Source organism: Lygodium microphyllum, chromosome 3 (assembly GCF_053477565.2).
Source record: "Lygodium microphyllum isolate KBCC chromosome 3, Lygodium_microphyllum_v1.1.10, whole genome shotgun sequence".
NCBI lineage: Eukaryota > Viridiplantae > Streptophyta > Polypodiopsida > Schizaeales > Lygodiaceae > Lygodium > Lygodium microphyllum.
This window is the reverse complement of record NC_141137.1, coordinates 125,380,262-125,524,440: the sequence shown is the minus strand read 5'-3', so window position 1 is coordinate 125,524,440 and position 144,179 is coordinate 125,380,262. Positions and strand designations below refer to the sequence as shown.

Below are 144,179 nucleotides of genomic sequence, written 5' to 3'. Positions count from 1 at the left end.
TATGCCTCTGATCTATATGATGGTCGACTTTTTTGAGTTCTTAAACCATCTACCTATAAACATTCTTGTAGCTTGATCTATAAAGGCATCCCGTTTGTTTGAGGGGGGGACATCTTACATGCTTTGTAATCCAATGCCACCTTGGCATTGAGGGGGGTGTTAGAAGATAGGTATAGGAACCCATGGTAAGCAAGGGTGTATGAGGGCAGATAGGTGTGAATAGCCTAAAGGGTAGGGGAAACCCTGACCCTAACTAGGCAAAGGCTATATAAACAACCTATGGGTCACTATCAAAGTTGAGATAGAGTATACCCAAGATGTACCTTGAGCAACTTAGTAAACAAGATTTTGTTCTTGTACTTTGAGCTTCTATCTCCCTCTTGTGCACGCTTTTTTCTTGCTGCAACTCTACTTTTTCACAAGAATGAGGGTAGGGAAGGGCTATCTGGTTGTAGTGTCATCAAAATTTGGCCCCACAAGTTCTTATAACCTTAAGTGATGTGAAAAATCCAGTTGGTAGTGCAGAAAGGCATCAACCCTTGGCAAGTCACCAGAGTGCCATAAAAAACTAAAGATGAGCCTAGTCATGCCATGCGATTAAATTTAGGGTCAGTGGAGGGCTTCAAAGAAAATGATTTTTTAGGGCCCATCAAGACTGCAACATTAATAGTAGATTCAGACGATATCTTATCTCTGTGATGCACTAAAGGGTCTTTGATGTGTTGGGTATAGCTACTATCAACCGCACATCAAAGCTTTTTCCTATTTTGGCATTCCATCTAAAAGTATTTAGATGTATTGCTTATGTGCATATATTTTGATGACTTGTGTAGTAAATTGGATCCCAAAGTAGAAAAATGTGTATTTGTAGGATATTCTCTTGGATAGAAGGGATATCGATGGTATAATACTATTATACATGAGTTGAGAGTTAGTATGGATGTCAATTTTGATGAAATGAGTAGTTGATATAGTAATGTGTAGAATATAGTTGTTGGGGTTGATGAGTATAAGAGTGTGGCTGTGTAGAAAACAAGTCAGCAATCATAGGCTTTGAGTGGGCCACAAGAGTCTCTTAGTCATGGTTTTATTGATAGACCTTGGATTAGCAGATTGAGATCATAAAAAAGAAAGTTGGAGATTCACTTATTGTGATAGATGTATCATTAGGTTTCACTCATGTTGATGTTGATTCAAATAGCTTTGAGAAGAGCTTGGATGAGGAGTTTGGGATTCCATCTATTAAAATATCTGGTGTGCATAAGTCACAAGAGGATGCTAAAGCATCTGGTAGTAATCTAGGTCCACACAGGTCACGTAGAATGAGAAAGCCAATGCAATGATTAACATATGATAGCTATGTAGCTCATCACTATACATACATGGCTAAGGTTATGCAAGATGTGAAACCCACTTGTTTTGAGACAATGGATAGTGAGTATTGGGATCGTGCTAGGGATGAAGAAATGGCTACACTTGATGGATAATGTCACATGGAAGTTAATATCCTTACCTAAAGGCTAGAAAGCTATTGGCTGCAAATGGGTTTGCAAGGTCAACCATAAGTTAGATAAATCTATTAAGCACTATAAGGCATGACTGATAAAAACTCATGGTATTGATTATAAGAATACTTTTTCTCTAATGGCTAAAATAGCCATATTGTAAGGGCTCTCATAGTAGTGGTTGCATCAAATGGTTGGATCATGTATCAAATGGATATAAAAAATATCTTCTCGCATAGGGAGTCACAAGAGGAAGTTTATGTTGAGTAGCCACCTGGTTATGTAGATGAGAGTCATGCAGAATATGTATGTAGGATTTTTAAGGCCTTTTATGGGTTGAAGCAAGCACCTAGGGGATGGTATGATAGGATCACAAAATACCTTCTCAACATTGGATTTTGTAGAGTATAGGGTGATCACTCACTCTATGTATGCAAGAGTGATGTAGATATTAGGTATTGTGTTTATTACTATATATGTGGATGATTTGATCATTGTGGGTTATATTGAGACAAATATTAACAATGTGAAGGGTTTTCTCAAGGCTGAATTTGAGATGAAGGATTTAGGAGAGATGTGTTATTTTGTCAGCATAGAGATAATTAGGACTCTAGAGGGTATATGGTTGTTGTCATAGAGATAGCATGTGTTGGATATGTTGAAAAGTATGGTATAGCTAATTGCAAGTCTATTTCTATACCTTCGAATGTTAATGCTAAGCTTCATGCATGAGGGTAACTTGATAGAGAATGTCACTATGTATCAAAAGATTGTGGGTAGCCTTATCTATTTGACGATCGCTAAGCCAGAGACCTAAACTACACAGTTGTTTTGGAGAGTCAATTTATGTAGCTTCCATAGAAGCCACATTTGGATGTAGTGCAGCACACATTATGCTATGTCAAGGAGTATGCCTTATTCTAGAGTGTAGTTGTACCATTGGATTTTGTGGTTACACAGATGTAGATTGAGCTGGTAGTATTTCAGATAAGAGATCTACCAATGGTCTTATGTTTTCCTTTGGGAGTACTACTATTACTAGGAGCAGCAAGAAACAATCAATAGTTGCCTTATCTAGTATAGAGGTAGAGTACAAAGGTGTTGCAATGGCAACATGTGAGGTAGCTTGGTTATACAAGTTACTTGGTGATTTGGGGATACAGGTGGATAAGAAGGTTATCATCTAATGTGATAACCTTAGTAACAGTTAGTTGGCTTAGGAACCTAGTGTACCATGTGTGGGCTAAATGAGAGCGGGAGTTTTGATGCCGAGAAGTGCTTAAAAATAGCCAAAAATTACGAATATCAAGGGAAAAATATTCAACGTCGAAGGCGGCGGCTCCAGCTAGGACGATTTTAAGCGTCAAGTGCTTTAAAGGCGCCCGAGCGACACTTGTTGATTTTTGATAATTTTTCAGACTGCCCTGCAGATTATTAGGAGTTACCGGCCAATGTGGGATGTCAAGCCGGACGTGCAAAAATTTACAGCACTTGATTTGGACACCGAACGGGAAAATAGCCACAAAATGGTCAAGATATGAAAAGGTGGACACTTGGGAGGCCAAAATTGGGCATGCCTTTTGAGTTTGGACCCCCCTTCAAAATTTTAAGCATACAAGATGAAAAAACATGGAGAGAGAAGATGAAGGAGAAGATGAAGGCGCCATCATCTTCACGCTAAATTTTGTGCCCTCTCTCCTCTCTATCATGATTGGGGGTTGCATACAACCCATGGAACAGATCTTGGGCCTTGATTCCCCCCTGTGGGCCGAGCATATCACCGTCCTTCGCTCGCGCAATGATGGCCTAGATGAAGATCTCTGATTTTAGTCTTTCTCTCTCCTCCCTCTCTCTCCCTTAAGGGGATGTTCTTATGTGGAAGAAGACAATGAAGAATGATGGAGGAAAGCTTGTCCGGATGAGACCGGATTGCTTCCGGATGGATGAAGACTTGAAGAGTGCTATTATTGAAGATGCTGAGCATTAAATGCATGCTGAAAATCAGTCCCGTAATCAAGACCAAGAAACCGAGACCTAAAAATAAGCGGTAATGCTATTTTTATGAAGAAAAATAAACTTTTTATGCTATTTGCTTTATGAAACCTTGTTCATATGGGATGAAAGTTCATTATGATATTTTTTTGCCATGAGTTTCAGCTTTTTGCAACCTTAAAATCAGAAAATATAAGGCTACATGGCCGGAATTAATGTTAAAATACATGAAAAACACGCGTTTTAAGGGTAAAATTGGGGGTTTTGCTACATAAATGAGAAATATAATATGTCACACCAACTAAATCTAAGTTTTTGCTGTCAATCAACCTAAGGGCCACAGCCCACAATCAATTTTCACTTTCAGTTATTATTTATTAAAGAAAAATAGGGAAAAATGCCCAAAAATGGGTTTAAAAATAGGGAAAAATAGGAAACGGGCTGAGGAAAATTAGGGAAAATTATATCTATGTTTGTGCAATGTATAATGATGGAAAATCATGAGGTTGGCCTCAGTTTGTCCCTGTTTCTATGTTTTGTGTGTATTTATCGTTCTTTTAAAAGGAAAAAATGCATAGAAACCCTATCTAACTGATTAACGATGCAAACTGTTAAGAGTTAGATGAGGAGGGGCTGAAACGCTGAAAGATAAAGAAAATATTTGATTTATGCATTGCACTTGGCATATAGGAAATGGTTTAAATAAAGAGGATGGTAGCATGAGCATATGGCTCAGTGCCTCCTTTCAACGCAGCACACGCTAGTAAAAATTCATGGAAAGAATGTTTTATGCACTATATACGATGCTGATTTTTCTTTTGTTTGAGCACATAGTCATACACGATTTGCATTAAGCATAATAATTAAAAGGTATCAGAAAAGCCTCCTGGATGCATGGCACATGTTTTCCTTAGGTTGTGACCAACGATGAGCGTGAGAGGATGTCCTAAGCTGTAGGTTAGTCGTTGGGTCCTAAAGGGAAAGTGTAGTGAGGAATGGTACATCCAGGAATGTAAAATATTGGTACCTTGAGAGGAGTTTGTGCTCATTTGTGTTATATGTTTAGCAGCGCATCAAAGGGCCAATCCCTGCGATATAAGAGAGCTGCAGTGGGGCTCCGACTATTAGTCCGTGGGGTGCCTCCTATGTGTATGTGACGAGGCGTTATGCCTATGTACTTTAGGATCTCCCTCTGAGGAGTTTTAGGGAAACGTTGGATTATGAACTATAAACGCATGAATGAAGCTTTAGGGCAGTTTGTCCTTTAGCATTAGATTGACGCTCCTAGTCCGCGAGGCCGTGAGGGTGTTTGTGTGTCATGAGCATGAGGTCTGGCTAGTGCCATAGCCAGTGTCGGCCCATTTCAGGTCCCATCAGTGGTGTGTCTACCGGGAGCTACCAATAAGTGGTGGTTTTCGAATCTAGGGTTTGTAGGGACCAAAAGAAAGTTGGTTTATATCCTCTGACAAGGACCGTCAAGCCGAAATCCAAAAAGCAGAACATGCTAAGAGGGCTAGGCGGCGGTTAGAGATCGTAAGTCGTTATTCTCCTCAAAGGAGTAGCCCAGTACGTATAAGAGGCAGTGGTCTTAGTAACCCAACTGCTCCACATAGTCCATTAGGTGTAGGAGGAAGCGTAAGTTCTTGCTCTTTTCCACCAAGTCTACCCACTTCAAGTGGGGGGGTGAATTCACTCGTTCAAGCTCCTATTGCTAATCCAATTGTCACCATGGCACAACCCATTGCAATTCCTGCAGGGACGCCAGATTTACCAGCTTTAAGAGTTTCCTTGCCCATTTTTAATGGGTTAGCGGAAGAGGATGCCGAATTTCACATTTGTGAATTTCAAAGATTGATGTTCAATTATCGCATCCAAGACAAGGGACATCTCATGATGTTCTTTAATATGACATTAAAAGGAAGGGCTACAATATGGTATCATAGCATAGAGTCTGGGACCATAACCACAATTGATTAATTCTATGCAGCTTTTTGAGGAGAATATGCCCCTGAAAGAGGTGGCCAATATTGGTTGTGTGTCTTGAATGTAACATGCCAAGATCCTCATGAGAATGTGAAAGCATATGCCAAGAAGTTGAAGGAAGTATTCCGTAACAAACTTACATTCCCATTCCGCCGGCTACCCAATTGCAATACTTTTTGCATGGGTTGGATTTTAATATCCAAGTACAATTGAGCAGTGTGGCCTTGGCAAATATAGACACCGCCATTACGCGGGCAAAGGGAGTAGAAGCACGATTACAAATGGCCTACTCCTCTCAAATCAATGTTAATGGGGGTTTAGTACCTGGAGGCAATCTACCATTGACGAATGGAAGTCAAGGAATGCCTATGATTAACGCTAATAGGAGAGGGAGCATGGTTCATAATGTAGCTTTGCTGCTAGCTCCTCCTGGTGTGACTATGCCTATGGCAAGCCAGTTGGCTCCACCAAATGTTGGAGGCCAAGTTTCGAATTCTAATGTTGTTCATGTGGGTCAACAGCCAATGCCAAATTAGATTGTTAGGCCAATGGAACGACGGGTTGACGATCGAGGCTATGAGTCGAGTGCATCTAATGTCCTTGGCGAAGTTAAGGACATGATGAAGCATTATACCGACATGATTTCTGAACAATATCGACAAATAGCGATCGACGTTAATTTCTTGAAGAAGCAACAAAATCTGATAGGGAGTCGATGCCCTAAAGAGGGTGGACCCTCAAGATTTAGTTGTAAGTGGTGTGGTGAACAGCATTTCCCTAGAAATTGTCCAAATGTTAAATGTGACATTTGTGGAAAGTCGGGCCATTTAGCTGCTACTTGTTGGAGTAATATTAGTTCTCTCCAACAAGGGAGTAAACAGCCGGGCCCAGTGAATTATAGAGGGCAAGGAAATAACTTGCAGGAGAATGATGCACCAAGACAAATATTGCAGAGGGAAAAGACCACTGTAGAAGAGTTGCCACAAGGCAACGGAGTTAGCCTTATTGAGGCTGTACACGTCAATGATGGAAATTCTTACCTTGGTAGTGTGAAGGGGTTTGGATCATGGAGAATTGGCGATTTGGTCCCTTTTTATGGAGAGTGGCGCGGACGGTGACCTTTTCAATATTTGCTTCCATAGTTGGTTCTTCCCCTTCATTTACTTCATTGATGGTGATATTGAAAGTCCTTGCCCTCCCCTTTGTTGCTTGACCCTGACCACACGCAATGTTTTCTAGTGAAAACATTACTTCACTCTACGTAATTTACTCTTATCTTGCTTATATTGTTTGTTGGTTTGCTCTGATACCAACTCTAACGTGCCTAGGTCATGACATGTTTTAGTAGTCCATGGGAGTCTGATCTAAAATATGCCACTTAGCACTCCCACGAAATGTCACAGGGTTTGTCAGTTAGTGACTCCCGAGTCTACTCCACAATGAAATGCATTGGCCAACCTTGTTAGGATCGACCTGAATCTTCCTGGGTTTCTAATGGTCAAGTAATTCTACAACCTTTTAGCATTGGTCTATCTACTTTGCCTAGAGCATTTAATTTGAGGCAGATATCGCACTTGGTTCAAAGAGAATGGGAAATGACAAGGATGCATCACTCGACCTCTCTACCCATAGGGTAAAGTCTCATTTTGGTCCCCTAAAATGATATGAGCCAAGGTTCTACCCTACATTAACTAAGGTCAATATGTTATCGCGATTTGAATGTTGGGAAGCCTCCCAATTCTCTAGGACCACCCTATTGTAGGATGGACCCGTCAAGGATTCCGCCACCCGCTTCTCTTGATATCTTTAGTTTCGTACTTACCTAAGGGCACATTACTGGTAACACATACAAGCAGCTTCCTTAATTAACCTCTTAGTCACATGTTCCTTTACATAATTTTATGTTGAGATATCAACCTCCACTCGTGATATGCCAGGGTGACCGTTGTGCATTTATGTCACCGACTTGTTAGCTCTGCAGATGCGGTTGGTACACTGCCCATGAATAATAGCTAGATGACAGCTATCCTTATCTACTCTAGTTTCTAGCTCAATTAGTATGCCACCTTAGTTAGTTGAGTTTGGTTTGAGACCCATATATAGGGTTCTTCTATTTCTTTGTACTAGAGTTCTTTTGGCTTACACAACTAAGAAGAGGAAAACTGTTTTCAGCCTCCACCTTTGTGTGTATTCCCCCATTGTGCAAGCAAGAAAGCTACAAGTGAGACTCCTTCCTTCTCTCCCAAAATCTTGACATGGTATCAGAGCCTTGTTCGTGGTAAGGAGTTCAAGAAAGCAAACCAAGTTTGCGGTGTTCTAGTAAGAGGACCAATGTTGCTTTCATTTTTCTGTTTTGGAAGTAAGTCTCTGCAGCAGGTAGCACAACCGGAAAGTGCAAGAGTGCATTGTCTCAGATTGAGACGCCCTTCGCGGTGTAGTAAGAGGGTAGTATATACTGCGAAAAGAGGATTTAGCCCTTGGTTGCTCTAATTTTTTGAATTGAGGCCATTTCGGGGCCTGTTTTGGAGGCGGAAGTTTTTTGCACGCACTCAGGAAAAGGCTCTGTTTTTTGCTATGCGACCACTGTTCTACAAGTCGGTGAAAAGCTACTGTAGAAATTGCATCATATGTCTATACGCAGAGACATTGGGAATTACAGAATCATCCTTATTGCCTGTTGATGCAAAATCGCCACTAGGAAGTGACTGTGTGATTAAATACCACTTTCGTCAAATTTGCAGATTTGCCCTTGTGAGGCTGAAGCTGTGTTTTTTGTAGTGACAGAATTTTTTGCAGTGTTCTGTAATGGCATTTGATTCTTTTTCACAGATTGTCACTGAAAAGCTTGACAAGAACAACTTCCAAGCATGGAAGTTTAGAATGACGAATTTCCTTATGGGAAAAGGATATTGGGAATTCGTTGCAGGAAATGAAGAAGAACCAGTTCTTCTTGATGTTCCCAATCAATAGCAAATGCAGGCATTTAAAGCATGGCATGAGAGAGCTAGGAAAGTTATGTACTGGCTATCTATCAGCATTTCAGACTCTATGATTGTGCATATTCAAGATGCAATTACGCCAAAGAAGGCATGGGATACTTTGTCAAAAATGTATAGCACAAATACGCAAGCCAGAAAAATGCAGCTCAAGCAAGAGTTGCACAATGTGCAAAGAGAAAGTATGAGCATCAATGACTACCACATGAAGGTGAAGAAGATTGCAGATGCACTTGCTTCCATTGGGTCGCCAGTGGAAGATGATGATTTAGTTTCTGTGACCTTGAATGGTCTAGGAAAGGATTATGCACAGTTCCAAACATCCATTTCCGTCCGTGAAAGATTTCCTGATTTTGAGGAGTTGATTGCTCTTCTAATTTCTGAGGAGTAGAGAAATGGTGGTGCATCTTCTTCAGGAGGAACTTCAAAAGAAACTGTCTTCTACTCAAATGCTGGAAGAGGTAGAGGCAGAGATAGAGAAGGCCGATCTGGAGGCCATGGTAGAAATCAGAATATGCAGCAAACTCAAGGAAACCAGTCCTATGGAGGAGGACGTGGTAACTCTAGAGGTAGGGGAGCCAAAGAGGTCGTGGTGGATGGCAAAGAGGCCAAAATGCAAACATCAATGTTGAATGCTACTACTGTGGTAAAATGGGTCATATGGCTAAAGACTGCTATAAAAAGCAGAATGACATCATGAATGGAAAATTGTAACAAGGGAATTATGCATCTTCTAGTAGACAGGGTGATGACAGAAATGAGCATTTGTTAATGGTGCAGCACATGACCAATTCTGTGACAAGTGCAGAAGAAAGAAACGATGTGTGGTATGTTGACTCAGGTGCATCAAACCACATGACAGGTCATGCAGAATGGATGCAGGATGCTGTTAGAAATCAAGCTCACTGTGAGTGTGTCTTCATCTATGACCGACATCTATGACAGCTAGTGTGTACAGCTGTCTACATGTGACTACATTAAATAAGTCGGGTTAGTAGTCAGTTAGTGACCTGACTAGAGTTAGTCAATCTAGTCTACATTTACACTAGGTCACTTTATCTTGGAGTGTGTGGAAATGAAGGAATGAGCTTGAGAGCTTGAAGGCTCATGGATATGGAGTCTTTCCCTTTCTCTCTCTCTACTCTTTGAACATGGTATCAGAGCTTCATCTATGAGGCTGTGGGAGAATGGGCATGACAACTTGCAGTGCAAAGGAGATGGAAGTAAGGAATGAGGAAGAAGCTAGACACTTGCAAATGAAGCCATAGTCAAAGGAAGGAATCAGCGTGGACTGCCTTCTGAAAATCGTGGACTGCCTCCTGAAAATCAGCAACCTGTGTCTGAAAATCGTGGACTGCCTCTCCTGAAAATCAGCAACCTGTATCTGAAAATCTGCGCCTGCTGATCTGAATGGAAAGCAACCTGTATCTGAAAATCTGCACGCCTGCTGATCTGAGTGGACAGCAACCTGTGCCTGAAAATCTGCGCCCCCTGGTCTGAAAATCTGCGCCTACTGATCTGAGTGGACAGCAACCTGTCAATCTTCAGTGGGGCACCTGGACAAGGTTCATAGAGCATGTATGCTCACTATTGAAGATATTTGAAGTGTGCAAGGAGTAAATGCTTGTGTGGGAGCTCTGTTATGAGCTGGAGTGATAGACACAGACCTGTAATCATTTCGAAACTGCTGTAAACATGAATGGACAGCATGCATTCAGTCATTACTGACACACAAGAGTCTTGTACTATACTCAGAAGGCATCTTTGGAGCACAAGAATGTGTCAAAGCATGTATACATTGGATCAAATCTCTTGGAGCTGAGATCTCTTACTCAGAATACTCAGATCTGAAAATCAATGACAGAATACAGGCTGAAAACTGTCATACATAGTCAATGACAGAATACTCAGATCTGAAAATCAATGATAGGCTGAAAACTGTCATACACAGTCAATGACAGAATACTCAGATCTGAAAATCAATGACAGGCTGAAAACTGTCATACACAGTCAATGACAAGTACTGTGCATTACTGAAGAAATACAGGTCATCTTGGGGGTTCCATCATCTATATGAACTGTCCTATACATGCTGAATGCATGGAGAATTGAAGCAAGCAATGAGCATCATTGAAAACTGAATTTTGAAGCTGAAATAAATGCAGTTACACTGTCTTGGTTAATTACAAACAGCTCATGAGGTTTATACCATTGGTCAATGAAGACAGGTTGTTTATGCCTACTCAGATGCTCATGTATTGAACTTGCCACTACAAAGTAAATGTATGACATGGTCAAAAGACATTTTGGAGCTGCTTGGAGCTTGGTATGCTGAATTCTGGTTGACTGCAATCTGAAACTGAATTTGTTGACACACTCAGTTTTGGACTTGAAATTGCTGCTGGTTACTCACAGTTTACAGTTTTCAGACTGCATGTATGTACCCTGGCAGTGAGGTTACATAAGCTTAAGCTGAAGCAAACACATAGCTTATGTATTGACAGTTATATCTACAGTTGAGACCACTTGTTTGAGGGTTGTTTTGGGGTGTCAGTGGGCTGAAATACCCTGGTTTTTTTCTGCAATTTAGTGCAGAAAACTGTCATAAACTGTTACGGACTGAACTTAGTCAGTCATACTTATTGGACTGCAGGGAGTCAGGCACTTGATAGATAGTCTATTGCATCATGGCTAATGCACATGAGACTGACAATATCACTCAGATAGTTGGAGAGAAGTTGGATAATAAGAACTTTACATTATGAAAATTCAGAATGAAAAACTTTCTGGTTGGCAGAGGTTATTGGGATTTATGTACAGGAGATGAAGTTGCTCCTGAGTTGCCTGCACACAATCCAACAAATGAACAGAAAAGAGCCTACAGGCTATGGAATGAAAGAGCATGCAAGGTGCTGCATTGGTTTTCCTTATGTATATCTGATGTTATGGTAATTCAAATCACTGGATGTGAGACTCTGAAGGATGCTTGGGACATACTGATGAAGAATTATGGAACCATGACACATGCAAGAAAGATCCAGTTGAAACAGCAATTCAACAACATGTCTAGGAATGGCAAGAGCATCCAGACGTATACCACGGAGATTAAGACCATAGCTGATCAACTTGCTACTATTGGCTCAAGTGTATCAGAAGATGATATGATTGTTGTTGCTTTGAATGGCTTAGGCAAAGAGTACAAAGCTTTTGATACTTCCATTTCTGTCAGAGAAGAGCCCCCTAGCTGGGAAGAGCTAGTTGCTTTGTTGCTGCATGAGGAAGTCAAACTTAGTTTGAATATAGGTTCTAGGGCATCTCAGAGTAGAGACATTGTGTTGTACTCTAGCCAGCGTGGCAGAGGATCTAGAGGTCGTGGTTCATTTCGAGGTCGTGGTGACACTCGTAATACTTATGGACAGCAATAGCAGCAGAGAAATTGGCATGGTGCAAATACACAAGGCCAGCGTGGATCTGGTGGGTTTAGAGGCAGGGGGAGATCACCCCGAGGTAGAGGTGGTGGTTCTGGTTCATGGCAGTCGTCTGATCAGTCCAACAAGAACAAGGACTGCCATTATTGTGGCCGGTATGGGCATATTGCAAAGGATTGTTACAAGAAGCAAGGAGATATGAAGGCAAAGGGTAGACATCATGGGCACTATGCATCTTCCAGTGGTGCTCATGATGAGTCAGTTGATAGACTCTTTGCCATGCAGCATGTATCTAAAAATGCATCGAGACATGATAGAGATGACATATGGTACATTGACTCTGGAGCGTCAAACCACATAACCCCGCATGGAGAGTGGTTTGATGAGATGGTTGCAGGTACACATGGTCATGTATGTACTGGGGATGATACCCAACATGACATAAAGCATAAAGGGATTGTTCCATTGATGATGCCTGATGGCAAGAAGAAAGGCCTGCATGATGTCTTACATGTACCGACCATAACAAAGAATTTGTTGTCTGTGGGTCAAATGGCAGAACAGAATCTGCAAGTGAGGTTTAACAAGGATGGATGTTTCATTGAGGAGTATGGAAATGGCTGCAAGCTAATTGCCAAGGGCAGAAGGGATGGCAGGATGTTTACTTTGGAAGCGACCATTCCTGAACTTAAAGCAGCTATGTTTGCTCATGATGAGAGTGCCATCAGAGATGTAGAGATCTGGCACAAGAGAATCGGACATGTCAATGTACAAAAGCTGAAATCTATGCAGCAGAAAGAAGTAGTACTTGGATTACCTAAATTCAAGTATAATGATTTTGGTCATGTATGCCCTACATGTCAGTTTGGGAAGCAGGCACGGTTTCCTTTCATGAGACATGTAAAAAACAGCACTAGGCCTTTACAGTTGGTACATTCTGATATCTGGGGTCCTTCACATAATGCTTCCTTTGGCGGTGCATGATATTATGTCTCATTTATTGATGATTTCAGCAGGTACACTTGGTTTTATATCTTGAAACATAAGGATGATGTGTTTGATGCATTCAAAGACTTCAAGAAACATGCTGAAAATGAATTTGGCTGTTACATATCATGGTTGAGATCAGATGGAGGAGATGAATATGTCTCAAACTACTTTGACATGTATCTTGCTAAACATGGGATCAGAAGACAGCTCACATGCAGTTATACACCGCAACAAAACAGTGTTGCAGAGAGGAAAAACAGAGTTTTGATGGAGTCAGCTAGAGCTATGCTGAATGAAAAATGTCTGCCAAATGGTTATTGGGCTGAAGCAGTGGTGACTGTTGTATATATGCTGAATCGAACCCCTACAGTAGGGATTCATGATGTCACTCCGTATGAACGGCTGTATGGTCATAAACCTGATATTTCACACTTGAAGGTATTTGGCAGCATTGCATATGTGCATATACCGGATGAGAAGAGGAAGAAATTGGATCCTAAGGTAGTGAAAAGTGTGTTTATTGGATATGCACAGGAACGGAAAGCTTACAAGTGTTATGTACCTTCTACGCATGAGACACTCATAAGCAGAGATGTGGTATTTGATGAGTTAGCATCTTGGTATGGGAATCCTATTGCAGTGCCTACTGAAGGCTCACCCAGTATGAGTCATGCTGAAAGTACTCCTGCAGAGAGTACTTCCATGACTGGTCAGACAGGTGATGTATCATCTACAGTGAGTCCTTAGACAGGACGATTACGGAGTCGCACTACTGCATCCACTGACACGAATATGTCAGTGAGGGGGAGAATAGATAAGGGAAAAGAAAAATTTTTTGAAGATGTAACAGGTCCACTCACTGCAGGTTATGATTCATCTAGCAGTGACAGCTTAGATAGTGAATTGGGGATTCCGTCTGTTATGACGCCAGGTGCTAGACAGAGCCATTACGTGCCGCCTCATGAGAGGCAAGCTCACAGTGAGCCACAGCTCAGGAGATCAGAGAGGGTCAGACGACCTGTTGACAGGTATACTTACACTGGATATTCAGCCCGTCGTTATGCTTATATGACAAAAGTAACAGGTTTTAGAGAACCAAGTAAGTTTGATGAGGCAGTTTCAGATGAGAATTGGCGTGCTGCTATAGATGAGGAATATTCAGCTTTGGCTGAAAATTGTACATGGGATTTGGTACAGTTGCCTGAGGGCAAAACACCTATTGGATGCAAGTGGGTGTATAAGGTAAAATGTAAATCAGATGGATCATTGGAAAGATATAAGGCCAGGCTGGTTGCAAAAGGATATGCGCAGCAGTATGGTCTTGATTATGAGGAGACTTTCAGTCCTGTAGCAAAGATGGCTACAGTTAGAACTGTGATTGCTTTGGCAGCAGCTAGAGGCTAGAAACTATGGCAGATGGATGTAAAGAATGCATTTCTCAATGGAGAATTACACTAAGAGGTTTACATGGAACAGCCTAAAGGCTATGTACATCCAGAATTTCCAACACATGTATGTCGGCTGAAAAAGGCAATATATGGGTTGAAACAGGCACCCAGAGCATGGAATGCTTGCATCAGTAGTTATTTACAGCAACATGGTTTCCGATTGGGAGATGCTGATCATAGTCTGTTTGTGAAGAAGACAGATAGTAGCTATGTTTTTCTAGTTGTCTATGTTGATGACTTAATCATTACAGGAGATGATAAAAATGGGATTGCAGAAATAAAGACATGTTTACAGGCTAAGTTTAAGGTCAAGGATCTTGGAGAGCTAAAATATTTTTTGGGGATTGAGGTTGTCTCTACACTTCGAGGCATATGGCTGCTACAGAAGCAGTATGCTCATGACATGTTAAGAAATATGGTATGGCTGATTGCAAGCCTATGGATACACCTTTGGAGCAGAATGTCAAGCTGCAGATTGATGTTGGGACAAAGATTGAGAATGTTACTATGTACAGACAGATGGTAGGTAGCTTGATCTATCTCATGATCACTAGACCTAACTTGAGTTATGCTATGGAGCTGATCAGTCAGTTCATGCAAAAGCCTCGCAAACCACACTTGGATGCAGTCAGAAGAATTCTGAGATATGTAAAGCGTACCACAGATCATGGGCTGTTTTATGCATATGGGAAAACCCTTGACTTGATGGGGTACACTGATGCTGACTGGGCTGGTTGCACGTATGACAGGAGGTCAACCAGCGGCTATGCATTTGGATTGGGAAGTAGCATGATCAGTTGGCAGAGTAAGAAACAGCCTACTGTTGCACTGTCTAGTACGGAAGCAGAGTATCGTGGTGCGGCCTTAGCGGCCTGTGAAGCTAAGTGGTTATAGAAGTTATTGAATGACTTGGGAGTACACTTGGACAGCAAAGTCAAGCTGTACTGTGACAATTTGAGCAGTGTTATGTTAGCAAGCAATCCTGTTTATCATGCAAGATCAAAACACATTGAGGTTCACTATCATTTCATCAGGGAAATGGTTTTAGCAAATCAGATTGACTTGGAGCATGTGAAGACTGAAGACCAGGTAGTAGACATCTTTACCAAATCACTTGGTAAATATAAATTCATTCACTTTAGACAGCTACTTGGAGTGATGCAGATGATTTGAGTTTTGTTTTTGAGCTTGAGGGGGAGTGTTAGAAATCAAGCTCACCGTCAGTGTGTCTTCATCTATGACCGACATCTATGACAGCTAGTGTGTACAGTTGTCTACATGTGACTACATTAAATAAGTCGGGTTAGTAGTCAGTCAGTGACCTGACTAGAGTTAGTCAGTCTAGTCTACATTTACACTAGGTCACTTTATCTTGGAGTGTGTGGAAATGAAGGAATGAGCTTGAGAGCCTGAAGGCTCATGGATATGGAGTCTTTCCCTTTCTCTCTCTCTACTCTTTGAACAGATGCAAGGAAAATGGAAAACCTAGGATTTGTGGAGACTGGTGATGATACTGCACATCCTATTGTGCAGATTGGAAAAATTCCTTTGTCTATGCAGGATGGGAAAAAGAAATACCTGTCAGATGTATTTCATGTCCCGAATATCACTAAGAACCTGGTTTCTGTTGGTCAAATGGTTGAGCAGGGCTTGCAGGTCAGATTTAATTCTCATGGATGCTTTGTTGAGGATATGAAAAATAAAGGTCGCTTGATAGCAAAAGGAAATAAGAAGGGCAGAATGTTTACGTTGGATGCAGACATGCCTGAATTAAGTGCAGCAATGTTTGCACATGGGATCGGTGTAGCTCTAGATATTGATATCTGGCATAAACGCATTGGTCATGTTAATGTACAGCGACTTAAATCAATGCAAGCCCAAAATATTGTTGCAGGATTGCCTAAATTCAAGGTTGCAGAAATGCATAAGGTATGTGAAGCTTGTCAATTTGGAAAACAGGCAAGGAAACCACTTCCTAGATATGTTCAAGAGAGTAAGAAGCCATTGGAATTAATCCACTCTGATGTGTGGACTACTAAAGCTGCATCTCTTGGAGGCTGTCATTATTTTGTAACTTTTATTGATGACTATAGCAGAAAAGTTTGGGTGTATTTTATGAAAAAGAAAAGTGAAGTTTTTGGGCATTTCAAAACTCTTAAAGCTATGGTTGAAAAAGAAACAGGCCTGTAAATAAAATACCTAAGGTCAGATGCAGGGGGAGAGTACCTCTCAAATGAGTTTGCAAGGTTCCTGCGGGAGCATGGCATAAAGAAGCAATATTCATGCAGTCATACCCCACAACAAAATGGAATTGTAGAAAGAAAAAATAGGCATATTGGAGAGGTATCTCGTGCCACGCTCAACGAAAAAGACTTGCCAGATTTTTACTAGGTTGAAGTAGTTGCTACAGCAATCTACATAATGAACAGGACTCCCAGTGCAGCAATACATGGGATGACTCCAGAGGAGAGGTATACTGGTAGGAAACCAGATATTTCTCATTTGAAGATTTTTGGTTGCATTGCCTATGTTCATGTGCCAGATGAGTTGAGATCCAAGTTGGATCCAAAAGCTGAGAAGTGCATCTTTATTGGTTACTCTCTGTAGAGCAGGAGGGGTATAGATGCTATAACCCTTCTATTCGTAAGTTTACAGTGAGCAAAGATGTTATTTTTGATGAGATGAGTAGCTGCTATAAACCAATAAATGTGATTGATGATGTAGACGCACAAAATGGTAATGGTGCACAAAATTCACAGCAGCAGTCACAAAATATTAGTGGACTTGGAGTGTCCTCTAGCAGTGGTTCCACATTCTTCGCCATGGACAGGCAGATTGAGATCAGGAGAATCTCCTCAAAACAATGCAGATAATGGTACGTAGATTTCATGAAAAGGAAAAGAGAAGGTAGATTAGCCCATGTTTGATGTGAATGCAGGTCACTCTTATGTGGATGGTGAATCCAGTGGCTTAGAACAGAGCATTGATGATGAGTTGGGTATTCCTTCTATTGTTACACCTGGAGTACGGAAGACCAGGGATGTTTTGAGAGCACCTGGGAGTGAACCTACTTTGCGCAAGTCTACCAGAGCTAGGTATCCTATGGACAGGCTGAAATATGATGGATTTATAGCTATTCACTATGCCTATATGGTCAAAGTGATACAGGAACCAGAACCCACTTCTTTTGAGCAATCCATGGGAAAAGAAAAATGGGAGAAAGCCATGGATGAAGAAATGGATGCCTTGGAAGCAAATGCTACATGGGAATTGGTACCTTTGCCTAAAGGTAAGAATACAATTGGTTGTAAGTGGGTTTATAAGGTGAAGCACAATGCAAATGGTTCTGTGAACAGATACAAGGCAAGATTAGTAGTCAAGGGGTATGCACAAACATATGGCATTGATTATGAAGAAACATTCAGTCTGATTGTAAGGATGGCAACCGTAAGAGCAGTCATTGCTATGGCTGCATCAAAGGAATGGTCTTTACATCAGATGGATGTAAAGAATGCCTTCTTGCATGGTGATTTGCAAGAAGAGGTATATATGGAGCAGCCACCAGGTTATGTGCATGTTGTTCATCTTGAGTTTGTTTGCAGGTTGAAGAAAGCCTTGTATGGCTTGAAGCAAGCACCTAGAGCATGGTCTGACAAGATAGGACAGTATCTTGTCACTATTGGCTTTCAGATTTCCAAGGCAGATTTCTCACTTTATGTGAGAAAAACAGAGAAAGGTATTATGCTGCTTGTCATTTATGTTGATGATTTGATTATGATAGATGACAGTGATGAAGATATCCTTCATGTGAAAATGCTATTGAAGCAGAAGTTTGAGATGAAGGATTTGGGAGAGCTGTGTTATTTCTTGGGCATTGAGGTGATTAGATCACCAAAGTGGGATACGGCTCTTGCAGAGGCAGTATGGATTGGACATGCTGTCCAAATATGGGATGACAGGCTGTAAGCCTATTTCAGTTCCTTTGGAGCAGAATGTGAAGTTGAGCGCAGATGCAGGTGAGCTTCTAGAAGACCCTACTATGTATAGACACATAGTAGGAAGTTTAATTTATATGGCTATTACCAAGCCAGATTTGAGCTATGCTGTTGGATTGGTAAGTCAGTTTATGCAGGCTCCAAGGAAACCGCATTTGGATGCGGCTAGACGCATACTTAGGTATGTGAAGTCCGCATTGCAGTATGGACTACTTTATGAGACTGGGGTTCAGATACAGTTGCATGGATACACTGATGCTGATTGGGTTGGTAGTATTTCTGATAGACGATCTACCAGTGGATATGTGTTCTCTTTTGGGAGTGCTGCAATCACTTGGAGTAGCAAGAAACAGCCTACAGTTGCCTTGTCGAGCACAGAGGCTGAGTACATGGGCGCAACAATGGCTACATGTGAGGTAGCTTGGTTGCATAATCTACTTTATTATATGCATCAGCCTACAGATGGGCCAGTTATCATTTATTGTGACAACATGAGCTGTATACACTTGGCAAATAACCCAGACTACCATGCTAGAACAAAGCACATTGAGGTGCATTATCACTATGTGCGGGAGAGGGTTTTACTAGGTCTTATTGATCTAGTTTATGTCAGCACAGAGGATCAGGTAGCTGACATATTTACGAAGGCATTGGGCGCAGAGAAGCTGTGCAAGCTCAGAGACCTGCTTGGTATGCAGGAATTGGGATTGAGCTCGAGGGGGAGTGTTGAGATATCGAGCTCCACTCGTGATATGCCAGGGTGACCGTTGTGCATTTATGTCACCGACTTGTTAGCTCTGCAGATGCGGTTGGTACACCGCCCATGAATAATAGCTAGATGAAAGCTATCCTTATCTACTCTAGTTCGTGGCTCAGTTAGTATGCCACCTTAGTTAGTTGAGTTTGGTTTGAGATCCATATATGGGGTTCTTCTATTTCTTTGTACTAGAGTTCTTTTGGCTTACACAACTAAGAAGAGGAAAACTATTTTCAGCCTCCACCTTTGTGTGTATTCCCCCATTGTGCAAGCAAGAAAGCTACAAGTGAGACTCCTTCCTTCTCTTCCACAATCTTGACATTTTATGCATTGACACAAAAATAAATGAGACAAATTCCTTGAAAGTAAACTTTATATTAAAATTTCAATTGAGATACAAATCCCATTCATGGGATAATTCTCACAAACCATAAGGATGCGTGTTATTTTCCTCCAAGTTTCCGCCCTTGCACTAGTAATGGGGCCTTGAGATTCCTTCCTGAGTTACATAGACCATCTGAGTAGGACCCAGAGGTAGGGGATTTATAGCCAGACCCCTTGGCATCCGACCATCCTCCTACGAATAGACGTTTCTATGGAGAGATCTCTCATGATGGGTTTGGTCCGCATTCTCAACGTGGCTATCAAAAACCCCCTTAGATAGGGTTGGCGGCTAGCTGGGTGTGCTCAACATGCCTTTCCCATGTGTTTCAACCTAAATCCAATTTGAAATATTTTCTTATTATCAATTCCTTTATTAGATGACTCATTTTCCAAATAGGTGTTCTTAAGTACAAACACAAGCAGAAGTGCACAATATGTACTAGACAATTCTTTGTTCTCTCTGCCGAAGGAAATTCCAATTTGATGTGATAGCATCTAGTCTCGACTTTATCCACATTATCGTCTCAGATTTCTAGAGATAACCTAATTTAATTTCCTCATTCTTTTGAATGAAGGAGTAATTGCAATTTGGGGCATTGGCTTCCCTACAACAAAACCCTATGTATTCATTTGAACTAGGGTTTGTCGCGTAATTCATATAGTTACTTAAGGACTTTGAATCCCTTTCAACTTCAAGCAAGATGCTCCTTGAGAAGAATCCTTCAACTCATAGGAACCCTAGGTATTCTATCACAAGTTCAATCTATGCTTTGTGAGATGTAATAGGATTTCCTACTATTTCAACCAAGAAAACAAATGTGGATGCATAAAATCTATCTAGCTTAATTGCAGTTTAATGTGTATTCTTGAAACTCTTTATATATATATATTAGCATAAAATTTCCATGCAATTCATGTGCAATTTAACAGCTTCTAAGTGCAATTTTAATCAATCACCTAATATAATGAACAAAAATTTTCTAGTACGCTCATTATCTTGAAACATGCTCAATTAAGTTGTGATAATTAATGTGAACGTTCTTTTCTCCCAATTTCTTTTCCCTAATACAATGGGTTGCACCTGATTCATAAGAGATGTGTTTTTCGTAGTTGTGGTCCCTTGGTTTGTGGTCCCATTGGTTGTGGTTGGAGTTTCAATGTTTGGAGAGATATTTCGCTTGGGGGTCATTGTCCGCAAGTGGATTCAAGAGATAAGGAAGAAGGAATGGATTTGAGATGGGAAAGTGTAAGAGAAGATGGCTTAATCAAAGACCAAGATAGGGGGAATTGAGCTAACTCTCTCCCTCATAGCCTCTCAAGGTAACTCCTCTCTTTCTTTCTCTCTGTCTCTCTTTCTTTCTCTCTCTCAAGCTCCTTCTCGCAATCTCTTGGAGGGGTACATTCCTTCTACCTTCCTCTCTCTACCTCTCTCTCGCAGCCTCTCGGGGTCTCCTTATGCTTCTCATGCCTCATATTTATAGCTAAACAAGAGAGGAAGGGTTGTTGCTGAGAAGAAGAGCTCTTTACAGAGGGGATCATGGAAAAATTAGTAATTTGATGCTCAAATCACAATTCTGATAGTTCCCTTGGCTTTGAAAGAGGGGTAAAACCCCAAGACACTTGATTAGAAATCTTCCAGATCACTCCTTCTTCTCCCTACTCGAAGTGTCGTTTACTGCCTGTAAACTACAATAGCGACACGCACGATTTTGGCAATCCTTATTTCTTTTGTATTAAATCTTCAAAAATTTTGAAAAAACCACTTACTTTTTTTACATGACATCCTGTTCTAGAAATCTCGATAGCTTGTAAGTAACACCTAAAATATCTAAAATATGCTAGTTTTGCCCAAAAATCTAATATTTTTGGACCATCCATACTATACACATTAACACTAGTGATTAATATGGCTCATAACTCTCATTCACGTTGTAACTTCCGTGAAGGGTGGCTATGGTCCTTGTCAATTCGAAAAAATGTCAGATTACGACTCAATTTTTTTATTATTTTAATTAAAATAAAAATTGTTAGTTAGTTTTTACTTTAGTTAGTCTTTAGTTAGTAACCTTACTAACTTATTAATCGACTAACTAACTTTCGAACTAACCAACTAATTTTTAATTGTGTGGAATTATTACAAAATTCCATGATTGCAGAGGAGTTGTTTGCCACTAAACTTTCTCGAGAAAAATCCTTAAACTAGTGGCTAATCACGTCCTTTAAAAAGAGCAAAATTTTAATGTTACCCGATGAATTGGATGAGCTAAAAAAGATAGCAAAATCCAAATCTAATTTCCTACGAAAATGGTATGCTCTCCACATCCAATGGGAACAAGAGGGTCATGATCAATGTAGAGCAAAGAAGAAAACCATCAAGAATTTTGAATATGACCCCACCTATGTGGCCCCAACTTTGTTTAGAGTGATGGCCTTGCCACGAAACATACCATTAGAGGACAATGTCATGCTAAATCCATACTTAGATAGGAACTTGACATAAGAAGAACTTGATGTTGCTGGTAGAATGAATTTAGGTGATCTCTTGACTGATGTCTTGACCTATATCACACACATAGGCATTCGCCCACAAGACATGGACCGCCACGCTACATTGGAGTATATTCCACACTTCTATGATTGGCACTTTAAACACTAGAGCCCATCAACAACGTACCAAATGTCGTTATCTCTCCATTCTCGAATCCTAGGAAGGATTCTGATTGTTCCAAGTAGGGAGGGAAGGTGAATTTTCATTTAAGGTGAATTCTCATTTAGTGGAACTTTCCTCACGAAGTTCTTGTGTGGAATGTATAGATGTATTGATATGAAATTTTTTCATTCCTTGACCTATACATTTCACTATTTTATAATATTTCCTTCTAACTGCTCCACTTTTAAGTAAAAATTATCCTTCAAAGAGAACTCATTGTGAGCTATTGTGTTATGTTAGGGATCCAATTGGTAGGACTATTTTTTACCAAGGAATAACAAAACAAATATCATCTAACCACACGAAGGTACAAGTATTCAACTAGCTACAATACTAGAGCATACACAACTTGGAAGAGCTCGTGGCAACTAAGGACGTAGCTAGGTAGATTGTCGAGCAATGAAATCTAGTCAAGTACCTAGAGAAGGTCGGTTAGTAGATAGATCAAAACAGGTGCACTGAGTTCCTTAGATCCTTTGATGCTAGAAAGAACAGTGGCCCAATGACAATCAAACAAGGAGATTTAGCTAGGAGTGTGGAAGTGGTGCTTAGCCTGGAGTTGATGGAAAAAGCTCTAGGACTAGTGGACACACAAGAGAAGAGACCAAAGAGAGATGTATATGGTATGTTGGGGATGAACAAGTGGCAAGTGTACACAAATACGAGAGAAGAGGCCAAAGAGAGATGTATATGGTATGTTGGGGATGGAACAAGCGGCACGTGCACACAAATGATAGAATCAACATAGCAGACATTCTTGAGCCTATAGTCAGGTTGCAAGCCAAGATGGTGCATGCCCTCTTTTTGAGCCAGAGTACAATGCCCTTACAAATAGAATAGGGATACCCCTGCTCAAGAGCCTTGTAGCCAAGGCATTGGATAAAGTGAACCTGAATGCCTATGTTTGAACAACAATCTAGGCATCTGCTAAAGTACTAGCATCAGCCCTAAGAGCCATGGGGTGGAGAATCCCCAACAAGAAGGAATGAGTCAAAAAGAAAATACCATCATCTAAGGCATAAAATGTCTATTTTGAGGGAGTGCTAACAACATTGATCCAAGAGGCTATGGAAGAAATGGACAAAGAAGAGGATGAGGAGAAAATGCCAAAACAATCGCCGATCCATGAGCACCACTCACCCATTCCAGTGAGCCCTCCAATCCCTTTTTCCATAGGAGACTGCAAAGAAGAAGAAGCTAACATGGCTCAACAAGAAGAAGTAGAATGACCAGCTAAGAAACAGGAAGCTAACCATCAACCTCAACAACCAAGAACCTCAAGAGAAGAACGACAACATCTAGCCAAGGGAATAGGCAAAGAATCATGCTGAAGATTCCTATCTAGAGAACCAGATCCACCACTGAAGAAAGTAGAGAATTGCAAAGGGTTGAAGAATAATCTAGGAAACTCCAAGAGGAGCACAAAAACATATAAGAGGAAGAGGAAGAAATACTAAGATGAGAGGAGGAGGAGAATGTGGCCATTACTATCAGAACATCACTGGAGTAACCCTCTCGATCTCAGAAGCTAGCCATGATGAGCCCTACATGTGAGGATATGCCTATCACAAGTGTTGCTACAAAGAAGGCCATAAAGACCAGTAGTGGGAGGCAAGTTGAAGGCCCCCATGCACACAATACCATCAGACATGGCTGTCACAACTACCCCAACACAAGGAGCCACAGAGGCGATGGTCAATGAAATTAACCTAATGGCATGTGCATAATATCTATTGGGCAAAGTACAAGAGCTAGCAACAATGGCATTAGAAGGGGTCCCAATGTCTGAACCAAGAGACTGGCAACAATAGATGTGGAATCCATTCAAGGTTTGAAGGTTCCAAGACTAAAAGGATCTACCACTTCGTTACTGTCGGTAGTATGCAACACAAAGGAATATGATGAGCTTGTGAAAGAGCTCCAAAGCCAGTATAAGAGGATGAATGAGGGAAAAAATCCATGCTTGTCAAGCTAGAAGTAGAAAATGAGGCTTTTGTAGCCTTTTGATTGGAGAAAATAAGGCAAATGATGAAATATACCAGGGAGATGACAGCTCTCAAAGAGGCCTTAAAGGAAAGATAGGGTGAAGAAAATCTAAAGGACATGTATGAAGAAGAAAGGGAAAGCCTATGGCTTTAGAGAAACTGTTCCCCTTAAATTCCAAGGAAAATAAATGTCTAGAGTTAGAAAACAAGGAGTTGAAGAGGCAAAGAGAGGAGTTGAAACAAGAACTACATGCTACAAAGATGCAAAAAGATGAAGAGACCATGAAGAAGATGGTAGAGCTGCATAATCAACTCCACACAACACTCCATGAGTAGGCCCTCCTAAGGGAATAGGTGGAATGCCAGGGCCAAGATAAAGAAAGGATGATGGCCATATGGAAGGAGCAAGAGCAGATGGTAATGACTTTGACAAAAACAGAGCTAGATCCTTGAACAGATGAAAAGAGAGTGGAAGGATGAGCAGAAAGGAAGATCTAGCAAAGCACCTAGCATTATCAGAAAGCATACTTGTTGAAGAAAAAGAAAAGGTGCTAGAGAAGGGGTTACTGGAACAGTAACAGGCCTTCTTGAATACAGTGTTGCATGTCACTCAGGCTGAAGGAGAAGAGACAATTGAAGGGCTTAGAAGAAAATTACAACTTACAAGGAGGACATTGAGATACGGCCTACATGAAAAGACACTTAGAGCCAATAGCCCTAGCCTAAGCATAGCAGAGCAAAGGGAACATCTGGTCAAGGTAGGATTATCTAAGCAAGAGCTCAACTTGTTGGGTTTTGAAGAATAAGAGCAACAAGCACAATCCCCCATTTAGGAACCTGTAGAGACCTGGAAGAAGGGCCCTTTTGAGTAGTAAGATGATGAGAAAGAGCAGTCTAACATGCTAAGCCCACCTCCACAACCTGAATCACAAGCAAAAGTGTGTGATGAAGATATCACTATCCCAGAGAGGATTATGGAAATGAGGTGCAGGACAAGAGAGTTGGCAAAATTTTCACAGAGGACACTTAGTGCCAAACTCCACCAGTGTGCCTAAAGCCTCTATTGCTCAATGTGAAGACGTCTTACCCATCAATTGGGCATAAGATTTGTCCCTATGGAAGCAGTATGAAAGCCACTACAATCCATTCAAGTTCACCTTCTCCTACCCCTAATCACTTGATTGAGTGCTATCACCGAGGGTGGTGGAGGAAGTGATCAAGCTCTGGATGTGGTTGGGAAAAATATGGTTGGCTAGAGGAAAGAGCAAGATACCCAAAGTTTTGGCAGAGGAAACTCATTAGATATTGGGAGGAGAAAGTGATGAAGGAGCTTAGAACAATAAATGGCTATATATCCTAGCCAAAATGGAGAAGGAATATATGGGATGGAAATATGGATGCATGGATGGCCTTTGCAATACTTAACTATATGAAAGGGATAATCCTACTTACATGCCACCAAGAAGACACGGGGTAGATTTTGATCGTGAGGTGCATGGGAGGTACAATTTCCCTTAAATCTACAATATTAATGCTATGGCCCATGATGAGTGCATAATCTTCATGGAAATAGATCTTTGGCCATCAATTGCACACTTCCTCTAGGAATCTTCTTCATGTCTAGATCTGGCATTCATCACCACTTAAGGGAAATTGTACCTCCCATGCACCTCTTTTTTAATATGAATGCGAGCATAGATGATTGTGCTATGACTAGGCTTATGATGAGAGATACCTTATTGCCAACTTTTTGTATGAATCTCCTAGAGGACATGAGTGATAGTCAGTTCACGAGGTGTAATCACCCACTTTTATCTACTACACCTTTGAATGTGAAGGTTAGCTTAAATAGCTATATCGTGAGCAAGTCCTTACTAAGTAGGTCACTAAAACCTCCATCCAAATTTACCCTTGTAGGATAACAAGATGCCACTTAGTACCATCCCTTGTAATTTATTGATCTATTTATTCACCCCAAAAAAAGAGAAGAAGAAAAAAAAAAGGTAAAATCTTCTCATTTTTTATGTTTGAGTGCCATGAACGTTGTATCTAGGGACCATTAAATCCCTACCCCCTCCCTACTTCACACACATAGGGCACATCAAGGGTAGGATATCATGATAGACCTATCTCCCTAAGTCATGCACAACACCTTTCCCTTTCACAAATTAGATCCTCAAGCGTGGGACAACACCTCAGGCTTGTGACCCAACTCCCAGTTTCACCACCACTGGCACAATGTACTACATAATAAGGCAGATATTACCCCTAGAGGTAGTGCACCTACTTTTTCTTTACAAGTATATTTTGTAGCCATATAGCTACCCAACAACTCCGAAGGCCCTCCTTGCTCAATCAACATATCCTCATCACCAACAATCTCTAATCATATGTTGCAAGCTTATTCTACATGACCAATTTCCCAAAAAAAATCCCAAGTTCCATTTACCAAACCATCCTCAACTCTCTAATCCACACTATCTAGTGCCATGGGACTGGCACCCAGCCTAGGAGGGGGTAATGTTAACCCTTGGAATGACACAAGGTGCTACGGCACAAAACGAACATCACAACATGCAAAGAGACTTATGAAGGAGCATGAAACGATAGCTTGTTGGAAAAAGAAGACTAAGAAGAGTGGAAAAAGTGTTAAAAAATCAAGAACAAGACATGTAAGAAATAAAACACATTTTTGCCCTTTGTGTAAAAGAACACCAAGCTCCCTCCTACACAAAGTTGTAAATGAAAAGACACATGTAAAAGAGCCATGAGAATAGAAAAAGAATAGGAAAGAAAATAGAAAAAAGGACCAAGACTCGATGATTGGTCATGGAAAAAGGGTTGAGTGCCCAAAGGGAGAAGGGCATGTATAAAAGTCAAAAAGTGAATGGATTCTTGGTGTGTATGTGCAAACTAGCTCTCTTCTTATTCTTGTTCTTGCTTCCTTCTTGTGCATGAGGGAGAGAGGGAGTGTGAGAGAGGGAGAGTGTGACTGTGTGAGAGTGAGGGATTGTGGAGAAGCTCTTCATCTTCTCCTTCTTCTATTCTATTTTGTGTGTGCGGCTCTGGAGGTTGGAGCTTGGATCATGGGGATGGAGCTTGCTTGAACTAGTGCCTTGAATTGTGGATCCATCGAAGGATTCATGGAAGAGGACTACAATAATCGAGTTCAATGATAACCTCACTACATCCTTCAGTGGGAGCATGCATAGCTATGTGAGAAGTAGCCATAGCCACTCACTTGAAATGCTTGACTTCATAAGTGGTCCATAGGGTCTTAGAGTTGATTGCTACTAGTGATAGCGATGACAATGACTCGTCAGATTGGATTACATATTTGGGGTTCAAGGTGATCAAAGTTGGCCAAACATTTAGATACTTGGGGGTTTCTCATGGAATTGGGTATCACATCAAAACAAAAGGTGGACTAGCTAGTAGAGAGAATAGAGTAAAAGATGCTCATTTACTCGATGCAAAATCTCTCCTCTGTGGGTTGCTTACTTGTGGCGAATAACATCATCATGCTGGTAGTGATGTTTGTCGTGGCTATCACACCATTCCCAAAGAGGCAATTGGAAAGGATAGACAAGATTTTCAAGTCATACTTGTGGACATTTGGAGATAAGGAAAGGTGGTATGCAATTCCATGGAGCATGGTAGTTGAGGCTTTTTGGAACAAGGGACTAGGGCTGGAAAAAGTCCAAGACATTCAAGGTACTTCTGCAAGCTATTGTTGAGGATGGAGATACATTAGCCATGGACTAAAATCTCTAAGGCTACAATACTAAATGCACCACTCTCATGTGGTAAATGGGAGTTTCTCACTTAGATAGACAAGATCATGGCCATCCACACAAAGGTAGTCATTAAAGACTATGACACTATAGCAGAACTGGTTAAGATGTGGAAAGGAGTGGTGGGGTGGCTTGATTGGTCCAAGGAGGGCCAAAGGGGAGGACATTCCTCCCTACTCTAGTGCAATTGGACCCTCCTATAGGCAATAAGTGACAAGTCCCCTCCTATAAAAGAAAATCCTAGCCTTTCTAAGAAGATTGCAATGAAGGGGAACCATAGGGATGCAGAATTATACACTATTGAGGCACTCTCTTAGATATTTGGACTAAATAGAGAGGAGGGAGAGTGGCTGCTAGCCTATTCAGCAGCAAAGAAGGACTCTTTGCCACCAAATTGGTAGATTGGCCCTATGGCTATATGGAGCACATTGGTAAACCACAAGGGCAAGACAACAAAAAAAGGTTGGCAATACTTTCAAGTAGACAAAGTATAAATCCATGTCAAAGCCTAAACAAGTGGAAGGATTGCTATCCTAACTCAATAGTCATGACCTGGAAGTGTAGGATGTCTTGGCTATGGAGAGCAACCTTAAGCAAACAAACTGTGAACCTACTCTTGTGGAGGGTAGTGGCAAGAAAGCTAGCTACTAAGAATCTTTTGGCAAAGTGGGCTAAAGTAGGGGCTAATTGTGTGTTCTATTCGACTCAGAGGGAAACTATCAAGCATCTCTTTTGGACTTGCAAAGAGGCCTCAAATGTCTAGCATAGGATAAAAGAATGGTTTAAGGTAGCTAGCCTTAATGAGTTAATTAACATGAGGACAACCTTGTTTGGGGATAAAGGGAAGTTGGATGAGGAATCACTCAAATTGTGGCATGTGGTGAGAGCCCTAAGAAATAAGCATCTATGGAGCAATAGGAACAAGGTGCTATTGAGGAAGGAGAATAATGACTCATTTAACAATGTTTCCATGCAAATCAAAAGTGATGTATTGGCTACTTTTAGAATAGTTAGAAACTAGTCCCATGTCTAAACTGAAAAGCATAATGACAGTGACATTGCATTCATCTCATATGAAAGTGACATCCAAGTACAATGTTATATAGAGACCAGTCTTTCTCTCTATGCCTATGGGATTCCTACAGTTTTCATATCCTCAACCCATCTGCTCTTACAAAGAGGCAGCATGGATGTGATTGCAAATCTCAACACCCCTCCTCAATCACAAGTAGAAGTACAAAAAAGTGTGTAGAGGCTTTAGTGAAAGCAACACCTGCAAAGTGTGGGCACACCATAAACATGGCAAAACACTAGAGACGATCTCAAAAAAGGCTAAGTGTGGGTACAACAAACATGGTGTACACCTAGAGGTTGTAACAAGGGCCTCACAAAGTGTACAGAGGCTATAGTACAAGGCTACATGATGATTTTACAAGCTTATGATAGAAACATTTGGGCTTAGACATTACAAGGCTAAAATAATCTATCAGAGTAGGCGTAGAAGGACTGATGAGGCTTGTCCTTCTCCTGGTGGTCTTCTTCTTCTTTTTCTTCCTTTTCTGCAAGGTCTTCTTCTTCTTTAACTGTAGCAAGATAGGCCTTCTAGGACCTCTTTTTGGCATGGCAGAACTTCTCGGTGTGTCCGGTCCTTTTGAAAAAATCACAAAAAAGCTGGTCCTTCTTGCCTTTGTACTTGTTGCCAACATATAACACTTGTTCATCTCTAGAGGTGCTTGGTTCTTCCTTAGTTTTTAGCTTATTTTCATCTTCCAATAGTGATGCCTAGATATCAACAAGCTTAGGGTTTGGCATATTGATTAAGGTTGTTGATACATTATTATATTCAGGAGGCAAACTTTTAAGCAGAACAATGCAAACATCTTCTTCCATTTTAATGTTGATTCCTGTAAGTTGGGTTAGAAGTCCTTCCATGTAATTTAGATGTGTGGCAAGTGATGTGCTGGACTTCATGTCAAGCCTGAAAAATTCAATCAAGAGACCATACTTTGATGACTTAGACTGTGCACCAAAAAAGGTGTCAAGTCTCTTCCATGTACCATGTGAAGTATCATAGTTATCCACATGGTGGATATAGCTATCATCTAGCTCCAGTTTGATAATGGCCTGAGCCTTATCATCATTCTTTTTCCAAGTTACTACCAGGTCCACATTAGGAGGCTTCTTTTCTTTACCACTTGTGATGGTCCAAAGACTCTTCTTCATTAGGATAAGTTTGATGCTGGTCTATGAAACCCAACCCCCTTAAAGTGAAGTGTGGGAGAGTCCTTACCCATGTTGGAGTTGTTGGAACAATAGAAAATCAGCTCCAAAATTCTTAGATTTCAACAGCAAAAGAAATGATCTTGAGTGTGCTAAAAAGCATAAGTGCCAAAAAACACTAAGTGACTAGTATCAAGAGATACTTGTGGAGCTAGATGCTTGGAAAATCTTCATTAAATCTTCAAAGGGCTTCTCTAGGATCTTCAATGTTGTATTCCCCTCCTTGATGCTAGAGTAGCCCAAAAAATCTCAGACGATCTGATGTGAGGAAAAGCTAATGCAAGTGACAAGAGTCACTGAATAAGTGACAAAAGTCACTGAATAAGTGTCAAGAGACACTATGATACTATGCTTCAATCTAACATGATTTCCCCTCCTCAATGATTTGATGTGTGTACTTTGCTTGAATCTTCAGAGAGTATTTGGATTTAAATGATAATTCCTTGGCTTGAGTGGCAGGAGAGAGAAAATAAGGTGGTTTTGAGCTTGAAGAATTTTTGGATATGGAGGAAGGATTAGGGTTTCTAAGAGTAGCCTGGTATTTTACTCTGTGTGGGATGTAGACTTGATCATTTCCCAAGATTTTTTGATGGAAATGAAGCTTGATAGATAGGCTACCAAAGCCCCATGGTGGCACGCTTAATCGCATAGTGCAGGGAGCATGCCAGCGTACGAATTAGAATGTGCATGTTCAGGGACTGCAACCATGAATTTCCACAATGCCAGCCTACAGAGAGTGATCAATGTCATGCATTCTTGTGATGGGAAGCTACATCCTGACTTCAGAAACATTTCCCTAGAAGGAAGCGTGAAGAGATATGAGTTGTAGGAGTAGATCAAGAAGCTCCAAGTGAGTTGGGTAATGTATGGCTATGGCAGACAAGAGGGCAAAGTCAAGATGGAAGTGTAAAATGAGTTCATGTACTCAAGCCAAGTTGGACTAAGAGAAGTGAGAGGAGACCTATAGAAGCAAAGAGATGAGCTAAAACATGCTAAGCCATGCTCAGTTGCACTCTGATACCATGTGAAAACACAGGATCTAGAGCATGGCAGTTATGGTGGCTCATAGACATAGACCAAACTCATATGTACTTGGACATGACAGAGACAAAGTGACTTGACTGAAGTACACAAACCAAACAACGAGTACACTAAACTAAAAAGCATAATGACAGTGACATTGCATTCATCTCATATGAAAGTGACATCCAAGTACAATGTTATATGGAGATGGGTAGGTGCCAATAGTCTTTATCTCTATGCCTATGGGATTCCTGCAGCCTGCATGTCCTCAGCCCACGATCTGCTCTTACAAAGAGGTAGTATGGATGTGATTTCAAATCTCAACACAAGTGGCCTACAAAAGCATATGTGTTTTGAAAAATTAAATCATGGATATTTATACAAAAGATGATGATTGGGATGAATTCAAGAAAGCCATGAAAGAAGAATTCTTCCTTGAAGACTCATGCTTGGTTGACAACAAGAACTTTCAAGGAATGGGTTTGAAAACCCAACAAAGGCCTAGTTGTTACAAAGCTTATGTGAGGGTTTGAGATCCAACTTGATCAGTGGATTTTGTAGAGCAGTGAACTCTTGATTTTAGAGAAAGTGTAATTATTTTTGCAAGTTGTAGACTAATCTTTGTAGCTAAGCTTAGAGTAGTTATTGAAAGATAAGACAAAGGAATAGGGACTAAAGATAGATTGGTAGGATGCCAAGGATATGTTTTCATAATTTTGAATGAGAAAGGTGTAGAGCTAGGATGCAAGTTGGATCTATTACTCTAATGCATGCCTCTATTTATTCATCTCTATCTACACTTGTACCTATGGTTAAACACCATGTTCCTATGGCTATTCCTACCAGAGATAAAAGAGTTTCTTAATTGATCAAGGGCATGCATGCCTTGCAAATAAAAATAGCAAAAGAAAAACAAAACAAACATTCTATAAGTTCTCAACTACATTTACAAATCCAAATAAAAAAGAGATTATTTGCATATGCATGTAGTGAGACAACTCTAAGCATGATCACAAGGACTAGGATACTTACAAGGATGCTACATGAAAAAATCATATTTTTTGGAAGGATAGGAAAATATGTGCTACTAAGACAAGCTTTTTTATTGCCAAAAAACTTTGGAAAGGGTGGAATAAAGAAGATTTTAGAGGATTTGTCTACATAGACTACATATGCCATAATAGATGCTATAGCCTATGGACTACAAAAATTGATAAGAAGCTTGAATGTAAAAAGATAGAGAATTTTACCTATGCCTTATTCACTGCAAAAAAAGGGCAAGGTGCCTTAGAAAAAGTTGCCTAGACTAATATATCTTAGGGTGGATGGGATTCTCTTGAAGATACCTATTCAATTTATGCTTATGTGGCCAAAACACAAAACACAGAAGGTATTTTGGAAGAGAAGATGATGAGAGATGAAGGGAAACCTAGCATTTTGAAGAAAGAAACTAGAGGGGGTGGTAGGACTAACCTTGAGTGTAGTATGCACCTCCTACTCTAGACTCAATTCAAAGTAGAATATGGAGGATGTATAGTTGGAAGAGGAAAAGGGAAAACAGAAAGAGCAAAGAGAAAAGTAGGAAAAACCAAAAGAGTAGGAAATGCAGGAAGACAAAGAGTAGGATCCTCTAACTAAACATATTGTAGATATGACAACATAGAATGAGAATTTATTTAAGGATATGCAAGCTTTATTTGAAGATGCAGATATACCACCAGAGACAGTGGAACCACAAGTAAAAGATGTCATGATAGTAAGTATGGATGATACAAAGTTTGCAGATGCAAAGAAAATTAGAAATACACAGAATATATGAAGATTCAAGATGTAGAAGAACTAGAAGAACTAGAAGAACCTTTAGCCATATTGATAATTAATCAAGATATTGAGGATGGTGTTGTAAAGCTTATTCTTTGGAGATAAATAAGGTTATTGCTAATTTCATGATACACAAAAAGCTTTGATTTGATGATAGGGCTAAATTCAGGATTGAGACAGAACATAAACTAGTGGACAAAAAGCTACATTACGATCTAGATGGAACTGCAAGGTGTAGGATGTTACAAAGGTTTTGTTGCTATATGATACTAGTGGAATTCATGATTTTTTGGAGCATTGTACAAGTAGAAATATGCTTTTTTGATTTTTGAACTTTGGATATCTTATGATCTAGAAGGAAATACTTAGGCTAGTCCATGCTATTTTGGATGTTAGAAAGTTGGGATATTTTATTTTGGTGGACATATCGTTATGTGCATTAGAATTTGGAAGATCATAATATGGATGTTTGATTCAAGAGGTAGTATTTTGATTGTATATATGCTTTACTAGATGATTACAATATGGTCATTTGACCCAAGTGGAGATTATAGATGCCTATTACTACAGTTTAGGAGTTCAAACTACATTTAGTATTTTTAAGATCTATAAAAAATCAAAGAGAATTTATGGTGGTGGTTGACACTTCTAAGATGGGCTTTTATACTTGGGAAAGAGGCCTACCAAGTCTAGTTGTCATCCGAATCAATATGCAAGAGTTGTAGGCTTTGGAAGGGACTACACACAAGAAAAGAGTTACATGAAGTGCTTTTGTTTTGGAAAAATCTTTCAAAAATTAGTCTTGCTATCATCAAAAAATTGTAGATAAGAAGTTGAGCTATAGTTTTGCAAAAGAAAGCTTAGTAATCCAAGTTATGAATCGAAAGTTATGAGTAGATTCCTATAGGGTAATCTTGATTGACAGTTTTCAAAGCAAGGAATGATTAGCTTTAATGGGTACAAAGTAATATCACCAACATTTGGATGATACTATCACATGTAAATGAGATGATACACAATTATTCAGGATCCAACTGTAGGAAAAAATGTATTCATGAGGAGAGAGTTAGAGAAGCATGAAAACCTAGAGCTTGAAGATGCAAAGCAAGATATTGATGAAGAAGAAGATACAAAGCTTGTAAAAGAAGATGAGGAACTTGGAGCAAAAGAAGAGTTTGAATTGTTAGAGTTGAACTTACATATGATGATGAGTAGTAGTGGCACATGGTGCAAGATGTGCAAGTTTGGAGGGGATGGATGTCATGTGGTTACACGTTCAATGAAGAGAAACTAAGGAAAAGATATCTATAATAATATTCTAGATAAACACTTATAGGATAATTGCTCAAGATGTGAACATGTTTTTCGAAGTTCAAAATTGATCTCTAAGATAGTATGAATATCCATTGTTAAGTTCTATTACCCTAATGAAAACTTTGGGTGCATCAAAACACATGCAATGAGTTGCCTTTCATTCTACAAGGCGTCTAGGCCTAAAAATACAAAAAACAACGCCTTTTGTGAAAAGTGGAATTTGCAAATATTCTAGGATAATTTTGGCATTTATGCCCACAAGAGACTAGTAGATCAAGCCTATTCTGATTGATTTGAGTACATCAACAACTATGTTCTAAGTTTGGATGAAAAAGTTAAAGAGAAAATAAGCTGTAGCAAGTTGAGGATATGACTGCTATCCTCAAGTTTTGATACAAGGTTTCTTGCTTCAAGCTCCTACTTGCCTATCTTAGTGTGGATGCCTTCTTGGGCTATCAAAGGGACATTGTTTCTCACTGTACTACTATAATAGAATTCTTTTGGGTTGCATAGAGTGTCCAAGTTACCTTCTTGGAAGAGTTTAATCAACTTAGATGCAGTGTTAGTAACCTAAGGGTGTAGTTGCAATTGTGTAAAGTCTTTCAAGAGCAATACACAAAATCGTTTTGGAATCTTTCTATCTTCCATCTGTCTTGATTATGTTCTTGAACTAATATAACCCAAAAGTGGTCCTAAAATTTGTCTCATGTACATCTCTAATCTTATACAAATATGATGATACCAACTTCCCTCTAACTTACTAAGAATACCATCAATCCTCAATAAAGAAAATCTATATTTCATGATGTTCTTATTCAAGGCAAAGTCATGTGATTAAATGTCACAAGTACATTTATAAGCCCAAATGGCATAATCAAGAACTAATATAACCCAAAAGTGGTCCTAAATGTTGTCTCATGTTCATCTTCCAATCTTATACATATATGATGATAGCAACTTTTAAAGTCTATTCTACTAAAGATTATACTTCCCTCTAACCTATTAAAAATACCATCAATCCTTAGTATAGTAAATCTATTTTTCATGCTATTCTTATTCAAGGCACAATAAATAATGAACAAAAAGGTGATGAACTAGGCTAGATTAATCCTTTCTCCAACAACTCATTAACCTTACTCAATATTTCTTGTTGTTGGGAAGCACTCATTGTATAGGGTGACTTGTCAAAGCGGATCTCCGATGCACAGAATGCGGGATCACTCACCTGTTTCCTGATTGTCCTAGGCGGTAACCATCAGCTAGCTCTGCCAACATACCGTCAGTACCTCTGGGGCTATTTGGAGTGGAAACCTTTGATAGTGAGGACACACCTATCCCACTACAGGTTATGATGCGAGCACCCTACTGAGGCATCCCCGAAGCACCCAAAACCAGACGATCAATAATCAGCTTGCAATGTTTTCCCATCTCATCCCCTTCCACCAGCTCATGAAAATCCTCGGCCAAGATGTCAACATCAAAGTCCACCAATTCTTCTTCTTCCCTTTCTCAAAGATGTTGATCAAGAAAATCGACATCTATACTACTAGACACCTGCATCTTATGTAGGGCAAAGCCCCAATCTGCCTTTCAATATGCAGTATCACTGCAACCTGCTCTATCTCTATCTCACACTGTTACTTAAGTCTGGGCACCTAATTAATAATTTTTTACGTCAATAGGAAGGGAATACATTATTTGAGTAGTTCGGGAGCTCATGTTATTCTTGGAAAATATTTTTCTATCACAATCTAGGCATGGCATTATGATACATCCATCGCATAGTAATTAGGATTCCAAGAATAAATATCCAAAAATCTATATTTCAAAGGAAGATCAAGTAATCCATCTTTCTTGTAGTTGCAGCAACCGGAGCATCCTACAACCATGACTCGATCAGCTGGTCTAACCCTTGTAACCTCCTCATAGATGTATTAGTTTAGTTTGACCTGTCACCCTCTAGTGAACATGTTTGAGTTTACTCTGGCCTCATAGAAGAGATAAATCTTGGCAACCTTAAGGGCTTCCATCCACCTTAATCTCTTTAAATTATTTTGGAGGTAAGCAAGACAGTTTGCATCAATGTAGCAATACCATCCGCTTAATATCCATCACCTTTTGTAATACAGGGGTGAAGGATTGTATATCTGATCTAATATTTGCATCATTTAGTTTCTCCAGTTAAAGCTAAAGGAGTGCATTGTTGGCATAAACATAACTTGAAAATTCAAGAATCGTTCCCAAGGTTTGTCTTTCTACTAGAAATCAAGAACATATATCAATGAGAGAAGGCTTCCCTACCTAAGGAAAAATATATTTTATGTTGTAAATATAACTAATTTTATTTACTTGTGTCATGTCCTACATCAATGTGTGCTCTGATATCAACTGTAACGTGCTGCCCTTGGTGGTACGTTCTTAGTAGCCCATCGAGAGATGTCCTAAGTGTCGTCTTGGATTTTGATAAAACCCTCAAAGTTTGGTAACTAGGCTCGCTTAAGTCTATCCTGTAGAGTAAGTTCCGACTGCTCCCACAAGGATCAACCTGAAATTTTTTTGTCAAATCTATTACTAGTGGTTAATTAGTATTAGCAGATTCTAAAGTGATGCGAGTCAGCAGGCTTCTTGGTTTCTACTTGTCCATCAAGTGTGATTTTTATTCCTCCTTAGGAAAACTCTTGGTTTATTGAGACCACCCAACCATAGGTCTCGATCCATCAGGGGTCCATCCTCCTACTTCCCTCAAGAGAGTAGTTTTAGTTATCTAACTATCTACCACTTTAGGTTCAACATATAAAAATAGCTTATTTGAATTATCACTTGATATAAAATTCGTTACATGCCTTTAATTCATGACACAAAAATAGAGAAAAGAAATTTCTTCTTAATAGTTCCTTTCAGAAAAAAAATAACATTTACAATATTTTCTATTCAAAGTATTATTCTCTCCAAGTTTTGTTCCCCAACTAGTATTGGAACTTCTAGGGCATAGTCTAAAATCAAAGGGTAGTTGGCAGTTCGTAAGAGCCTAAGGAGTTTGTGACCAGAGTGACCAGAGCCCCCTACTATCCTCACCTCCTTGCCGACTATTCACATTGGTCTTGGGGAGGTCTAGCACCATTAGGAACACTACCTTAGTCGGCGTTCTACGCTCACCGGAATACTGCCTCAGTCCGGTGATCTCTACTCAATCATCCATCTTTTAGGGCCTGATGATTTTAGAAAAGATCAGTACCTAGCTTACAATCACAAACATCTTAATTTCGAATGCATTATACTTAAAATTCTAACAAGTTTTTTTTCAAGATAAATCTTTTCTTTCCAAAAAATAATATCGGGACAAATTAGTGTAAGTGGCATTATAACTTCGAGATAAATTAGTATAAGTAGCAATATAACTTCAAGACAATTTAGCATAAGTGGCAATATAACTTCGAGACAAATTAGCATAAGTGGCAAAATAACTTCGAGAAAAATTAGTATAAGTGGAAAAATAACTTTAAGAAAAATTAGCATAAGTGGCAATACCTTCCAATAGAATTCCTAGACTTCCTCTTCCTTGGGGATTAGTTTAGACTTAATTTAGGCAAGAATTTCATACTTGAGGATAACTCCCTTGGAGTTTCCTGGGTCTTTGCCTGCAATAAAAGAAAATATTGGTTGGTTTAATTATGAACATTATCATTTGGAAATTGCATCTCAAGGTCTTGGGTAATTAGATTGACGAAATTTTGATTGACCGGGGGGGAGGGGGGGAGAGAGAAACGATCACCAAGAAATTTGAGAAATCGAAAAGAGTCTTGATTCCACAAGGGAATAGGATAAAAGGGACGGAGGAATTGAATTTGAGAGCTCACGAAGTATCCTCCTTGTCTTCTTAACAAGAAATTCCTATGCTCGTGCTTCTCTTGCCCCACTCCCTCTTACTCTATACTCTTGAGAAGGGCCTCTCCTCTCTTGCTCCGACTACCCTCAACAACTCCCCATGCTCGTATTTATAGCTAAATTGGAGAAGAAGGGTTGTTGGCTAATAAGAAGAGCTCTTTATGGAAGGGATCTTTAAAAAATCAGCAATCTAAATTCGAAGATGCAGTCTGATACTGCCAAAGATGTCATGATTAATTTGCCTAGCTCTCGGATGATCTTGCCATATCCCAAGCCTCTCGTTGAGCTAAAAAGAGAGGGAGATTGTTAGAGTTAACTGTTGTAATGCAAAAAGAGAATCCAAGCTTTTCCTTCAGGATTCGTGAGCTCCAAAATTGGGATCGTGATGCACCATTTTTTTATTTAAAAAAGGGGGGGAGGGGGTGGTGGCCAATCAGATCGACGTCTTCTTCCTCTTCTTTTCATTCACTTAAGCTTTTTTAAGCTTCAAAATCTTAAAGCATTTGTGACTTGTTTGACTTGCCAAATTTAAAATGTGTTGGGATTTATGGCTCCTAACTCTCATTCACGCAATCACTTTTTTCAGGATGGGTGGTTATAGTCTTTGTTAATCTGGAAAAATGTTGAGTTACGATCCTCCAGTCTTTTTTCTCGAGATCTTCTGTATTTAATTATTTAAAATTCTTCAAGTCCATTCTGTGAGAGAAGTAAATCAAAGTCAGGATATCACAATCTTTTACAACCAGTCTAGCCTTATACTTGCTAATAGAACCATTTGTATTATGCTTGATTTTGTAGACTCATTTACAGCCAATAGCTTTCTTGTTCTTAGATAATGGTACTAGATCCCAAGTCTTATTGGCCTCTAATTTAGTCATCTCCTCGTCCATTGTTACATCTCAATGAGCATGACCAACATCATCCTCAAAACAAGTGGACTCAACATCTTCAATCAACCTTACCATATAGGCATAATGGTGAGTTGTTGTATAGCTTTTAAAACCAAATATTTTAATAGAGTATCTAATTGTGCTAGATCTACGTACCGCTGGATCACTCAGTGGAGCCTTTACATTGCCATGTACTCTCTTTACACATAGTGTCCTAATTGACAGAATACCAAGCTCATCATCCAAACTTTATGAACCACTAGAATCTCCATCAAGCCCCAAATGACTAGGAGATACATCATTACCATTTAACACTTTCTTCTTTCCTTTTTCTTCACTTGTAACATTTGTAGATGTATCTAAAGATCTGGGGATTCTTCTTAGTCTCCTAGATCAAGGGCTAATTATAGATGTAGTACCAGATGATGTTTTTAATTCATTAAGCCTTTGTGACTCTTGCTCTTCTTTCTACATATAACTATCATAATCATCATTATCATCATCCAATGCATCACTACTAGATACATATCAACTGCTCATCTCTTAAAAAATAACATCCATGATTACTTTGAACAACTCACATGTAACAAGATTATAACCGCAATACCCTTTCTACTCTAAAAAGCATCCAATCACAATACATTTTTCAGCCTATATCAAGCTTCTTTTCACAGATCATCTAGCACATGAACGTATACAATATAACTAAACACTTTCAAGTGTGATACATCGAGATTCTTACATGTAAAGCATTCTTTGAGAATCACTCCATAAACTACAGGTTTGGGAGTTCTATTCATAATATAGACAACAGTATAAACAGCTTCAGATAAAAAATGTTTTGATAAATTCTTCTTGGCCATCAATGCCCATGTAACTTCTGCAATATTCTTATTTTTTCTTTTTATAATCCCATGTTACTGTGGAGTATACTTGCAAAGTAAACTATCTCTCTATTCCATGAGATATCAAAAAGTCTCTAAACTCATTAGAGAGGTACTCTCCCCCTCCATCCAACATCAAGCACTAAAAATTTTTTACTTTTTCTATTTCAACATAGCTTTGAAAGTTTTAAAATGCTCAAACACGTCACTTTTTTTCTTCATGAAATATGCACATTGCTTTCTTGAACAATTATCAATAAATGTAATAGAATATTTGCTATCACTAAGAGATATGTTCTATGTAAGCCCCCAAACATCAGTATGCACAACATCAAGCATATTCTTGGTCACGTCTCTATCATGTAAAAAAGGTTTTCTTGCCTACTTATCTAACTAACATGCTTCACACACTTTATCAAATTCTGGCAACTCTAAAAGCAAGCAACCTTGTAACTAACCCTCTGGGACTGACATTTGCACATTTTCATGTCCAATATGTTTGTGCTATATTTTAATATCTACAACCACTCCTTTACCATATATTTTCATGTCCAATATGTTTGTGCTATATTTCAATATCTACAACTACTCATTTTCCTTTAGCATATATAGCAACATTCATAGCAAAAATTTCAGCATCTAAAGTGAATATGCAACCGACTCTACTTCCTTTTGCAACCAACCTACACTTATAATTTAAGTTTTCCACTAATTTTTTTGTGATGGATATCATATTTAATACATCTGGTGCACTCTTTGTCTAACCATAATGCAAGGACAAGAAAACATTTTCAATATGTAAAATTGGGTGGGATGAATCACACTCCTTTGCACATAACCTGAATTTTGTAAATCCTATATTTCTCTAAACCATTTGATATGGCCGATCATATGATTAGATGCACCTGAATCAACATACCATACATCATCATGTATTCATTTTCCTATAACAGTATTCACCATATCTTACATAACAAACAAATGCTCATTTTTATCTTCATTTTGTCGTGAAGATGATGTATAGTTTTCTTGCTACAATTTACAATTGCGAATATCATCCTTTTTAGCATAATACTCGGTGATAATATGACCTCGTTTAGCACAATAATAACAAACAATACTAGAATTTTTGGAACCTTTGTTCTACCATCCATCTCTTTCTTTAGAGATCCCCCTACCTCTAAAGTGTCCACAAACTCCTTAAACCTGCATTTCAATGAACTGTTGATTTAACATGTTTTGTTGATTATCACCAGCATATTCCATATCATGACCTCTTGAAGAGAATCAGCCATATCCACTTTCTGAACTTAAATAAAATGCTTGGACTTGTTTATCACTTTTTTCAGATGATTTACCTTGCATGTTAATCTCTTCAGTGATCATAAGAGAGATCAACTAGTCAAAAATTGAAAATGGCTTCCTCACATATATAAAAGCGGCAAATAATTTCTAGGCCTTCTCATTATTAAGGCTACCCAAAGCAAATGAAACCAAACCATCATCATTAGGTATTGCATTAATAGTTGTGCTAAGGGATCTGCAATGCTTTTCACTTTCAAAATATACTCGTTAATAAACATCTTCCCTTAATTCAAAGTATTCATTGAGTTGAATCTTTCGCGCCTTTATATTTATTGAAAATATATTTTCAAAAATTATTCAAGCTGCATATAAAGTTTATATATTTATGATATACCTCAACATAGTATTATTAAATGACTATAAATAGCCAATACATCACCACTTAGTCTTTTACATTCCATTCTTTTCACACCTTTAATTGTTCTACAATTGTAGGATTACTTAGCTCTGAATCCTTTTCTTCACGTGAAACAAACTCATAAAGGCCTTGTCCAATAAGAAAGTTTGTCACATGAAACTTTCATGATGGATAGTTGTTCTTGTTTAGCTTCTCAACAATGGAGTGTCCACTATTCTTTGCCATTATCACAAAATTGATACAAAACAAGCAAGTCTTTTGCAACCTTTTATAGCAAGTGCACATCAGTACACCAAGAAATCTCTTTCACTCACTACTCATCAATAATACATGTAATCTATAACTTACTTGTAGATAAAACTTGTGTTTGCTTCTTGGCTAGGAGAGCTTCTTACCCGTTGCTTACTTACTCAAATCCTTTCTTCTTCTCCTTGACTTCAGCCCTCAAAACTAGCCTCTCTCAGTGGCATCGCTCTAATACTATGTCACGAATTGCATAGTGGGGGGACTTACATAAGTTGCTATGCCGAACACACACTATACACACAAGAGGAAGCTCACCCAAGAACACAAGAAGAGAGATGGAGACCAAAATGTTTTCTTACTGATTTCTTCTTCTTCTTTCACACACAATATAATATACACAAAGTATAGATAATATATAACATAAAGGAAAGTGGCCTACTAAGTCAAACAGTGCATAATTGACTATACTAATTGACTTGCGCTATAACTATGTTACTTGTAGATAGGTGCAACAAACCAAATATAATAAGTGATAAGTTAGTGGCCATGTAAGGATTATAATGACCACCGACGTGCTGAGTATAGATGTGCGGTCCCATCTAACCAAGTGTTCCATCATCAAGTCTACACATATTGAGCTTGCCATCTCAACAACTATACTTGAATAATACATATATAACATATGCATAACACAAGATAGGAGTTTTCTCATCATAAGTTTATCATTTAATGAGGTAGTTGTCTATGATCCAAAGCAGAGCATGCCTATTAGATTCCAAGTCCAAGCCAAGCCTAGCTCTCTAATCCCCATAGATGTGAGCACTTTAATGCTCTAAAAGGACATCCAACATATATGTATGTTCCTTCACATAATCTTCTCTCTTTTTAAAAAAAACTTTGCAACACAACTATGAAGATGCTACTAGTATAATCAATATCTATGCTCCAAGTCTCAATACTTACACTTGACACACATATCCATAGCCTACTCATGCAACACCAATTTCATGCATTGCAACTCCTCATTTGCATGTCTCCAATGGATTTACAGCTACCCAACAAACCAAGTGATCTTACTTTTATGTGCACATCTCTATTAAGGTGTGCACATGCACTTGATTCACACACAATACAATATACACAAAGTATAGATAAGATACAATATAAAGGAAAGTGGCCTACTAAGTCAAACAGTGCATAATTGACTATACTAATCGACTTGCACTATAACTATGCTAGTTGTAGATAGGTGCAACAAACCAAAAATAATAAGTGATAAGTCAGTGGCCATGTGAGGATCATAATGACCACTGATGTGCTAAATATAGATGTGCGGACCCATCTAACCAAGTATTCCATCATCAAGTCTACACATATTGAGCTTGCCATCTCAACAGCTATACTTGAAGGATCTATGTATAACATATGCATAACGCAAGATAGGAGTTTTCTCATCATAAGTTTATCATGTAATGAGGTAGTTGTGTATGATCCAAAGCAAGGCATGCCTATTAGACTTCAAGTCCAAGCCCAAGCCTAGCTCTCTAATCCCCATAGATGCGAGCACTTTAGTGCTCTAAAAGGACATCCAACACATATGTATGTTCCTTCACATAATTTTCTCTGTTTTAAAAAAAAAACTTTGTAACACAACTATGAAGATGCTACTAGTATAATCAATACCTATGCTTCAAGTCTCAATACTTACACTTGACGCACACGTCCATAGCCTACTCATGCAACACCAATTTCATGCATTGCAACTCCTCATTTACATGTCTCGAATGGATTTACAGCTGCCCAACAAACCAAGTGATCTTACTTTTATGTGCACATCTCTATTCAGGTGTGCACATACACTTGATTCACACATAATGAACAAGAGAATTATACACATTTATCACACACATACACATACACATATATATACACACACAAAATCAAGGGTAAGATTCTAAATAATGAGCAAGAGAATTATACATATTTATCACACACACAAAATCAAGGGTAAGATTCTGAATAATAGAATATCAATACCAATTGATAAAATAACCCTGGTGAATCCCTCCTCTCTCTCTCTCTCTCTCTCTCTCTCTCTCTCTCTCTCTCTCTCTCTCTCTCTCTCTCTCTCCAAATAAAAGTATTTTCTTTCTCAAGTGTAGACACGTGCATGAATGAAAGTCTTCAGAGTATAATGTGTGAAAGCTAATTATCTATGTTTGAATAGGGAAATTCTAGGAGTGCAAGGTGAAAGTGCCAATAAGGGTGCAAAGTGAAAGTGCCAATAGGAAGTGGAGGATTAGGAATTGTGATGCTTTTTCTTTATTGTATCTTAAATCAATATCAAGGAGAGGTCTCTTTAAGAGGAAAAGGTGATGTTTTCTTCCCCAAATGGCTAGAATAACTCTTATTCTAGCTCATTATTAAGGTTATTTGGATTACTCTTGTTAGCTTCCTCAAGTCAGAAGTGGGATTTCTTTGGATCCAACCAATAACTCTTCTTAAACATGAAAAATAATATCATTAAAAGATTTATGTTTGAGAACTTGTTGCAATTAACCTATATGTGTGTGTGTGTGTGTGTGTGTGTGTGTGTGTGTGTGTGTGTGTGTGTGTGTGTGTGTGTGTGTAGGATGCCCTAAATGTAGGATGTTTTCCACAGAGGAAATCATAATTCTTTTAGATGGGATTGATTAAAACATGTTTGCACTAGAGGGGATTGCAATTCCTTGACGTGTATAACCTTGCCATAATACAAATGCAAGTTTCTTATGGTTGTATAAGAGAATATTACATAGCTTTTTAATAATGTAAATATATCATATCAAAACATTAGCCAACACTTTTATGATGTGAATATATCAATAAAAATATAGACACCTTTCATATCTCTCACTCACAAAGAAGTCATCATTGAGAACAATTAAAAAATACTAGGATGGATTGATTTATTGAGTTTCCTCTCATTAGTATTTTAAACCTAGCAATCCAGGTTAGTGTTAGTATATTCTACACAAAGGATCATAATGTTAAAGAAATGTGGAATAGCCATTGATATTGCCCACTTGATCATTTTAAACTAAGGTGTCTATATAATCATGTCAACCAGATCGAGAGAAATCTAGAATGCCTACGTATGACAATCTATTGAGGCAAGTTTCATGAGAACATTTGCACTTTGAGCAATGTATCACACCCCTCTTGGAACATACGTGCAAACATACATGCATCCATCCATACTTACATCCATACATACATGCATGCATGCATATATAAGCGAGTGTGCATTACAAAGAGTGCACGATTTATATTCGATTCATACATGTGTACATATGTATGACACCCAATAATTGTATCCAAGGTCATATACATCTAAATTGTGATATTACTTCAAGAGTGCACGTGCGTATAGTGTGGGGAGTTTAAACATATAAGTTACACATCTATATAGTAAAACACACACACAAACCAATACATGTGCATGCACATATACTTGGTGTACATTGTATACAAATGCCACATTTGCCTGTTAGTTTATGTACGTATTTCACAAAAACATGTGGTGTGAAAAACGCACACGCGCACAAACGAGGTAACTAATAGTGGTATTCTAACAAGTATAAGAACTTGCCCCTCAATATTAAGAGGCTTGACAACTCAAACGGTAAGCAATGTGAGCCATTAAGTGCTTTCAACATATCGTTTGTGGTCAAAAACCCAAGGTTCCAGCTCTATGCTTGTATGTCCAATCTTTTGATGCATCTCTACAAATCCAAATCAAAACTAGGTTGCCGACATTGCTATTTGTCATCAACGTAGAAACACGTATTTTTTTATGGGAAAATAGACATAACGCTATGCATGTCCACACACCTTTAGATCTAGTATAGGTACATAATTACATAATATAGGCACGCTTACATAAGCTAGAAATGTGCACTTATCAATACACGGACTGGGGGTGCATTGCAATGATCGGCATTGCAATGATCTGTGCATCCAATGTTTAATTAAAAATTGCTCTCCTTATTTTCCATAATCACTTTGTCTCGCGATTCATGGCCCTTATTCATAGCACTTCTATCTTCCATATAATCACATTTATGGCGCTGGGTAGCCACACATCATGTATCCATTTCTGTTTGTTATTCCGGAAAATCTTCAATCTCTCTACACTCTTGGAAGAATTAAGCAACAATCATCTTTCCTCATGCAGAGGGATAGAATGGAGACATCCCAAGGCCTGCATACTGAAGAGTCCTTGGTAGAAACTTTACTCACCGTGCTTATCATACATGAGGCAATGCATTACCATAGCCTCCGCATACATTCACTCTACTCAATTTGCACATGTGCCTATGAAAAGTCTACACCCTTTCTACCATCTCAATTGACCTTCTATTATTAGTATTGGCCTTCATTGTCATCTCTCTTCCACACAAGAAAAGCAATCAAAATTCTCCAGAATTGGTATGCCACATTTCAACTTAACCTCCTCAAAGAGTATGCAAGGGCCTGGGCCCTGCATCTGTGAAAAACAACATGCCACATTCTGAACGTTTCTACTCATGCAAGAAGACTTGTTGATTTGTGTTGAGGAAGCACTAGTCTTTTGCCTAAATGAGCATGAAACCTAAATGTAGACCCCATGGGTTCAACACTCTGTAGAGATCTCCACAACAATCTCACATGCCCACAAAGAACTCTTTACAAAAGCCAAGACATGTCCCCCTTTTCATCTTCGAGATCATAAACAACAATAAAGGCTACAAAAGGAGGCCTATAAAGACATAAATATGAGATATGTACACCCACAACAACACAAGAGACCTGTTCTTCCGTGGCGGCTTAAGTCAATGTAACCATGTACAAGCTGTGTTTAGTTGAATGATGTCAACGATCTTACCGAGCTCACTCAGGCTCAACTCTATGAAAAGGGAGTTCACATTGTACTATAGGGACAGCCGTCTATAGGTCGTGTAGCTGTAACCATGTGCTAGTCTAGGCACCAGCACTTTGTATTTCCCTGTGCAAGTTCTTGAGATGACTAGTGTGAGTATGGAGTATATGTGTTTCGGAAGGCTCCACCTCTGTATGAAGTGACTCTTTGGAAGAGGGCTGCTACTACCATTGGTGAGGCACCCATCTCTATGGATATTACATCCTATGCACTGATAGTTTTGTCCTGATCATGTGTAAAATCATCACCACTAGTAGTTCCTCCATCTGCTCCCATCCATCATAAAATTCCTCTGTCTCACATCAGCTGCTCCAATATAGATCCACTCCATATATGGTAAAGACTCGATCCCCCAAATAAGATCACCATATAAATTGTGACTAGGAAATCAAATAACTACAGCTTCATCTGAGGCTCCTAAAATTGTGTTTGTGCATTGGCTCTCAATGCCTTTGAGTGCAACATAATCTTGAGCTAGCTCTCTCTCGACTTTGTGCATAAGTAAAATCAGGTAATCTAATGGCCCACTGTTGGAGTGTTGTAAACCATTACCTTGGTCTTCTGGTAACAGTCTTCCCATGGTTCTGGTTCACTTTGAGATCTCTCTCCTGGCTAAAGGTCTGTAGTACATTCAAATATCAACTCCTTTGGGGTATGTGAGATGAGTACAATATCATCAGCATAGAGCAAAGGGAGAATCAATACTCTTCCAAGACCCGTTCCCAACCTTTCAAGCTCATCAATGTAACTAGAGATCTCATTACGTATATCACAAAGAGTATAGGTGATAGTGGGCAACCCTGTTTCAGTCCAAATGGTGCTGAAAACCTCATCTAGCATCCCTCCAAGGGCTCAGACCTACCCTTTGACTAGCTCATATAAGGCCAAGATCCTCCATCTAATGCCCTCTAATACCTGAATGTCTTGTAGACTAGTGCATTAACTTGCAACATTGGGTCAAAAGCTTTGTGGAATACACAAAGCAGTAAATTATACACTCCTCCCATGACATGTGCTCTCAATGGCAGCCTTAAGTGTGACGATGTGATCTAGAGTAGATTCTCACAAATCAATTGCCAAAGAGAATAGTATTAGCACAACCACATTAGGACAAATGCTGGCAATTGGACTTCTATATATCATCTGTGCACACTGGTGCATGAGCACATGCACACTCCACACACACATGTACAAAACACATACAATTTCTAAATGAGTGTGAACTCATAGTTGAAAACAAATAAGATTTTCTTTTTGAAAGATAGCTAAATTGTAAATGTTTTATAATTGATATAATAAGCCAATTTGTTTACTCCATCCCATGAACTCAATGTGATTGAAGTATTAATAAAAGTTGTGAGAACTTAAGCCTGATAGAGAAGCCCTTAATTTTCTACAAAAGAAAATAGTAAGGTTTTATTTCTATTTCCATAGAGCTATTGAATGGACACATTTGTTATGAAATGCAATGTATTGCTATTCAAGATCTATCCTATCTAGTAGCCAATTTATTGACTTTGTTTACTCAAAATTTGATGTGCTTATAGTAAAGCGATGAAAGCATTCCATGTGCTTACATGATGTATAGTTCACTGCAATACATATGGTGTTAGTTTAGGTGCATGTGGTTACACTAGAGCATTTGCCTTTGCAGATTCTTTTTTTGGCTGTCTTGGGGCTTTAGTGTACCATCTATCTTTTGCCTTTTGAACTGCCAAATAAAAAAGGGAAGAAAAAGAAATCAAAATGAAAAAGCTAATCCCAAAAGCTAAATGCAGAAGACAATTCACTAAAAAAGCCCCCCCTCAGGGAAAAAAAAATACCCCACGTGAATGGCCTTGCTTTATGCAAAGATTCAGTCAATATGAAGTAAGTCAATTAAGTACCATTGGGGCACTTCAGCCACTATAACAACATGCCCTTACAATGCTGACAAAGTTTCCACTAAATGTCTTACAATCACTCTGTACAGAATTAGAATATGCATGAGACATTACCCAAAGACCCGAATTATCATTATCAAAGGATTTCAAATTGTTCATCAACAGTGGAACAGTAGCAGATGTTACAGTTGAAACAAACATGAAGTGGTTTTAACTAATAAAAAGTGAAATTCTTGATTGTGCCGTGCACTCCATCCATTCACTTAGATTACAACGGATTGGAACAGCATAGTTCATACAGTTGATCTCAAAACTGAAAATTTCATCATTATCAATAATCTACACATCCTGCCCTTACAAACGTTTAGTCCACTTGTAAGTAGGACATCTGCAGTTTCAACAAAGGCCTTATAGACTCACATGCTTTTTAGATTCACCAGTAAGTAGAGGCTCAATAATGTCTATCCATTGGAAGAAGTCCCATGAGGAATCTGCATCATAAATTGGGATCCCATTGACAAAGAAGTAAGGGGTCCCAGTCACAACTCTGGCACAACCAAACTGCACAAGCATAATAACCATTTGGTAAGATGCCAAAATGTAAAGGATTCTCTTAAAAAATAGTGACAGAAAGCAATAACAGAGTGATGAATGGAAGAGCTGATTTTCAAAATTTTACAAAGACTCGGTGTCTATTGTAAGTAATTATATGTATCAAAAACTGATTGCTTGTGGCATTTGGTATGAGAGCCAAAATTGCAGCTGGATTTTGTCCTCTTCTAAGAGAAATTAAAAGCCTCTGCTGCAGTCCCATGGCCATCTTGCCCCCAATCCTAAAGAGCGGGAGAGTATCTTCCCCTTCATTTGGTCACTCTATATGCTATGAACATGTGCAAAACATACACCATTTTGTATGCTGTCTTCCAAGGAAGACCATTTGATTGAGGACCATTTTGTATGTCCAGGCTGCAGGAGCAGCATCCAATTTCTGCAATCGTTAGAAGGCACAAAATGAAATATGCAGGTCTGTTTGGACCTGTAGATTGCAACCATAGGTATGGAAGACAGTCAAGGTGGCAGAGCAGATGGAAACATAGCAGTGCAGAGACTACAACAGCAGTCCCCCACAACCACACTGGGGCAGCCATCTCAGTCTAACCACAGGTGGAAACAGCTTTAAAGATGCAACATTTGCCAAGGCAACGACAAAAAGTTCAATTGTTGGAGACAATCATCATCGATATACAAAACATTCTGTAGTTGGCAAAAGTTTCCTCATTCTCATAATCCACTTACCCCTAGATCTCATGCTAACCAGTTCTGTCATGTGTATCCAAGTATCTATGAGCAATGCATCCATGCCCTCACTTGTGTATATGACTCGAACTGGAAGAAGGTGCTATTGCCACAAGACTGTACTCAATTCACTCAAGCAAAGGGCAGGCATCGATGCCTGTATTTCAAAGTAATGATTGATAAAGGATATGGCAGTGCTACCAAGTGAGTGCTGTAGTTGTCAAGTACGAAAGGCACGATATCATACAATACTATAAAATATGGTACTAAATGGTACCTTATAGATATTTAAAGTCTGAATAGGAATGCTATTAGAGTATATAAGATGAATACTTGAGGGTAAACACACCAAAACCTCATGCCGCATGCTCAACATGCGCTACTGTTACCTACAACTTCCAAGTACATAGATGGGAGTGGATACATCATACATGAATGATCATGTAAATAAGAGAAGTGTAGGCTTGAGAGAGGAGAGGGAGTGCAGGGGATGAGAGGCTTGAGAGAAAAAGAGGGCTTGAGAGGAGGGAGAGAGAGAGAGAAGAAGAAGAAAAAAAAAGAAAGAGAAGAAAGAAAGAAAGAAAGTTGGAGGCTTGGGGGAGAGCGGCAAAAAAGGCCCTGTTTTTTTGTACTAAATCGTACGAATACATATGGTATGGTACCATTCAGAGCATAATGTGTGCACCAGTTCATACTATGAACATAGACAACCTTGGTGAGTGCCAAACAATGACATTGATGATGAGGATGGCAATATTACCAACCAAAAAATTAGTTCCGTAAACGTCGTGCTTTATCTTTTAGAAAGAATGGTCATTTTCACCAAGCTAGATCCATAATTTGTTACTGAAACATACATAGTGCACTAAAGGATATTCCCAACATATTTTTCTAGACATCTAAATGCTCACTTTAGGACATCTTCCATAATTGAACTTGATTAGTCCCAAAAACTTATTGATGCAACTGCTCTTGTAATTAGATGTCATTTCCACCTTGCTTTTACAGAAAAGATGTGCAACCAAAATTGCAATGAGAAGTTGAAACTTGCAAACAATATGAAATTCGCTAAAAGCTAGAAGTTCAAACTCAAAAGCTGGAAAGCAGAATGTAGAATTATTACTCTCTACTTAATATCGGAGACAATGGCAACTTGGCGAGGGGCAAAGCAACAACACAAGTAACAACAAAGTGATAATGGAGGAGCAAGATAGAGCTCAAAGCTCTACTATACAAAATATGAAAGAAAAAGAAAACATATAAACACACAACCCTAAGACAAAGAGTAAGGTATGTATAAGCCTGAGGGAAAACCACCTCTTAAAAAGGAAGAAAACCCAAGGGGTTACGCATGTTCACACATCATAATATATGTTACCAAGCCCCCAACGAGTGATAGTGATGCAAGCAAGTACAAGATATGGCAGATCAATCTTGGAAATGCACTATGTCCACAACTTTCCAAAAATGTTCAAACTTCTAACAAGAGAGGGCCTTCATAAATAGATCTTTTGACTTGTTCTGCATAGGTAAATAGAGCAAATCAATCAGGTACCTTGTCCTACGTAGGAATATAGACCAAATTGACCTCACTTGTTGAGTCTCACCCCCCATACATCATATAGTGTGCCTCAATGTTTTTAAAATTACAACCATCCTTGATTTTTATAAGCTTCTAGAGATGGTGTTGGGGACTAACCTAAAACTACAATCCATCCCCAACCCATCAAATTTAAGTGTTATGATTCCTCCACATGCAAATCTTCTACGGCTTGGAAACAAAGGAACACAGATGCATTCTGGGTCTTAGTTAGAAGCTGTTTTGACATTTTTGAAAACCTTAATTTAGCATACAACCAAGGTATCTGAGGCTTGGAATGTACTAAGGAGTCAATACCAAACTCAAAATCAAACAAGGATTCAAAAACTGGAGAATCAACTAGAAGTAAAGAAGTTTGTTGAAAAAGAGACAACTGAAGTGTTCATTACTCAGATCAAGATCTTGCCCAACCAAATGGTTGAGCTAGGATACAAAAGACTAGTGAGATGCTAGCTCAAAGGTGTCTTTAGATTTGTCCACTAAAATTTGATGGACTAATAACTATCCTAAACACTCATGTGAAACCCCAAGCCTTGATGTTTGAGAAATTTTCTGTACTATTAATGGAGTAGTTGCAGCTAAAAGCCCAAGAAGATAGCAGTAGTGGAGATGTTGCATTCTCTGCCAATGCTAAAGGGAAAGGTGGTTCCTCTACCAATGGTGACAAAAAGAAGAATAGTGGTAAGAAAAAGTTACAAGAGAGTGCTTCTACCACAAGGAAAAAGAACATGCAATTGCAAATTGTCGTGTCAATAAGGCAAATGAAAAGAATGGCATTCTAAAGAATAAAGGGAAGGAGATAGCCAATATGGTTGAAGCACACTTGAAGTTATTCATGGAGACCAATGAGAAAGTGTGTTCCTTGACGCAAGAAGAATCTATCACCGACTCATAGGTATTGAATAGTGACACCTCTTATCAACTAATATGAAGAGTCTATACAATTCTATCCAGCCTTTGTTAGAATCCATCACTATGATGGTTGGAAATGATGCAAAATGCCGTGCTGAGGACACAAATACTATTTCCTTTGTTGTTGCAAATAGTGAACTCAAAAAGCTTTCAAATGTGTTGTATGTTCCAGAGATTAAGAGAAATCTATTATCAATTGCTTCCATAATTAATCTTGCCATGAGGTGAGATTTTCCAAGATAGGTGCAAAAGTTCTTAATAGTGCTAGCAAAGTTGTCGACAAATGAGAAAGAAGTAATAACCTATATGAGCTAAGTGCTCTTACAGCCACCATTGGTGCGGACACAAGTAAAACTTGGCATGAGAGATTTGGTCACATTGGATTTGTAGTGTTAAAGGAGATGCATAAGCAAGGTATGGTTGCTCACCTACCTGCAATATTTGAAATAAAAAAACCATGTAAAGCTTGTATGGTGAGCAATTAACAAAAAAAGATATTTCCATATGAAAGCAAAAATAGAGGAAATGCTTCTCTAGAGTTTGTCCACGCTAACTTGTGGGGTAAAATACAAGCCTTGGGAAAATCTTCTTATTTTATGTTGATTGTCAAGAAGTACAATGGGAAGATGTGAGTATTGTATTTCCTTCGTGATAAGGCTCAAGATTTTGGTAAGTTTAAAAAATGGCTAAAACTTGTTGAGAATGAAAAAGAGCAAAGTATAACCAAGTTTAAAATAAATGCAGTGCTGAGTTCAACTCAAAGGAGTTTGAAGACTTTTGCAAGAGCAAAGGGATTAAGTGTCCTCGTACACCTCAACCAAATAGCATTGTTGATTGCCGAAATCGCACCATTGTGGAAATGGAAAGGAGTATACTTAAGAGCAAGGCATTGCCTAACCAATTTTGGGTAGAAGCTATTAATACTACAATTTACATTCTCAATTAGGGTTACACGAAGATTCTTAAGGGCAAAACTCCTCACAAGGCCTATATTGGTAAGAAATGATTTGTCTCACACTTTATAACTTTTGGCTATAAATGTTATGCACATGTTCCAAAAGATAAGAGAAACAAGTTGAAACCAAAAAGCATGAAATGTATCTTCTTGGGTTATAGTGATGCGCAAAAGACTTACAAATTGTATGACTAAGAGGCAAAGAAGATCATAGCAAGCCGTAATGTGGTGTTTTAGGAGTAGCCACATATGATGGAGGAGGAGAGTACAAGTTTTTTCACTTTATCATCCAATGAAAAAGTAGTCCACTATGAACATGTCCCAAGTGTTGTCCTTACCCTCAAGGAGGAGGAAGCATCGTCTTTTGATGACCACAAAAAAAATCACCAACTTGCAATCATGCCACCGGAAAAGACATTGCCCTGATGTATAAAGTAACTCTATGATCGCAATAATTCTATGCTTAGCATTGTCAAAAAAAACAAATGGACCGAGAAGGTCTCAGAGAATAGAGAAGCAAAGAAAGAAATTTCTTCACATAGTCAACATAGCCTTGATGGCTGAGATTATAAGAGAAGTAAATGAGCCAACAAACTTGGAAGAAGCACTTGCCGATTTAGCATGGAGAAGACCTATGCAAGCTATGAATGACAACATAATGAAGAATGATACTTGGGAGCTAGTGGATCAGTCAGAAAAGAGAAAGATTATTGGTACCAAGTGGATCTAAAAGATCAAGTACAAGGCTGATGAAAGGTTAGTAAAGTACAAAGCCAGACTAGTTACACAAGGATTTTCACAAATTGAAGGATTTGATTTTCAATAATCATTTGCTCCAACTACCAGAATGACCACTATTCGCACAGTACTTGCAATGGCTGCTCATAAGAAGTGGCTAATTTACCAAATGGATGTTAGATATGCATTCTTCAATTGTGACCTCAAGAAGAAGGTGTACGTAGCTCAACCACCACAGTTTGAGGTTCCCCATTCTGAAAACAAAATTTGTAAGCTAAAGAAGGCATTATATGGGTTGAAACAAGCCCTTAGAGCATCATACCAATGGATGGATAAATTCTTTTTAGACTTAAATTTCAAAAGATGTGCCTCAGATGCTAACTTGTATGTTTATACGAATGGTGAAAAGTCTATAGTGATTACTCTATATATAGACGACCATCTTATTACAGGTGACTATGAATATATAATCCATCATACTCAAAAGGCTTTGAGCTCTGAGTTTGAAATGACAGACTTGGGCTTGTTGCACTATTGTTCAGGGATTGAAGTCTGATAAGAGCCTAGAAAAATCATCTCTCAAAAAAAGTAGGAATGGGAGATCTTGAAAGCATTTGGCATAATTGAGTGTAAGGAGATACTATACCTATGGAGGTCAATGTGAAGTTATCCATTGAGGATACATCAACACTAGCAAACATTGGGAGATGCAAGAGGTTGGTTCAGAGTCTCATCTACTTGTACAACACCAAGCTAGATATCAGTTTTGTTGTTGGTATTTTGAGCAAGTTCTTAAATAAACCACAAGAAAGTCATTGGCAATCCGGGATATGAATGCTCATATACTTTAAGAAAACTCTTGACTATGGTATCACATACAATTCTGGAAGTTCTCTAACGAGGAATTGTGACTCAAATTGGGTAGATGACAATGAATCCAAGGAATAAATTACAAGGTATTATTTCTCTTTGAATTCAGAAATATTTTTTTAGATTACTAAGAGGCAACCAGCTGTGGCACAGTCTTCTACCAAAGTAGTGTATAGGGCAAGTTGTTTTGCTACATGTGAGGCAATATGGTTAAGAAGAATCCTATGGTGTATGGAAGTACAAGATGAAGATACAACAATGCTAAGATGTGACAATTAGAGTTACATCACCATTGCCAAAAATCGAGTTTTTCATGCACATACCAAACACATTGAGATCTAGTATCACTATGTCCATGACTTGATTGAGGATAGGATAATAGAGCTTGTCTACTATCCAACAGAGGAGAATGGGGCAGATATCTTCATCAAAGCTCTTACAAAGAATCTACTTTAAGTTCATCTTCAGAGACTTGGCGTTGGGCCAAGGATGTAGTTTGTCTACAGGTAGACATTGAAAGGGGGTGTTAGATATGCTCAATGTCCCACCCTTGTAAGTTGCCACCAATGATCCATGGTGCTCCAAGTTATAAGGCCCCCCCCATTATGAGAAGAAGCCATATGTGAGCCCAAAGAACATTAGTTAAGTGCTAACTTGTATGTCATATGAAGGGTTGTCACGTCTGATGGTGTCCAATTAGTACCATCCGATACTACTATGGTATTAATTGGACTAATAAATCTTGGACCTACATTGGATGAAAACAAAAAAATTTACATACACTTTAAAGGCTATACTTAATGTTTGGATGTAAAATATAAATTTAGAGACTTTACTCAAAAGTAAGTGCAAAAGAGAGTGGGAAGCTCAAGAGTCAAGTGAGTAGATACTAGAAAGGATGAATGAGATGGGGCAAAGGGAGAGGTTTTTATAGAGAGAGTGTGCTTTAGGGTTTAGAGTTGATGAGACAATAGAGAGAGAGAGAGAGAGAGAGAGAGAGAGAGAGAGAGAGAGAGGTAAAGAAAGAAACTTTGTCTAAGAGACAAAAGAGAAGAGAGTTGTTGGAGGAGACTAAGTGGTAGAGAAGAGAGAGCCGTTGAAGAAAATGGGAGGAAAAGCACAGAAAACAGTCACCAAACAATTATTTTGACCTTGGGCAGGATGCAATTGACCAATACAGTGAAGCCATCAGACATTCGCCTTCGAACAAGATTGGATAGGTCCGATTAGACAGGATGGATCGGAAGGGTCAACCTATCTAACATAGATGGACAACCTTGGTTATATGAGGTTTATATGACCTTTGTAGATCTAGCCCTTAGGTTAGATAGAGTAGTTATGTTGGTAGCAACTTCAGACACAATGCATCAAGTTATAAGGTATAACAACTATCAAGGATCTCTATTTTGGGGTACGAGAGCCATGGAAGTGACCCTTGGCTAGGTGTTCTTAGGGGGGCCAACGACTGTTGAACTAAAAATGCATTAGCTTGACTTAAGCAGCCCCAAAACATGCTTATTGATTAATGAAACCTCTTATTTTAAAAAGAAACAGGATCCTAGACAGTTTTTGCGTCCCACATGCAAAACCCTAGTTTAGGTGCCCTAAACTTTCTATAAATATGCATGCATCCCACCACTTTTCCTCGATCTCGTTTTTGCAAGTTTCAAGATCCGTATCTCTACTGTCCATACCTCATTCTAGGAGGACATCACGGTCAGAGAGCTTCGATCAGCCACCTGCTACCATCTAGCGCATGATTCCAACCTTCCTCGCCTGTTTGCTGCTATCGCTAGGTCCCAGGAGATGTCGCCTACAGTTGGGTACTGTCGCCTACAATTCATTGATATCACCACCAGCTAATAGTTGTTGCCAAGATCTTCTCTCTCCTCTAAATGCTTCGTTTTGGTTTTCAGCCGCCTAACATTCTCTTACCATTGTCTACTGTCTTTGCACCTAACAACTGTTGTGCAAATTTTCTCTTCTCAAGTACCTACGTTTTAAGTCTTTCTCTCTCCTGCACTGCTGTCTACATTAGATCCAGCCTTCCTTGGTTGCATTTACTGGCGTTCAACACGCAAGTTGCCTTTGCTGTGATTTAGGATCCGTTCAGAGTACAACACACTCTACAGCTCATAACCTCTACCTTGATTCTAGAGATACGAGAATTCGAGGTTCAATATTCACTGCATAGTGTGTTTGCTACATGAGTAATGCATATTTATTATTTATTCACTTATTATTCATTGTCTTCATTGTCTCTGAGTTACCCTAACTATGTTCTGAGTTTATCAATCGGTGCTTTGTTGTATGATTGGTTTCATGCTTTTTACGTTGAGTGTTTCTTCACATGGTATGAGAGCTAGTTACTCTCTGAGAAACCTTGACATTTGATCAAAAAGCTCATTTGCGAGAGCAGGAACAACAAAAGGGTCACATGACTTCAAACACATTCACAACATCACTCCAATCTCCACAGCTAAACATGAACAGAAACGATCAAGAGTGGATCTCTCAGCTTGCTACTGTCCAATCTTACATGGGCGGAGAACCATCAGACTACCATGGAGTCCACAGACCATATCAAATTCTGCCGTTGAATATGATTTCATCCTTAATCATAGGGCTCACCAAGAGGTTAAGGTAAGCCCGAGTTTTCTCCTTTAGATTCGATGCACAAAACTAATGATCTTGCATGGCCTTCAGAATCTCCACTACGAACTGACCATCCGCAAGTGAAACCTAGCTCGGATTACACATTACTTCCACAATATTACTTTTCTCCAATGGCAAATACGAGCCCTACTATTTCAGATTCTATGCCAACTAATTCTGTATTTTCTATTGGATCGAGAGATGCTTATCAAGAAGGGACACTTCAAAACAAGCTTCGGTTTGTGAGTAATGAGGAAGACATGTATTTCTTCTTAAACTCAAAACTAGGTAAGAAGCCAAAAGAAGAACTTGTAAATATTCCTACCCTTCCTTTTTCTTCAAATGATTTTATTTCTCATGGTCAATATGGAGTAGGTGCATCTTCATCTAATGCATTTAAGACGAAGGAAACCTACAATGTTACCCAGAACAACATCTATCACAAATCCATTTGGGTTCCCACTCATCCCTCCCTCATCTTCTGTTGCACATTGCTTTCACCCTCCATTAAGTGAGCCTATGTTTCCACAACACACCACACCGAGGGATCCTCCATTAGGCATAGCCTTTAGGACTCCTTTCTATTATTTGGGTGGTGTCCCTTTTATGGGAGTTCATCCTCCCACACACACACTTTCGAGTTTTCCCCCTCCAAGGCATTCTTCGAGTGTGGATCATTTAGTATTGCAGTTTGCCTCTATTGCATTAACTAGTGGACCATCCAATCATTCTGTATGTCCCATCCGACATTTGGACAAGGCTATCTTGTCCCAATGCTTCCACATACACCTATGGTATCATGTGGACCTATGTCCATTTCGGTACCTGCGCAGCAATTGATACTCATTCGACATCAGCAACCTATTTCTACCTATCCATCTTTACCTCCTCCTACTACTTATCCACCACCACTACCATCTTATCCCATCTATCATCTTCCCAAACACCTCATGGTTCTATTTCCTCATTTGCCAAGCATGCATTAATGACAAGACTCGTTTCAATGGGTCAAACTACACCACTTGGTCAAATTTGATGAGGCATGTCTTAGACTCTCAAAAACCTATGGGATTTAGTATAGGGATTGGAACCCCAACCTGATCCCGCCCTTGTTCCATACGAGGTCGTTCACTCATGGAAGGCTCGTAATGCCTCCACTATTGTTAAGCTTATGCAAGGCTTGTTGCCTAAGTTTCACTCTCAGCTTCAGGATTTCAACTTAGCATCTGAGTGTTGGGCACACTTGACTGACCGCTATGCGGCTCAAAATATAGGACCCGTCGCATCAATTTAAATCATGAGCTCCAAAATTTCAAAATCACCAACAAGGATGACTTGAAAGTAAAGTTGGCTGAGTATAGGTGTCTCCTCGCCGAGTTCTCAACCACTAGGCCTCCTAAGTTCTCTAACAATCAAATTACCATGTTCCTTAACAAGCTGCCAAGAAAATATTTCCATTTTGTGTAGTAGGTGATTTCACAACCTCAGATATCCACATTTTATGAGTTTAAGTGTCAGTTATTGCGTTATGCACGGTTGTTTAATCAATTTCATAGCAAGTCCTCAATAGAGAAGGCTCTTGTTGCATCTTCTCAGAGGGGAAAATAGGGTAAGGATACACAAAACTCAAATCAACATCAAAATCAAAGTAGGGCTAGTGAATCCCAAGGAAACAATCAATGAACACTTAAGTCGAGATGACAAAATGTACCTAAAAGAATAGGTATTTTCAACATTATTAAAAGGGTGGCCCTTTCCGTTGGAATCCATAGTTCTCATGGCGGCCCAACACTTTAATCCTGTCTTCGGGGATTACACGGGTTACTTCCTCATATACATATGAGTTCATTTTAACCCTCCGACCTCGAATATGTAAAGTCGAATTTACGTGAGCTTCCACAAAAACGAACAGCTTCACGACTTTCAAGTCTTCCAACCACTTGATCCTTTTTAGGTTGGTATGTAGATAAGCAAACCGGTGGGCGGCTATATAGTAGATTCCTGAAGACCCTGTCCATCTTCATTCTATGTATAAAGGTGATGGATTATAAATCTACTCCAGGATGGTCATCTGTCCTTGTGCCCTTTTAATTTTAGCTTTCAACATCCATGGATTTTGGTCTCTGTAAGCCCAAGGTCTAGACTTTGGTTGGACTTTTTGGGCAATATGTCTTACTCTTGTCAATGCATCTTGCAAATCTGAATGACACATTGATTCCAACCGAGTGTTTATTGATGGATTCAGGCCATCACAAAACTTTGAGACTTACTAGGGGATACTCATTGTCAGGGCATATTTTAGCAAGGAAACAAATTTCGAGTCATATGCCTCTAGAGACAACCCAGCTGCCTCAACTTAAAGAACTCATTCATCTTGATGAGTCTGGATCTAAGGCAAGAGACACATAGCCCAAATCCAAAAATCAGACCCCCACACCCTAGTTGGATTACCCCTAACAAGGGAAGCAGGGTGGTAGCAACCCTCGGCACGGTCAGTGGAGAGGCCAGATCCACACTGCCACCGGTCCATCATCACAATTGGTAAACTTCTCAACTCCACAAGGTTTGTTTGATTAGTCAACAGAGGCCCAACAAAGGCCCACATCGTCTCCTCAAAGATATTTGATGCAAGTCTCATTCATATCTGCGAGTTGCCTCCTAATGAGGTGCCTACAAAGGTCCACTCGTCACAACCAAGCACATCAGTACCTGTTTGGCTTATGGGTAGTTTAGCTACCCATCACATGACTCCTAGAGTGGACATTTTTATTTCCCGAGCCCCTACAACCAAGAGTGTCTACATAAGAAATAACTCCTCGGTCATGATTCAAGCCAAGGGTCACCTCAATTTTCCCACAGACCTAGGTCCAAATCTTGCTTCGCTCGATGATGTCTATCATGTCCCCCAACTTCTTGTCCGTTCAGTAGCTTTGCTAGTTGGGGCAAGCAGTTTTCTTCACAATGACCATAGTCAAGGTCCTAGACTCTCAGATTGGTTTAGTGATTGCTTGCAGCAAGGCACAACCTAATGGCCTTTGCCACATGACCCACTTTCTTATCGAGCAGACTACGAATGATTCAAAGTTCCATCACTTCCAGGACTATGAGTGATTCCGATGGCGAGTTTACCTCCCACAAGTTTTTTGAGTTTCTACAAGAGTAGGGTATTGCACGCCAACTCACCTCTACCAACTTCCCTACACATACTCGAATCATAGAGCGTAGGAACTAGACTGTCCCAAATATGGCACGCTCTATGTTGTTTGAGGCATAGCTCCCTAACGCCCTTGGGTCGAGGCTATTAACACTTCAATATTTATCCTCAACCGATGCCTGACTACAACAGTCCCTAGAAAGACTCCGTACATTCTTTGGCTCTTAGCCTATTATTTCTCACTTCAAAGTTTTCGATGTCATGCTTATACGCACACTCTTGATGACAAGATAAGAAAGCTCACCCCTGGAGCTGAACTCTTGATTTTTGTGGACTAATCTTCCGAAGCGAAAGCCTATCATTTGTTCCATCCTTAGACAAATAAGGTGATTGCTAGAAGGGATGTTGTCTTTGATGAGAGGGACGTAGTGCGATTCTTTGCACTAGACTCTTCGTCCTCACCTTCGCTCATATCATTTAAGATTGTGCCTAGCGAGCTAGGTCTACTACCCGCTCCTGCTGACTTCCTGTACATACTTTAGATCCCAGGTCTCCTCCACGAGACCCATTACCTCGCTAGTGTCAGTTGACCATGCGAGATTCGGGGATCCTTCCACTAGATCTTACTCCAAAGGGCCCTAGAAGATCTAGTCGGCTCGCCCCTCGTGCTTCATATGCATAGCTATTTACCACTGATTACGTTGCATATTGTGAGCTGGCGGACAGTTGACAAGAGGCTCTCTAGGACCCTCTATGATGTGAGGCCATGGAAAAAAAACTGGACACTATTGATCCGAATGAGACTTCGACCCTGGTAGATCGTCCTAGCCACAAGAAGGTCATTGGGACAAAGTGGATCTTTAGGACCAAGCTAAAGACTGATGGTACTTTAGACAAATACAAGGCTTTCCTTGTAGTGCAAGGTTTCACGCAAAAGCATGACATTGACTATGAAGAAACCTTCGCACCTACTACTCCATTGATGTCATTTTCTCTATTGATTGTACTCGCTTCTCACCACAGTTGGCCCATCTATCAAATGGACATCAAAAGTGCCTTTTTAAATGGTTATTTAGAGGTCTACATGGAGCAGGCTCCCAACTTTTCTTCCACTGACCGGACTGACAAGGTATTTCGCTTGCGGAAAGCTCTTTATGGGCTAAAGCAAACGCCAAGGTCTTGGTATCACAGGATGGATGAGTTCTTACAAACTCATGGATATCATTCTACCCCCTATGATTCAAATCTCTACGTACACACGACTAGTACGAAAGTCAGCTATATCCTGCTATATGTTAATGATATCCTACTCACTAGCTTAGATTCTACAGCTCTCGCAGAGATTAAGATACAACTTGTGCTACCTTGGAGATGACAGATTTAGGATTGTTGTCTTATTTCTTGGGGATGGAGATTGTTAGATCCGAGGAAAGTATATTTTTGTCTCACGAAAAGTATGATCTCTAGCTGGTGGAACGGTATTATATTGATCAGATACTGCCAATGGTCACGCCTCTAAATCCCACTATCCATCTGCACAAGGATACCTTGGATTCACCTTTTGATGCTCATATCTATCGTTCTGTTGTAGGGAAATTACTTGGGTTGATTCATACTAGGCCAAGACTTGCATTCTCAGTTAGTTTGCTTAGCCAGTATTTTAAGCACCTAGAATGTCTCATTGGGTTGCTTGTCTTTGTGTCTTAAGATATTTACAACGTACCTATAATTTTGGACTAACTTATGGTCATGGTTAATGCTTGCAAGGGTATACTAATTCTGGCAGGGCGAGAGATCCTGATACCCGATTTTTATGGAGGCTACCTCTATACCTTGGGCACAACACCCATCTCTTGGGCAAACCATAAGCAGGAGACAGTGGTAGCTTCCACAGCTAAGACAGAGTATCAAGCTCTCTTCAATGGCACTACAAAGGCCATCTATCTAAGGAACTTGCTAGCTGCACTTCGGTTCGCTTGCGAGTCGCCTACAGTTGTCTAGTGCGACAACTAGAGCATCATTGCCCTTGTGGACAATCCTATCGTCTCCCCTTGAACACGGCACATGGTGATTCACTACCATTTCACCAGAGAGCAGGTTGACCTAGGTACCATTCATCTAGAGTTTGTACTGTCAAGCGATAATTTTGCAAATATTTTGGGAATGCAATCAACCGGTCAGTTCTCTAGTATCTTCTACCACAGATCGGCTTGGGTACACCCTCCTCTACTTCTTCAGATTGATGAGGAGAGGGTGTTTCCCTCTCACTTCTTCCAGTTTGAGAGGAGACGGTTTCCTTCTCTTGATAGTGACAGTGATGATGTTAATACCTTTTTACTTTCAAACATTTATTTCTTATGTATTATGTATTATGGACATTTGTAACTTCATCCACATTGTCAAGATGACATAATTATAAATGGAAGCTTGGGCAAGTCAACAATTTTCCTACAAGGGCCCTGTTCACATGACACCATTGCATTGCATTTTGCATGAGCATGAATATTTGCATTCCCCTTTGCATTATCACATGCAATGGCATTTTGTTCATGTAAACATGCATCTGTGTGCGTTTCACCCTTTTCAATCATGGTTGGAGTGGTCGACTTTGGATCCACCATTATCATGGCCATTGCACATGGTAATCTCCAAGGATACTATTTTTCCTATGCTTGCATGCTGGCTTTGCTTGTCTTGCATGCTTACCCGTTTTGCCTTTCTCTCCATATATTCTGCATATGATTGGCATACACACACACATACTTATGAATCCCTAAGCACTTACCTAGTAGTATGTGGGATTATTTTACTTATTCTATGAAGGTAGTGGGTCAATCCATCCTATTTTTTCCATACTTCGGGGCATAATGACTCAATAGGACGAAAACTGATTCAAAACCCTCACTTAATGCTAAATCCTTTTTTTTTTTGGAGAGGGGGGGAGAAAAACAAAAGCAAAAACAATCACATTAACAGTCCTTTATTTTTTTTATTTTTTTACACACATAAAAAAGTCCATTGTTGATTCCATCCACCTTTGCAAGACTTGGTAAGCCCCTAGGCAACCAATGCACACCCTTGGTCCGATGCCCTAGCCTCTTTGGGGTGATCACTTCGGCTCCCTTGATAAAATAACCATCGCCTATGTAGTCTTAGTAAGTCATCGGACAGTCGCCATGTATCCTTTGCCCGATGCTCTAGCTACTTTGGGGTGAGACGCCTTGGGATAAAAATATATATATGTTAACGGCTTATTTCTCATGGCTCTGTTTTTTGCCTGAGAGGAAATGTAGAGTTAAAAAACATTAGCCTAACTTAAACACCCCAAAACATGCTTAATTAATTAATAAAACCTCTTATTTTAAAAAGAAACGTGATCCTAGAGAGTTACTGTGTCCCACATACAAAACCCTAATTTGGGTTCCCCAAACTTTCTACAAATATGCACCCCACCACTCTCCTCAATCTCGTTTTTGCAGGTTTCAAGAGTCGTACCTTTGCTACCCACACCTCGTTCTTGGGGAAAATCGCAACCAAAGCTTCCACTAGCCACCTACTACTATCTAGCGCTTAATTCCAACCTTCCTCACCTATTTGTTGTTGTCATCGAGTCCCAGGAGCTGTCGCCTATAGTTGGGTACTGTCACCTACAGTTGGTCGCTATTTCCACCAGCGAAAAACTATCACCAGGATCTTCTCTCTCCTTTGAATGTTGTGTTTTGGTTTTCTGGCTGCTGCCTTGACATTCTCTCACCACTATCTGTTGTGTTTGCACCTAACAGTTGTTGTGCATATTTTCTCTCTCCTCAAGTACCTACGCTTTTAGTCTTTCTCTCTCCTACACCGCCGTCTACCTCATATCCAATCTTCCTTGGCTACATTCATTGGTGTTCGACACTCAGAGGCTCCCTTTGCTACGATTCGGGATCCGTTTAGAGTACGATACACTCTACAACTCATAACCTCTGCCTTGATTCTAGAGATACGAGAGTTTCAGGTTTAGTATTCAGTGTGTTTGTTGGCATGAGCACTGTATATTCATTATTCATTTACTTATTATTCATTGTGTTCACTATCTTTGAGTTACCCTAACCCTAACTCTATCTGTGTTTTGAGTTTATCAGTCTTGCGTTGTCGTATGATTGGTTTCATGTTTTTTGCATCTAGAGCATTTTTTCACAATGACCCCCCCCCCCCTCACAAGGGTCCAAAGGCAACGCCCCCGGCTTGATAGTAAATGAAACATTCCCTAGAATATCCCTTGGCCGACTACGAAATGTTCATAATATGGTTGCATATACTGACTAGACTACCTTTTCGGGCTATAAAAGGAAGACCCCTCCAAAGCCATCATCAATCTATCTTTCACCCAATCAAGGTTCTTCCAACTAGCCTTAAGCTCTTAATCTACCATCTGTCTAGATTGCCATCTAAGTTTCACAATGAAAGCGCATGGGTAGGCAAAGCCATCTTTGTATCAATTCATTTGAAATTAAAGTACTTTTTGTTCTTCTCATATTTGTTGTGTATTCTCTTTCTCTGCCTCAGATTCTGTCCACTATGTCATGTAATTTTTACACTATCAAGAAACCTACCACATGCACTTAGCCTCTTTTTTCCTTTGAGAGGAAAGGGATTCAAGGGGCATATGTTTACACTAAGACCATGATTGATTAATATTATGTAAGATTGGAGAAGTTTGGTATGAAGAGAGCTTCTCCTATTGTGAAGAAGTTTCTCAATTAAGTAGAGAAGTTCTTATGAAAGAAATCTTTTGAAGAAGCTAGTATGCAGCAAAGCTTGCGAAAGAAGCTAACAAGGAAGGAAGCTAAGGAAACTTCTTGGAGAAGCCCTAGTAAGGAGAAGTTATTGTAGAGAGAAGCTTCTGGGGAAACCACCTTAGAAAAAAAGAATAGTCATTTATTGCAGCACAATTTAGTGCTACGTAGACATCAAAGCAAAAATTGACCATTTGAGTGGCAAGAGCAAGATTATATGAAGTGGAAATGACTACATTACAATGAAAGCAAGTTCTTCATTATAACACACTTCACAATGTTGTAGAGCCTTAAATGATATCATCACCAATATCATGACAACATGAAAAGAGAACTATCAAGTACGAATCCCCGAGTCCTTTTAAAAGCATGGACTCTTAGTGCATCTCAACTAGTGAACAATGGAGGGAAACATGAAACACCGAAAGATAATAAACCATGTGTGCTTGTAATCCTATAAAGCTAAGGTCCTCATCACATCTAGGCATAGTTGCATTCGTACTATGTACAGACTGGTTTGTTCCATACGGTTAGCACCGTACCGTATGGTACGAATCCGTATGAATCTGTACCAAAAAATAGACTACTTTTTGTCCATGAGGACTGGACCATACAATATCTTCCAACTTCCAAGCCTTATGTTTATTATCATATTTTCAAACCTCTCTCTGGAGAAGAGGGATCTCAAAACCGACCTGGACAAGCTACAAACGGAAGTGTCACATCTACGGGAGGCAAGAGAGGACGCGGATTTCAAAGCGGACCTCCGAGAGGCTATCACGAAGGAATGCCGAGAGGACCTCCAGGTATGCATTAAAACCAAAGTTGAGGCTTCGAGAGAGGGATGGGAGGAAAAAATCAAAGCAAACATGAAGGAAGAATTAGAAGGGAATAAGGAGGGGTGGATTGAGGTAGTGAAGAAGAACATTAAGAAGGAGGTCCAGGAAGAAAATAAAAAGGAGGAGGTAGTCCGGGTTCAGGAGACCTTAGAGGAGGAGAGGCTCAGGAACGCACGTAGATTGAACGTGCATATTACCGGGCTCCCCGAAGGGGCCTCTCCGGAGGAGGACGCACGCGGGCTATGCACCCGACTAGGGTACACGAGCATGCCCTTTACTCAGGCATGGCGTGCAGGACGAGATACTACCAGGGTCAGAACTCTGATATTACATATGAGCACACCGGAGGACAGAGCCGCTTTCTTTCGGAAGCGGATTTCGCTCCGAGGGATGACTGGGGCTCCCATCTTCATGGATGAGGACCTGACTCAGATGCAGATTGCACACAGACGAGCATGCATGCCACAGATACTCCAAGCACATAGAGAAGGCCGTAAGGCCTTCTATCGAGATGGCCGGATTTTTATAGATGGACGCCCCACCAAATAGGGGGGCGTGGCCTATGAGACGGGGCAGAGGACTGTACAGGAGACCCCGATACGTGTGGCAGTTTGGAACTGCAACGGCTCCCTATGGTCACGACCGGACAGACTTGAGGAGATTTTACCCAACCATGATGTTATATGCCTCACAGAGACACATGAGAGCCCAGAGAGAGGGCTTCCACGCATTACAGGATTTGAGTGGGTATCTGCATACCGGACTACTACTAGGCAGAGTACATCTAGGGGCTCAGGAGGGGTGGCAGTTCTATTCCGTCAAGGGATACAGAGACATATCCAGTTAGTGAGACGAGATGAGGAGGCCAGTTACATATGGATCAGAGTGCAGATATCAGATGAGAGATGGATCTATATGGCAGTATGCTACTTTTCACCACGAGGGTCCAGATATGCTACTACGCAGGGTGATATTCAGGCCAGAGATTCCCCCTCCCCTTATTCACAGCTCTCAGAGGACATTATTCTGTATTCTAGTTTGGGTGAGGTCTTCCTTATGGGGGACTTCAACGGGCGCACACAGAGCCAACAGTGTGAGAGTTTTGATATGGAGCAGCCAGAGATCATGAGAGCATTAGACCCTAAGGAGTTGGGGATCAGTCGGGAGTCAGCAGATACTGGGCCAGACGCCACAGGGTATGGAGGGCATTTACTTGAGCTTGGTAGTAGACATCATTTCGTTATTTATAACGGGATGGCACGATGGCCATATTCAAGAGGTCTTACATGCTTCCCACATGGGGGGGGCGAGAGTACTGTAGATTATCTGCTCGGACCGATCGATGGGATGCATACTATCGAGTCCTTCGGCCTTGGGAGACTTCCACTCGGTGCCGATCACACCTTTCTCAGTTTCTCACTCCTCACCTCATTACCGTCACCACCTGCAGATATCATACCCCACATGCATACTACCATACACTTCACTCATGAGCTCTCACATGTTTACTCACAGCATCTGGAGGAGCACATCACGTCACTTGATCCATACGCACCCCTTGATACACTGACCACTGATATCACACGCATTCTGCATGATTCTGCTACACTCAGTTTTCCACATCACACATACACGCACCCCCCTCGGACCGGTACCATGCCACAGAACAGGTGGTATGATGATGAGTGCAGAGATCTACGTCGACAGCTACGCGATTTGGAGGCCAGAGGAGAGATCACACAGACAAGCGCAGAGACGCATGCACCGCTTGACCCGCCGTAAAAAGCGGGAATGGGAGGAGAGATATTGGGATATATACCACCTTCTTATGAGCAGAGATTGTACAGAGGCATGGAGACAGATCAGAGAACCACGCTCACCCACACCGATACATGACCTTGCAGTATGGCATGGATACACACAGAGTTTATATCATGTACCCGCACAGCCGCTGATACCCGCACCATGTACACCGAGACCGGGTATTTCATCCTTTTTCACCACTAGTATGGTGAAACATGCTATCTCACGGTTACAGCATGGCCGCGCTCGAGACCAGTTTGATCTTCAGGCAGAGCATATTATATATGGCAGAGACACATTGGCTCCACTCATTGCTCACCTCTTCAACCGTGCATTGTCTGAGGGGTTCCCTGACTCGTGGACAGAGCACACCATTGTACCTATCCACAAGTCAGGGGATCCTATGGATCCTAACACATATAGGACCATTATGATTGGGCCAGTTTTGGCCAAACTTTATGGCACGGTGATGGAGGAGGAGCTCAGCACACTGGCAGAGAGAGAGTGCATGCGCACACCCGGGCAGGCAGGGTTCAGACGGGCATTTTCTACCATAGACCACATCTTCACTCTCCGTTGTCTGATCGACCAGACAGGAGTGAAGAAACAGAGATTGTATTGTTGCTTTGTGGATTTCCGCAAAGCCTTTGACATGGTTCCGAGAGAGAGGCTTTTCAGACGCCTACTTGATTTGGGGGTGGATGCTGACATGATGTGGGGTATTTATGCACTATATGAGCGGGTTACTGGCAGAGTCAGATGTCCGGGAGGTATATCAGATCCCCTTGTGAGCACCATTGGTGTGAAACAAGGATGCCCACTCTCACCGACTCTATTTGGGCTATACATTGATGAGATAGCAGAGTTTATTCAACAGCGAGCCGGTGGAGGTATAGATCTCAGTGGAGCCACTGTTCATATCTTACTATATGCAGATGACATTGTGTTGGTCTCAGATTCAGCTCAGGGATTACAGCAGCATTTATTAGCATTGGATGATTTTTGCATACAGAGAGGCATGACAGTGAACCTTGGTAAAACCAAGATTCTTATATTCCATACATCAGCTCAGATACGCAGACAGAGTATTTTCATGGCAGCAGGAGGGAGTATTGAGGTCACTGGATCATATGTATATTTGGGAGTCACCTTTACAGCAGCTTCAGGGACTTTCTCGATGACACAGGCAGCTCGTGACCGCCTCACTAGAGGATACTCAGCATTGGCTCTTATGGAGCGACAGTGTCATCAGGCACATTTCCAGGAGCCCCGCACCAAGGGGTGGCTCTTTGATACTCTAGTCACTCCAGCACTGATGTATGGAGCAGCTATATGGGGGCCAGGCCTTGCCGATTATGTATGGACATTGATGGAGAGACCTCAGGTGATCATGATATCTAGATTGATTCGCAGCAAGGCCTCAGTCCCACATGACATTGTGCGAGCAGAGCTTGCCACACCGCCCATGCTAGTCGAGGCATTATTTCAAACAGTCTGCTTCCTACACAGATTTCAGGATATGGATAGAGATCGCATTGCATACAGAGCATATATGGCATCTCAGGAGATGGCTCGAGCGGGGGATACCACATCATGGTATGCACAGACTAGAGCTTGGTTTGACAGACATGGGCTGGACATTGATAGACTCCCACCTCTTCTATATGATACTCAGGCTCCCACTTACACCCTCTCTCTCTCTGAGAGGAACAGAGTCATCAGACAGGAGATATGGCATATTTATATACAGAGGACATGGGTCAGCCCTGCACAGCCACTGCCATCGAAGATGGCACATTATTATACACAGTTCTTGAGCATATCAGAGCAGGGATTCATAGAGATTCCGAGATATATGCAGATCTATATGCCACATCGATTGAGAGTTCTTATTGGACAGCTCAGGGTATCATCACATCAGCTTATGATTGAGAGTGGCAGAGCCAGTGGCATCCCACGGGAGGAGAGGATATGCCCCCTTTGCAGATCAGAGGTGGAGAGTGAGGAGCATTTTGTTCTCAGATGCCCGGCATACTCAGAGTTGAGATCTAGATACACATTGAGCAGCTCACTTCAGGGATGTATGACTGATATGGATCAGAGATCATTTGGCCGTTTTCTGGGAGAGGCATGGCACATCAGAGAGCAGAGCACACAGCGGGTCCCAGTCAGAGAGGGGCCCACCCAGACGACTATTACACAGTTCTTTCAGACAGACAGAGTGAGAGCTACTGTACCAGCCTCCAGCCAGACCTCTGGGCTCACACTACAGTAGGCTGAGGACCAGCGTACCCGACGCCGCATGAGGATCCGTGGGTTTCGGACCCCACAGCCACACCGACAGGAGATCCGGAGGATTCTTGATCTACATGGACAGCAGACTGAGATCCGACAACACTCGACACATTGGATCTCAGATCTCCAGTTTGCTCTTTCTCCACCGCCGATGTACCACATCCTGCACCCAGGAGGGATCACCTGCTATTAGCGACTTCGACGACTGCTACTACATCCCAGGATAGTATATCTCCCTGCATCTGTTACATATACACATCGCACCACTTTATCACAGCCGACAGTTGTTCCCCTATCACAGCCGACATTTGTTCCCCTTTTGTAGCCATTATCTGGAGTACCAGAGCTACATACGCACATACACATACATGACACTTATCACACTCACAGCACCGTATTTTCAGTTTCCAGTTTTTAGCTTTTCATTCAGCACTTTTATTTTGGATAGCTGGACCTCATCAGTTGTATCACAGTTTGTCTCATAAGCCAATTTTGGTCTTTAGAAGACATTAATATAACTTTCTCTCTCTCTCTCTCTCTCTCTCTCTCTCTCTCTCTCTCTCTCTCTCTCTCTCTCTCTCTCTCTCTCTCTCTCTCTCTCTCTCTCTCTCTCTCTCTCTCTCTCTCTCTCTCTCTCTCTCTCTCTCCCTCTCTCTCTCTCTCAACTTCCAAGATGAATACGCAATTCCAAGCCTCCCTCTCTTTGTCTCTCTCTCCCTCCCCCCCCCAAAACTGACAAGTCTCTCTCTCTCTCTCTCTCTCTCTCTCTCTCTCTCTCTCTCTCTCTCTCTCTCTCTCTCTCTCTCTCTCTCTCTCTCTCTCTCGGCTCACATAGACAGAGAGCAGTCACTGACTTTTTCACTGATACACGACAAAGTATGGCAGATACCACTACTACTCCCATACACGACAAAGTATGGCAGATACCACTACTACTCCCATACAGCCTACAAGAGTACATCATCATTGGACCTCATCTTCTGTAGGTGTCCCTTTGGATAGAGCAGTGGCACTTAGCCGGTCTAGACGGCCACGTCCACCCGGACGAAGGCCTAGACATCCACACCACAGACAAATTAAAGCCATCATTGAGCGCCACAGGAGATAGATGCCGAGACGCCTCAACCATGCAGAGATACACCTCCTTAGAGAACAGGCATATCATTGATGGAGAGTTTTCCTTTCTCTACTCTCACTTTCAAATCACTGACATGTTTCCCTTTTATAGGACACTATTTCATTTTTTTTAGTCTTATAGGCATGTTTTTCATCTTTTTCTCGTTCCAGATGAGAAACACACCATCATTGTATGTATTGCTTTGGTTTCATAGGCCACATTGGCCTTTTAGAGACGTTAATATACTCTCTCTCTCTCTCTCTCTCTCTCTCTCTCTCTCTCTCTCTCTCTCTTTCTCTCTCACACACACACACAAGAACAAAGAGTTTCTCTGTCCATCCACCCTACACTTTGCTTTTTTGTATGATGTATGATGTATCATATATACACTCCCATCTGTCTACTTGTAGCATGTTGCGCATGTTGTGCATAAGGTTTTGCCTTGTTACCCTTGTGTATTCATCTTATTAACTTAAGTCACATTGCTATTTTAGCTCTAAGCATGTGCTCTATCATCTGTAGTCCAAAATAACCAAGGTAACTTTTTATTTCGTACTAATAGCGTACCGTATCTTATAAAATCTTATGATATCAATTAGTACCGTATTTTATCGTACCATATCGTATCGTACCTGACAACTTTGCATCTAGGATATTGGACTAGCCTAATAAGCACATGGAATTTGATATGTGTTGAGCTAAGAAATGCATTACATGATAATTAGTCTCTTAAACAGCCCCAAAACATGCTTATTTAATGGAAAATGCAAAAACTGTGCAAGATTTGAGAGAGTTTCTCTAAAACCCTAACTTGGGAGGGTCCATTCACATCCATAAATAGACAACCTACCCCCATTCAGTTTTCATCCTTTTGTGCAAGTTTTTCACTCTACTGTGCAGTGTTCAGCCATCTACTACCTACCACTACTGTCCAACCATCATCGGTTGCAACCCATCACTATCCAACCCTAGGCGGCCTATTTTCATCCATTGCTCTACTATTTGGAGATCTCCATCTGATGTGTCATCATAGCACCTGATCAACCTATGTTTTCCGCATTTGGTGCAATGCCAGGTGCCATCTCTCCCACTAGGCGACTGCTGTAATACCTATGTTTTTGTTGTCCAGCAAGCCACCTACATCAACAAACACCTCTCCTATTACCACCTAACAATTCTCTACCTCGGGTGATCAGTTTTCAACCTTCTCTGGTGGTACAATTTACCAAATTTCAATCTCCAACTGTTGTGTTTTAGTGACCAGCCTGCTGCCCTTCATTATTGAGCACTCTCTCATCTCCGATTGGTGGTTATAGTACTTGGGATCCATCTCTGGTTGACATCACTCTCCAACACTACTACTCTACCTTGGGCACTCCCTACACTCTTCATTCATTTACAATTTTCATTCACTTCACAGTTGTATTCTTTCTCTCTCCGTTTGCTTGTGTTTATACTTATGTTTGAATTTTGATTTTTACTTTTACGGTTTCAGTTTTGCATGTCTATGTATATATTGATGTGTTTTTGTCATGGTTGTACACTTTGTGTTTCTTTAACGCAATCCCTAGCAGCTACTCCACAATTTTCTTCACGCAATATCAAAGCCGGTGCTCTTGTAAATAGTATCCTATAGATATTGTGGAGTGCTAGTTTTTGTGCAAGGCACACAAACAACTCACGTGGGGATGTATTACCAACAATTTTAGTCACTGCCATGCCCCAAAGAGATCAAGACATGCATCCCACAGCTATCTTGCACCTAGGGACCTAGCAGGATCTCATAAGGTGAAAAATAGGATTGTCTCATTCCATGACTAGATTTCATCTCAAAGAGAACAGAGCATCGGTCCTAGGCCAAAGAACCTACCAAGCCCTTGCAAGGTGATGAGTAACTTCTGGCATTTTTTCATTTTTTTCCTTATTTATTATGGGACTTTTAAGTAGTTTTAGCCCATAGGTAATCACTCAAAATCCCAGCCTCTCATGCACTATGGGATTTCATCATAACATAACCTTCTCGAGACCCTTTGATGTGTTATCAAGCTTTCTCCATCACTGGAGGCTCTAAGAAGGCATTATGGACTCGGCAAGGAAGATGACACTCCACGTTCATGTTCACCTTCTCTGATTTCTCCTGTTCCAAATTTCATTCTCATGAGAGAGGAGTTTCAAGAGTACATGTGCATCACATATAGTAGAATTTACAACCCTCCTACCAGCTTTGCTACTCCATCCAAACCGGTTGGTGAGGCTGACCATCTCTCTGATCATGGAGGATGCACAACATTTGGGACAACTCACGACCCATCTTCATCGTCTCAATTCTCAGCCAGACCCAGTGTCAAGTGTGTACAATCCCTTTGAGTCATATGAACCAAAACCCTCTCTTGTTTCTCGTTTTGGTATGGAGGATCTGGATGATTTTCTGTACATAAACTTCAATAGAGAGGGCTCTCAAAGCAAGCATCCTTCATCAGGTATATCTACATCCTTTGTTTCATTTGTGTAATGGAGGGGAAATACTTAGGTCAGGTTGACTTAAGTATAAAAGGTGTAAGGGATACTGCATAGGTACCATTTGATAAATATACATCTGTCCTTTCACCTTCTTTCATGTCCTTCCATGGCTGCCAGCCATTTCTCTCTCCTCTTCTTGTCTTTCTCTCTCTACTCCTAGTCTTTCTCTCTCCTCGTCACCCTCTTTCTCTCTCTTTCTCTCTTCACAACGGGCGTCTGACGGGCGAATGCTGACGGGCGTGTGACGGACGAATGCTAACGGGCGTGTGACGAGCGAATGCTGACGGGCGTGACGGTTTCTGTGTGATGCTGACATGACGGACGTGTGCCTGGCGTGACGTGTGATGCTGACGTGATGGCTGCTGTGTGATGCTCTAACGTGACGGGTATGCTCTAACGTGACGGGTAGTGACAATAGTCTGGCGGGACTGTCGTGAGTGCTGACCCGAAGGAGCTGCTCTGCAAGGTCACGTCTCTGCACAGGGAGACAACCACTGTCCTGCAGGACACGAATGTACTTAGAATGACATGAATGCTGGCTTGTCTGCTGTGTCCTGGGTGAATGTACTGTGGCAGCAGTGACGAAAGCAGACACTCTCAGATTGCACTTACTCTCTCAGACTGACATAAATGCAGGCACTGTGAATGTACTGTGGCAGCAGTGACGAATGCAGACACTCTCTCAGATTGCAGACACTCTCTCAGACTGACATGAATGCAAACTGACATGAATGCAGACACTGTGAATGTATCATGGCAGCAGTGACGTATGCATACACTCTCCCAGATTGCAGACACTCTCTTAGACTGACATGAATGCAGACGCTATGAATGCACTGAGATTGCAGATGTACTCAGACTGATGTGAACCTTGCATGCTGTGTGGACTGGAAACCTACGTGATCTCAGACTGATGCACATTAACATTTCATGTTACAGTCATATCTTATGATGCAGTCACATTGACAGTCTATGATATACTGTCTCTAGTTCATGCTAGAGTGATAGTTTATGTCACTGGTTTACTACTCTACCCAGACTGTAAACAGTTTTATGCTATAGCGCATATTATAATTACGATGGAAGAAACTGACAATGAAGGAATCACAAAACCAACCATGGAGACAATGTTTCATACACCGCCAAAGAACACGAGATACAAAACCTATGGGCGTAAAACCCGAGATTGGAATGTCTCTCCAGGGTCGAGTAGATATGGGAAGACATCCCGCAAAATTAATGAAACACTATATGAGGAGATGTTGACCATACTCCATGCTGAAATACGTACCATGAGGAAGGAAATGGAAAAGGACATACAAGAGCAGGTTCGAGCTGAAATGATGGAAGAACTAAAAAAGGAGATGCAACAAACTTTGGATGCACGCATGGCAGAGAAAGACTCATTGATCTCTAATCTACAAGAAGAACTAGACGAATGCAAAAAGAAACTGGACACACAAAAGGAACCACAAACCACACCGGAACTACAAAAAGAAATGGATGTTTTAAAAAAGGACATGCACACCTATGCAAGTGTGGTGGAAGGCACCCAAAAGAAAATGGAGAATGTTGAGAATACCGTCAAAGAAAATGCAGAATGGATAGATGTGGCAAAAAAGAACAAAGGAATGCATGGCAACAAAGTGGAAGTCATGAATGCCACCTTAGAAGAAGAGGCAAAAAGGCGGGTACGCGCACTCCACGTAAGAGTGGTTGGACTAGACGAGAAAAGCTCCCCAATTGAAGATGCTACAGCTCTTGCCACCAAAATTGAAGCTACAAATGTACCCATCATTGGGGCTTGGCGAGTCGGGAAGGCTGACACAAAAACAAAAGTCCTCATCTTGAAGTTTGGAGACCTGGAAAAGAAGAGAGCCTTCCTCTCTAAGAGGATCGCTCTCAAAGGAGAAAAGATCTACCTAGATGAAGACCTCACCCCAGCCCAGTTAGCCCACAGGAGGGAAAATATGCCACGTGTTCTAGAGGCACGGAAAGCAGGTAAATGGGCTGTATACAGAGATGGAAGAGTCATCATCACAGAGAAAAGGACGGCATGACGGTGCGCGGCCTATGAGACCCTGAAGTTCACACTGTGGAATTGCAATGGCTCCCTTAAGACAGATGTAGGTTATTTTGAGGATACTTTCAAAGGTATAGACATTGCTATGTATACTGAGACACATCAATGTAAAGACAGCCGTTTACCTGATGTATATGGATATAGATGGGAAAGTGTATATCGCCCTCAGCCTAGACGGCCTGGAGGGACGAGGGGATCAGGAGGTGTGGCAATTCTATTTAGAGAAGAGCTCCGAGATACAGTCCAAGTGGTACATAGAGATGTAGAGGCAAGATACATGTGGATCAGGTTACGTACAAGCAAAACTCGCGACATGTATATTGCCATATGCTATTTTCCCCCTGCATACTCTAAGTTTGCCCCTAAAGAGGCATCCCCGTATACACCACTATATGAGGACATAATGGGATACATGAGAATTGGGGATGTTCTACTAGCAAGAGACTTTAATGCACGCACAGGAAACAACCAATCTGCTTTCTTTGACACTAGTGATGAGATGTTCAGAGATATTGCATTAGATGAAGTGGGATTAGTTAGATCAGCCCAAGATAGAGAGATAACAGAATATGGAACACACCTACTGGCACTGGGAAGTGCACATGGTTTGGCCATCCTTAACGGGCTACCACAGTGGCCAAGATCTAATGGCTTCACATGTTGGAATAACAAGAAGGGGTCAAGCACAGTGGACTATTTGATTGGATCACCCAACTTGCTACCTGACATAAAAAGTTTTGAAATCTCAGACAGACCAATTGGATTAGTAGCAGACCATGCTATTCTAGCTTTCACAATGCAATATGAGCATATACATGAAGCACAGTCACATATACCAAAATTACCACGCTATGATTTTGTGGAAGCGACCTCACACATATACAGCATTACTGTGCGAGATGCATTGAGGGAGCTAGACACACAGGCCTCTCTGGATGAGTTTACAGGACAGTTGGCCGAGATAATACACACTTCAGCAGCATACGCTTTCCCACACACTACACCGTCAGATAAACCTCCACGAGGTAATGCTCCACAGAATGGCTGGTATGATGATGAGTGCAGAGAGACACGAGCACATTTTCAGTGAGAGCTGGCACTTGGTATATGCACCCATAAGCATGCTCGAACACTCTTCAGACGGTTGGTACCCAAAAAGAAGCAGGAATACCTGAGCAGACTAGAAACAGAAATGTATTCCATGTTCTTGGGGCAGGACAGCAAGAGAGCATGGAAAAAGATGCATGAGAGCCAGCCACCCCTACAAATTACTAGACCGGATGATTGGCATGGATATGCTTGCACACTCTATGATATCCCTGGCCAAGAGCCTATGCCACTCCCCTCAACCTCAAGACCAGCAAATTGCAGATTTTTCACAGAAAAAAAAGTGAGGAATGCCATATGGAAGCTGAAAAATGGAAGAGCCCAAGATCATGAGGGTTTAGTGGCTGAACACTTCACGCATGCCTGTGATATTCTGGCACCAACGCTGGCTCACATCTTTAATAGGGCAGTTTGTGAGGGATTTCCAACCTGTTGGTCAGACCATATTATTGTGCCGCTCTTTAAGAGTGGAGACCCCGCGCTACCTAGTAACTACCGAACTATCATGATTGGACACATGCTGGCCAAGATATATGGCTCTATCGTGGAACAAGCGTTGAGTGAATGGGCCGAGATGCATGGCCTGAGGTCAAAAGCCCAGGCTGGCTTCAGGAGGGGATATACAACTCTAGACCATATCTTTACGTTGAGGGCAATCATTGAAGAAGGCAAGGCATTCAAGAAAAAGATCTATTGCTGTTTTGTGGACTTTCGCAAGGCCTTTGACACAGTGCCACGTGCTAGACTCATGAAAAGAATGCAAAACATTGATGTGCCCGTAGAGATACAGTGGAGTATCTATGCCCTATATGAGACAGTGACAGGCAGAGTACGAACACCTGAGGGCATCTCAGATACAGTCAATAGCGCCATTGGGGTGAAACAAGGCTGTCCACTTTCACCGACACTTTTTGGGCTGTCTATAGATGAAATTTCGGAATATGTGGATAGGACGGGTGGGGCCGGAGCCAGCCTAGCTAGAGTGCTGATACCATTACTGCTTTATGCCGATGATATTGTACTTATATCTGACTCACCTGAGGGACTAAATAGACACTTGGATGCATTATCAGCTTTTTGCAGAGATAGAGATCTTAAGGTGAACCTTGGGAAAACTAAAGTTATGGTATTTAACACTTCAGCTGCTTGGGTGACAAGAGCTGAGCACCAGTTTACTTTTGACGGAGAGCCAGTGGAGATGGTTAGGCAGTATGTTTATTTGGGGGTCACATTGAAGGGACCACAGTTCTCTTGGAGAGAGACATCAGAGGCTCGTTTGGCAAAAGCATATGCAGCCTTAGGGGCATTGGAGAGGCAATGTGCTCACATACAATTTCATGAGCCGCGCACCAAACTGTGGCTTTTTGACACCTTGGTTACACCCACACTCCTATATGGGGCAGCTATTTGGGGTCCGAGTCTGTTTCACACGAGGAGACAGCCTTTGGGAGACCAGGATGGACCAGAGAAGGAATACTATGATGGATGGGAGCATATGGAAAGACCACTGGTCATGATGATCTCACGCATGATACGAGCGAAGAGCTCGACCCCACATGAGATTATCAGAGCTGAGTTGGGGGCATCACCCATGGTGGCTGAGGCCTTGGTTCAGGCAGTGACTTTCATACATAGACTATGGGAGCTCCCCCAAGATAGATACCCACGGCTAGCCCTGGCCTCTTCTAGACAACTAGCAGCAGACGGTGACAGACACTGTTGGTATGCTCAGATGAGTACATGGATGCGTCTACATGGTCTGCAGATTGACAGACTACCCCCCTTTGACTATAGCCTGGATTGCCCTACACTTGACCTAAGCCGATCAGAGCTAAACCATGTGATCAGAGCAGACATACTGAAGTTAGATACGGAGAAGACCTGGATCCGACCCCCCTCGCCCCATGGCACGAGGATGGCACACTACCAGACCCAATTCCTCCAGGTATCTGAGGATGGTTTCATCACCCGACCCAATTACATGGACACACAGCTGCCTCATGGACTACGCACAGTTATTGGTCAGATCCGCACCTCATCCCACCACCTGAGGATTGAGACAGGCAGATGGGAGGGTATACAGACAGAAGAACGCATATGCCCACTATGCGACAGAGAGCCAGAGACAGAGGAACACTACATCTGCCGATGCACTGTATATTACGACATACGAGGTAGATACCACTGTCTGTTACTACTGCCACACAGCCTACAGGAGTACATCATCATTGGACCTCATCTTCTGTAGGTGTCCCTTTGGATAGAGCAGTGGCACTTAGCCGGTCTAGGCACCCACGTCCACCCGGACGAAGGCCTAGACATCCACACCACAGACAAATTAAAGCCATCATTGAGCGCCACAGGAGACAGATGCCAAGACGCCTCAGCTATGCAGAGATACACCTCCCTAGAGAACAGACATATCATTGATGGAGAGTTTTCCTTTCTCTACTCTCACTTTCAGATCACTGACATGTTTCCCTTTTATGGGACACTTTCATTTCCTCTTCAGTCTTATAGGCATGTTTTTCATCTTTTCATCTTTTTCTCGTTCTAGATGAGAAACACACCATCATTGTATGTACTGCTTTGGTCTCATAGGCCACATTGGCCTTTTAGAGACGTTAATATACTCTCTCTCTCTCTCTCTCTCTCTCTCTCTCTCTCTCTCTCTCTCTCTCTCTGCAGTCTCTCCCTTCTCTCCTTCTCTCCTAGGTCTCCTTCATTATAGTTGGTATTAGAGCTTAGTTTTTAGATCCTTCCTTTCTCTCTCCTTTTAGATTTAGTTCTCTTTTCAGTCTCAGGAAACCCTAATTTTCTCAGGTACACCAGGACAAGTACAACATCGAAGACAACAGGAGTCAGGGAGTACTATAGAGATGGCAGCCTTCTTGGGAGTTTGAAAAGAGGTCTTCTCTTTCTTCCTTGTAAGCTCCCTTTTGGAGCTTCCATGGAGTACCAAGCCAAGATCTGTGGAGCTCACTGCACAGCTCAAGACTTCCTTGCATGTGGAGAAGCGTTTCGTTCATGCTGCTATAGAGTCCTTTTTCTAGCGGAGAGGATGAGAAAAAAGTTAGTCCATCTCCAGTGCTCATACACAGCAGGGTTCTGGACGGGGCCTTGGAAATGAAGCCTTTAGACCCTCTAGATTCTGCTATAGTTGAGCCACTACATAGTTTATAGAGTGTAGAAGACAGTCTGTCAGCCAAAGCAGGTCCAGTTACTGAGGAGGGTGAAAATGGGCCTACAGATAAGCCCTCGGACTTGGCAAATGCCGATTTGTTCACAGAAGATGCTGCACCTACAGAGAAGAAGACAACGAGGGGAGAATCAACATCCTTCCCTTCTATGTCGGGCCTTGCAGCTTGGGCTTTGGAGCTTCCTCATAAGCTGACTTGAAACTTTGCGCATTTTCAACACTCCCAAATTTAATACAAAAGAGCTCCTCTTTCAGCTCCCGTCTGCAAAATCTGATGCATGCCAGATCCATATTTTATCGCTGCCTTGATGCTCCTGAAGTTTCACATTTGGGAAAACTGTGTGGTTTGCACAGATCTTTAGTGTCTTGTTTGGCCGCATGATAAGACGAATCTTTCCTGTTTCCTTGTGCTTTAAAAGGCGCACCTGTCATTCAGGGATGAAGAAAAGCCCAATCATTAACAAAGTGCATGGAATCGCACCAACAACTGCAAGCATCTGCCATTCAATGGCCTCATGCGATTCAGACAAGAGAAAATCCAGTTTGATTGGCACTGAGCCATCCTGCTTTCTTGGCCTCATGCAATTCAGACAAGAGAAAATCTTGCTTGATTGGCACTGAGCCATCCTGCTTTCCTGGCCTCATGCGATTCAGACAAGAGAAACGCCTGCTTGATTGGCACAGATTGATTGGCAGTGAGTCATCCATAGAACTAATGTGCTGATGTCGCATCCTTTGCTACTGATCCAAATTCATTCCAGGTGCCCCCTACTGTATTTGAGCCTGCAAACACATCATCAACTGACACAGTTCACACATGGTGGAGTTGTGTGGGAGGCAGCGATTGGGCATCTGATGGAGACTGGGAGCTAGGCAATGCCGCAGATGTTGTAGAATGTGAATTGAGCTTGTCCACATCGATGAACACAGAAAACAAGTCGTCACTTGCTTCATTTGAGAGGTTGGAGTTTCCAGCATGCCAAATTCACGATCAAAGGTTATATCATCGAGCAATCATAAGGGGGATTTCAGATTGAGCCCACCAGAACCAAGTCTGGTATTGAATCATCCAACTCAGAGATTTCAAGTCCAAATGCATCTGTAAGACATTGAGTAGCAACCAATACTGCTTCGGGATCAACATCAGGAGCAAGTTCCACTGTGTTGAGAAAATGCAGAAAAGAATGCACGACTCGTCTCGTGAGAGGGGTATCACTCCGCAAGTGATGCATGCCTTCTTGTGGCTCATCTGAAGCCAACGGATGCTCCTTTAGCCTGCGTGATCAGAGGGTTGAGAAGATTTTGGCCTTGGTGAGAGCCTCATAATTTGCCCAGATTTGGTACAGAAATCCACATCATAATCGTCTTCATCCTCTTCTGTGATTCCTTGTGTTGCACAGTCCATAGACCTTATGCTTCGAGATCGACTGGGTTTCTTGACCTCTTCCAACAGCTGATGTATGGTAAGGCTTAGCGTGTGGCCAAGCCCTCTCATGAATTTGTTAGAGCGAGTGACAGATTGATGTTGATTAACCTTGTTACAACTTCTCCTTCCTCTAAATGATAAGGCTTAATGAACTTCTCACAACGTCACCGGTGGCGAACCACCAGCGTCGCCGCAATCCGAAAACTTCACCGGACCATTCAATCGGTAGGAGCGACGGGCGGTGTGTACAAAGGGCAGGGACGTAGTCAACGCGAGCTGATGACTCGCGCTTACTAGGAATGCCTCGCCCCATGACATCCCCACCCCACCCCCCCCCCATGACACGACACGGCGCGACGCGCCCCCCCATGACATCCCCCCCCACCCCCCATGACACGACACGACACGACACGACACGACCCTTTATCTCAGTGTGTGGTGATACACGAAAAATCTTTGATCCAATAACTCCCTTTGGGAGTTGTTGACCAGGTCCTATACATGTGAAGGATGCAACCCCGGTACCATTGATCCATCAGAAGGTTTTGAGCAGCACGCTCCACGCATAGTCTATACCCCTGCTACCATCACTTCTGCCTATGCTTCTTCCCAAGTCTGGCTCTGTCTCGAGTTTTGGCTGGCTTACATTCCTTTAAATCTGAAGTCATCAGAAGTTTCCTTGCACCTAGGTTGCATACATGATGCTGGAACATCTGAGGGAAAACCTGAATGGGGCCTATTTGTCAGAGCCAGAGGCTTGGTTTCTAGTGTTTGGTTAGCGTAATTCTTTTGGATTGAATTCACTTGCATACGTCATGTTGGAGCAGAATTTGTTTCCAGTGGAGATCTGGGGATCCTTCCTAGTTGTTGGAACTTTACAGATGTTTTCAGCTCTTGAAAGCTATACTGAATTGTGTTAGGTTTATGAATGGTCAAAGAACATCACAATTCAAACAGGAATCCCAGAGGAACCTTCAGTAACCCCTTTGTGCTTATGCACTTCCGTGTTTCTCCTTTTTATGAGGCGATATATCTGAACACTGAGTGCAATGCACATGGAGAGATGAGCAACAAGCTCTTAACTTCAATTTGCAGGGTTGGCTTTCTAACTCTTTGGTGGAAGGATTCATGATGACCATAGCTCCTGTAGAAATGACGAAAGAACAGCGCAAGGAGCTCAGAAGAAAGTTGGAAGCTGAGCTGGTGCAGGTGCAATGATTGTACCCTAAGATTGATGCCAAGATGTTGCAAATTAAGCAGTCTCATTTTGCTCTTGGTGATACAATGCAAAGGAAAGTAACCTCACATGTTTATGGAATTCCCAGTGTGCTACATCTTGCTCCATGGCAACTGCATAGTTGAGGACTCAGAAACAGAGAATTGGCTCAATTCTGATATGGGGATATGGATGCTTGACTTCCATCAAAAGATCATGTATGCAGGCAAGATTGAACATACTAATGTGATGAACAAGGCATGATATATTTGGATCAGAGTACACACCAGACAACATATGATTGCATGCAATTGTGCAGGCTTGGAATCCCAGTGTGCTATCCTACATGTATCACAACAAGCATCCCTGTAGTCAAACCCAGAGTGCCTCCCTTGTCAACTCATCAAGATGCTGCTATGGTAAGATGAGCATCTGCTAGAGGACATGCCTTGGAGTTGACAACATCTGAACCAGGCCACATAGTCAATCTTCTGAGTTGGTCTAACTTTTGTGAGATGGGATGATGGTACAACAGTAGCAGGTCTAACTTCTGTGTGAGACTCCTAGATGAATGAACAAAGTATGTAGAATAGAGATTGCTCTGATGTCCATTGACTAATCAAATGTGAGCTAAGGCTAAAGCAGAAGCAAGAGTTGTGCTAGGTTGAGGCAACACCATGCGTAACATGCATAAGATGGAGGAAGTTTCTGAGCTAATTCAGCAACAGCCAATGCAATCACACCAGCCTTTTGAGGTGCAATGGCAGCCTTTTACCCAACAGCTTAAACAACCATTAGCACATTACAAGCAACAACAGTTGCATCAAGAGTCTGGACAACAACATAATGATTATGTTTATGCCGAATTTGGTCATACATGTTGTGTACCTTGCCACGGACATGGACAGCCTGATTATTATGGGCAGCAGCCTGAGCCTTCTCATAGGCATGCTAGTAAGTATTGCTATGGAAATCATCGAGAATCCTATGACTTTAAGGATCAGCAGCATGCATATGGAGATTCTTATGCCACGCAACCATATGGGCAGCTGCCTCATGGAGACCCTGATGCAATGCAGGAGTGGCAAGCAAGTGATTATGACTGACATCATGCCGATACCTATGCTCATGGACTTGCCAATCATCATACTTATGGTCAGCCTAGGATGCAAGGACACTGTTGTAGTCATGTTGGACAGTCATCATGCAATCTTGGGCATCATGTTTATGGGCAACAATATGGCCAAGGTTTTGGTAGTAGGCAACAACAAATAGATGTATTTGGGCAGCAGCATGAACATGTTTGTGACATGCATTCTCATAGAGATTATGGACAGCATGACCAATGCTGTGGGATCAATGATCAAAGGCAGCATGCTTATGACGGTTATGCATGTGATGCGCAGCAGGGCTATTATCACCACATGCAGTATGGACAGCATGAGTATCATTATGAGCAGCAGCCACATTGCTATGACCATCCATATGGACAGCATGAGCATTATGGTCATGGGCATGGACAACCATCTGTTGTACATGAGCAGCAAGATGACTATGAGCAGCATGTCAGAACTATTACTGAGCTGACCAATGGTGATGAGCATGTGTGTAGATTGCTATCTAAGGCTAAACGTATTAGACACCTTACTAGTGATACGATACGGGAACTACATGCTGCGGGCTTATACTATCGATGTGCTAAGCCGATATCTTGTGATCATCAAGCCACATGCAGGGCAAAGACAGCAAAAATACTCTTGGTATTAGAATATCATGATCCAAAGGATGGAGAAGATCTTGCTAAGGACCATTTTGGTGCAGGTAAAAAACAAGACTTTCAGTTCAAGAAAGAAGATCATGGGCAGCATGTGGATTTGGATGATCATGACCCCATGCGGGAGCCCGTTCAGTCCACAGACCTGCAGTTTAAATGCTTGGACATCACTAAGAATGCAGGGTCCATGAATATGCAGCACTTAGGGGCTGATGCAGTCCATGCAATGGTGACTTCAGCCTCATATGCTTCAGTCATACAGAGCATGGTGATGCCTGAGAGGCTTATGGAAAAGCTAGCGAATACCACCATGCTGATCATGCTTCTAGCTGTACTTGACTTTGACCTTATGGAAGCTGATCCAATGCATGGCAACGATACCACTTTCCCTTTTGATCCGGGTGGCTACTGGCTGACCTTGACCCTCTGCATAGACTAGTACTACTCTTGAATATTAGGCAATCTTTTACTGGGTCTATGCCGAGAACCCCCCCACTATCTAGTACTCTGCAACCCACTATTTGGCTATACCAATAAGTCCGATCTTTGTTTTTTAGGACAAAAACTTCATTTTGAGTAGGGATGGATTGTAATGGAGGGGAAATACTTAGGTCAGGTTGACTTAAGTATAAAAGATGTAAGGGACACTGCATAGGTACCATTTGATAAATATACATCTGTCCTTTCACCTTCTTCACCTTCTTTCCTGTCCTTCCATGGAAGCCAGCCATTTCTCTCTCCTCTTCTTGTCTTTCTCTCTCTACTCCTTGTCTTTCTCTCTCCTCGTCACCCTCTTTCTCTCTCTCTTTCTCTCCTCTTTGCATTCTCTCCCTTCTCTCCTTCTCTCTCCTAGGTCTCCTCCATTACAATTTGAGCATGTAAGTCACACTTCTCAAATCCCTCTATTCCACCCTCTTCTAACCCACACCTTGATTTTCTCCCTTCTTCATTCCAAAACCTTGGATTACACTCCACATCCACATCCTCCACACTACGAGTTGGACCCTCCGTTTCCACTCCTAGCACGTTCTCATTCTCATTCTTATTCTTAGTTCCAAACTCAAATTTCCTACCACTTCATATCATGGCACATCATTATAAGGAATGCCACCCTCTAACATTGTACCATCCACTCACCCTCAAACCACTTTGCACCTTAGGGCTTCATTACAGGGCATGTGGCCCTTTAACACAATTCCCTCCACCTTTCCGCAAGTGAGCACATCATTTCCTATTGGGACAGCTGTGATGGGCATCCCCCTCACTAACCCTAGTCACACACATCCTTTGACCTCTCAAACACATGGATTTTCATCATACTTACGGTGGATCATCACACTTTCTAAGGATCACCCCTACGCAAGGATTCCTATCCTCTGCTACACGTGTCTCTATCCCTCCACCATGGGTACTCATGCAGCGACCATGCCCATACTGAGTCATACCATGCCCACATTTGGATCCACTATGCACACTTCCCACATGCATGGTAGGCACTCTGCGACCCACTCTTAACTGTACTCAATTCCTCCACCGCACCCACCCTATCCATCTTATTCAAGCACTACCACTCCTATTGCAATGGTCAAGAATGCCTTCACGGATAAGACTTGTTTTAATGGGTGAAATTTCACCGCTTCATCAATCTTCATGCAACAAGTACTTGAATCTAAGAGACTTTGAGACCTTGTTGAGCCTATATGAGACCCTCGATTAACTCACCTTAATCACATCCATCAATGGAGAGGCCGCAATGCCACAACCAATTTTGAGTTAATGCAAGGGTTGCTTCCTAAGTTCCACTCTTAGTTACAGCATTTTTCCCTTGCATTTAAGCATTGGAGTCATCTCATTGACCACTATGCAGCAAGAGATTGCACTCGACATATCAATCTCAGTTTTGAGCTTCAGGAGTTTTCTATAAGGAAGGGAATGATTTAAAAGTCAAATTGGCCGAATATCAACGGCTACTCACAGAGTTTACCACTACTGGCTCCGCGAAGTTAGATGACGATCAGGTCACGTTCTTCTTGAATAAGTTGCTCAACAAATACTTCCATTTTATCTAGAACATTATCTCACTACCTAGATTGCCGACCTCCTACAAGTTTGTGACTGCCAGTTTTTCCGCTATGCAAGACTGCATGATCAAGTCCCCAAAAATCCTCCACACACAATTATTCAAATAGGGGGCTGGTTGCATCTTCTTTGCAAGATAAAACCAGCAATGGTAAGAACTCGCAAGATGCAAAGGCAAGCCAAACCAAGGGTGACTCCCCTTCTTCAAATGGAACGAAAGAATCAAAACCCGTCGAGAAACAACTCTTTAAGAAAAATAGATTTTTTATACACTAGCAAAGATCACGCCATGTGGACGAGGAGTGTCGTACCAAGATCTAGGGTCTTCCACCTAGAAAATAAAATAGACCACTACAACTGCCTTCACTCTAACTGACCAATCCAACAGGGCTATGCTTTCCACTACTACCCCATCTTCCCCTTCGGCCCCGCAATTGCTGGACATATAGCACGTGAACAGTCTCAGAAGACAATCTCTTTCACTACCCCTACAGGACTGACTGATTGGTCTGTGAGTTCCAATCCCATTGCACTTTACATATCTAGTTCCCATTCACCTCCATCTAGAACTACCTCTCCACCTCGTCACGTGTTTCATTGGCAGAGACTTGCTAGTGGGCATACATAATGGTGGCCACATCCTTAGATTATCTACATATTCACACTTCTAGGTCTTTAGACTATTCACTTGGGCCCATAGGATTTTGTCCTTAGATTTTTATTCTTAAGTCTTCTACTACATTTACTCACATACACATACACATTTACATCATTGCATTGTTCATTCAATTAGCTTTTCATTTCTTTTTCTTTTTTTAAGCATCTCACTACTAGCCTCTATGCTTGCAGAATTTCATCTCTTTTACAAGGTTTTCTTTTCTGTATAGGGCTAATGTGCAAGTTTGCACTAGTCCTACTTGGGCTAGAGACCTAGGATGCACACCATTCCATTCATGGTTTCATCTTTCAAGGAGTTTTACTCTTCTACCAACACGGAGGCTTTTCCTCCTAAGGCAAATCATTCAACATTTCACTTGATACTACAATGGTGATGACTTCTCTCTTGTTCTTCCAGTTTGGCTACTTTCTCACATCATGGTTCTCAGCACCACATGAAGACCAACCTCTGGCTCCTCTTCCTCCTTTGGCATCCAAGGTTGTGAGAGGATTGCTACCCTTCTTGGTATTCTACAAGTCTTAGCAGTTGTCTTCAGCATCAACCTATCCCCCCTACTATTGGACCTCCTCCTTTTGCATTGCATGATTTCATCACCTTTGTAAAGGGTGCTTGGGAAAGTGAACAGTTCCCCAAGAGGGACATTGTCCGGGCAGCACCTATTGCACACAGCACCACTAAACAGATCCTAAGCTACTTCCACCAGCGGTTTATACAACACGCCACCATTCCTTCATCATCCTTCTCTCGTCCTCAACACCGTTGAGTGATTGGGTGGGTTATTTGTTTTGTAATGGGTTGGACCTAACCGTCCCTTCTCATTCTCACATATGATACAATTACTTAATCAACTGCATGCCCTGTCCTCTCTAGGGTAACTACTTTGACTCCTTGAGTAAGATAACCATAATCTCTGTAGTCTTGGTAGGCAACTAGGTAGCCACCATGTACACTTTGTCTAATGCCCTGACTGCTTTGCCATGGGATACCTTAGGCTCCGTTGGCCTTCCTTTCTAGCCTTGTTTTGGGCTTTAGAGGAGGTGTTGAGTTAAGAAATGTATTACATGCTGATTAGCCTCTTTAATAGCTCCAAAACATGCTTATTTAATGGAAATGCAAAAACAATGCACAATTTGAGAGAGTTTCTCTAAAACCCTAATTTGGGAGGATCCATCCATATCTATAATAGACAAGCTGCCCCCATTCAATCTTCATATTTTTGTGTAGGCTTCTCACTCTACCATGCACATTTCAGTCATCAACCACCTACGATCTTTTGTCCAGCCATCATCAACTATAGCCCATCACTATCCAACCCTAGGCGGCCTATTTTCATCCATCGCCTTGCTGTTTAGAGGTCTCCATCTGCTATGTCATCATAACACTTGATTAGCCAAGTGACAAACTACTGTCATTTATCCCACCAAGTGTGCATTTTCAGCATCTGGCACCAAGCGATAGGCTATTGCCATCTCTCCCACCAAGTAACTACTGTAGTACCTATAATTTTGCTATTCAACACACCACTTGCATCAGCAAACACCTCTCTTGTTGGTCATCTCATAGTTCTCAACCTCAGGTAATCAATTTTCAACCTTCTCTAGTGGTACACTACTACATTTACAAGATTTCAGCCTTTGATTGTTGTGATTTATGACCAGCCTGCTACCCTTCATTATTCAGCACTCTCTCATCTCCAACTGGTGGTTATAGTACTTGGGATCCTATCTCCAGTGGATGTCACTCTCTAACACTACTGCTCTACCCTTGGGCACTCTATACACTCTTCATTTATTTACAGTTGCATTCACTTCAAAGTTGTGTTCTTTCTCTCTCCTTCTACTTGTGTTTGTTTCTCTGTTTGAATTTTGCATGTCTATGTCTATATCATTGTGTTTCTATCGTAGTCGTACACTATGTGTTTCCTCAATGCAAACCCTAGCAGCTACTCTAGAGTTTTCTTCACAATATGTTCAAGAGGATGGCAAAGAATGGGTTTGAGGCCTATACAAGATGCTCTCATTACTATCTTTGTCAAGGAAGGAACAAGCAAAACATCTTTTACCTTTGTCTTCTTACCCTCATACATCATGTGGAAATCTACTTTTCCTACAATTGCATTTGAAGTACTATTAGCAGTGTACACCATCAAGTTCGTATTTGTAGATAGAGAGCTGAAGTATTCTTTGTGAGAGGTCATGTGGGAGCTTGCCTAACTATCAATCCACCAGGATTCTTGTAAAATATCCTAGTTATTAGGTATACTCAAGTGTAAATAGACTCTAAATGTGTGCAAAGTGAGCATAACCCTATTTGTAGAAAAATCTATTTATGTATTCTTAGTCTTAGCAAGTGACTCTCTTTCTTCTATATAATCATGTTTATATAGAGGACTCTCCTCTAGTTAGCTTCTCTAGTTTCTATCGTCCTCATAATACAAAGATGCACACACACTCATAGACAAAACACATCTAGAGCCATAAAAAGCATGCATTACAGCCATTCCTAGTACCCATCACGGTGTTATTCTTTCGATTCACAAGTTATGGGCAATTCCCGCATCAATGGTATCAGAGCTTTGGCTATGCTTTGACTTTACATTCGATTTGAGGTATTTCAAGTTGACTCCCAAAAATAACTTGGATGCATAGATGGTTGAGGTATTATTTGCTATTCATAATGAATATGCTACACATTTCTCCCTAAAGGATGAACATGTAGTTGAAGTGCACTTTCCTTCACGTTTGGCATTATAGGCGCCAATGTGTGCATACTTTTGACCAAAAGGATTACACATGGAACCTTGCTTGGCTGTCGAGAATGCAAAGGAACTTTCGTCCATTTTAACATCACTGACTGACTGCATAAATTCAGCAAATCGAGGTTGTCAAATCAACTACTAGAAGTTCCTAACTATACTTGCCAGCTGTGCCCTAAACCTACATTTGTTTCCCAAGCACCGTGTACTTGTGAAGTTGCATATGATTGAGTTGCATGCTCACCAATCATATTTGTTGCTCATTGTCCTGAAACATTTTCAGCATTTGCTGACTCAAAACCATGTGTTAAGTGCCTTTCAGGAGGGGATTCATGTTCCTCACTCCTATTACCACTACTATGTGACATCTTTTATTGTTTGCCTTTCGTTGTACACTCTCTTCAGCAAGTATAAACCTTGTTGTAACTAAATTATAGTAATCCAAAACACATGTGGTTGCTCCTCCAAACAATCACAAGCTCACCTTCTTCAAAAATATGGTGTTTTCTTGGCAATGGAACCATGAAACCGGCCTTCAAAAGCCCAAAGGACAAGGGCAATACACCAAATTTAGCAAATACTTAATTCAACTTAACAATAAATTCAGTAACAAAAATCCACACAAAACTAGAACTAGAATGCTCCTGCCACACGCATGACACTTGTTGACCCAAAGCTTAGCAACCCTTTCAATATTGTTTTTACTCAAAATTGATTACAAATGGCTGAATTTCAGCAATTTCTCATAACACTACTAATCCACAAGTGCACAATGTCCTTGTCACCTTCAACATTGGCCTCCAACCAATTGTAGTGTTTAAAAATGCAAATGAACACCTCAACCTATCAAACACTAAAAATGATAGCCACCGTTTGAACCCAATTTTGTAGAGCATTTGCCTAAACAACTATCTCATATAGTTCCCATTCAATTATTGAGCTAAAAATGCATTAGCTTCTTTAAAATAGCCCCAAAACATGCTTAATTAATGAATATCACCAAATTTATTAAAAGAAATGTGTTCCTAAAGAGTGTACATGTCCCACATGCAAACCCTGATATGGGAGGACTCAAACTTTCTATAAATAGACAGGCTGCCCTCCGTTCCAACTCAATCTCGAGTTTGCAATTTGCAAGTGCTAGAGCTTTGCTACCCATACCCCATTCACAAAAAGACATATCAGCCAAAGCTGTTCATTCATATTATCTACCATTGAGCGCCTGCTGCCAGCCATCGCATGCTGTTTCAGACTCCTCTCAGCCTGGCGACTGCTGTACTTGCTCCATTTACACTGTTTTGGGCATCCCAAAGCTGCCGTGCAGTCATAAATGTTGTCGCCATGATCTATCCACTCCAACCATAGCAGCATTTTCAGTTTCTGATTGATCTATTGCTGTAGACACAGCCCAAACTGCATTTTCAGTTTCTAACTGATCTGTTGCTGTAGACACAGCCCAAACTGCTGTGTTTTCATCATCTTCCGCCGCCTCGATTGCTGCAAGTCCATCACCATCTGCATTTGCAGTCTTCTCTCTATCTCTGTCTCTCTAACACTGATCTGGCTCTACCTTGCTGCATTTCAAGATCTGTTGGAGTACAACACACATTCCAATTCATTATCTCAGCCCCGTCCTTGAGACACAGATGTTCGAGGTTTGGTGTGTTTGCAGCATTGAGCATCATCTTCTATTCTGATTCATTGATTTCATTATTCATTATATTCATTGTCTCCTAGTTACCCTAACCCTAACTGTGTTCTATTATCAATCTATGCTTTGTCGTATGATTGTATTTGAGTTTCTATGTTTGGACATTTCTTTACATGGTATCAAAGCTAGGTACTCTCTGAAGAAAACCTAGGCCCTTGATCGGAAAGCTCTTCTCAAAAGCAAGAACAACACAAGGGAAGATGACTTTGAACACAACACCACCACTTTCGTCCCCCAAATCGAGTATGTTGAGAAACAAGCAAGAGTGGGTCTCTTGGCTTGCCCCACAAAGTTTGGGCATGGGAGGAGCGATATTGGACTACCATGGAGTCCAAAGACCTTACAAGATCACTCAAGCTAAGTACAACCTCAATTTGATGCATCAAGCTCAGCAACAAATTGAAGCTAAGCCTGAGTTTTCCCCTTTAGATTCAATGTATTGGTCTATTAACTATGCAAGAAGGACAGAATCTCTAGTAAAGACTAGCCATCTCCATGTGGAAATTGGCACAAAGTACACACCTCTTCCTTCATCTCTCTTCTTTACTCCTATGTCAAGTATGCCTACTTCTACTTCTCAATCTATTGAAATTGATTCCTCTTTTTAGTATGATTTGGGAGATAGTCTTGATGTAGGGCATCTCCAAAGTAACTTTTGGTTTATGAGTCTTGAAGAAGACGTACTTTTACATGAACTGAAGACAAGGTAAGCAAAAGATGAAAGAATCTCCTATAAGTGTTCCTTCAAATTCATTTATTGCTTCTCAAGGTCATTTTGAAGTTGGAGCTTCTTCATCTCATTTTGACACATTCACTTCTCCTTCTTCCATACCTCAATCCCACCGTCTTCTTCCTTGCATTTCCATTTCCATCATTCACTCCTTCATCTCAGTCACCGCATGTGCCATTCCACACTATACTGGGGGGTTCACAAAACATAGGCACATCCTTTAGGACCTCTTCTTTTCCACATCTAGGTGGTGCAAATGTACATTCATGGAAGGCTAGACCTCCATCACGCACACTTTCATGATATCCCCTACATGGGATACCCTCCCAAACATTCTCGAGTATGGATCAACTGGTACCATAGTTTGCCTCCATGGTTTGCTTCTACCTCCATCGGTACCTTATGGAAACACTCATGTTCCAGTGCCTCCACTATCTATACCTTATGTAAGCTGCTAACTGGACCAAACTTAAGCTCAGGGTTGTTTTATAACTTAAGTGAGCTACTTACTAGGCAAAACTTCAATATAACTCAATTCTAAGGTGCAACCCTCAATTCAATGGGAGTTTCACATTGCACCATGTTCCTTTCGCCCTACCCTAGTAGTACCAAAATTAAAGTTCAATTTAATTAAAAACCTTGGTAATCTCAATGTTCCTCTTCCATCCCCCACTCCCACAAGATGGAGACATTGGGTTTATCAAAGAAGATCCCTACAAAGACTACAGCAGGCTCAAGCTGAGTGGGTTTGGAGAGACCCTCCCTCGACAAACTATGCAATGCAACCGCCTTTAGCTACACCATCAACCTGGACAGCACTCAAAGCAAAGCTAGAAGGAGATTTTGTCACTTCCTATGGCTAGTATTTCACACAAGTTTGGCAATTGATTGTGTGTGAGATACAAAGAGTTACAGGTGACTTAGAGGCATTGCCTATGGGGTCGTCTCAGAGCTCAAAAGGTGTAGAGATGAGCCCTCAAGATGGTCTTTCATTGCTTTTGTAGTGACACGGAGGTAGTGGCTTGGTTAGAGACAGAGGCCTAACATGTGGATACGAGGGGTTTCTCATCATTGGCCAGCATTTAAGTATGATCCCTAGTCCAAATTACTCATAGGCATGGTGAACTCAGGGGCACTATCACATATGGGAGTCAATTTGCTAGTACCATTGCTTGGTTCATTTTGATTATGAGAGGTATAGCCACCTTCTAGACATTTTCATTTTAGAGAATCTTTCTAGGATTTGGTTAAAGATCATCTATACACTCTGCAAGAGATGGTAGAGGCTCTGTGGTTGTTAAGCAGATCAGGAAAGGAGAGATGCTTTCACACAGACATGGGATTCCAGCACCTTTTTCACCTAGCTCCTTAGAATGCCTTCTTTGTACTATGTATTTTCACCTTAGGAGGAATTTTTCTCCAAGAAGTGTGATTAATAGAATTTTCTTTTTGCTTGAAAGAAACATTGTATGCAATGCAATAGTGTGGCAAAGAAGTGTAGTCAAGGCAAGTGTAGTCAGTCCCAATAGGAGAGGGGGTATGTTGAAGTCCTATATCTACAAGGTGAAAGCTGAGGATCCCATCAGATAAACCATACTCTTGCGACACCCATGTGGAAAGAAAGCTTACCCATCACAGTGGCCACACCGGCCTCGTTCAGGCTTGAGCTTCTTCAACCTTAAGCCCTCTTGTAAGGCTCATATTCCTAACTTTCATTATTGCAAAAAAAGTACCCCTTATCACACTGATTAAATGGCCCACACAGTAGGTAACCGCAGAACATTTCACCGTTGAAACATTGCATAACACCCTGAAACCTTTGCCTCTGGGCAAGTTGCTTGTTGACTTGCAAAGTTGATGGCAGACATACTGGTGTGTTTGTTGACAATCCGTGATGGAAGATTCACCAGATTGGCATGCTCGTGTGTTCAATGAGCAATGCCTTTCCACAATGTCACCTTTATCCACATCACCCAACTAAAATCGTATTCGATACGTTTTAAACTACAGACACGATATTGAAAAATGTTCTTTAGGTGAAAATTTTAGATGTTTCATTGCACATGTGAAACGTTCTATGACTGAAATCATAAAATGTGCTTTGCAATCTATTTCAGCCTAACCAAACAATGTTTCATGGTTGCCTTGGCCACACCTTCTAAACTGGTCAACCAATGTGAATAGAATCATTTACAGACAGCAAGACTTGTGGCCTTCCTTTCATGACCTTACTCCATTCATACTTTCTACTACATAAAGTTATCAACCTGCTCTGTATGAATACAAAGACCACGTGCTACAAAAACTTAATTTCTTTATGCCAGAGTACAATTTGCTATCCTTCGTGTGATCTGTTCACAATCCTCTCTGAAAATGCATATCAAATTTTTTGTTCAAGGCTACAGGAAATTAAAGACAAATGAAAGTTGCAGTCCAACCCAGAAGGTACTCTAACATGTTTTTTCTGTATCACTCAACAAGAGGTATTGCACAATCCTCCATAGTCAGCTTCACACAAATTAAACTTTCTGCACCTTCCACATGGGGAGGCATGTAAATTTACAATATTGGTCATTCTCCTGTCTTGAATGCATTTCACAATTGACACCATAAAGCCCAAAACTTCCAAGTAATCAATCATAATAAACCAAGCAAGAATCTACGAATCTACAGCCCACCTTAAAGGATATCCGAGTAGCCCTATCATAGTTTGAGTTGTCAAAACCAGCTTGAAATCTACTCTCAAAGTCAGATGGTAAAGTCTCACCAAAGCTGTCCATCACAAGCTGTACAATTCTGTTCACCACAGAGGATGGTGTCTCATTCATTGTCCAACTCGTTGAAAAATTGCTCTGCATAAACATGTGCACACAAGTACATTAGGAAGCTTGCATCAATACATAAGCTTAAGCATCTCCTGGCTAGTGTAAAATTCACAGAAAGATGAGTTGTTACCTCTATTACCTTTCAGTTTTCACCCTTTCCCTTCATGTAGGTACCAATTTTAGCTTTTGTACTACGTGATGGTAACAGTGGCACACACATGCATATGTGTGCACACACAACAAAATGAGTACACAACAAAGTTTCCACAAATACACGAAGCAAACAAATCATTGTACTTAGGAAGTCTATGCATCTCCCCACCATTGTAACATCTTCAAGTTGTTGCCTGCATAATTTCAGTGAAGCAGGCTTTCCTATTACCATAAACTTTTCACTTCACCCTTGCCCCTTAATTGAGCAATAATTTGAGTTTTTGTGCTGCAAAGTCTATTTCCACCCCTATTGTAGGCAAATGATACAGAAACTAATAATGTTCCTACCACAGTTACTATACCAAAAAGACAAAAGATCAATGTAGTGAGAACCAATCAATAGCATGACAACACATAACAAGCCCAGTTTCAAATTCAAATCATGATAACCAACTTGTCAAGTTAGCTTGCGGTGGATGACACAACCACCAACTTGAATCCCCTCAAGGATCTTATGGAAAGCAAAGAGTGGCAATGAACTAAGGTTCACAACCTAAATTTGTCGTATAACTGGGCTCTCGTGACAAGTGAGATAGCATTTGGAAGTAGAAACCCTGCAAGCAACCTACATCCCTAGTTTGAACGAGTATGTGGACTATTGTTCCACCAATGAGGAGAGCAAGGAGGAAGTACAAACCATAGAATATGATACGGAAGGAAGAATAATTGAGAAGATTAGATTAGACACTAAATCGAGAGATAAATATGTTTTGAGTGAGCAAAGGAATTGCCAAGGTAGATTGCAATCAGGCTTGGCTAGAATGCCTCGAGGTGGTAGTTCATGAGCAAGCAAGAGTATCTCGTCCTTGCACCCCACCACTATTTGGAGTTGAGTCAACTTTAGATTTGTGAGCACCAGAAGACTTCTTCTAGTGAGGAGGATGAGCACAATTCCAAGTCAAAGGCAAGCTCTGATGGTGATCCGAGATACCTTGATCACTTGGGACCCCCGACGCACATGGGGACCTTCCAGTCCACCTGAGGCACAGGAGATTAAGAGAGGAGAAAAGGAAACAGTCAAATTCTTCAAAAGTTGGAAGGAAAAAGAAACCCCAGGACCTTCCCAAGCGTTTCACGGAGTACAAAAAGGGTGATAGAATAGTGGTGTTAGTAGGGGCCAAACGGAAAGGGCAAGCAAGTGAACCCATCAAACCAGCCAAGGTTAAGGAGGTCAACTTGGTGAATCACATTATTCTCTATTTTGTGTATTTATGTTACACAATTCGCTCAATTACCGTACTTTACACCTTTTGGGTGTGAATACACCTTAAGGCACTTAACCTTAAGGTCTAAGGGTTGTACTTTGCACTTTCACTTACACACTTGGCAATTGTATCGTGTGTTGTGCTTGTGTCTTCACTCTCACTCTCTCTACTATCTATTGTGTGCTTCCAGCTGAGAGCTGTCATCTCCACTCTTACATTTGGTATGAGAGCTCAGACTCAGCATTATCCAGCTCACCACCCCAGGCTTGTCAACTCTTGTCCATCGTTAGCTTCAACACCTAGTCCAGTTGCAACCACCTATCCCCGACTGCAATACCACCACCATCATCAGCTGAACCAACCCCAAGTCCATCACCCCCGGCCTCTCCTAGTCTCGCCAACATCTGGCCAACACCGCCAGCGACTGCTCAACACCGCCTATGCCTCTAGCACGACCACCATTGGCATGCGTCACTTGCAGCACCACCGCTCTATTTCCTAGTGCCACCTACGCTGCCTCCAACCTGCGTCAACTCCCCCTCAGCTCCAACATCCACCATCATCAGTTTAGGCATCCTCCTGGCTCTACCTCAGCTCACATTTCAAAGGTAACAAGTACATTTAATTATCTTTATTCAAAAATCTGAGCTGCAGCAAGGGGCTTTTGCTAGAGGAGTGCATTTCTGCTCCAGGAAGTGCTTTTGGGCACACAGTGCAGAAATTTCCTAGAATTCGAGTCAAAAAATTTGGGGCTTTTGGATGTTTAGCAAACATTGGCACATGTACTGCAGATTCATTCTGAAATAGACTGAAATTGTGCACTTTGAACAACTAAATTTTGGGGCTTTTGCATTTTCTGTGCTGCTCAGCACTGTTTGTGCATTGCGCAGGATGCTATTCGCTGAAATTAGTGGAAATTTCAGCACATTGGACAATTGTGATCGGGTGTGACACAGTTTTGCTATTTATAGCTTCCTGTCTACTGTAATTTCTGGAAATTTGCTAATTACAGCTTCGTATCTAGTGTAATTTCTGGAAATTTGCACATTCCCAAGTCGTTCAAGCTTTGGTTCTTGCTTTCGTGTTTTTGGAAACCATGACATTTACCATGACCAATCAAGGACTAAGTGATGTATTCACACATGTATGCAAAGCGGATAGATTGGACAACAATAACTATTCTCTATGGTCCTTCATGATAAAGAATGTGCTCATTATTAAAAAACTTTGGGAATATGTTAATGGTGAAGAAGTCCATCTTGGAGTTGTGGCTCCTGAAACTCCTCCCCTAGCAGGACGTGGTCAAAGGCCAGTTCTAGCTCAGTCACTTCCCAAAAAAACAGTTGAACAGAAGGCTTGGGGTACTCGAGATGCCCAAGCATTGTCACTAACTGCATTGACAAATCAGCGGTCCATAATCCCACATATACAGTCTGCTACTTCTTTACAAGTAGCATGGCTCACACTTGAGCAGATGTTTGCTGGAAAAAATGAGACATTTTTTTCTCGAAAAAGGAGCTTGAGAATGTGAAGATGGATAAAGGTGATACCATGCAAGATCATCTTAACAAAATTCAGGACTTGCGTGAGTAGTTGATGAATATAGACAAGTATTTTTCTAATGCACAGATAATCTCTACTACTTTGAATTCCTTGCCACCCTCTTATTTAGCCTTTTATGCGGTCTTAAATGTCACCATCAATTTTTTTGCCAGTCACTCATCTTTCTTCAAGCGGTTACTTTACTCCTAGAAGAAGAGCAAACAAGGAAGAACAGTTGGGTGGATGTTCTAGCTTCTAAACATGCTTCTATGGCAAGACAGAAGGGCAAGGGCAATTAGTCTAGGAATGCTCAACAGAGTTCTGGAAGTCTAGGTGCTTCACAGAGCAACAAGAAGCAAGGGGCACATAAGCCAAGAAGGGCAAGTGCCATTATTGTAAAAAGCCAGGTCACTACATTACAGAGTACAAGAAACGCATTGCCAAGGAGAAGAAGAAGACATCCAAGATGTGTGTTTTTGAAACACCTTCTACTGCTACAAAGTCCGCATCTTTTGTTGTTGACCGTGACTACTGTTTTTACACTTGCAGTTGTGATTCTTCTTGGGTAGATAGAGCATTCAGCTCTACAAGAGATACTAGCACTTGGTTCTTTGATAGTGGTGCTTCTAAGCACATTACATTCTGCAGGGATTTCTTTACCTCTGTTATTGCAGCTCTTGTTGGCAAATCTATGCAATGTTCCAACAATGCATCTTACCTTGTTAGAGATGTTGGGGAGATTGTCTTGAAAGCCATTGATAGCTCTACTAGGATGCATTATATGTGCCAGGAATAAGGAAGAATTTGTTATCCATTTCTTCTTTAGCAAAATGTGGAATGCAAATCACATTTGGTGATGACAAATGCATGGTGAGAGATAAAGAATTATTGACTTTGGTACTTATTGGCACATTATGTCATGAACTCTATGAGTTAGATGCTCATTCGATTGAGCATCTACTATTACTCTTGCTATGTCACAAGCAAAGTTATGGTATGCTCACATGGGGCATGTTAACTATGGCAGTTTGTTGGTTATGCGGCATGCTCAGATGTTAGATAGTTTATCTCATAGAAACAAGCAATGGCCGTTCCGGCTTGTAGAAACGGCCTAACGTGTTCCAGACCGTCGGCGGAGGTGAAACGGCTAAGGAACTTTCCCTGGCGTTCCCTACCATTCCCCCTGCCGTTCACTCTTTGGATCGACTGTTCCATGCCTATTAACCAAAAATTTATGGTTTTTCTAGTTTTTTCTTTTTGCTTGTATCACACTCCTACCACATGTTCACCCATCTCCATCACCTAATGTGCACACACTAATCTCTCTCTCTCTCTCTCTCTCTCTCTCTCTCTCTCTCTCTCTCTCTCCGTAAAAGGTAATTGTATTAATTACGGAAAAAAGGTACAAGTTTACATGATTACAAGATACACGATGGCTCTAAGCCATCGTGTGTAAAATCTCTCTCTCTCTCTAAAGTACTAAACGACAAAAGAGTTACAAAAGTCATGGCCAAAGACGCAGAGGAAATTGCCATATGCCAGGGAAGTAAGTCCTCCCGAGGGAGTAAGTCAGAGTGCCAAATGAGATCTATCTGCCAATGCAAAAGGCCTTTAAGCCTAGCAAGTCCTCCCGAGGAAGTAAGTCAGAGTGCCGAATGAGATCTATCTACCAATGCAAAAGGCCTTTAAGCCTAGCAAGTCCTCCCGAGGGAGTAAGTCATAGTGCCGAATGAGATCTATCTGCCAATGCCAGGGAAGTAAGTCCTCCCGAGGAAGTAAGTCAGAGTGCCGAATGAGATCTATCTGCCAATGCAAAAGGCCTTTAAGCCTAGCAATATGTCCCTGAACATTATAGGCTGAATCAAAAAGAAAAGCATTCCGAATGGCCCAATTGTGCCAACAGCCTCAGTATCTAAGAAAGTGAAACAAGACCTTCATATGCGACTGAGCCGGTGTGGAGTATTTGGGCCGCGCAAAAACCCAGTCAAAAGGGCTTAACGAGAAACCAACCACTGCTCGCCAAACTGCCGACAAGAGTGACCAGATTTTCTTAGCAAGAGGGCAAGAAATAAATCGATGATGGGCCGATTCCACACTGGTGGTGCAAAAGAAACAATGGCCGTTGGAGATTCGACTCTTGGAAAGGGCTGAAGCAAGAGGAAGACCACCGATCATCACCCTCCAAAGAAAAACCTTGCATTTGAAAGGTGTCTTGTTTAACCAGCCCTCCATCACAGTTGCCTTCCACCATGACTGAGATTTACGCAATCCCCAAACAGTATTAGCTTTAGTAACCAGCCATTGATGATCTTTAATCAGAAGATGATACACCTGGTTAGCTGAGGCCTTTTCCAAATTCAGGCGGCCTGCAAGGTCCCAGTCCTGCCAGGGACTATCCGAAGCAAGGGCAGAAAAGGGTTGTCTACTCTGGAGCACCATCAAAAGCTGTCCCCATAAATCACGGTATCCACGAGGGATCCTAAAAAGCCTTCTGGCTCTACGAAATGATATCAACACATTGCGACTAGCAAGGGTGGCATCTGCAACTGAAGTCAAGCCTAAACGTGCCATATGGTTAAATTTTGGTCTGAGCTCATGTTTGCCTTCCCAAGAAAGTAATCGCAAGGCTGCCAACAGTTCCCGTTGAAAAGAGTTAGTAGCTAAGCGGTCCTCCGCTAGATGCCATAGAGCCTTCTGGAGAACCAATTTCCAAGAACATACTAAGTGAGCAAGCAAGGATGATGAAGGACTAGAAAACCGAGAGTCTGCATTAAGAAGATGCCACCAGGAGCTCCGAATTTGAGTATTACCATGCACAAGCCCGTGATTCTTAAGAAAATAACGGGCTATCAAGACCCATGGGTGATGATCCAAGCACATGGCACGAAAAAGAGACCAACGGAGTGCCAGCATATGAGTTTCGGCATCCAAAATAGCCCCACCACCCATGCGTTTGGGGATACATGCATGCGACCAAGAGATCCATGAAATACCTGCATGTAAGGAGTCCTTCTTCCATAACATGAAACGAATGCACTGAGTAAGAGCATTCAATGTAGTAGTAGTCCAAGGCAGCAATGGCAAGAAATATGTGAGCATTGGCAACATAATTGTCTGAGCCACTTTGAGGCGAACATGGAAAGGCCAAGCCTGTGACTTCCAATACAGAAACTTAGCTGTCAGTTTCTATGAAATCCACTCTAGTAGTTGCTTCCGCCGAACATCAACACCCAAAGGGTACCCAAGATGCCTGACAATGGAACCACGGGGAACAACCATTCCCTGCCAATCCAGTGACTGCAAATCTGACTCCGTGCAATTGAGAATGGCTGATTTCAAAGCATTGATATGAAGACCAGAAGCATGACCAAAGAGAGTCCAAACATCTAATGCTTTGCGAAGATTATCCTTATCCACACGCAAATTCATAAAGCTGTCATCAGCCAAGGATTGACTAATGAAGTGTTGTCCTCTCTCTCTCTCTCTCTCTCTCTCTCTCTCTCTCTCTCTCCGTAAAAGGTAATTGTATAAATTACGAAAAAAAGTACAAGTTTACATGATTACAAGATACACAGTGGCTCTACGCCATCATGTGCAAGAACTCTCTCTCTCACTACAAGAAGTAAACAACCCAAGAGTTACAAAAAGTCATGACAAAGACGCAGCAAAAATTGCCATATGCCAGGGAAGTAAGTCCTCCCGAGGGAGCAAGCAGAGAGCCGAATAAGATCTATCTGCCAGAGTAGGAGACCTTTAAGCCTGGCCATGTGCCCCTGAATATTAGAGGCGGAATCAAAAATAAAAGCATTCTGAATGGTCTAGTTATGCCAACAGCCCCAATATCTAAGAAAGTGAAACAAGATCTTCATGTGTGGCTGTGTCGGTGTGGGGTATTTGGGCTGTCCAAAAACCCAATCAAATGGGCGTAGCGAGAAACCGACCACCACACGCCAAACTGCCGATAAGAAGGACCAGATTTTCTTAGCGAGAGGGCAAGGAATAAATCAATGACGAGCCGATTCCACACTGGTGGTGCAAAAGAAACAATTGCCATTGGAGATGCGACGCTTGGAAAGGGCTGAAGCCAGCGGAAGACACCAATCATTACCCTCCAAAGAAAGACCTTATATTTGAAAGGTGTCTTATTCAACCAGGCTTCCATCACCGTTACCCTCCACCAGGACCAAGATTTACGCAATCCCCATAGAGTATTAGCTTTAGTAACCAGCCATTGATGATCTTTAATCAGAAGATGATACACCTGGTTAGCTGAAGCCTTTTCCAAATTCAGCTGGCCTGCAAGGTCCCAGTCCTGCCAGGGACAATCCGAAGCAAGCATCATCAAAAGCTGTCCCCATAAATCCCTGTATCCACGAGGGATCCTAAAAAGTCTCCTAGCTGTACGAAACGCTATCAACACATTGCGACTGGCAAGGGTGGCATCTTCGACCAAAGTCAAGCCCAAACGTGCCATGCGGTTAAATTTTGGTCTAAGCTCATGTTTCCCTTCCCAAGAAAGTAACCGCGAAATTGCCAACAATTCCAGTTGGAAGGAGTTAGTAGCTAAACGGTCCTCCGTTGGATGCCACTGAGCCTTGTGTGGAGGACCACTCTCTCTCTCTCTCTCTCTCTCTCTCTCTCTCTCTCTCTCTCACATTGAAGATTCAAAGTGTCAAGACAACCCACAAGCCAATCAGAAGTCCATGCAAAGTTCAAATTTAATGCATTATGAACTCTTGCAAATCACAATCAAATTTCAGCCCATTCTCAATTCCAAGGTAATCATCCATTTATATTGTCTAATTTCAAGGGAAACTGGGAAAATTGGGGCAATTCAGAGCAATTTGGAGCTATGGGTATAATCAGCCAAAAAGTGCCTATTTTTCGTACTAAATCATACAGATATGTATCGTACCGTATCATACAGATCGTACCATACGGATCAGTTCATACTACGTACAAATACAACCCTGGTTCAAGAAAGCCAACTTCACATCCAACTAAAAGACAGGCCATCTCCTATGACCAGCCAAGGCAAAAACAGCACAGACCATCGCCATATGAGCAGTGGGGGCAAAAGTATCATGGAAATCAATACCTCGGCATAGTGCAAAACCTTTAGCAACAAGGTGGCCCTTGTGCTTGTCCAAAGAGCCAACACTGTGGTACTTGATCTTGAAGACCCATTTGACACCAATCACCTTCTTACGAGAAGGACGAAGCACAAGGGACCAAGTGTCATTCCTCTCAATAGCCTCCAACTCAATTTCCATCACTTTCTGCCAATGATCAAATTATAAAGCCTCCTTCATGGAGGTAGGCTCTCTATCCTGCATAACACGGGACATCAAACGGTAGTTAGAGCAAACAAGCTCCATAGAATATGCCTGATGCCACCATGACCTCCATGGTCCATCCTATAGTTGCCACTCCTCAGGAAGCCCCTCGATCCTTGAATCTCGGAGCGTGTCATGGGCCCAACGAGGAGAAGGCCGGATCTCAGCTCATTGCTCTCCATCTACTAAAGTTTCTAGAAGGTCCACTGACGGCGAAGGAGCAATTCATGAATCCGGTGGTTGGGAACTAAACTCCTCATCTGAAGAAGAGTCCTCAAGAGGCACAAGCTCCAGAGGAATAGTCGGTGGGGCCTAGCTATTACCAGGATCCCCAAGAACAAGGTGGTCCTCACCCCCTTCTAGGGCTGGAACCCCCACGAACTGAACATCATGGCTCATGTAGACATCCCGCTTAACAAGATCATACAATCGGTAGCCTTGAGACTACGAGCTATAGCCCACAAACACCTGTCTTTTGGAAGCCACTTCAAATTTGTCACGCTGTGTCTTCAAGATGTGAACATAGGCATCACACCCAAAAACCCTAAAATAAGAACCATCTAGCTTGGACCCAAAGTACGCCTCATATGGAGTCATACCAACAACAACGGAAGTAGGCGAATGATTAAGGATATGTACTGCAATAGCCACAGCCTCAGCCCATAGACACTGAGGTGTCTAACGATGCTCCAGCATAGTGGGGGTCATCTCGATCACACTGCGATTCTTCTGCTCCAAGATGCCATTCTCCTAAGGGATGTTTGTATTGGCAAACTCTTGGTGAATACCACGATCTGCACAAAAACGAGTAAACTCATTAGAAACACATTCTCCTCCCTTATCCAAGGGTAAGGTCTTCAACTTTCGATCCGATTGGTTCTCCTCAAAGCAACCAATCCTTAAATTTGGAGAAAGCCTCCGACTTCAACTTCAAGAAATAGGCCCATGTCATCCTATTGTAATCATCCACAATTAGCATAAAATACAAGCTCCCTCTAAGGGACTCCGTCCTCATCGATCCGTCCTCATCGGTCCACAAAGATCGGTAGAAACAAGCTCCAAGGGTGCTGAAGACCGCCTCGAAGCCTTGTTGGGAACAACATCACAAGTCTGCTTCCCACGGATGCAAGTATACAAGGCTACTACAAGGCTGCTAGCTCACCACAATATCCAACAAACCTCGAACAAACTGGCCCATAGACTCCTTCCGAACGTAATCATAATTGAGGTGGCCAAACCGAGCATGCCAAAGCTTGGACTAAGTTTGAGAGGTAAAAAGAAGAAAAGTCAAGGCAAAAGAAGACCGCAACTTGTAGACTCCATTCTCCTCATAACCTGAAGAAAGAACTTGTCTCGATCCTTAATCAAGAATCCGAAAAGAATCCACATCGAATTCAACCAAAAGGCGGAGGGCACAAATCTTGTGCATCAAGAGAAGATGATACCCCAAAGCCGGAACATAAAGTACCTCGGATGTATGGGCACCAACACATCCACCTGGAATAAGATGCATGTTGCCCCATCCCTGTATAGGAATAAATGAAATGTCACCAATGAGAATCTGGCCTTGCGAAGGCCCCAAATGAGTAACACCTACTAAGGAAGGAGCCATGTGCTAGGAGGCACCACTGTCAACAATCTACTCCCAAGTGTATGGGGCCGTCAACGCAACATCAGAAGTTGTCACGGGTGAATCCTCAACCACCTCCAAATAGAGGAAAGCAACTGATGAGGGAGCAACCACCGCTCCGGAATCCTTTGAAGATTTATCCTTCTCCTTCTCTTGCTTCTCCTTGTTGGGGCAATCCTTCTTCCAATGATATGTTTTGCTACAAACATAATGAGTAGACTCCTTATCTTTGTCCTTCTTAGATTTGTCCTCCTTTTGGTCCTTCCCTTTCTTTTGAGAGGACTGACCGACCAAGGCCTCAAATTTTAAAGCATTGGTTCCTTTCAGTTGCTCCTCTTAGTCCAAGACCATAGGAACCAACTCTTCCCACTGTAGAGTCTCAAGGTGGAATAAAAACTAAAGTGGAGCCAAAGAAACCCGCTTCATGACGGTCATCCGATTATACATATGATTCAACTCCAGCCATATCTCTCGGACCATTGTCAAATGCTCAATCTTAGAGATAACAACTGTAGTACATGAGAGAAATAAAAATGAGCAAATGCGAGCATTGAGTTTATCCCAATGTGCCTAAGCCTTTGCCAACTCCACCTTATCACTGGAAGAGAGTCTAGACTCGTCTCGCAAAGGACGATGGATAGCCTCCATAACAAGCTCTGCCAAATCATAGGACTCCAGAATCGCAAGCATCATGACCTGTCAGATGGGGTAGTTCTCGTCATCGAGCTTTTGATCATATCTCTCGCTCTCTCACTCTAGCCTCTCTCTCTCTCTCTCAACCTTCTCTCTCTCAAGCCCACACTTCTCTTATTTGTATGATCATTCATGTATGATGATCCCACTCCCATCTATGTAAGTGTAAGTTGTAGGTAGCAATAGCATATGTTGCACATGCAGCATCAAGTTTTGGCATGTAACCACCCTTCCTTCCATGGGGATGGGTGGTAATTCCCTAATTACAACTTATTCACAGCAATAACATTTATTACAAACCTAAATAATGCAAATTAAATTATAATCTTGGACAATGGACATCCTATTGGCCCTAAAACTGGTGCCCCTTTCGGTATTTATTTAACTTAATTAAAGAAGAAGAAGATGTACAATGGGATTCTCCCAATCCCTTTCGCTATTCTAACTATCCTTGCTGTCCAAAATGAATAGCAAGTTATCAATCTGATTTGTCCCTTGATTCGGGCGGTCCATTGCCCTTCACCCGCATCGATGAAGAAGGAAAAATTCATTGATTTGCTGGTCCCCCCCCACCTAAATTTGACTGAAAACAACTTCAACCCTACTAAATCCAAGTCTTGTAGCTTCCGATTTCTAGGACGCTTCCCGAGGCTGCTGCTAAACCCTAAGTTCTGCGACAGATTAAAGTTTACAGTTGAGAAATCTGAAATTTCTCAACCTCTGGTGATCTCAATGCTGTAAACTTCGGAACAAGGCTGTAGAAAGACTGAGAGATGAGAAAGAATGTTGAGGAGAGAGAAAATTCAGACTTTCTTCGTGAAGAACTCAAGAAAGTATGTCATCTATTGCTGCTGCCCTATCTCAACAACTTGTAGATACAAAGAACTAAAGAAAATCAGTCATTTACTGTTATTGCCCTATCTCAATAGCTTGTAGATGGTGTCACCTGCTATTGATCGGTCTTCTCCTGTCCCTAGCTGCCTCAGAAGATCCTCCAGTGGCTGCGAATCAAACCAGCAACATCTCCTCCCTCTCTCTTGCAAAAGCTGAATACACTAAAATGCCTATCTCCAACCTTTAAAGACGTTTTTCAATCTTGCATGGCATTTTTGACAAATGCCTCTCTCCAGCCTTTAAAGACGTTTTTCAATCTTGCATGGCATTTTGACAAATGGCAACCTTCCTAAATGGTTTTTCCAACATTATCCATAAGTAATTATTAATTTTCAGTCTTTAAATACTGAAAACTAATCAAATAATTATTTTGGTGACTTGAAAAATAATCTAACTAACCAATAATTAAATTGGCTAGGCAACTTCCATTCCTGATTGTCTATGCGTCATCTTTAACCATCAGATTGACATTAGGTACCATTAACCGCCACTTCTCCAGTGTCACCATTAGATTGACATTAGGTACCATTAACCACCACTTCTCTAGTGTCACCAACTGACACTTATTGCCAAATGAATCACCTACACCAACAACTAGCACCAGATACCACCAAGTACGTGTGCAACATAGCTTATAGCAACTTTTTCCTTCAACATTCCATGATTTCCTCGGGTCCCAAGCTCGTAAATTTACTCTAATCTCGATTACACCTCAAATGTGCAACATTTACTTAACCATGTGATTAAAAATTAATCCACATGCTAAGTGAGGTTTCAAAAATACATGTCCTCATGATAGATACCTTTGAGATTGCTAGTACCAGAGGAGACTTTCCTACTTCCTTTGGCTTATTGCACATGGGAACCTTGCAGTAGGGAGTCGATTGGTCTAGCAAGACAGAGTTGGTAAGTGTTTCCCACAGCAACACATGAGACTCTAAAGCATTGCCTTGAGTCATGCAAGGCAACATTGCTACTGTGGAGAGAAACCTCTTGGTTACTCCATCAAGTTCTCGGACTACATTTCATGGAGAGCCTTTTGCTAGTAGTCAAACAGTCAAGGCTGCCACTTACTATACAAGACAGAGATGCATGATACAATTGTCATCATCGAGGCAAGCTTGTGTGCTCTAGTAGATCTGCAAGCTTTGCCTAGCCACCACGTATTGGAACCTATAGCTCATGATCAATTGTGGGAGCCTCACAAGGTGGCACATCCGAAAGACACACTGTCAAATGATCTTCAGAAGTGAGAATCCCTTGATGTACACTACTCTAGCAAAGCTCTAGTCGTCTATCATCCATTCACTCCACGGCCACTAGGATCAGCTACGAGGTGATTATCAAAACTAGCATGAGCTTCACCATTAGTTTATTCACAGTTGAGGTGGCATGGCCTGTTTTTCGTATTGCATGATGGCGGCCCTACCTAGTGCTACATTCTCCCTCCATGGCTTCTATCCCCCACCCCACCAAGATCACCTTGAGAGGCACTCATATATATGAATAATTTACAGATATCTCCAACTAAACTATTGAGTACATGTACTTTGTAAAATTCTTCTAAGTAATATAATTGGCCACACCTTTTTTCGATATATATATATATATATAAACTTAATCCACTAAAATTCAAAAAATCTCTAAAATACATTCTCAAAAACATCTCCTGTCTCCATAAGATGCTCTCATAACAACATTAAGATCCACATGTGCCACATAAACATGATCTCGACTACAATGGGAAAGAAAGAAACATCGAAAAGTCTTAAAACATTGAAAACTTAATACCTGAGCATCAAAGAACAACTCCAATAATGGAATTGTTAGAGAGTTGTTCAAGTTATCCATGATATGCAAGGCCCTACATGCAAAGAAAGCATTGTGGTGATACCTGCCAAAAAAATTTTAAGCAATGTCATTTTTTTCAACATTCTAAATGTTTTCTTCCCAAAGAAGAGAAAGCACTCTATTAAGAAAACCGTTCAAAACAAATTGTCCCAAGCCAAAATACAAAGCACAAAGCAGTCCCATAGGGGAGTTCCACATGACAGATATGTAATAAGAGGAAGCCTATTACAAGGCTTAAATGAATAACCAGTCATGAGGCCTATAATGCCAAATAATGTGGTGAAGATATAGTAGAAAAAGCATTTGTTGGCTACAGCAGCATGAGAACAAAACACAATTTTAGACTTTCAAGATCATAGAAAGTAGTAACATACATTGATGCAAGAATACATAGGCTCATACACACATTTTGGAATAATACGCCTAGGTTATCATATTGGCTGGAATATAACCCTCAATCAAATGTTAGGTTCACTAGATTTGACTTTTGGAAACTATCCAAATGGCCCTTGCATGTTCAACTAACAATTGTGCAACCTATCATCATGACATACATATTATTTTCCCTCCCTCTAATCTGGTGGACCAAGGATCAAATAATGCATTTCTAGTATGGCCATTGGTAGTGGAGCCTTTATAGCAAATGAAGAGATATCAAAACTTTTGGCTCTTAAAAAAGTTTGCTCTCCAAAATCAGCAGCACTCTAAGTTGCGACCATGTCCAAAGTATTGGCATCCCATACCACTAGTCCACACCATCCCCATGTAGGGATGTGTTGGCCTAAAGGTCAAGCCAAGATTCCAAGAGTGGTGAATACATGTTGATGTGCACAATAGGGCTTTCAATCCTATAAATAGGCCTCGGCTGCCCTAATCCCGGTGTCCTTTGTGCATTCACACTCGATTACTCTAACCAATGCTACTAGCACCCATTTGGATGTGCAAGGGTCTAACACTTCTCCCCTTATGAATGATTATTGTCCTCAACAATATCCTTAGGAACGAAGTGAGAAAAACGACTCTTCAATGAATGTACCAACTCCCAAGTAGCCTCCTCCTCTGGGCGGTTCTTCCAACTGACCAAATATTCAAGATAAACCGTACGACTGGATTGTTTATTCCTATGGTTAAGAACCAATTTGGGTTTGAGTGGAGCCTATCGAGCAATGTCCTCGAGCTGCACGACTTTCTCAATTGGAACAATCAATTCACCTTGTCTTAGTCATTTTTTTAAACAATTTATATGAAACACAAGATAAGCACGAATCTCTAGAGGTAAGTTGAGCTCATAGAATACGCTATTCATGTTCTTGGTAATCTGGAAAGAGCCACAATACCTAGAAGATAATTTATAGCATTTGCCAATAATCATCGAATTAGAGTCCTTCAAGACTTTAAGATAAACCCGCATGCCCTTCTAGAGATCTCAAGGAGTACGCTGTTGATTAGTGTAAAATATAGCATGGTCCTGGGCCATTTTAATGTTTTCCCTCACAATTGTCAATATCTCCTACATATTGTGCAAAAAAGTCAACCATCGACTACATTCTTACCCCCTTAAGCTCGACAACAGTCGGCAGTTTCCGTATGTAAGCAATTGGTAGTTTCAACTCATAATTTTACGTAAGCATAAATGGGCAAATGCTTAGCATTGTTATAAACAAACTCGATCTAAGAAAGGTAACACTCCTAATCAAATCGTCTACAAGAGACACGTGCATGCAGCGTATCCTCCATAATTGGGTTTGGCCTCTCAATCGGTCCATCTATTTCAAGATGCTCTGATCGAGACAACATGGACAATTTTTCAATTTTTGAAACCATCCATCAAAATTGGCCAATGAACTTAGGATCTCAATCATTGACTATTTCATCACACAAATCATGAAGTCTATAAAGATTCGCAACAAAGAGACTCACCATCATGATCAGCTTTGTAGAAATGAATTGAGTAATTTTCATCAATCAATCAACCACAACCCAAATTGCATCATGACCTCAACTTGTATGAGCAATCTTGCTACAAAATCCATAGAAACGCTACTCCACTTCCTATCGCGAATTTGTGAAGAATCTAACATCCCTACTTATTTGTGTTATTCAACTTTATTAAGCTGACACTACAAGCACTCACGCATGTAAGACTCAATCAAAGTCTTCATGTGCAGCCAATAAAAGTAGCAAGTAACCAAGGCTAAAGTCCAATGTATGCTAGGGTATCTTGCTCTTGGCACGTTATGGCACTCATAAAAAATCTTCATGTGGATATCTTGAACATCAAGACACATACACTTTGTGTTGTTTAAAAAATAATCGATTATGAATTGAATACTTTTTTGTCGTCTTTCTCTTAGTAGCCAACTTTCAGGCCTTCATATCACGAACGCTATCTAGGTTACTGAATCCATCTTGGACTAATTGTCAAATCCTACCAAAGTGAGATCATTTTGAGAATGCTCGTTGAGAGAAAAATAAAAATCAGTCAAAATTTCGAAGAAGTATAAGACATTAACTTCAAGGATCCAACCAAGGGTACCAGCAATCAAATTAGCTCCAAACTTTCAAAACCGAATCTCAAAGTCAAATTCTTGCATAAGCTTTGCCCATCTCACCAAACAACCACAGAGATCCAACTAATCACAAAGGTATTTCAATGAATGGTGGTTAGTCCAAATAATGAACCAAGCACTGTGTAAATAATAAGCCAAATTTAAGCGCATGGATGTCTACCAACAATTCCTTCTCTTTAGTGGTGAATGCGTTTAGGCATCCGTGAGCTTACGGCTCTCAAGTGCAACAAGTTGACTATCCTAATAAAGGATAATACCCATAGCATAATCACTTCCATGAATATGAAGCTCAAAAGGTCTATTTAGATCAATAATCTATAACATCAGTGCAATACTAACGGGTTGTTTCAATGTTTCAACACATTGATCGATCATCGAGCTCACTAGTCCAAATAACTAGTAGACTAACATGCTTTTTATAGCTTCAGATACCCTTAAGCAAATGTATCAAGGGTTCAACAATATGAGCATAGTCCTTGATGAACTTTCGAGAAAATCCAAGAAAACCCAAAAAAGATTTTACTTGATTTACAATCCTCGAAATAGACCAATCAAGCACTACTCAAACCTTCTCCGGATCAGTATGAATACCAACAATTGAAGTTGGGGAAACCACCTATATAGTATGCGCCTCCCACAAACCCGCAAGTGAGTCACACTCTCTCCTCTGGTCTATCTATATAGGGAATCCTCCTCTAGCGCATTTTACGACTCCCCCATTTCTCAAAAGTAGGAATCCCTATCTTGTGGTAATGAGTTATCTTCTTTCTTGAAGGAAACAAGGAGTAGAAAGCAATCACCTCCACATTTAGGACCAATCCCACCTATTATGTCCTTGGATATCCGAATGGGCATCTCATAGCATTGTTCATAGTGGTCATGAAGTGACTTAGTGCAAAGGTAGTAAGGGCACTTTAGGGTTAGGGTACCAAGTACTATTTATAGGACTAAAGGCCCTATTGTGCACATCATTGTGTAATCACCACTCTTGCACTCTTTGCTCGTTGGCCAACGCATCTATACACCAGGATGGTGTGGGCTATGTAAAGAAATATTCATTTTATAGATAACAAACACAATCATACGACAACATAGATTGATTAAAAAACACACTTAAGAGTTAGGGTAACTCAAAGCCTATAAACATATGCTAGGGTTTGCACTAAGGAAACACAATATGTACGACCAAGACTGAAACACAAAGACTCAGACAGAGATAAGTAAAACTCAAACCCTAAACGCGAAACGCAAAACACAGACTCAAAACTCAAAACTTAAACAAAGAGACAAATACAAAGAGAAGAACGCAGCAGTCGCTTGGTGCAAGAGATGGCAACAACCTATCACCTACTACGCGATGTTGAAAACGCATCCTGATCAAGTGCTACGATGACACAGTAGATGGAGACCTCCAAACACCAAAACCATGGCTCAAAACAGGCCGCCTAGGACTAGATAGTAATCGGCTACAGTCGATGATAGTTGGACTGTAGACGGTAGGTAGTTGATGGCTGAAATCTGCATAGTAGAGTGAGAAATCTGCACAAAAGGATGAGGCTGAATGGTGAGCAACCTATCTATTTATAGATATTGAAGGGTATCCCAAAAAATTAGGGTTTTGGAAACCACTGAAACTCTCTCGAACCGTGCACCAAATTTGTGTTTTTTATTAATTAAGCATGTCTTGGGGCTGTTTAAAAATGCTAATCGGTTGTAATGCATGTTTTAGCTCAACACCTATTGAGCTAAAAAAGCATTACCTTTACTTAAACAACCCCAAAGCATGCTTAATTAATGAAGAAACCTTGTTTATTTAAAAGAAACGCGATCCTAGAGATTTTATGTGTCCCATAAGCACAAACCCACTTGGGAGGGCCAAAACTTTCTATAAATAGGTATGCTATCCTCCATCTAGCCCTAATCTCGTTTTTGCAGGTTTCAGGTCATCTAGCTTTGCTGCCCACACCCCGTTCGCAGAGGATATCTCAGCACAAGCTGCCCCTTGCTGTCTACAGTCATCTAGCACCTGATTCCACCCTCCACATTTTGCAGCCATTCGCAATGCCTGGGAGCTGTCACCATCATCCACAAGCTTGTGTTTGCTGCTTCAGAGGCCTCCATCATCTGTCGCCCTCATCTGTAGCAGTCGCCATCATCATCCAGTTGTCGTCCATCTCCAAAGTGCCTGCGTTCTGGGTCTCCTACTGCTGTTTGTCACTCCTTGTCAGTTGTCTACATCTTGCACAATGTCGCCTACTGTGTCCCAACTTGTGTTTGCATCTAACTGGCTTATGCTACTCCATCAAGTACTGCCAGCTTTGTGTTTGCATCATTCTGATCTTCTTCACTACCGTCTACATCAAGTTCAGCCTCCTCTAGCTGCTTTTACTGGTGTTCGGCTCACAAAGGCTGCCTTGCTGCAATTCAAGATCCGTTCAGAGTACGGTACACTCTCCAGCTCATTACCCCTGCCCTGATCCTTGAGATACAAGAGTTCGACGTTCAATATTCATTCACTACATAATGTGTTTGCTGCATGAGCATCATATATTCAGTAGTCATATCACTTCATTCATTCACTGTGTTCATTATCTCTGAGTTAACCTAACCTAACTGTGTTCTTTTATCAGTCTGTGCTTTGTCATACGGTTTCTGTTTATGTTTTTGTGTCAGGGTATTTCTTAACATGGTGTTAGAGCCTAGTACTCTCTGAGAAACCTAGGCCTTTGACGAGAAAGCTCTACACAAGAAGTAAGAACAACAGTAGGTCCAAATGACTTCGAACACAACAACACCAATTCAGTCTCCAGAACCAACAATGCCGAGAACCGAGCGAGAGTGGGCGGATCAGCTTGCTTCACAAAGTTTCGACATGGCGAAAGACACTTCTGATTACATGGAAGAAAAGCTAGGCAAGCTGACCTCTGAAGAATACAAACTGATCATAGGTTATAAACGAATGAAGATTGAGAAGCTCGATCGAAGGATTGCCCTTCAAGAAAAGCTTCTAAACAAAGGTATGCATGAATTTCTCTCTTCAGATGCTGCGTGTAAATCTGATGATGTTGCAAGGTCGTCAAGACCTCCATCAAGGATGGGCCCCCTCTTGGAGAACTAGACCCAGTGTATGTTCCTTTCTTTCATCCACTCCGGTGCAAGGTACTTTAGATTCGTCTTTTGTTCCTTCTCTTTTACCTCTTCTGCTTTGCAATATTCTGGTAAAGATCATGTGGAGGAAAGAATCCAGTCTGTTGACTATGGAAAAGGTCCTCTTGAGGACCAATTCTTGTATGTTAACACATATCGTGGAGATTATAAGAAAAAGCCAGGTACCTCTTCTTCTAACCTTCCTTCTTTTCAGTCTAATTCACAAAATCAGAATGAATTTGGTGTTCCTTTTTCTTCATTGCATACTGCATCATCTTCACACTTTCATTTCCAATCATTAAATGTTAAAAATGAACAAAATGCATCTGCACCTCACACACCACATTTTCAAAACCCACCCATCCCACCACATTCTTCTGCTGCTTCTCCACTTCCATTCACACCATTTACATTTTCATTTCAAACACCTCATGTCACACCACACATCACACCCAGAGGTTATGGAAACATAGGCACATCCTTTAGGACCTTATCCTTCCATCAGTCGGGTGGTGTTCCACCTACTTCACACACATTTTCGTGATCATTGTAGCCTGGGTATCCCCCCAATCTCTCAAGTGTGGATTAGTTGACTCTACAGTTTGCCTGCATGGGTTTACCTAGTGGACCTTCTGGTCATACTGTTGTGTCCCAACCTCACTTTGGACAGGGCTTTTGTGTCCCAATGTCTCCACCTACACCGGCACCTTATGGAAACATTCATGTTCCAGTGCCTCCATCTCAATCAACACTCATTGGACACTCACAACCTATTTCTGCCTACCCACCTCTACCCCCTCCTTATACCTATCAGACATATCCACCTCCACCATCTTACCCCCCACAATCTTATCCCCCACATCCATCTTACCCCACCTACCCGACACCTCATGGTTCTAGCTCATCTTCTGCCAAGCATGCATTTAATGATAAGACTCGTTTTAACGGGTCAAACTTTACCACTTGGTCAAACTTAATGAGACATGTCCTTGACTCCCAGAACATATGGGATCTTGTACAGGGGTTGGAACCCCAATCCAATCCCGCACTTATCCCATACGAGGTTGTCCGCTCATGGAAGTCTAGGAATGCCTCCGCTATTATCGAGCTGATGCAGGGCTTATTGCCTCAGTTTCATTCTTAACTTCAGCATTTTGACTTAGCATCTGAGCGATGGGAACACTTGACTGACCGCTATGTGCCTCGAGACAGGACCCGTCGTATCAATCTTGACCATGAGCTCCAGCTTTTCAAAATCACAAACCAAGATGACTTGAAAGTCAAGTTAGCTAAGTATTGGCGTCTTCTAGCTGAATTCTCCACTACGGGGACTCCCAAGTCCTCTGACGATCAAGTCACATTGTTTCTAAATAAACTCCACAGGAAATATTTCAATTTTGTGAAAGGTTTAGTTTCAAAGCCTACCATGCCTACATTCTATGAATTTAAGTATCAGTTGTTGCGTTACGCACGGTTGTTCGATCAGTTTCATACGAATTCCTCTTCAAAGGGGGCTCTTGTTGCTCGTTCTCAGAAAGGGCAACAAAGGAAAGGAAAACAAACCCAAACATCCCCTCAAAATCAAAATCAAAATAAAATGCAAAATCAATTCGGGGAATCACAAGGAACATCCCAATCTCTCAAACTGGGGTGGCAGAATGTACCTAAAAAGAATAGATATTGTCAACTTTGTCAAAAGGCTGGCCATTTTGACAACGAGTGTCAATCAAAGGCAAGAGGCATAGCACCAAAACCTAAATCATAGATCCCCGCCCCTCAATTGGCCAACCCCCAGCAAGGGATGCAAGGTGATGGCAAGGGATAGTTTAAAGGTTAGACTCATACTGCCACCGCTCAGCCATCTCAGTTGACAACATTCTCAACTTAAGAGGGCTTGTCTGACTGGTCTGCAGAGGCCTACATTGTCTCCATAGAGACATCAGATGCGAGTCTTGTCCACACCTATGAGTTGCCTCTTGATGAGGTTACCGCAAAGGCCCTCTCATCACAACAGAGCGCTTCAGCTCCTGTTTAGATTGTGGACAGTGGAGCTACACATCATATGACCCCTATAGCGGACATTTTCCGTTCCCGAGCCCTTGCAGCCGGACGGGTCCGCGTAGAAAACAACTCCTCGGTCAAGATTCAAGCTCTAGGTTGCGTCAATTTTGCCACTGACAGGGGTCCGAATCGAGCTTCGTTGGACAATGTATACCATGTCCCTTAACTTAGGGTAAACTTGTTATTTGTTCAACAACTCTGCCGGTTGGGGCGAGCAATCTTCTTTACAATGACCACAATCGAGGTCCTTGACTCTCAAGACTAGTTTAGTGATTGCTAGCGGTGAGGCACAGTCTAAATGGCCTATACCTATTACCACATGATACATTTTTTGACTGAGCGAACAATTGCGGGCTCCATGTTCCATAGCTTCTAGGCCTTAGCCACATCTCGGGAGCCTACGAACAATAAGTGCCTTTGGCATTTTCGCTTAGGGCATCTTAGCTATGACTCTCTTTATGAGTTGTCACGCCGTGAGCTGGTTGAGGGCCTTCCATACCTGAAGCTAGCTCAAGATGTCTGTAAAGCATGTCAACTCGGGAAGCAACACCATACCCCATTCCCTCAACAAACCTCACATCGTGCTAAGGCACCTCTTAGATTGATTCATGTTGATCTTTGTGAGCCGACATTCACTACCGCCTTGAATGGCGTGCTGTACTTTTTTTTATAGTGGATGATCATTCCAGATACATGTGGGTGTACTTTCTCAAGCATAAGTCAGATGCTTTCACATATTTTTCTACTTGGGTGCTGTTGGTTCATAACCAGACTAGTCGTGGTGTCGGTTGCATGAGGAATGACAGTAGTGGTGAGTTCATCTCCCACAAGTTTTCCACGTTTCTACATAAGCATGGCATCTCCCGCCAGCTCACCTCTACCAACTCCCCTTCTCAGAATGGAATCATAGAGCGTAGGAACCAGACAGTCATGGAAATGGCGCGCTCTATGCTATTCGCAGCAGAGCTCCCTGAGCACCTTTGGGTAGAGGCTGTTAATACTTCAGTGTACATCCTCAACCGGTGCCCGACTGTGGCTCTTCCTTAGAAGACCCAGTATGAGGCATTTTTTGGCTCTCGGCCTATTATTTCCCACTTCAGAGTCTTCGGACGTCGTGCTACACACACAAACACCCCTGATGACAAGATAGGAAAGCTCACTCCCCAAACTGATCCCCTTATTTTTGTGGGATATTCCTCTAAAGCGAAAGCCTATCGTTTGTTTGATCCTCGGACAAACAAGGTGATCGTTAGACGGAATGTCGACTTTGACGAGAGGAGTATCATGCAGTCCTCTGCACTGGCTTCCTATTCGATTCCTTCTTCCACATCATCAAAGATCGTGCCTATTGAGCCTGGTCTACTTCCCACTCCTGACATTTCCGCAGATTCTTCCGCTCCCAGACTTCCTCCGCAAGACCCCTTACCTTGCTAGTACCAGCAAACCATGTGGGATTCGGGGATTCTTCCACCGGATTCCACTCCGGAGGGGCCTCGAAGATCTAGCCGGCTTGCTCCTCAGGCATCATTTGCATCACTGTTTACAGCTGATTATATAGCGCATTCTGAGCCGAATACATGGTAGGAGGCTCTTCAATACCCTCAATGGCGAGAGGCCATGGAGAAGGAGCTAGAGAGTATTGACCGAAATGAGACTTGGACATTGGTGAATTGTCTGAGCCACAAGAAATTCATCAAGACAAAGTGGATTTTTAGGACCAAGCTAAAAGTTGATGGGACTTTAGACAAGTACAAGGCTCGCCTTGTCGTGCAAGGTTTTCGACAGAAGCATGGCATTGATTATGAAGAGACCATAGTTGCCTCCGTACGTGGTACGAAACGGTCCATACGGTACGATCCGTACGGTACAATTTCGTACGATAAAACTGGCCTATTTCGGCCACCTGGCCTGCGCATGCTCTTTCCACGTAAATTCCTGCGCCCCCACGTACAACGTTTCATGCGCTTTTCCTACAGGCTGCAGTGTGCACTTTGCACTTTTTGGGGGGGTGGGAAGCCTTGAATACCTCACCCCCCCCCCCCCCCCTTTCCAAATTCCAGCCATCATCCATGCAAAACTTAATGCTCCTCTTTGGATTCCTTCCAAGCTCCAGCTTGCAGCCCTCTCTTTAGAGTCTAGACTTTGGATTCCTTCTCTCTTTAGACTTTGACTATTTGAACTTTGAACTTTGACCCTTCTCTCATCTACAAAAGGTGCTCCTCTCCTCCATGCTTCCACACCAATTCAGCGAGCACTTACAAGTTACCATTCTCATCTTCTTCTTTCCCGCACCCTATTGAAGCATTTGTCATTCTCAAAGAGTCAAATCTCATATCCCATCCCCATATCAAAGACATTGCCATTCTCATCTCCCATTCCCTCTCTCTCACTCTTGCTCTTTCAACTTTACCCCAACCCTCGGACCTCTCGAGTCTCCCTCCCTTTCAACTTTCAAGAGAGTCGAGACTCAAGCATCTCTCTCTCTCTCTCTCTCTCTCTCTCTCTCTCTCTCTCTCTCTCTCTCTCGGGCCTCTTTATTCATCATCGGCACCATGACTCATGAGAAGCACAAGGCCTTCAATTTGCATGCGATCCATGTGGAGAGGGACACAAAGAAGTCCAACTCCCACCATTGGATATACAAGTATTGTGGGAAGCGCTATACAAGTGGTGCAACTCGGCTTCTCCAACATCTTTCCAAGACGGAGGGGCAAGTTGGTCCATGCAAGGAGATCCCTCCAAACATTGCAGAGGAGATTCTCGCCAAGATGAGAGGGGGATCCACAAGAGAAGGAGGAAGTGGCTTATCGGCACCAACTCCTATACCTACTAACGAGGAAGCATCCAATGTGGGTGTATCTTCAACCGATGTAGGAGAGGCCTCTACCATTGGTGGTGGGGGCTCCACATCCGCATCCGGCTCTTGTAAAAGACAAAGAGTGGAGGCTCATGCGCTGCCGAAGAGACAATCGTCTCTCTCTCAAGCACCCGGTCATGTGCATGGATCGGTTGCCTTTCTTAGAGAAAGGCAACGACTTGCGGACATTGAAATTGCACGCACGGTGATTGAGTGCAATCTTACATTCAATGTCCTAAAGTAAGAGCAATGGAAGAAGATGGTAAAAGCCATTGCCAATGTGGGTCCATGTAAAAGATGGACCAGTGTCACATACAACGACATGAGGACGAGAAAGATTGATGAAGAGAAGGAGAGGATTGATAGAGCCCTTGATCCTATTCGGGCCGCATGGATAAAATATGGTTGCTCCATTCTCACCGACGAATGGAGTGATCGTAAGAAACAGAGCATCATCAATATACTCGTCTCATGTCCACTCGGCACTTACTTTTTGCGGACCGTAGATACCGGCAAGAGGGGGAGAAAAACGACGGGCACATTCATCTACCGCTACATTCGACAAGCTATCATTTAAGTATACATTGCAATTTGTGTTTTAAATTTGTTTCACTTTCTTTCATAATGATAAATCATAATTGAAATTTGATTTATAAATAACTTGTAATTTGTAAATTGTGGTTGTAGGTGGGCCCCTCAAATGTAGTGCAAGTTGCTACCAACAATGCATCGAATTATCGGCGCATGGGCCGTTTGCTTGAGGCCGAGTTCCCTACCATTGTGTGGACTCCATATGCAAGTCATTGTTTGGACTTGCTCATGGAGGACATTGGGAAGCTCAAGTGGGTGAAGAGGGTGGTCCGCAAAGCTACATCAATTGTCACATTCTTCACGGTAAAGGTAAAGGTGCTTGCACTGTATTGTGAGTATAGCACACTTGAGTTGAAGAAGCCTTCTTCAACTCGCTTTGCTTACATGTGGTTATTGCTAGAGCGCCTTTATGAGGTGCGGTCCGCCTTGCGCTAGACAATGGTGTCCACTCTATGGAACGAGTGGAATGAGCATGAGACAGAGGAGGCCAAAGCCATGCAATGCTTGTGCCTTAATGAGCAGTTTTGGCAAAAAGTTTGTGCCGTTGTCATTGTCGTGACTCCCTTTTATAGGGTGTTACGTATGAGTGATTGCGAGGGGTCCACCATGGGCCTTCTCGTTCACTTCTTTAGAGCGGCATTGGCGGAGACACCTGCTTGTACAGTGATCACAGAGACACAGCGTGCACATATTTTAGAGATAGCAGAGAGGAGATGGACGTGGATGCATAAGCCCACCATCCATGGTTTTGCCGCATTGGTACATCCAACCTACAAGTCACCGACGGTCATGGATGATAGAGAGTTCCGTTTAGACCAGCTTGCTTGTTTAACTCGTGTGGTCCCTGTTGATGACCACAATGCAGTGCTAGAGAAGCTAGAATGCTATGCAGATCAAAGAGGACATGTGGCTTTTGCTTCTCCCACTTGTTGGAGGAGAGAGTCACTTGTGAAACCTTTATTTTGGTGGCAAAACTTTGGATATGCATTGGAGACCCTTCAGCCCTTAGCCATGAGGATCCTTGCCCAGGATTGCTCTTCGGGTGCATGTGAGAGAAACTGGAGTGCCTATTCTCTCATTCACACAAAGATTCACAATCGGCTTAGCACACGACAGTTAGAGCGGCTAGTCTATTGCCGCACTAACTTACGCATGATGAGGGCTATGATGAGTATGGGTAGTCCGAAGCAAGTAAAGTTTAAACACTTAACCATAACATTTAAAATTTGTTGTTTTAACTTTTAAACTTTGAACTTTGAAGTTTAAACTTTATACTTTACAATTTAGACTTTAGCATTTAGTATTTACAATGAATCATGATCAATCTTATGTGCATCACTGCATTGATGATCATATAGGTGAATGTTGATACATTCAAGTTGACAGGCCACACTCTTCGGAGTGTACATAAGGAGGTGGACGAAAAGGAGGCGATGATTTTTGCAGAGCTCTATAGAGAGCTTATAGCAACAGATACTCGTGACACTCGTAGTCAGCGTGCTCGTGGGCGAGAAGTTCGAGTAGGTGGTAGCAAGGGCATGGTCATTCGACACCCTCCATTATCGAGGAGGGGTGGTTCGAGTGGCTTGCAAACATATGTAAGGCGGGGCTCTAGTAGCTCACATCCTGTGCCTCATGATGACATCCCCCCCTTGCCTACACAGCCACCACCTAGGGAGCCATCATTTGATGATGATGGTAACCTCATCAGTGAGGATGAGTATGAGTCTGTCTCATCATCGGATGCCGAGGAGTCGTCTTCAAACTCTCTTTTTGAGCACTCAGATGGTTCTGATGATGATGATGATGATGATGATGATGATGATGATGATGATGCCTCATCATAGATTCATCATTCATATGACATGTCACATAGATCTCTCTTTTTTTTTGTATCAAATATACTAGACTGTAGTTGTATCGCATGTTTTGCGTAGCCCATGCGACCACGATGGTCACCCTCATATATTCATCTTATTCTGTAATGAAATGGCTATTTCTACTTTAAACATGTATTTTATAATCTATCATTTAATGATTTATGGTTTTTGTTATTTAAAAAATCATCTTTTTTTTAATAATGATATCGTACCGTACCTTATAAAATCATAAGGTACCAATTAGTATCGTATTTTATCATACCCTACCGTATCGTACCTTTCATACCTGACAACTATGGAAGAGACCTTCGCCCCTACTGCACGGTTGACTTCCTTTCAATTGCTACTCGCGCTAACCACTCACCACGGTTGGCCGATACATTAGATGGATGTCAAGAGTGCCTTCCTAAATGGCTTCTTGGAGGAGGAAGTCTATGTGGAGCAGCCACCAGGCTTTCCTTCAGGCATCCCTAGGGATAAGGTATTCCGCTTGCATAAAGCTCTTTATGGACTGAAACAAGCACCGCAGTCTTGGTTCCATAGGATGGATGAGTTCTTGCAGACTCACGGATACCATTCTCCCGCTCATGACCCAAACTTATATATTCGATCTACTGCAGAGGGAGTTAGCTATATCCTACTATACGTTGATGACTTACTTATCACAGGCTTAAATTCGGCTACCATAGCGGCAATCAAGGCTAAGCTTAAAGCTGCATATGAGATGAAAGACCTTGGTTTGTTATCCTATTTCTTGGGGATGGAGGTAGTTTCTTCTAGGGGTTGTATTTTTGTGTCACAACACAAGTAGAAACTTCAGTTCGTGGAATAATACACTCCGGATCAGACATGGCCAGTGGCTACGCCTCTAGATCCTACTGTCCACTTGTCGAAGGATACCCTAGGGCAGCCCTTTGATGAACATACCTATCATTCTATTGTAGGAAAACTTCTTTGGTTAATTCACACTAGGTCAGATTTAGCTTACTCAATTAGCATACTCGATCAGTATTTCACAACACCTAGGATGTCACATTGGATTGCATGTCTTCGTGTGTTACATTATTTGCGGTGTAATTATTCTTATGGCCTGACATATGGTTCTCATTTATGTTTGCAACGGTACACTGATTCTAATTGGGCAGGAGATCCTAACACCCGACGTTTCCATGGCGGCTACCTCTTTACCTTGGGTACGGCTCCCATTGATTGGTCTAGCCTTAAGTAAGAGACAATGGCGGCTTCCACAACCGAGGCTGAGTGCCGGGCTCTCTTCGATTGACACCACCAAGGCCATCTATTTGAGGAGTTTACTGACAGCGCTTTACTTTCCATGTGACTCTCACAAAGTTGTCTACTGTGACAACCAGAGTACCATTGCCCTTGCAGGCAATCCAATCATCACACCACGAACACGGCATGTAGAAGTCCACTTCCACTTTTCCAAAGAGCACGTTGAGCTAGACACTATTCGCCTAGAATTTGTGCCATCATCAAATAATTTTACAGATATCTTGACCAAAGCGATCAACCGGCGAGTTCTTCAGTACCTACTACCCAGGATCGGCTTGGATACACCCTACCCTACTTCTTCAGCTTAACAAGGAGAGGATGCTTCCCTCTTGCTTTCCCTGCCAGTTTGAGAGGGGGTGGTTTCTACTCTTAATAGTGACAGTAATGATGCTTACAGTTTTTTTAGGCATTACATTCATTTATTTTTTCATGGTCAACTCTGTTGAGATATCGAGCTCCACTCGTGATATGCCAGGGTGACCGTTGTGCATTTATGTCACCGACTTGTTAGCTGCAAATGCGGTTGGTACACCGCCCATGAATAATAGCTAGATGACAGCTATCCTTATCTACTCTAGTTCGTGGCTCAGTTAGTATGCCACCTTAGTTAGTTGAGTTTAGTTTGAGACCCATATATAGGGTTCTTCTATTTCTCTGTACTAGTGTTCTTTTTGGCTTACACAACTAAGAAGAGGAAAACTGTTTTCAGCCTCCACCTTTGTGTGTATTCCCCCATTGTGCAAGTGAGAAAGCTACATGTGAGACTCCTTCCTTCTCTCCCACAATCTTGACATGGTATCAGAGTCTGGTTCGTGGTAAGTAGCTCAAGAAAGCAAACCAAGTTCGCGGTGTTCTGGTAAGAGGACCAGTGTTGCTTTCATTTTTCGAGTTTGGGAGCAAGTCTTTGCAGGTAGCACAGCCGGAAAGTGCAAGAGTGCATTCTCTTAGAATTGAGACGTCCTTCGCTGTGTAGCAAGAGAACAGTATATGCTGCGGGAGAGGCCTTTAGCCCTTGGTTGCCCTGTTTTTTTTATTTGAGGCCATTTCGGGGCTTGTTTTGGAGGCGGGAGTTTTCCACACGCACTCAAGAAAAGGCCCTGTTTTTTGTTGTGCGACCACTGTTCTACAGGTCGGTGAAAAGTTACCGTAGAAATTGCATCGTATGCTTGTGCGCAGAGACATTGGGAGTTACAGAATCATCCTTGTTGCCTGTTGATGCAAAATCGTCACTAGGAAGTGACTGTGTGGTCAAATACCACTTTTGTCAATCTTACAGATTTGCCCTTGTGAGGCTGAAGCTGTGTTTTTGGCAGTGAGAATTTTTTGCAGTGTTCTGTAATGGCGTTTGATTCTCTTTCACAGATTGTCACTGAAAAGCTTGGCAAGAACAACTTCCAAGCATGGAAGTTTAGAATGACGAATTTCCTTATGAAAAAAGGATATTGGGAATTCGTTGCAGAAAATGAAGAAGAACCAATTCTTCCTGATGTTCCCAATCAACAGCAAATGCAGGCATTTAAAGGATGGCATGAGAGAGCCAGAAAAGTTATGTACTCGTTGTCTATCAGTATTTCAGACTCTATGATTGTGCATATTCAGGATGCAAGTACGCCAAAGGAGGCATGGGATACTTTGTCAAAAATATATAGTACAAATACGCAAGCCAGGAAAATGCAGCTTAAGCAAGAGTTGCACAATGTGCAAAGAGAAAGTATGAGCATCAATGACTACCACATGAAAATGAAGAAGATTGCAGATGCACTTGCTTCCATTGGGTCACCAGTGGAAGATGATGATTTAGTTTCTGTGACCTTGAATGGTCTAGAAAAGGATTATGCACAGTTCCGAACATCTATTTCCGTCCGTGAAAGATTTCCTGATTTTGAGGAGTTGATTGCTCTTCTAATTTCTGAGGAGCAGAGAAATGGTGGTGCATCTTCTTCAGGAGGAACTTCAAAAGAAACTGTCTTCTACTCAAATGCTAGAAGAGGTAGAGGCAGAGGTAGAGAAGGCCAATCTGGAGGCCGTGGTAGAAATCAGAATATGCAGCAAACTCAAGAAAACCAGTCCTATGGAGGAGGACGTGGTAACTCTAGAGGTAGGGGGAGCCAAAGAGATCGTCGTGGATGGCAAAGAGGCCAAAATGCAAACAGCAATGTTGAATGCTACTACTGTGGTAAAATGGGTCATATGGCTAAAGACTGCTATAAAAAGCAAAATGACATCATGAATGAAAAATTACAAGGGAATTATGCATCTTCTAGTAGACAGAGTGATGACAAAAATGAGCATTTGTTTATGATGCAGCACATGAACAATTCTGTGACAAGTGCAAAAGAAAGCAACAAAGTGTGGTATGTTGACTCAGGTGCGCTAAACCACATGACAGGTCATGCAGAATGAATGCAGGAAGCAAGGAAAATGAAAAAACCAGGATTTGTGGAGACTGGTGATGATACTGCACATCCTATTGTGCAGATTGGAAAAATTCCTTTGTCTATGCAGGATGGGAAAAAGATCCTGTCAGATGTATTTCATGTCCCGAATATCACCAAGAATCTGGTTTCTGTTGGTCAAATGGTTGAGCAGGGCTTGCAGGTTAGATTTAATCCTCATAGATGCTTTGTTGAGGATATGAAGAATAATGGTCCCTTGATAGAAAAAGGAAAGAAGAATGGCAGAATGTTTACGTTGGATGCAGACATGCTGAATTGAGTGCAGCAATGTTTGCACATGGGACCGGTGTAGTTGCAGATATTGATATCTGGCATAAACGCATTGGTCATGTTAATGTACAGCGACTTAAATCAATGGAAGCCCAAAATATTGTTGCAGGATTGCCTAAATTCAAGGTTGCAGAAATGCATAAGGTATGTGAAGCCTGTCAATTTGGAAAACAGGCAAGGAAACTATTTCCTAGACATGTTCAAGGGAGTAAGAAGCCATTGGAATTAATCCACTCTGATGTGTGGACTACTAAAGCTACATCTATTGGAGGCTGTCATTATTTTATCACTTTTATTGACGACTATAGCAGAAAAGTTTGGGTGTATTTTATGAAAAAGAAAAGTAAAGTTTTTGGGCATTTCAAAACTCTTAAAGCTATGGTTGAAAAAGAAACAAGCCTGCAAATAAAATACCTAAGGAGTTTGCAAGGTTCTTGTAGGAGCATGGCATAAAGCAACAATATTCATGTAGTCATATCCCACAGCAAAATGGAATTGCAGAAAGAAAAAACAAGTATATTGGAGAGGTATCTCGTGCCATGCTCAATGAAAAAGACCCGCTAGATTTTTACTGGGCTGAAGCAGTTGCCACAACAGTCTACATAATGAACAGGACTCCCACTGCAGCAATACATGGCATGACTCCAGAGGAGAGGTATACTGGTAGGAAACCAGATATTTCTCATTTGAAAATTTTTTGTTGCATTGCCTATGTTCATGTGCCAGATCAGTTGAGATCCAAGTTGAATCCAAAAGCTAAGAAGTGCATCTTTATTGGTTACTCTCTATAGCAGAAATAGTATAGATGCTATAACACTTTTACTCGTAAGTTTACAGTGAGCAGAGATGTTTTTGATGAGATGAGTAGCTGGTATAAACCAGTAAATGTGATTGATGATGTAGATGCACAAAATGGTAATGCTGCACAGAATTCACAGCAGCAGTCACAAAATATTAGTGGACCTGTAGTGTCCTCTAGCAGTGGTTCACATTCTTCGCCATGGACAGGCAGATTGAGATCAGGAGAATCTCCTCAAAGCAATGCAAATAGTGGTATGCAGGTATCACGAAAAGAAAAAGATAAGGTAGATCAACCCATATTTGATGTGAATGCAGGTCACTCTTATGTGGATGGTGAATCCAGTGGCTCAGAACAGAGCATTGAAGATGAGTTGGGTATTCCATCTATTGCTACACCAGGAGTAAGGAAGACCAGAGATGTTTTGAGAGCATTTGGAAGTGAGCCTACTTTGCGCAGGTCTACCAGAGCTAGGTATCCTGTGGATAGGCTGAAATATGATGGATTTACAGCCATTCACTATGCCTATATAGTCAAAGTGATACAAGAACCAGAACCCACTTCTTTTGAGCAAGCCATGGAAAAAGAAAAATGGGAGAAAGCCATGGATAAAGAAATGGATGCCTTGGAAGCAAATGCTACATGGGAATTGGTACCTTTGCCTAAAGATAAGAATGCAATTGGTTATAAGTGGGTTTATAAGGTGAAGCACAATGCAGATGGTTCTGTGAACAGATACAAGGCAAGATTAGTAGTCAAGGGATATGCACAAACATATGGCATTGATTATGAAGAAACATTCAGTCCGGTTACAAGGGTGGCAACTGTAAGAGCAGTCATTGCTATGGCTGCTTCAAAGGGATGGTCTTTACATCAGATGAATGTAAAGAATGCCTTCTTGCATGGTGATTTGCAAGAAGAGGTCTATATGGAGCAGCCACCAGGTTATGTGTATGCTGTTCATCCTGAGTTTGTTTGCAGGTTGAAGAAAGCCTTGTATGGCCTGAAGCAAGCACCTAGAGCATGGTCTGACAAGATAGGACAGTATCTTGTCACTATTGGCTTTCAGATTTCCAAGGCAGATTTCTCACTTTATGTGAGAAAAACAGAGAAATGTATTATATTGCTTATCATTTATGTTGATGATTTGATTATCACAGGTGATAGTGATGAAGATATCCTTCATGTGAAAATGCTATTGAAGCAGAAGTTTGAGATGAAGGATTTGGGAGAGCTGCGTTATTTCTTGGGCATTGAGGTGATTAGATCACCAAGTGGGATACGGCTCTTGCAGAGGCAGTATGGATTGGACATGCTGTTCAAATATGGAATGGCAGGCTATAAGCCTATTTCAGTTTCTTTGGAGAAGAATGTGAAACTGAGCGCAGATGCAGGTGAGCTTCTGGAAGACCCTACTATGTATAGACGCACAGTAGGAAGTTTGATTTATATGACTATTACCAGGCCAGATTTGAGCAATGCTGTTGGATTGGTAAGTCAGTTTATGCAGGCTCCAAGGAAACCGCATTTGGATGCGGCTAGACGCATACTCAAGTATGTGAAGTCCACATTGCAGTATGGACTATTTTATGAGACTGGGGTTCAGATACAGTTGCATGGATACACTGATGCTGATTAGGCTGGTAGTATTTCTGATAGACGATCTACCAGTGAATATGTGTTCTCTTTTGGGAGTGTTGCAGTTACTTGAAGCAGCAAGAAACAGCCTACAGTTGCCTTGTCGAGCACAGAGGCTAAGTACAAGGATGCAGCAATGGCTGCATGTGAAGTAGCTTGGTTGCATAAGCTACTTTATGATATGCATCAACCTACATATGGGCCAGTTGTCATTTATAATGAAACATGAGCAGTATACACTTGGCAAATAACCCAGTCTATCATGCTAGAACAAAACACATTGAGGTGCATTATCACTATGTGCGCGACAGGGTTTTACTAGGTCTTATTGATCTAGTTTATGTCAGCACAAAGGATCAGGTAGCTGAGTAGGTTTTATTCATGCTAACCTTGGGGAGGTCTAGCACCATTAGAGAACACTCCCTTAGTCAGCAATCTGTGCGTGGTCAAAGAAAATGCTTTTCTAAAAGGGATGTTGTTCGGGACATGCTGGACAGTAAGAACAGTTTAAAAGATCTGCAAACTGCAATTCTGCACATGAATCATTGAGTTTTGGTCACAGAAAATGCTTTCCTAAAGGGGATGTTGTTTTGGACATGCTGGACAGTAAGAACAGTGAATTCAGAAATCTGTAGACTCCAATTCTGCACATGAATCATTGAGTTATGGTTACAGAAAATGCTTTCCTAAAAGGGAAGTTGATCTAGTCATGCTGTACTATCCTTATGCAACTGGGATTTACTCAGAAAAGATGAAAACCAACAGTTCACAGGTTATGTATTTTGGAACATTTCATTTTTGTAACTTTCCATCTTTTAAGTGAAAAAGAAATACCGAAAGGAGCCCCGAACTTTGGGACCAATCTGGTAATGAGTGAGAGAGTGACGTCTCTATTTATGCGTATGTGTGTGAAAAGACCAAGTATTAATTGAAGGAACTACCGCTTTATGTGAGTCATAGACCAGTTTCACTGGGGCACTTTTTACTCTCCTATAAGAGGTTTTTTTCCTTAGATTTATTCTCTTTTATTTTATTCGTGTTTTACACCTTTCAAGTGTAAACACACTCTAGCAACCCTAAGGTTTAAGGGTTGTACTTTGTACTTGCATCTTATACTCTTTAGATTATTGCATTGGGTGTCGTGCTGTCACACTCACACTCTCTCTTCATTGTCAACTGTACTTTCAACTGAGCTTGAGCTTTGGTCTCTGTGCATTCTCTCACCTCTCACATTTGGTATCAAAGCAACCCTCTACTCAGCTCAATTCGTGGCCACCACCAACTCAACTGTCCTCAGCTCGAAGCCCTAGCTTCTCGGCATTCAGCTCCAATTCATAGCCAACTCATCTGTCCTCTCATTTGCTCCTTGTGATAGTGTCAGGAGGACATGAAAATTTGATGCTTTGCTTATGTTTAATTGACATTTGATTAAAGGATTAATGAAATGTGCAATTAAAAGATGCACATGTGAGATGCAAGCTACTTTTTCACAGTTGAAGGCCGAAGGACCCTGTGAAAAAGATGGGTGTCAAAGACAAAAGTTGTAACAAGTTACACTTGTTTGATTCTAGGTGAATTTTGGTGTCAGTTTGCCCCTAGGAACATTAATTGGCCATTAAGTGTCAGTGGTGACATTAGGGACTAAGCATTAATTAATGGATTAATGCTTGTCCAAGGGTCAATTAATGCATGGGACCACTTTGGGTTGAAAATGGCCCAGCCAATTAATTTTTGGATGGGCAAGGTCAATTTTCTAGGCATGGATTTAGGGCTGAATTAATTTTCAGAATTAATTAATTCTAAAAATTAATTAAATGGCTGGAAATTGCTGCAAATGGATTAAGAAAGCTGCCACTTGGCAAAACTTTCCCATGCAAGTGGGGGAAAGGTTAAATAGGACTGAAGGGAGAGGGAAATCTCGTTTTTTCATTTTGGAGCTGTTGGGAAGAGGTGTTGGACTGTTGCTGCCAGCTTTTGGGGCCATTTCCCAACCATTGGAGACCATTTTGGTGATGGAAATTGCATATTCTTGACCTTGGGAAGCTAACAATTGCTGTTGATGCACTTTCTCCTGAAGATCGCAGTCTCTGATGCTCCTATTGTTGTTGGTGCATCCATTTGGGGCTGGTACAACAGGGTAGCAGCTGATTTTGATCAGTTCTTCGCGACAAATCTCAGAATTTTCTCTCTCTACAGCATTCTCTCATCTCCTTCAGCCTATGCTCAGCCATTCTCAGCAATTCTCAGCCATTTGGAGGAGATTTCAGCCATTTTTAGTGGGCTGATCTATAATTTATGCAGTAAACCCTAATTCACAGCAGAAATTAGGGTTTAGCAGCCACATTAGGATCCGTGCCAGAGATTTAAGGCTCAAGGGACTGAAATCAACAGCTGATAATTGAAGATTATCAAGGGATTTCAGGAGCCAGCCCATCCCGAATTGATTTGGGGCAGCATTTGGCCAGCCAAGGGTCAAATTGGAGAAGAAGTCCTGGGTGAAATAAGGGGCAAATGACCCAAAAGGCTTGCTGGTTATTTATGACAGCAAGAGCAATTGGTTAGCAAGAGGAGATTGAAGAATCTCAAGTTGTACTCCTTCCAATTGAATGAAAGCTAAAGAAATACCGCAAGGGGCGCCAGTTTTGGGGCCAACAGGGAGTCTACTGTCCAAGAATGTTATGGTAAAGTGTGTATTTCATTTTATGTGCATTTATTTATTACTGTAATTAACTCTTAAATTAGGTTATCACCACTCATTCCAAGAAGGAAGGTTGGTTTCAGATAGTTCCCTGCGCAACAGTTCCAGCTGCGCCACCTATCCGCTACTATTCCCTACGCCCCATTGAGCAGCACCGCTAGAGCTAAAGCGCCCAACCTTCCTACGCTACCCGCCACCTATGAGCCACTTGCCTGGCCCTTGACCTCTCTGCCTACTATAGGCATCCGCCCCCTGGTGCACCTGGTCTGCTCAACTGCGCCGCCAGCCTGCTCCCTGCGCCAGACCATTTTGCAGGCGCCACCAACACTACATGCATCTTGCCAGTCCTTGACTAGCAGCTGCCCGCCCTCCAGCTATGCATTATCAAAGGTAAAAAGGAAAAAACTTTCAATTTTTCAATTTTTTAATTCAAACTTCATATTCGGGAAGGGGCTTGTGCCCGAGCAGCATCTCTCTGCTCTTGTAAGTGTTTGGTACACATTTCTCACATAGATTTTGTGCATTTTGAGTCAAAAATTTGGGGCTTTTGTTGTCAGCTCAAAGATTGGCAAATATACATCAGTGACAGACTGCAATAGACTAATTTTGTGCATTTTGGGACAATAAATTTTAGGGCTTTTGCGTTTTCAGTCCCGCTGAGCACTGTTTGCACCTTGGATAATGTGTACTTCAAACAGTTTTTGACAAAGTGTGCTTATCTTTGCTAATTACAGCAAAGTGTTTACTGTAATTTCTGGAAATTTTCAGATTTCAACATTGGTCTAGCTTGAAGTATTGCTCTTTTGCTCCTTTATCAGTGACAGTTACCATGGCCAATCACGAAGGTGATGCATTTACATGTGTCCAACGAGGATAGTTTGGATGGCAACAACCATTCTCTATGGTCTTTTATGATGAAGAATGTACTGATTGCAAAGAATCTTCGGGATTATGTCAACGGTGAAGAAGTTAGGCTTGGAGTTATGGCTCCAGCTACACCTCCCCCAGGAGGACATGGACAAAGGGCAACTCAGCCCGCTCAACTTGTTCAACCCACTCCAGCTCAGTCACGTCCCCAAAGATCAGCAACACAAACGACATGGGACACATGGGATGCTCTGGCTTTGTCATCACTAATTGCATTGGCAGTTCAGCGGTCCATCATCCCACATATTCAATCTACAACTTCTTCACGAGAAGCATGGTTGACCTTAGAGTAGATGTTTGCACGAAAGAATGAGACACGCATCTCTTTCTTGAAGAAAGAGCCTGAGACTATGAAGAGGGATAAGGGTGATTCTATGTAGGATCATCTAAATAAAATTCAAGACTTATGTGAGCAGCTTATGAATGTGGATGAGTATTACTTAGATGCACAGTTGATATCTACCACTTTGAATTCATCGCCGCCCTCATATTTGGCCTTTTATATGGCCTTGAACCTCACCATGAGGATTTCCCCACAACCCCTTACTTTCCTTCAATTGGTCAGTTTGCTCTTAGAAGAAGAGCATCATGGAGCCTTCTCCTTTGTTCACTAACAGCTAGAGTGCCATTGCATTGGCACAGAATCCAGTGTTTCATGCACACACGAAACACATCGAGATCCACTATCACTTTGTCAAAGAGAGGCTACATGCAAGTGATATCAGCTTTGTCCATTGTCCTACCATCAATAATGTGACAAACATCTTTACCAAAGCTCTTCCTCGTGACAAATTTGAAGCATTCCACAATGCTTTAAGTTTGATATCCTTTGGTGGATGACCCTTGTATATTGATCACTCTTCACTCCAAGGGGGCTGGTTGGGTTTGACTCATGCCTACGCTCACAGAGAAGTATCAGGGCTCCTTGGTAGAACATTGGGACACCTTTTACTCTCCTTACAAGAGGTTTTTTCCCCCACATTTATTCTCTTTTATTTTATATACTTCTGTTACACAATTTGGACACTTAAATGTTTTACACCTTTCGAGTGTGAACATACTCTAGCAACTGTAAGATTTAAGGATTGTACTTTGTATTTGCATCTTACACTCTTCAGATTATTGCATTGGGTGTCGTACTATCACACACACACTCTCTTCACTATCAACTATACTTTCAACTGAGCTTGAGCTTCGATCTATGTGCATTCTCTCACCTCTCACGACGACAAATTAGCATTTTTAAACAATTCCAAAACATGCTTAATAAATAAAAAACACAAACTTGATACACGGTTCGAAAGAGTTTCAGTGGTCCCACAAAATCCTAATTTTTTGGAGCACCCTTCAACATCTATAAATAGACGGGCTGCCCACCATTCAATCTTATCCTTTTGTATAGGTTTCTCGCTCTAACGTGGAGATTTCAGCCATCAACCACCTACCGTCGCTGTCCACCCATCACTGACTACAATCCACCCTGTAGTAGTCTCCATTTGCTGCATCATCATAGTGCCTGATCAACCTGCGTTTTCAGCATCTGGTGCCAGGCAATAGACTGTTGCCATCTCTCGCATCAAGCGACTGCTGCAACACCAGTGTTTTTGTTGTTTAGCAGGCCGTCTACATCAACAAACACCTTTCCTATTGTCGCCTAATAGTTCTCTGCCTCAGGTGATAAGTTTTCAGCCTTCCTTTGGTAGTACACTGCAACATTTACTAGGTTTCAGCCTCCAATTGCTATGTTTTGGTGACTAACCTACTGCCCTTCATTATTCAACACTCTCTCATCTCCAACTAGTGGTTACTGTACTTGGGATCCGTCTCCAATGGATGTCACTCTCCAACACTACATTGCTCTACCCTTGGGCATTCTGTACACTCTTACATTCATTTACAGCATTCATTCACTTCAAAGTTTCTTCTCACTATGTTTGTCTCTGTGTTTGAGTTTTAAGAGTTGAGTTTTTGCGTTTTGGATTTAGGGTTTCAATTTTGCTTTGTCTCTGTCTAAGTCTTTGTGTTTCAGTCTTGGTCGTACATGCTGTGTTTCCTCAGTGCAAACGCTAGCATATCTTCACAAAGAATACTCCATCCCAATCCCATGCTCTTTGAAAAACTTGTCAAAAACTTTAGAAAATAAGGTCACACGTACATACTAAAGTCATCAACTACAAGCATTAAATATTTGGCCTTCCCAATGGAGACCGTTTCCATAGGTCCGCACAAGTTGGTATGTATTGACTCAAGCGGAGTAATAGCCCTGCAAGAAGCCACCTGTGGATAAGGCTACCTATGGTGCTTGCCCCGTAAGTAGCTAGGGTTTATAAAATATAAATGGGAAGAAAATCTAAAAGTTACTCTACTAACTTCTTCCAAGAAGCCTGTTTAATGAAGTCAAAATTCAAGTACCCATAATGGGCATGCCAAAGTAGCCCAAGCTCATTGAAAGTCTGTCAGCAATGGCAGTGAGCTTGTAAAGCCCACCCTCTTATGTACTTGTTCAAAGAATAGAACCTGTAGTAGATTCCTCAACAATCACAATATCCTCAGTGAAAACCACAAGTGTACCTAGCTATGTCAAACCAGGAAGAGAAAGAAGGTTAAAACCTAAATCTCGCACATCAAGAACTTTGGCCAATGAAGCTTGTCCATTGAGCAAAAGGGGAATAGTCCCCACTCCACAAACCAAGACAGAAAAGCTGTATAACCAATGGTGATGAAAACCCTCTAGAATGGAATCCTAAAGCCAAGGCTATTGATAAGGTTGTGAAGAAACCCCACTCCACTATCAATGACCCATGGCTTCTCCATAGTGAAAGAAGCAAGGGTTGTATCCTCAACCTCATATATATACACAAAGACAGACTTAATGGTTTCATGTGTAGCCTTTGAATCCTTTGAACCTTCCTTTGACTTCAAATGGGGGTATATTTGCTAGCACTTCTTCCGATGAGTGCCCTTCCCTATGTGGGCACTTGGGCTTTGACTTCTTCTCATCCTTCTTCTGATCTTTCTTGTCATCTTGTTTCTTGTTGTTGCCTACCTTCTTGCTTCCTCTCCTACACCTATGATAAAAGCCTAGGTAGAGCTAGATCCACTAGCTCCTCTCTCATTGAGACGCTTGTCATGCTCTAAGACAAGCGAGGCAAGCTCCTTCCAAAGGAGTCTCTCATAGTCTCGATGTAAGAAGATTGGTGTAGAAAACATCATACTTAGAAGATGGCAGCCGGTAAGAAGAACCATCATCATATCCTTCGAAGATATCATACATCCTAGGGATGCAAGCTCATCTCTCACATCCTCCATTTTGTTGATATGATCCTTCGTAGAAGGAGAGTCATCAATCGAGAGCATCCAAAGCTTCTTCTCCAAGGTGATTTGGTGGGCAAAAGTCTTCTAATGATAAAAGAAAAGAAAGCTTTGTCCACACTTCCATCGTCTACAACCTGCATACATGAACAAGGACATAATCCTATAGGCTCATAAAAAGAAGAAACCAAGCTTGAGAATTGAACCAAGCTCAAAGGGCTACATGACTTCACAGGACAAGGAATAGGGGTAGTAATAAAAGCCCAAATATGGATTGTACCAAGGATACACTCTAGTTTGCAAGAACAAAGGGAGTAATTAGATCCATCCAACCAATCTTCTTTGGGTAGGAAAGGGAGAATGAGCACCTAAACAAAAGGTACCATCATAGGCATCCTAGGGCTTGAAGGATGGGCCCTATGGAAGATATGGAGAGAGGAGGGAGGTAGCGTTTGCTCCGATCTTCGAGCAAGGCTTGAAGGATATGCCCTATGAGAGACATGAAGAGAGGGGGCAAATGAAGTCTACTTTAATCTTCAAGACCTCTCTAATGATGGTGCCTATGCTATACAGGGCTCTGATCTCCAATCCTCACGATGATCACAATGCCTATCAGAGGAAGTTAAATAGACTCCTCATCTAAGTCATCAAACACATTGAACCAGTGGTACTCCATCTCTATAGACCTGCAAACTATGTTTTGCTGTAGAAGAGCCCAAACAGAGAGAAGAATCAACTACACCTGCAAAAAGAACAGTTGTAGATGTCTTGCCTTTATCGAAAGCACTTGAGCAGTACAATAAATCTATGTTTTCCGCAATATACAGCACATTGAAAATTTGTGTTTTCAGTAACATGGTGATCTTCTTTGTCTAGAACCTCTGTCTCCTCACTTAGGCAATGATACAATGTGAGAGTGCACAATGGAAGAGAAACACAAACACGAGAGAAAGGATAAGAAAAAAGACAGCAAGAAGAGAAAATAAATCTTCATTGAATCCGAAATAAATGCTGAATACAATGATGGATTAATCAGTACCTGCACACAGCCTAAAGCATCATTGAGGGCACCAAATCAGGCTCGTGATGATGATGGCAATACTAGAGAGGGAGACTGAGACAAATGCCAAAGTATGCAACCTACAAAAGACTAAGTTGATCTAATCAAAGCAGGAGGCAGATACAAATAGACAAAAATGATTAAAGCTGGCCCAATTAGAAAGGGGAAATTAGATTAATGTTGCCATTGTTGATGTTACAATAATTGAGTCATGGCGAATAAATAATGTAGTCGGCCAATCATAAATTAGCCAACCAACTTTCTTGGACACAAAAAATGCTATCACAAATTGGGGAATGTGCCACCTAGCCCAAATCGCAAATATCCAACTTGCTAGCTGCTAGAAAAGCTGGAAACTGTGTACTACACAATGTGGAAACACCTGACACTCAGTGAAAAAGAAATGCAAACTAACCAAATGCTCTAGAACACTCAGAGCTTCAATGTCTCCGCTATTCTCTGACAGAGCTCACAACTAGTTGATCACTGATTGACAAAATGGTAGGGTAACAGAATTGAGCATGCCTAAGCTCGATCTATGAGGACCGAGAGGAAAGGAGATAAGAAGTGAGGGCATCTATGTGCCGTAACTTGAAAAAACCAATCCTCCTTCTAGGTTCAAAATTCTATAAGGGAAAGATTGTGAACCGTATCATCACTAAGTGGGGGAACCTCATAACTGCAAAGTTCAAAACTCTAAGGGGAATATGCAGGATCAATGATTAAAATTAAGTCAAGTAGACAGACTAAAGACGTACGATGAAATCGTGCACGTGGCTGAAATTTACCAAAGGTAGGGAACTCCATTAGAAATAGATTTAGGTTTCGTGCAGTTTAGAAGGGAACACAAATGGAACTCACGGGAGAGGGAAAGGATGGACGGTGAAGAGCAGATCGTTCTGGAAGTACTGAGCAACTTTGGTGAGGACGGGCCAAGCGTCTGCGCTGTCGGAGCAGAGAGGGTCGATGAAGGCCTCCAAAAAGACGGATGGAGTCGAGGAGGAAGAAGTTTGGAAAATGAAGCCATCGGAGCGAGCAGGTATGGGGATGCTCCTCGCCGAATGGATACTGACGATCGTCAGGACCAAAACAGGAATAACACACGAGCCCTTCATGCTGACCAGCTTTGTGGCTGGCTCATAACTATACTGATGAGTGCAAGGTCAGCTTTGTGGCTGGCTCATAACTATAGTCTATACTGATGAGTGCAAGAATTTTCGGCAGCGCTCACTCCTGCCACGCGCTTAGGCTGGGTTCATACGAGCGGCAGCATAGATATATCAGAGGGGCTTACTTTTGATGTGACATCCTTCAAATGGTTGGCATTTTTTTTTAATGCGCTTTTTCATTTAGATAAGTAAAGAAATATTCAGAGGAGATGGGACGCTCCCTCCTGGCCCCCTTCACAGAGAAGGAACTAGAGGAGGCTTTCTATACACACGATGGGCAGAAATGCTCGGGGGAGGATGGCCTCTCTAAAGCCTTCTTCACTACCTACTGGGAAGTGGCGAAGAAGCCCCTACTAATGGCCTTCCATGAGATTTTCACTTCAGGACAAATGCCAAGGAGTGTCTTGACAGGCCTTATCAGTCTTCTCCCCAAAGGGGGAAACCGGTTGGAGCTTTCCCAGTGGAGACTGATTGCCTTATTGTCAATGGCCTATAAGGCACTGGCAAAGATGATTGGTAGGCGACTACGCCCCATGCTTCTAGATATCATCCATGACACAGAGACAGGCTTTGTCCAGGATAGAAGCATTCTAGACAATGTATTTACCTTCTTTGAGGCGACAGAGTGGGCTCAACACAGTGGGCAGAGATTGGTCGTACTACTCTTGGATTTCGAGAAAGCTTATGTCAAGGCGGACTTGGATTTCCTAGAGGGCACCATGGTGAGGTTGGGATTCCCCTAGGCTTGGATTCGTGGGGTTTTCGCCCTATACAGATCGGCCACCAGCAGGGTTCTCAAAGGCGGAAGGCAAGGGGAGGAGTTTCGGCTAGAGAGATGGGTTCGACAGGGCTACCCCCTGGCCCCATACCTATTTCTACTATTCGCAGAGGCGATGTCTCACTTCCTCAGGTCATGTGTAAGCGGATTATGCGGCCTCCGACTTCCAGCGAGAGAGGAGACTGAATTGTTAGACTCAGAGTACGCAGATGATACAGCCCTCTACATAGAGAACAATGAGTTGATGCTGGAGAGAGTGAGCTTGGCTCTTGATGTGTTCTGCTCTATAGCGATAGCAAAAATCAACTGGCAAAAGTCGGTTGGTTTCCTCACATACCTAGACTCTAGCACAGAGTGGGGCATCCACATGGGATTTAAATGGGTGAGTAGAGGGTAGACCGTCCGGTACCTAGGGTTCCAGGTGGGACTCGACATCACTCTTGCCTTGTAGTTTCTTCATGTCCTTGATTCCCAGAATGGAAGATCTTTTTGATCAATTACAAGGGGCAAAATTCTTCACAAAGATTGACTTAAGATCAAGTTATCACCAAGTAAGAATTAAGGCCCAGGATGTTCCTAAGACAACATTTCGTACTAGATACGGGTACTATGATTTTTTGGTGATGCCTTTTGGTCTCACTAATGCACCGGCTACTTTTATGAAGCTGATGAATAGTATGTTACGGCCCTATCTAGGACACTTTGTAGTAGTCTTCTTGGATGATATCTTTATCTTTAGTAAATCAAGAGAAGAACATTTGGAACACTTATGGTTAGTATTCCAATTGTTAAAAACCCATTCCCTTTATGCGAAGAAAACTAAATGTGAATTCTTCAAGTGCATCTCATAGGGAGCTTTCTGTTGGCAGGCAAGCAGCCAGGGCCGTTACTTGTATGAGGCCGGGATGCAAGATACAATATTCATTATCAAGGCAGGGTTGTTTGTAGTGGTCGGTTTGGAGGCTCTACCCATCCGCCAGGTACTAGAGCCCACAGCAGACCGCTCGGAGGTATGAGAGATCATAGAGAGTCTTACTGGATAGCATATCTAGAAGGCGCGGTGTCAGGAGGCTTTCGGCGAAGAGAGACTTTCAGCACATGTGACCTTAGCAGAGCTCTGGACCTCCATCATCCACTCCCTCCGCGGCCGATGGGATCAGGTGCAGGGCGAGTCCAGGGCTCGTCAGGAGCTCTGAGGCCACTTCATGCGCACTTGGGGTGACCAGGGTCTGTTCTTCGTGATGCAGGCATGCAGCCCCAGTTGGCGATATACCCCCCCTCCCCATGGCTTCTTGCCCCCATCCCCCCTAGACTGCCTTGAGAGGCTTGTATACGTGATGTATTGGTTAATTTGCATTAGCTTTAGCTAGTTTGTTGAGCATGAGCACTCTGTTGTAATTAGTTTTTATTGAGTAATATAATCAGCCACATTTTACTTGAAAAAAAAAAGTAAAGAAATGTTTACATCACTTTTTTAGGCGTTTCAGGCCATTGGTCATTGACCAACATACAAAATCAGGGCATTGAGCCTAGCTTTTTGCCAAAAAGCTTAAAGATCCAGTGCTCTAATTCTACAGTTCTAAGTATCATAACCAGTTCAACATGAAGGGACTCAAACCAATTGGTTGGGCTGTTAACTTGGGCACTTCTAAAAAGTATATTGTTTCTTCTACTCTCCAGATATGCTTCATGACTATTGTTGAAATAAGTAGTATCAATCTCCACGTGGCTTCATCCAAGTTGGCCTTGTCACCAAAGAAAATAGTGGCAAAGCCAAACTCGGCTTTGAGATTTGCACCCTTTAGCCACTTCCTCACTCCATGCCAAAGGGGTTTGATTACTGAGCAATCCCATAGTAAGTGTTTTTCACACTACAAGATATAGACCTTATAGCGACGTTTAAAGCGACGACAATACAAACAACAAAATTTGCCCCCGTCGTCGCAAAAAGCGTCGTTATTAACGACGCCATAGAATCGTCGCTATAACCGTCGCTATATGCGTCGCTATAACCGTCGCTATATGCGTCGCTATATGCGTCGCATTTGCGATGCATATAGCGACGGTTGCAGTTAATTTGCGACGCTGATAGCGACGGCAATAGCGACGCGTGCGACGCAAATAGCGACGGTAACAGAGAAAAAAAAATTGTGGCAGGGCAGCAAGCTGCCCTGCCACATATAGCACTGTGTGCTGTATGAGAACCATACAAAATAGTTTCTGCACTGCTTCATACAAAGCGTTTGCAAACAAAAAGAATGTATACTGAAATCATAAAACTGATGGATGAAATAAGTACATGATATCGCATAAAATGCGATTGGTACAATCATAAAACAATATCACTAATACATAGAAAATGTCTACATAGATCAGGCGACTAAAAACTAAAGGTATGTGAGCTCTAAGGATCCAAGGGCGAGCTACAAATCATCGTCCCTCGAAAGCTCTTCCCGCTGTAAAGGAGCATCAAACGGATTCTGCAGAAAAAGAAACAACATATCAATCCACCATACAATAATGCATTCAAATATCTCATGGTAACTACGGACAAGAAAGATGAGTGACTTACTGGGCCGCCGCGTCTATACAATCGGTCGATCAATGATGTGAGACCGTGCCTCTCCGCATATCGAGTCTCAAGGCCTTGCGGATAGCGATTTGTAATGGAGTGCTGCAAAGAAAACAAAATGCTAACTGTTAGAAACATGATTGTCAGTACAAAGAATATCTCAAAAAAACAAATAAGCAAAACAAAAGAGAATCTTACAAAGTCCTCCAAATATGTCCTGTGGCCGCCACTCCCAAGATGATGTACCGATCCGGCCTCGATTCGTGCCCTCGCCGCCTCCCGCTGCTGACTCCAACGTCCTGGCAAATTTGTAGCCTCCTCCCTCAGTCGGTGCCAGTCGTCTGCATCTAACCACTCGGGCTTTGGAGCCCCACTCTTGATTGCCTTGCGTGCGTCGGATCATCTATGTGACATGTATGCACGCATGCAATCCATCATCCAGCCCGTAGAGAATCTATCCACTGCGGCTGGCATCGGGAACTCCTCGTGCAAGGATGCTACTATGTACTCCTTGCTCCCCTCCGGTATGTTCCTCCAATGATCCAGGACGTTGTGCCGAAAAACTTGTTGGCACAACTCGCTCATGCGAGCCATCACCCTCCTCCCCTCATCATTCATGATAATGGCTCCTGACCTGCCATCCAGTAGGTATCCATAATCCCTAGGAGTGTGCCGTGTATGGGCCCTCTCCCATCTCCGTCCACGCTCCTGGGCATATCCAGGAGATCCCTGAACATCCGGTGTACCGACGGGGGTACCCTCTCCCGGAGTGCCACACAAAGGGGTGCCGCCAGAGGGTGTGCCACCAAAAGGAGTGCCACCAAAAGGAGTGCCACCAAAAGGCGTGACATCTGCCGACGGCTGCGCAAAAGCCGGAGTAACTGGAGTGGACGTCCCCACAGGTGTGACAAATCCTGGCGGTGACCAAGCTCCAGCTCAACGACGAGACGGAGACACCGCGTCCGTGTCTCCACAGCAGCACCCCCCTGATCCTCCTGCAGTCGCAGTCCCTCCCTCTGGCCCAAGTCGCGAGCGTCGAGATCGTCTACTCGAAGCTGAAGCATCTGATCGCGCCGAAGCTGATCTAGCAGAGCGTCCTGACGAAGAACGAGACAGCTCCTGATCTGCTATCTCTCTGAATCTCGCGAGCTGATCTGGAGACATACGTGCCATCATCTCCTGAAACTCCTCATCGCTCATCCCTCGACTCATCCTGAAAATGTCGATACCTGCACAGATAAAAAATAATGTTAGAATAATCAATTTAAACTATACAAAGCACATTAATAAAATCATTTTTGAAAAATCCCTCTTAAAATGCATATCTTATCTACCTTTATGGAAGATCTAAACAACGAATTGAGTAATACAATTCTCCAAGAATAAAGTATTCTATGGTCCCATGTTAATCTCATGACACAACTCTGCATACACTGGAAGGTCGATAGACATGTCACCACAAAACAACGAGTCTGTCTCGTTCTCAAAAAATTCTACGACTTCTGTATTTCCATCATTGTTAGCCGATGCAGGCTCCAAGCTTGCGGTGGCCTCCACCCCTTGTAATTTCAATCCCTCTATTTGCATATTTTCTTCATCTATGCCTGGAACATCGCTTTGATCGTATACTCTCTCACCTCGAGGAGTTGAAGGTATAACATACCACCATCGAGGTTGTCGGGGATTTGGATAGAAGATTACCTGTTCACAAACACTTACAAACCGTCTTCAAACCATTGTGACATAAACCATGTCGTATTACAATTAGCAAGCAAATGCCTAGTTGCACCTGTTCACAATGGGCCGGCAACACAAAGGTGTCGCGCAAATCCATCCATTTTTTTTCGGAATCTATTTCGAGAAATCCAGATGGACCTCGTCGAACTGTTGCGCCAGCTCCTCCAAGTACCACTTTGAACCACTGCACGTCGAATATTATCATGGAGAAGCTACGGTAATCCACCGTAATAATACTTTGCAAATTCCCAAAATACTCCATCTCATCCACAACCGTGTTCGGATCCGTTGCTCGTCGCCGGCTCTCTTCCTCAAACCTTGCCATGACATCACAGTCCATTGTGGAGCGCATTTTGTCAATACGCTCCACCCGAAAATGCCGTCCGCGCGACCACGCTGCACTATATATTTTGTACTGCACATTGAAACACTCAAATTAGATGTAGCAAGCAAATTTAGATACGACAAATTCTAAACCCTTCATTACCTTTGGACTACATCCCCTCGAGAACTCCCACTCCTCCATTGAGACCTCTGTCCCTTCGCTGGATGCTGCGGTCAAGGCTCCATGCAACCATCGTGTTGACATAAACCGCGGCATCTCCTCCATGCCTTCGGGATATCGAATCGGTCGGTGACGCGTACTGCGTCGGAATTCGGCTCGTGCTTCCTCTCGATCTTGCCTTGCAATCTGGTACTTGGCGAGCCACGTCTCCATGGAGGCATGGTGCAACATACAAAAGCGATTCACCTTCTCTTCCATTGAGGCATCCATTCTTTTTTCTACCCCATTTCCAACCACCACATCTCCAGTCAGCCTGTCATCGTCCTTCAGCGTCCATAGCATTTCATTGTCTGGTTCCACCGTTGGTAGCCATTGTGAGATATGCACTAACGCCTCTGACACCAACCAACCTTCCGCCATGCTACCTTCCGGACGAGCTCGTTGTCGCACAAAGCCTTTCAGGGTTTTCATGAAGCGCTCCAGGAAGAACATCCATCGCGTAT

At 41.7% G+C, this 144,179-nt stretch overlaps 3 protein-coding genes and 1 pseudogene across 4 annotated transcripts; 3 read left to right on the top strand and 1 right to left on the bottom strand.

Annotated features, from left to right (window-relative positions):
- Positions 1-48,443: 48,443 nt before the first annotated feature.
- Positions 48,444-138,162, bottom strand: LOC148038857 (uncharacterized). Of its 2 annotated transcripts, none has more exons than XM_087674750.1 (5): positions 137,777-138,162; positions 109,297-109,369; positions 95,846-96,019; positions 49,297-49,437; positions 48,444-48,704 (listed from the first exon to the last, which is right to left on the bottom strand). In XM_087674750.1, the coding sequence occupies exons 1-5, from the start codon at positions 138,028-138,030 to the stop codon at positions 48,627-48,629; spliced, it is 720 nt and encodes a 239-aa protein (XP_087530876.1). In that variant the 5' UTR covers positions 138,031-138,162; the 3' UTR covers positions 48,444-48,626. The 2 variants fall into 2 exon arrangements, with proteins under 2 accessions (XP_087530876.1, XP_087530875.1); XM_087674749.1 differs by having other exon boundaries at positions 48,477-48,704; positions 109,297-109,399; positions 137,777-138,159.
- Positions 66,431-67,280, top strand: LOC148038860 (uncharacterized). The gene has a single exon (XM_087675571.1). It carries the CDS (start codon positions 66,431-66,433, stop codon positions 67,220-67,222), a length of 792 nt encoding a protein of 263 aa, XP_087531697.1. The 3' UTR covers positions 67,223-67,280.
- LOC148038859 (uncharacterized) lies at positions 74,161-83,441 on the top strand. The gene is made up of 6 exons (XM_087675570.1): positions 74,161-74,368; positions 78,453-79,543; positions 81,559-81,794; positions 82,716-82,983; positions 83,144-83,200; positions 83,319-83,441. Exons 1-6 carry the CDS (start codon positions 74,161-74,163, stop codon positions 83,439-83,441), a joined length of 1,983 nt encoding a protein of 660 aa, XP_087531696.1.
- LOC148038858 (uncharacterized) lies at positions 119,687-120,568 on the top strand (annotated as a pseudogene).
- Positions 138,163-144,179: the final 6,017 nt, after the last annotated feature.

Excerpts from the sequence above, each read along its gene's own strand:
- LOC148038860 (XM_087675571.1), top strand. The coding sequence starts at position 66,431 with ATGAGGACTGGACCATACAATATCTTCCAACTTCCAAGCCTTATGTTT.
- LOC148038859 (XM_087675570.1), top strand. The coding sequence starts at position 74,161 with ATGGAGGATGCACAACATTTGGGACAACTCACGACCCATCTTCATCGT. Across the intron at positions 82,984-83,143 it reads TTGTCAGAGCCAGAGGCTTG|GTTTATGAATGGTCAAAGAA; the intron begins GTTTCTAGTGTT and ends GAATTGTGTTAG. Across the intron at positions 83,201-83,318 it reads GAATCCCAGAGGAACCTTCA|GGTTGGCTTTCTAACTCTTT; the intron begins GTAACCCCTTTG and ends TTCAATTTGCAG.
- LOC148038857 (XM_087674749.1), bottom strand. The coding sequence starts at position 138,030 with ATGAAGGGCTCGTGTGTTATTCCTGTTTTGGTCCTGACGATCGTCAGT. Across the intron at positions 109,400-137,776 it reads GTCCATCCTTTCCCTCTCCC|GTATCACCACAATGCTTTCT; the intron begins GTGAGTTCCATT and ends TTTTTTTGGCAG. Across the intron at positions 49,438-95,845 it reads CTACTCGGATATCCTTTAAG|TTTGGTTGTGCCAGAGTTGT; the intron begins GTGGGCTGTAGA and ends ATGCTTGTGCAG.